This window comes from Piliocolobus tephrosceles, chromosome 4 (genome assembly GCF_002776525.5).
Source record: "Piliocolobus tephrosceles isolate RC106 chromosome 4, ASM277652v3, whole genome shotgun sequence".
Lineage (NCBI taxonomy): Eukaryota > Metazoa > Chordata > Mammalia > Primates > Cercopithecidae > Piliocolobus > Piliocolobus tephrosceles.
Window position 1 is genome coordinate 41,792,420 of NC_045437.1, and position 144,179 is coordinate 41,936,598.

General features: G+C 37.9%; 2 protein-coding genes across 3 annotated transcripts; one reads left to right on the top strand and one right to left on the bottom strand.

Annotated features, from left to right (window-relative positions):
* Positions 1-21,918: 21,918 nt before the first annotated feature.
* CCDC152 (coiled-coil domain containing 152) lies at positions 21,919-76,582 on the top strand. The gene is made up of 9 exons (XM_023216451.2): positions 21,919-21,949; positions 24,186-24,274; positions 27,489-27,594; positions 46,728-46,796; positions 56,669-56,733; positions 60,634-60,736; positions 73,604-73,731; positions 76,166-76,249; positions 76,460-76,582. Exons 1-9 carry the CDS (start codon positions 21,943-21,945, stop codon positions 76,580-76,582), a joined length of 774 nt encoding a protein of 257 aa, XP_023072219.2. The 5' UTR covers positions 21,919-21,942.
* Positions 76,583-76,680: 98 nt separating this feature from the next.
* Positions 76,681-88,872, bottom strand: SELENOP (selenoprotein P). 2 transcript variants are annotated; one of them, XM_023216449.1, is made up of 5 exons: positions 88,629-88,872; positions 84,957-85,172; positions 83,703-83,915; positions 81,466-81,583; positions 76,681-78,135 (listed from the first exon to the last, which is right to left on the bottom strand). In XM_023216449.1, exons 2-5 carry the CDS (start codon positions 85,157-85,159, stop codon positions 77,524-77,526), a joined length of 1,146 nt encoding a protein of 381 aa, XP_023072217.1. In that variant the 5' UTR covers positions 85,160-85,172; positions 88,629-88,872; the 3' UTR covers positions 76,681-77,523. The 2 variants fall into 2 exon arrangements, with proteins under 2 accessions (XP_023072217.1, XP_023072218.1); XM_023216450.1 differs by having other exon boundaries at positions 77,542-78,135.
* Positions 88,873-144,179: the final 55,307 nt, after the last annotated feature.

Genomic DNA, 144,179 nt, shown 5'->3' on the forward strand with positions numbered 1-144,179 from the left:
GGTTCAGAATTGCAAGCCCAGGCAACTCCCTTTGGGAGATGAAGAGGGAAAAGAAAAATCTCTACCATTAGGAAGGATTTTTTGAGGTACCAAATCCTGGTAATTTTCTTCCCAACTTCATCTTGAAAAAAGAATACATTCTCATTATTTCTAAATTTTATATTACAAACTTGCAACGTTTCAAAGCTATCATAAATACTCTGTAAAGCAAATCTCATTGCCACTCTAAGGAATATGCAATTACAGTAGAATTCAATAAGACTTGTTTTAAGCTGGAGGCATCACACTACCTGACTTCAAACTATACTACAAGGCTACAGTAACCAAAACAGCATAGCACTGGTACCAAACCAGAGATATAGACCAATGGAACAGAACAGAACCCTGAGAAATAAAACCACACATCTACAACCATCTCATCTTTGACAAACCTGAGAAAAGCAAGAAATGGGGAAAAGAGTCCCTTATTTAATAAATGGTGCTGAGAAAACTGGCTAGTCATATGTAGAAAGCTTAAACAGGATCCCTTCCTTACACCTTATACAAAAATTAATTCAAGATGGATTAAAGACTTAAATGTCAGACTTAAAACCATAAAAACTCTAGAAGAAAACCTAGGTAATACCATTCAGGACACAGGCATGGGCAAGGACTTCATGTTTAAAACACCAAAAGGAACAGCAACAAAAGCCAAAATTGACAAATGGGATCTCATTAAACTAAAGAGCTTCTGCACAGCAAAAGAAACTACCATCAGAGTGAACAGGCAACCTACAGAAAGGGAGAAAATTTTTGTAATCTACTCATCTGACAAAGGGCTAATATCCAGAATCTACAAAGAACTTCAACAAATTTACAAGAAAAAATCAAGCAACCCCACCAAAAAGTGGGCGAAGGATATGAACAGACACTTCTCAAAAGAAGACATTTATGCAGCCAACAGACACATGAAAAAATGCTCATCATCACTGACCATCAGAGAAATGCAAATCAAAACCACAATGAGCTATCATCTCACACCAGTTAGAATGGCGATCATTAAAAAGACAGGAAACAACAGGTGCTGGAGAGGATGTGGGGAAATAGGACGCTTTTACACTGTTGGTGGGACTGTAAACTACTTCAACCATTGTGGAAGACAGTGTGGCGATTTCTCAAGGATCTAGAACTAGAAATACCATTTGACCCAGCCATCCCATTACTGGTTGTACACCCAAAGGATTATAAGTCATGCTGCTATAAAGACACATGCACATGTATGTTTATTGTGGCACTATTCACAATAGCAAAGACTTGGAACCAATCCAAATATCCATCAATGACAGACTGGATTAAGAAAATGTGGCACATATACACCATGGAATACTATGCAGCCATAAAAAAGGATGAGTTCATGTCCTTTGTAGGGACATGGATGAAGCTGGAAACCATCATTCTGAGTAAACTATCACAAGGACAGAAAACCAAACACCACATGTTTTCACTCATAGGTGGGAATTGAACAATGAGAACACTTGGACACAGGGTGGGGAACATCACACACTGGGGCCTGTTGTGGGGTGGGGGGAGTGGGGAGGGATAGCATTAGGAGATATACCGAATGTAAATGACGAGTTAATGGGTGCAGCACACCAACATGGCACATGTATACATATGTAACAAACCTGCACGTTGCGCACATGTACCCTAGAACTTAAAGTATAACAAAATAAAAATAAAAAATAAAACTTGTTTTTACCAAAATTGAGGAAATGGGCAATTCTGGATAGAGTTCTCTATATCATATTATGCACAGTATAATGCCTTACATTATTGCAACTTTTATCAGGACTTTTTGGTCAACATATATCTCAGCTATATTCTAGTCCTTTTGGCCTTATTTAAAGAACAAAATGTCCTTATTGGACAATATCTGTTTACTTTTGCTCAAAAACTTCAAGAATTATGATAGGCTAGATCTCTAATGATATGGCTGCAAATTGTGGAAGTCAAAAGGATAAATATCTTTGTTACTGTCTTGCTGTGTATTAGGGAAACCATCCCACCTCCCCCAAACTCGTATCTTCAGGCAGAAATTTTACTGGATGATTTGATCTTCCTCTAGTACTCCTTATATCAAATAATAACATCAGCATTAGTGATGGTCCAAGTTACAAAATATGAAATTCACCAAAGTCCACTCTCCCTGACCTCCAAATATTCATCCTATCACCAAGATTCAGCTTCTACCTGTACCTAAAACTTTCTCTTCCTTCTTAAAAGTTCAGACTTTTCACAACTTCCCCTTCTATAAGCTCTGGTCCCACCAAAATTTTCTTTCTAAAATACATGCCTATTCATGCCAAACCTTTGGTTAAAACATGTTGATGCCATCCTACTGCCATAAAGGTAAAGTCTATACCCCTTAGCCTGATATTCAACGCTCATCACAAACCTGTTTTGTTGTCCTAGCCTGTTGTAGTTTCCATTTGAGCACTTCTAACCTTATCTCCACCTACAATCAACCCTTAATCAAAACTCTGAGCTTTAACTTTGGCACGATGTTTTTGATGGACTTTGTGGATTTTATTTTTAAGGAATTGACTTAGTGGACTTAACCGTGTTTTGTATCCTGACTTTCCCTGGCCCCATCAAATCTGACCAATAGAAACAGCCATGCCTCCTCCCTTGACCACAACAAAGACATTTCTGAAATAACCAAATTCATCTGTATTCTTTTGAATAACCATTCACACGGCATTTTCTGAGCTCATTTTAAAGAAATGTTTACACTGGTCCATGGTTATAAAAACAGGGGATGTCAGTAAGAAAGCACAAGAGAGATCCTGAGAGATGCCTGCCTTCTCAGGAGTTTGTACAAAATTTTGATGCAGTCAATAGTGGACGCTGCTCCTCTCTCCTCCTCTGCATCTCAAGCGTTCCCAGCATACAAACTCCTGTCCCTAAATTTCCAAGCCACACAAATAACAGGGAAGCTAGAAAAATGTAAAAAATTGTCAGGGTGAGAAGGCAGGAGTCAGAAGCAGGGCCAGCTTCATGGGTGTGTGATAGCACAGAACCCCTACATAGAAAGGCTATCTAAGTCCATTCTGGCTGCTATAACAAAACACTATAAACAGTGTAGCTTTTAAATAGCAGAAATTTATTTCTCACGGTTCTGGAGTCTAGAAGTTCAAACTCAAGGTGCCAGCAGATTCTGTAGCTCTGTATCTGGTGAGAGTTGGCTTTCTTATTCAGATGGTGCCTTTAAGCTGTGTCCTCACATAATCAAAGGGAAAACTTTGGTCTTTTCAGCGCCTTATAAAAGCACTAATCCTGTTCATGAGGAAGAACCCTCATAATCTAATCCCCTCCTAAAGGCTCCACCTCCTAATCCCATTACATTGAGGATTAAGTTTCAACGTATGAATTTGGAGGGGAACACAAATATTCAGGCCATCTGCAAGGGTCCACAGCTGATTTTATGTTCTGCTGTTCCATCTTGAAATTCTTAATAATTGAATAGGAGTCTTACTTTTTTTTTGTACAATAATGACATTTATTGAGAGCTTACAACTTGACAGAGGTATTTCTAAGTGTTTATGTGGATTCCTTATTTAATCCTTACCACAACCTATAATGTTGGTTCTATGATTACCTCAACTTGACAGATACACAAATCTTCAGGGATACACCTGCTACAGAAAATGAAAGTCACTTAATTCTTTTTCTATTATTATTATACTTTAAGCTCTAGGGTACATGTGCACCACATGCAGGTTTGTTACATATGTATCCATGAGCCATGTTGGTGAGCTGCACCCATCAACTCGTCATTTGCATTAGGTAGATCTCCTAATGCTATCCCTCCCCTCTCGCCCTCCCCTCAATAGAAGTCTCACATTTTTATTTTGAACAAGACTCCACAAATTATGTGGCAAGCTCTGGTCACAGGGTGTGCGGCCTAGTACTTCTACCTACAGTTAGCCTCCAATAACAAAAGGTTTGATATTGGATTTTCTTTGTCAACTTCTTTTTACCATCCAGGCTCAGATATGAAACGTTTTAATCCCATCTACCCCTAAAATGGGTTATAAGGTATTTTGTCAGTGCTTATTTTATATTACCACTTCCTAGCTCAGCAGCTGATTTTCTGCCCAGAGCCTTCAGTCAGGGGAACAGACTATCATTTCTTTCTGTTTGACCTAGATTCTTTCTTTAAAAATCCTAACATAAACTCTGTAGGGATGACTATAACGACTAAAATGGAACTGGAAATCACATTTGTGCAGCAATATCAATTGAGACATGAGAATAAGGTTTTTTCATTTTGTTTTGTTATGTTTTTTTTTATTATTATACTTTAAGTTCTAGGGTACATGTGCATAACGTGCAGGTTTGTTACATACGTATACTTGTGCCATGTTGGTGTGCTGCACCCATCAACTCGTCAGCACCCATCAACTTGTCATTTACATCAGGTATAACTCCCAATGCAATCCCTCCCCCCTACCCCCTCCCCATGATAGGCCCCGGTGTGTGATGTTCCCCTTCCCGACTCCAAGTGATCTCGTTGTTCAGTTCCCAACCATGAGTGAGAACATGCGGTGTTTGGTTTTCTGTTCTTGCGATAGTTTGCTAAGAATGATGGCTTCCAGCTGCATCCATGTCCCTACAAAGGACACAAACTCATCCTTTTTTATGGCTGCATACTATTCCATGGTGTATATGTGCCACATTTTCTTTTTTTTTTTTTTTTGAAAGCAAAAAATCAAGACTTTAATTACTCAATAGCATAGGAAGAAGCTAAATAGGAGAATGTGTTGGTTCTTCAATGTTTCAATTCTTCCTCCATAGAATGTCTGCAGGCAAGGGTCAGGTAAATTAGCATAGACTTGAGGATCATCTTACTGTTGATGGAGGCTGCAAAAAATTCCCAGACAAAAAGACCTCCAAATGAAGGCACTTAGCCTAGGAATGAAGGTGTAAGAGCATGGGCAGCCAAGCAATCTAGAGTTCGTAACTACAACTCTCTTTAGAGACAACAGTGCACTCTCTGTGCCTCACGTGGTGTGGGGAGGGCAGCTTTCTTCCATGAGTCCTATCTGGTAAAGCCTTTGTAATTGCCTGAAACATCACAGGTAAGTTTTTAGCCATGATACAGACTCCATATTGAAGAATGTGATATAAATCTATACGTTGTAAAGATTTTTCAGAGAAGATAGAGGGATTCAGTTTTGGACATTTCATTTTCTGAGTCTGTCAGCTTAAGCTAAACTATGATGTCATAATAAAACCCCCCATATCTCAATACTTTATAAAGATTAAAATTTTTTCTCATACTACACATTCATAAACTTTCTGAATTTGTGTTTTATTTCTTAGTCTACTATTGTTCCCTTCATATTAAAAGGTATTTTTAATTCCAGAAGATCCCCCAAAAATCTACTTTTTAGATATCATTTTGAGATTCCATGGATATTTTCTCCTTTTTGGAAAGGTACTATCAATAGATGAACTAAATTAAACCCTGACACCCGGGTGCCATGGAAAAACTCCCTATGTAGCCAACATTTCATTCTCCAGAACCTTCCAGGATAATTGAGGAATACAACATTTTATAGAGGTAAAAACAGTAAACTGAAAGCTAGGAGAGAAGATTCTGGTTCCTACACTGAGCCCCAACATAAAATTAAATTTGGGGCGATTTTAAGACTTCGCTGATGGACATTTGGGTTGATTACAAGTCTTTGCTATTGTGAATAGTGCTGCAATAAACATATGTGTGCATGTGTCTTTATAGCAGCATGATTTAAAATCCTTTGGGTATATACCCAGTAATGGGATGGCTGGGTCATATGGTACTTCTAGTTCTAGATCCTTGATGAATCACCATACTGTTTTCCATAATGATTGAACTAGTTTATAATCCCACCAACAGTGTAAAAGAGTTCCTATTTCTCCACATCCTCTCCAGCACCTGTTGTTTCCTGACTTTTTAATGATTGCCATTCTAACTGGTGTGAGATGGTATCTCATTGTGGTTTTGATTTGCATTTCTCTGATGGCTAGTAGTGATGAGCATTTTTTCATGCGTCTGTTGGCTGCATGAATGTCTTCTTTTGAGAAACGTCTGTTCATATCCTTTGCCCACTTTTTGATGGGGTTGTTTGTGTTTTTCTTGTAAATTTGTTTGAGTTCTTTGTAGGTTCTGGATATTAGCTCTTTGTCAGATGAGTAGATTGCAAAAATTTCTTCCCATTCTGTAGGTTGCCTGTTCACTCTGATGGTAGTTTCTTTTGCTGTGCAGAAGCTCTTTAGTTTAATGAGATCCCATTTGTCAATTTTGGCTTTTGTTGCTGTTGCTTTTGGTGTTTTAGACATGAAGTCCTTGCCCATGCCTGTTTCCTGAATGGTACTACCTAGGTTTTCTTCTAGGGTTTTTATGGCATTAGGTCTAACATTTAAGTCTCTAATCCATCTTGAATTAATCTTCGTATAAGGGGTAAGGAAAGGATCCAGTTTCAGCTTTCTACTTATGGCTAGCCAATTTTCCTAGCACCATTTATTAAATAGGGAATCCTTTCCCCATTTCTTGTTTTTCTCAGGTTTGTCAAAGATCAGATGGCTGTAGATGTGTGGTATTATTTCTGAGGACTCTGTTCTGTTCCATTGCTCTATATCTCTGTTTTGGTACCAATACCATGCTGTTTTGGTTACTGTAGCCTTGTAGTAAAATTTGAAGTCAGGTAGCGTGATGCCTCCAGCTTCGTTCTTTTGACTTAGGATTGTCTTGGCAATGTGGGCTCTTTTTTGGTTCCATATGAACTTTAAAGCAGTTTTTTCCAGTTCTGTGAAGAAACTCATTGGTAGCTTGATGGGGCTGGCATTGAATCTATAAATTACCTTGGGCAGTATGGCCATTTTCACGATATTGATTCTTCCTATCCATGAGCATAGTATGTTCTTCCATTTGTTTGTGTCCTCTTTGATTTCATTGAGCAGTGGTTTGTAGTTCTCCTTGAAGAGGTCCTTTACATCCCTTGTAAGTTGGATTCCTAGGTATTTTATTCTCTTTGAAGCAATTGTGAATGGAAGTTCATTCCTGATTTGGCTCTCGGTTTGTCTGTTATTGGTGTATAAGAATGCTTGTGATTTTTGCACATTAATTTTGTATCCTGAGACTTTGCTGAAGTTGCTTATCAGCTTAAGGAGATTTTGGGTCGAGACGACGGGGTTTTCTAAATATACAATCATGTCATCTGCAAACAGGGACAATTTGACTTCTTCTTTTCCTAACTGAATACCCTTGATTTCTTTCTCTTGCCTGATTGCCCTAGCCAGAACTTCCAACATTATGTTGAATAGGAGTGGTGAGAGAGGGCATCCCTGTCTTGTGCCAGTTTTCAAAGGGAATGTTTCCAGTTTTTGCCCATTCAGTATGATATTGGCTGTGGGTTTGTCATAAATAGCTCTTATTATTTTGAGATATGTTCCATCAATACTGAATTTATTGAGAGTTTTTTAGCTTGAAGGGCTGTTGAATTTTGTCAAAGGCCTTTTCTGCATCTATTGAGATAATCATGTGGTTTTTGTCTTTGGTTCTGTTTATATGCTGGATTACGTTTATTGATTTGCGTATGTTGAACCACCCTTGCTTTGCATCCCAGGGATGAAGCCCACTTGATCATGGTGGATAAACTTTTTGATGTGCTGCTGGATTTGGTTTGCCAGTATTTTATTGAGGATTTTTGCATCAATGTTCATCAGGGATATTGGTCTAAAATTCTCTTTTATTGTTGTGTCTCTTTAAGACCTTGGTATCAGGATGATGTTGGCCTCATAAAATGAGTTAGGGAGGATTCTCCATTTTCCTATTGATTGGAATAGTTTCAGAAGGAATGGTACCAGCTACTCCTTGTACCTCCGATAGAATTCAGCTGTGAATCCATCTGGTCCTGGACTTTTTTTGGTTGGTATGCTATTAATTATTGCCTCAATTTCAGAGCCTGCTATTAGTCTATTCGGGGATTCAACTTCTTTCTGGTTTAGCCTTGGGAGAGTGTAAGTGTCCAGGAAATTATCCATTTCTTCTAGATTTTCTAGTTGATTTGCGTAGAGGTGTTTATAGTATTCTCTGATGGTAGTTTGTATTTCTGTGGGGTCGGTGGTGATATCCCCTTTATCGTTGTTTATTGCATCTATTAGATTTTTCTCCTTTTCTTCTTTATTAGTCTTGCTAGTGGTCTGTCAATTTCGTTGATCTTTTCAAAAAACCAACTCCTGGATTCATTGATTTTTTGGAGGGATTTTTGTGTCTCTATCTCCTTCAGTTCTGCTCTGATCTTAGTTATTTCTTGCCTTCTGCTAGCTTTTGAATGTGTTTGCTCTTGCTTCTCTAGTTCTTTTAATTGTGATGTTAGAGTGTCCATTTTAGATCTTTCCTGCTCTCTCTTGTGGGCATTTAGTGCTATAAATTTCCCTCTACACACTGCTTTAAATGTGTCCCAGAGATTCTGGTATGTTGTATCTTTGTTCTCATTGGTTTCAAAGAACATCTTTATTTCTGCCTTCATTTCATTATGTACCCAGTAGTCATTCAGGAGCAGGTTGTTCAGTTTCCATGTAGTTGAGGAGTATTGATGGAGTTTCTTAGTCCTGAGGTCTAGTTTGATTGCACTGTGGTCTGAGAGATAGTGTGTTATAATTTCTGTTCTTGTACATTTGCTGAGGAGTGGTTTACTTCCGATTATGTGGTCAATTTTGGAATAAGTGCGATGTGGTGCTGAGAAGAATGTATATTCTATTGATTTGGGGTGGAGAGTTCTGTAGATGTCTATTAGGTCTGCTTGCTGCAGAGATGAGTTCAATTCCTGGATATCCTTGTTAACTTTCTGTCTTGTTGATCTGTCTAATGTTGATAGTGGGGTGTTGAAGTCTCCCATTATTATTGTATGGGAGTCTAAGTCTCTTTGTAAGTCTCTAAGGACTTGCTTTATGAATCTGGGTGCTCCTGTATTGTGTGCATATATAACTAGGATAGTTAGCTCTTCCTGTTGAATTGATCCCTTTACCATTATGTAATGTCCTTCATTGTCTCTTTTGATCTTTGTTGGTTTAAAGTCTGTTTTATCAGAGACTAGGATTGCAACCCCTGCTTTTTTTTGTTCTCCATTTGCTTGGTAGATCTTCCTCCATCCCTTTATTCTGAGCCTATGTATGTCTCTGCATGTGAGATGGATCTCCTGAATACAGCACAGTGATGGGTCTTGACTCTTTATCCAGTTTGCCAGTCTGTGTCTTTTAATTGGAGCATTTAGTCCATTTACATTTAAGGTTAATATTGTTTTGTGTGAACTTGATCCTGCCATTATGATATTAACTGGTTATTTTGCTCATTAGTTGATGCAGTTTCTTCCTAGCCTCAATGGTCTTTACATTTTGGCATGTTTTTGCAATGGCTGGTACCGGTTGCTCCTTTCCATGTTTAGTGCTTCCTTCAGGGTCTCTTGTAAGGCAGGCCTGGTGGTGACTAATCTCTAAGCATTTGCTTATCTGTAAAGGATTTTATTTCTCCTTCACTTATGAAACTTAGTTTGGCTGGATATGAAATTCTGGGTTGAAAATTCTTTTCTTTAAGAATGTTGAATATTGGCCCCCACTCTCTTCTGGCTTGTAGAGTTTCTGCCGAGAGATCTGCTGTCAGTCTGATGGGCTTCCCTTTGTGGGTAACCCGATCTTTCTCTCTGGCTGCCCTTAAGGTTTTTTCCTTCATTTCAACTTTGGTGAATCTGACAATTATGTGTCTTGGAGTTGCTCTTCTGGAGGAGTATCTTTGTGGCGTTCTCTGTATTTCCTGAATTTGAATGTTGGCCTGCCCTACTAGGTTGGGGAAGTTCTCCTGGATGATATCCTGAAGAGTGTTTTCCAACTTGGTTCCATTTTCCCCTCACTTTTAGGCACCCCAATCAGACGTAGATTTGGTCTTTTTACATAATCCCATACTTCTTGAAGGCTTTGTTCATTTCTTTGTCTTTTTTTTTCTTTTGATTTCTCTTCTCACTTCATTTCATTTATTTGATCCTCAATCGCTGATACTCTTTCCTGCAGTTGATCAGATCAGTTACTGAAGTTTGTGTGTTTGTCACATATGTCTCATGTCATGATTTTCATCTCTGTCAGTTCGTTTATGACCTTCTCTGCATTAATTATTCTAGTTATTGATTCTTCTCTCTTTTTTCAAGATTTTTAGTTTCTTTGCCCTTGGTACATAATTCTTCCTTTAGCTCTGAGAAGTTTGATGGACTGAAGCCTTCTTCTCTCATCTCGTCAAAGTCATTCTCTGTCCAGCTTTGATCCATTGCTGGCGATGAGCTGCACTCCTTTGCAGGGGGGGATGCACTCTTATTTTTTGCATTTCCAGCTTTTCTGCCCTGCTTTTTCCCCATCTTTGTGGTTTTATCTGCCTCTGGTTTTTGATGATGGTGACATACTGATGGGGTTTTGGTGTGGGTGTCCTTCCTGTTTGATAGTTTTCCTTCTAACAGTCAGGACCCTCAGCCATAGGTCTGTTGGAGATTGCTTGAGGTCCACTCCAGACCCTGTTTGCCTGGGTATCAGCAGCAGAGGCTGCAGAAGATAGAATATTGCTGAACAGCGAGTGTACCTGTGTGATTCTTGCTTTGGAAGCTTCCTCTCAGGGGTGTACTCCACCCTGTGAGGTGTGGGGTGTCGGTCTGCCCCTAGTGTGGGATGTCTCCCAGTTAGGCTACTCAGGGGTCAGGGACCCACTTGAGCAGGCAGTCTGTCCGTTCTCAGATTTCAACGTCCGTGTTGGGAGATCCACTGCTCTCTTCAAAGCTGTCAGAGTCGTTTGCATCTGCAGAGGTTTCTGCTGCTTTGTTGTTGTTGTTGTTGTTGTTTAGCTGTGCACTGTCCCCAGAGGTGGTGTCTACAGAGAGAGGCAGGCTTCCTTGAGTTGCTGTGAGCTCCACCCAGTTCGAGCTTCCCAGCAGCTTTGTTTACGTACTTAAGCCTCAGCAATGGCGGGCGCCCCTCCCCCAGCCTCGCTGCTGCCTTGCCTTTAGATCGCAGACTGCTGTGCTAGCAATGAGGGAGGCTCCTTGGGCATGGGACCCTCCCAGCCAGGTGTGGGATATAATCTCCTGGTGTGCCCGTTTGCTAAGACCCTTGGTAAAGCGCAGTATTGGGGTGGGAGTGACCCAATTTTCCAGATGTTGTGTGTCTCAGTTCCCCTGGCTGGGAAAAGGGATTCCCTTCCCCCTTGTGCTTCCCATGTGAGGTGATGCCTCGCCCTGCTTCAGCTCTCGCTGGTCGGGCTGCAGCAGCTGACCAGCACCGATTGTCCGGCACTCCCTAGTGAGATGAACCCAGTACCTCAGTTGAAAATGCAGAAATCACAGGTCTTCTGTGTAGCTCACGCTGGGAGCTGGAGACTGGAGCTCTTCCTATTCGGCCATCTTGCTCCACCCCCCGGGAATAAGGTTTTTATAAACCACATTATGTAGCTGAGGAGACAGTGACACTAAACAAATTGATAACCATTCAATGCCATATGAAGTCAGTGGATGAATTGTTTGATAAAAGTTACAAATGATATAAATTAATAAATTACTATTTATATCTTTAATTCCCTTTAAACTATATACACAATTGCCTGGGAGATGCTGGTCTCTACTACTATGATCATTTTTAATAGTAAATGTCAACATACTTTAAAAAGGGAAAAAGAAATAACTAAAGGATTTTCTGCCCTAGTTGAAGAATATTGTAAACTCAGTGAGATTAGATTGATTATTCAAGCCCAATCAAAAGGATAAATTTCTTTGTTACTGTCTTGCTGTGTATTAGAGAAACCATCCCACCTCCCCCAAAACTCATATCTTCAGACAGAAATTTTACTAGATGATTTGATCTTTCTCTAGTACTCCTTATATCAAATAATAACATCAGCATTAGTGATGGTCCAAGCCTTGAAGTTACTTCCAGGGGAGGCATGTCTTCTGAGGTTACAAACTCTGAATTTGGCAGCACTTATGTCAATAAAAATATGAACATCTTTGATGAAGAATACACTAGACCTTCTCAACAAATAACATAAAATAGAGCTCCCTGAAGTTTCATTTCATTCAGTGATGATGGCTCTCCTTCAAAAATAAACATTGTCATTCAGTGATGCATCAAAATATCTCAAATCCTAAGTGACTGTCAAAAACAAAACAAAACAAAAAATCTCTTACAAGAATCTCAGAAGGATGGAGTCCATTTTAGAGGAAAATAATGAGTTGTGTGGATTAAAAGTTCACCTTTAGGAAAACCTAAAACTGCTTTCCCAAGAAGCCAGAAGGTGAAAATAGTAGTGCAGGAACCAAAGGAACAAATAAAAATGTTTAATAATTCTAACATGCAAATGGAACAGGTTGTAAGTGACTGAGAACCACTTACAGTCTCTAATTGGAATTTTGCTGAAGATTAGATTATTAACTCACTTTAGAATCAGAAAATGGAAGCCACCATTGATAATCTTTATCAATCAAAAGTCAATTTGAAAAAAGAACTTCATTGATTGTGTTAACTTAAATGTTCCCTTTAATAAGGCTTGAAGAAGAAAAAGAAAAGATTTTTTAAAGTTTCTGTGAAGAAAATAAAAGAAGTACTTAGAGTTCATATGGAAAGTTTCCAAACTGGGCAAACATTTATAGTCTGAAATGCACAGCTTGAAAATGAAATTCAAAATCCTCAGCTCAAACTTAGCTCCTTGAACTGCATCAAGAACATGTAATGCAACTTTGCAGAAAATTAATGCAGGAGGGAATTTACCACTTACAATGAGAGAAAACAAAAAATTTCCCAACATATATAAAAACATGGCCACATACATCTGAAGTCAGCTACTACAGGGAGATGCCTGAAAGCCTGGGGGAAAGAATAAGTTCCTTCTATCAAAGGAGTATTCTCTGCCATGAGAAAAACTCTAGAAAGATTGTTGGAGCTTTGTGAACTAACAGGATGTTCAAAGAGCCATGAAAAGAAAATGATCACAACAGTCAAAATTTGGTGGAAGTAGAGTTTAAGTTTCACCTTTTTCCAGGTGGCCCCTTTTGTCATTGCTGCTCCACATACAGTCCCAGGCAGAGGCCAGAGAGGATCAGGAGATCCACTGGACTCTCAGGTCCTCAGAGAAGGAGGGTTGCATTGTGAGGACTGAGGGATCTGGTGTCACATACAGGCTGACAACTTTCACAGCTGCCGATCCTAAACATCTACAAGACATTTGACTGTGTTTTCTCCCTTAAAAATAACTTTATTTCTTTTTTGTTTACTTTCAGTTATTTAATTAATGCTACATTTGCTGTTATTGAAGTTTGATAGGATCATATTTTCCCAAAATGCAGTCTTGTGAATATAGGTGGTTTAAATATAATGCTTATGAACATATTATTTCAACTTCCTTGAACCCTCTAGAATTAAACAGTTTAATTGCATTAAACAGGCCACTACTTCTTAAACCACAAACCACTATTACATGACCAGGTGGAGCAATTTGAAACAGCAAACCATTTTTATATGCTAAGAGATGTTATATAAAATACCTACAAATAACAATATCTACCTCAATAAGTCTTCAATGGCTTTAAAAGCAACACGCATACACACAAACACACACACACACTCTAGTTAAACAATTTTTGTTGGTTTAGCCCTAAATCCATAGATTAATCTGGAAGATTGGACATTTTGCAATCATTTGTTTTGTGTTTTGTAATTTCCTTTTAATCTTCGTTATTTTGTTTAGGATACCCTATACTGTTTAAATATTTCTAGGTATTATGAAGTCAAACTAAGAATTTTCACTTAAAAAATTAATCTAATTTACTTATTTTATATAGATGTAAAATGAATTCATCCCAGATTTTTAATTTAGTTGCTGAGTATTCTGGATGTATTTTTCATAGGAACACTATCAGATCCTGTGATTAGGTATACCTGTAGAAGTCTATTTTAACTTCAGTGTGACTTCAAAGCTATATATTTGAGACAAAATTGTAGATTCTGTGTACCACGTATTAAGAACACAGTTTTGAAAGTACCTTTCATTTCATGTTGGAGAAGAACACTCGACCAGAAGAGAATGAGGAGGCAGATGGTAGCTTCTGTGAGAATGATGAAGAAGACTCACAGACACTTCCAAGGTCTGCAGCATTGGTGGTAGTGATTTCCTATTTCACACTTTCTTTTACGTGAGTCACACTGCATTTATTCGCCATAATTTCATTTTCATAACATAGGAATGGATCAGAGAGAGAGATAAAGGTTCCTTAAGGCTAGTGGGCACAACCTGTGTACAGTAGAAAGATGTGGTTATAGTGATGAGAAAGCAGTTGCCTTAGGTAGAATTAACTGAATTAACAAGTAAAATGGCAAAGAAAAGAGTAGGCCTCTCATTGATGGTTTGGGCTTATCAAACAAAATCTTGATCCTTTCTGACCTGATTAAGTGTCTTTTCAAGAAGATATGAAATCCTCAACGTTTATAGACACTCTCCTGTGTCTTATACTGCCTATTCTTATATCTAGCTTCAATTTGTTCATTTTTTGCTTATTTTGTTTTGGTTTTTACTATAATCTTTTCTGGAGACACTAATGGCAGTGCTATGAATTACTTTTTTTGTAGGAGTCAGAGGGTGAAGCACATCCTAATAGGATCTGTTCACTGTGGTTTTCTTTTTCTTTTTTTTAGTATTATACTTTAAGTTCTGGGGTACATGTGAAAAATGTGCAGGTTTGTTACATAATTATGCATGTGTCATGGTAGTTTGCTGCACCCATCAACCCATCATCTACATTAGGTATTTCTCCTAATGCTATCCTTCCCTTAGCTCCCCCACCCCCCAACAGGCCCCACTGTGTGATGTTCCCCTCCCTGTGTCCATGTACTCAAATTGTTCAACTCCCACTTATGAGTGAGAACATGTGGCATTTGGTTTTCTGTTCTTGTGTGAGTTTGCTGAGAATGATTGTTTCCAGCTTAATCCATGTCCCTGCAAAGGATGTGAACTCATCCTTTTTATGACTGCATAGTATTCCATGGTGTATATGTGCCACATTTTCTTTATCCAGTCTATCATTGATGGGCATTTGGGTTGGTTCCAAGTCTTTGCTATTGTGTTCATTGTGTTGTAAGAGTCACCCGCCTCTACAGTTTCTCCATTTCTTTTTTGATATTGCTCAAATATTGACAACTGCATAGGAAGATATGTACACTCCTATAGGTAGATGATTTTTTAAAAAAGCATTAACTCAAAAGTTATTTTATTTTGCTAACTACTATTAGGATGAATGACCAAATTTCAATTTTTCTTACACAAAAATCATTTGGCAGATGACCTCTGTAAACAAATACAACAAACTATTCTTCCCCCTTTACTTAGGCCTGCATAATGGAACTATGTTATTTTGACAGGTTTATGTAAGGGTAATTATTGGTAAACTTTTTGCAAAGTGGCTATAATTATTACCTTCCTGTATTTATCCCCTTTGCAGCTCCTGCCATCAATAGATGGAGTCTGTTCCTTCACTACTTGAGTCTGGGTGGCCTTGTACCCTGCTTTTACCAATAGAATGTGTGGAAGTTGCTGTAGGCCAGTGCTGAACCTGGTCCTCTAGAGCAGGGGTTCCCAATCCCCACACTACAGACTGGTACTGGTCAGTGGCCCGTTAGGAACTGGGCTATACCACAGGAAGTGAGTGGCAGGCGAGGAAGCGAGGCTTCATCTGTATTTACAGTCACTCCTCATTGCTTGCAATATCGCCTGAGCTCCACCTACTGTCAGATTAGTGGTGGCATTAGATTCTCACAGGAGTGCAAACCCTATTGTGAACTGTGAATGCAAGGAATCTAGGTTGCGCAGTCCTTATGAGACTCTAATGCCTGAGGACATGTCACTGTCTCCTATCACCCCCAGATGGGACCGTCTAGTTGCAGGAAAATAAGCTCATAATGATTCTACGTTACAGTGAGTTGTATACTTATTCATTATATATTACAATGTAATAATAAAAGAAATAAAGTGCACAATAAATGTATTGTGCTTCAATCATTCTGAAACAATCTCCCCATCCCAGTCTGTGGAAAACCTGTCTTCCATGAAACAAGTCCCTGTACCAAAAAGGTTGGGGATCACTGCTCTAGAGGGCCTTGCATGTCTGTGATTTCTTTCTCAAGATGATTAAACTCCCTAAGAACAAGTCTGGCTGAGCCTGCTAGAGGATGAGAGACCAAATGGCAAAGTGACAAGAGTGATCCCAACTAAGTCTCCAGAGACTGAGAGCCCAGCCAAGATGAGTAAAACTAGCTTAGCCACTTTCCTAACCAATAGCTAACTGTTGATGCATTAAGAACCCAGCCAAGACTAGAAAACTTGTCTACCTGATCCCAGTTTAAACCACTGACCTTAAATAGTGTGAGCTAAATAAATGGCTGTTTCAAAACACTGCATTTTAGAATGTTTTATTTTATCACAATAGCTTGCTGATATAGGAACTAGCATTGTTCATTTGTTCATTCTTTCTTTTATCCAACAAATATTTATTTCTGGCCTACTCAAAGCCAACCCAGGTTTGACACATTTATCCTAATCTTCAGACGTTTGTTCTCATTTTATAATGATGAAATGGAAGGGCAGAGAGATAAATTGACTTGCTGAGGACCACACAACTAGTAGGAGCAGAGCCAGGATCTGAAGCTAGGAATGTTGAAAGGCTCATTAACCTGCCCCCACCAACAATGTTATCACTAAGAAGGTAGGTTATGAAAAAGTTGATGTTCTCTGGAAGCAATGGAATATTTTAGGCCCAAATTGTCAAATTTATGCTCTATTATGACATCGAAGCCATCATGGATCACTTGTTTATGTACTTGAACAGACTGAAGACGAAATTTTGAGAAAAAGTCTGACTTCTTCGAGAGTACCACATAGCCACCTCCAAGTAACTGTTGACAAGGCCATTGAGAGCTGGTTAGACTATCTTATTATCACAAAAATATCGCCCTTACCATAGACTCACTATCTAAAGTATATTTATGTCAATAAATTAAGTAGAATAACTTCACTTCCTGTCTTCATCCAAAAATACAAACTCTGACCAGATAGCAACATTGATTCTACTCTTAATAGAAGCTCATTAAAAGATAGACTATTTATGTATCTAAATAGGATTGTTTCAGGGAACGTAATCCAAGTACTGCATGGTTTAGATTTTATTTTAGAATCATGTTCAAATTCCTCTGTCCATTTGGAAAAGGATGGGGGTGAGTCTAACCAACAGTGTTCCATTGAGTCATAGACTGATGCATGGAATGTATTTTACCTAATCACTGCAGGAAATGCCAAGAGCTAGAGATCTATAGAACTGGAAGTCAAAGTTGCAGTTGAAGTCAAGTCCAGAAGCAGATACTGAAATAGGGGAATTACACAGAGAAACCAGAGGAGGGAGATAGTGCATCAAGAGATCAAGTAGAGGTTAAAGGTAACTCTAGCATTTAAATGTTGCTCACAGCTAACTTTTCTTTTTTTTTTTTTCTTTTTTTTTTTTTGAGACAGAGTCTCACTCTGTGGCCCAGTGTGGAGTGCACTAGTGTGATCTCGGCTCACTGCAATCCCCACCTCCAGGGTTCAAGGGATTCTCCTGCCTCCGTCTCCCTAGTAGCTGGGATTAAAGACACCTGCTAATTATTTTTTCTTTTTTTTTTTTTTTTTGTATTTTTAGTAGAGATGGGGTTTCGCCATGTTGGCCAGGCTGGTCTCAAACTCCTGACCTCAAGTGATCCACCTGCCTCGGCCTCCCAAAGTGCTGGGATTATAGGCATGAGCCACCATGCCCAGCCACCCACAGCTAACATTCTGATGGAGGACAGTCTCTGAGTAGATAAGATAAAAATGAGACCTGAAGGGCTATCTGAGTAGATAAAATAAAAGTGAGACCTGAAGAGTACATTAAAATGTTAGCCCTTCAGGTCTCACTTTTATCTTATCTACACAGAGAATGTCCTCAATCACTATATCTAAAGCACTTCCCACTCACTTTTAAAATCAATATCATAGATTTGTGTTTCTTTGCGCTCATTACAATTTTATATATAGGTAATTTACTCATGTATTACCTGTTTCCCTTTTAAACTATAAATCCTCTAAGGTCAGAGGCCACATCTGTTTTGTTTATTCCTAGTTTTCTCATAGAACTCGGGACATAGTTGGTGCTCAACAAGTATTTCTTGAATAAATAAATGTGTAATTACAGATAATCTTAAAAAGGCAAAGGAAAGAAATAAAAAACTCTAAAAGCTTTGTACGTAAAAGATCAATGCTTCTCAAACATTTATATGCACATGAATCACCTGGTAATGTTGTTAAAATGCAGACTCTGATTTAGTAGTAATGGAATAGAGTCTGAGATAGCAACATTGATTCCACTCTTAATAGAAGCTCATTAAAAGATAGTGAGCTTTTGTATTTTTACAAGCCCTCAGACGATGCCCATGTTGCTGGTGCAGAGACCACACTTTGAAAAGCAGGGGCCTAGATCATGATTCATTATGATTGCCATTTCTGATCCAATCTAGCCTTTTTCGTAGAGATACTTTGGAAGTGTCTTAAAAAACTCATTTCCACCTTTACTCTCAGGCTAATGTTGAGGAAATTGCCTATTAAATTATCCAGTGCCTCCTATATGAATCTTAATGTGAAAAATTAAGAAGTTAGGGAACATGGTTCCTCCTGAGAAACTTGTATGTTTTCTCCTCTTTTACAAAAATAAATAAATAAACTAAGTAGTTAAGCCTGTATCGTTTTTTATTCCAACCATGAGGAAATTCAAAGTCAAATTTGTGGCAGAAATATAAAAACTTTATAGACTAGTGTATTTCTCTTTTATATTCTGTACTGCTCTTCAATTTCTAATTTATATTTCACCTTGTGTAGGTTTTTTCCTTTTTGTAGCATTTTTAAATAAATATTCATGGATGTGAAAGTGACCTGAAATTTTAGCAGCTGGTGAATTTGATTCAGTAGACAAAAAACATGGCCTAAACAGACGTAAGAATATTGAGAGAGTTAAGTAATAGGGCTGGAACAAAGGACTCAATAGATTAGCCAAACCACTTATAAACATTTGCTGTGATATGGGAGCAACACCATAATATTTTCTTGTTGTAATATTGTCTTGTTTTCTTGTTATAATATTTTCTTGTTCAACACTATAATATTTTCTTGCTGGTGATAGTAACTAAAATAATCAAGTGAGATTCCAATGCCAGAGCAATACTGCCCATAACATATACTAGATTTCAATCCTCTGCTAGTTTCTCCTTTGAGACTGTAAGCTCCAAGGCAAAAGGAGAGTTCCTTATTTGTCTTTGCTCTCCTTGGTGCCTAGACTTGCAGCAGCTGATGTTTTGTAAGTACTTAAATATTTCAGAATGAATTAATGAGTGAAACTGCTTTCAGCCTAAAAAAATCAATGTATCACTGATTTTGAGATCCTTATGTGCATAAACCAGTAGCTTCTGATTTTTTTTCAGCTGCCTAGGTACACGTGTGTTTCTCTTCCAAATCAGGGTATTTTTAATGCATTCCAGTGTTACTTTCTTTGTTAGTAGGACAAAATAGTGTAATTTGTTTCTCTCTTTTAGTTTTCCAGGCAGTTTTAAAATATACATTCAATAAATCCTTGATCAATCAGAAAATAAATGTTTTCTTTTTTCCCAACTTTTATTTTGGGCTTGGGGGGTACATGTGCAAGTTTACTACATGAGTAAATTTCATGTTGCTGATATGTGGCGTATGAATGATCCCACATCCAAGTAGTAAGCAAAAATGAATATTTTCCGAGCAAATATTTGATGAATTCTGTTTCTCAGTTGGATGATATCTGATGAATTCTGTTTCTCAGTTGGATGATATCTGATGAATTCTGTTTCTCAGTTGAATGATATCTGTGACTATATCCATGAAAGTCATTCACTTTTTAAAGATGAAATCATGACAAGTTCATTTAGTTTCTCATTGAAAGACATACTTTAAAACCTACTAGAATCTTTGAAAAAAATGATTTTTTTGAAAAAAAATCATTTCTATTTTCTCTATGGTAGGCTCTATGGAGAAATATATACATATACATATATGTGTGTGTGTGTGTGTGTGTGTATATATATATCATATTGCAACTTTCTTAGTCTCTACATCCCAAAATCATTAGATAGTCAAAGCCTCTGTATTTCAAATGTTGGACATCCAGAAGATTTGGAAGTACAGATGAGGCAGAGGATCTAGGGAGTTCCCTCTCCACCTTACACGTTATAATCACCACATATTTTCAAAGGACTCTTGAAATTTGCCAAGGATGGGCCTAGGTGGAACTTAATACATACATACCTAGATGAGTGTGTGTGTATATATGTGTGTGTGTGTGTGTGTTTGTATATAGAAATAGACTTTCCCCCAAGGAGCCAATAATAAATACAACAAAAGAGGTAATACATCAATTCAGTCTTAACAAATGCCACAGAAGGCTAGCATGTTCCATAGAGTAAGGAAAGGTAGGTCACAGCTGATTGATACGATCAGTGAATGACTCATGGAGAAGGTAGAATTTTAGCATTTATGGTCTTAAAATGGGCTTGTTTCAAAAGTTATTATGACATGAATCACATGGAACATTTTATATTTGCTAATTGGATAGAGCCCGCAATTCAGCGGGTCTTTTTCGATATTTCTATATGTTGCTACTAATGTTAGGGAAAGCTTACTTGAGCAGCCGAGTGAAGACTACACCCTCCTATTTTCCACTTTAATCTAATTTTCTTGCCATTATGCCATACTACCTTTCAACTAGTGAAGTATGGGTTATCTTATTACTGTTTATATTTTTTCACTTGCCGAATTGTGGAGTCTATCAAAAAATCACATTAACTAAAATAAACCTTGCATCTCCCACTCAGAAAACAAAAGCAGATGAGGCAAAGTTGGCAGTGGATTCACGTTCAAACTATTACTGAACAACATTTAAAAATTCTAATAATTAACATTTCTGAACTCTTACTTTAAGCAAGGGTCTCCATTAAGCACCTTATAAATGCATCACTTCATTTAATGGCTCACTGCAACCTCCACCTCCCGGGTTCCAGCAATTCTCCTGCCTCAGCCTTCCAAGTAGTTGAGACTACAGGAGCCCGCCACCACACCCGTTACTTTTTGTATTTTTAGTAGAGAGGGAGTTTCACTATGTTGGCCAGGCTGGTCTCCAACTCCTGACCTCAGGTGATCCACCCACCTCGGCTTCCCAAAGTGCTGGGATTACAGGCGTGAGCCACAGCGCCCGGCCGAGGCAGGCATTATAATTAATCTCTTATACAGATGAAGATGCTTAGGTGCATAAAATTAAGAACTTATCCACTATCACCCACGGAAAAAGAGAAGAGTTGGGGTTTGAATCCACGCAAGAGCCCACGCCCTTATCATTAAGCTACCAAGATAGAACTCTGTAGATGGGAAACCATATCTATTAACTGGCTCTGGAATTTTAAAAGCCAATTTTGTAAGTTACAAAAATAGATATGGATAATTATTTATTCAGTAGCGCTGACTCACAATTCAAAACACCCAATGTGATTTATTCTTTGGTTGGGGAAACAATTATTGATCCAGTGTTGATTTGTGTTCTGGAAACCACATGAAAATACCTAAGCAGTCGCAGATGCTGAGGGGAGCTGGGCCAAGTTGGTAAGAACTGCTGGTGGTAGGAGCTCTGGCATAGAGCACAGGGCAGGCCCTTAGAAAGGCGGACCCATTGTTGGGGGATCCGGCTTCCGGAGGAGGGGACAACATTCAGGGTTGTATCAGGCCCCAGAGGCAGCGGCAAGGGAGACTGTGGGAAACTGGGAGCAATGGCAGGTACACTCCAAACGCTATTGACGGTTCGAAATTCCCGCTTTCTCCATAGAGATGCTTTTCTTCGTATTTCCTTACATTGCTCTGGGTCCATATAGGTTTTTCTTTTCAGACACTTCTCTCATCCGCGGGTCCTCGGCCTCCATCCGTTGTTTCTGCTAGGCCGCTAAGGACGCCAGAAAGCAGTTCGAAACTCCCGCTTTTTCCATAGAGATGCTTTTCTTCGTATCTCCTTACAGTGCTCTGGGTCCATACAGGTTTTCGTCTCAGGCACTTCTCTCACATCCGTGGGTGCTCGGCCCCCATCCTTTATTTCTGCTAGGTCCCTAAGGACACTAGGATGCTGCGGAGGGAGCCAGGGGACCCAGGCTTCAGGACTGAGAGTGAATTCTTGAGGGGAGGTGAGGAGGGAAGAAGAGGTGACCAGAGCGTGGGGCAGGCGAGCGGCGAAGGACCAACCGTGTGGGGTAGGGGAGAGGAGGAGCTGCGGGACTCAAGCCAGCCGACAGGAGGACCCAAAAGGAAATGGAACTGTCACTGTCCTGTGGGGATGGTTGAAGCCAGCAGGCAAGAGGACAAAGAAGGAAATGGGACTGTCACTTGCCTGTGGGGACGGCTGAAACTGAGCCTTGAAGGTCACAAATCAGTCTATGCTGCTTACTAAGGAATTTTACAAGCACTGAATCACCAGCTTGTCACCGAATTTCACAGGGCAAGACTATATTCACTGAAAGGATCTTGACCCTAGGAAATCAGAAGAACAGACGATTAAGATACCTAGAAATGAATTGCCTGACTCTGCCAGTATGGCAAAAGGGCTATCATGCAATGATAGTAAATGGAATATTAGTGATGGTTTTATAAGGAAATAACAGGGTCTTATTTGGGGGAAGAAGTTGAGAGAAAATCAAGCTCAAATTTAAATGTATTTATTTCAAGAGCCAGATTCTGAGACAAAACCCTAGTAAAACCTTTTATATTTAAAAGGTTAGGTACCAAAAAAAAAGTTGGAGGTGGAAGGAGCTTCCATTAACTACTTCAGATTACCATATAGCATTATTAAAGAATAACAGTACTATCAAATAGCAATTATTTTTAATTTTACTCCAAAAGGAATTTTGCCATATCATGGGAGGTTATTACAAATATTTTTCTGCTGTAAGGATCAAGTTTTAACTATTTAAGGGATTTTATATATAGTTGTACTTGCATATGTCATACATAAGATAATAATTCGAGATAATGATTCAAGAAACAAAATATGCAGCTAAAATTCTCTGAAATTTAAAAACCATTAATAATTGCTAATGCAAAATAATATTTCAAAAGAAGAAAATGAGATATCTTGATGAAGTAACATATTGTCAAGCAATGTCTGTTTGGGTTAACTTCCTTTTAAACAATAACATGCCCCCAAATTGCTTTGAGTAACTACATCACGAATTTTACTTACATTTTACTTTGGACTAGTTACCACTTTCACACACCATACATGGGTTCATGTTTTTTCCTCAACCTAACATCCCTAAATTTCAAATTTGTATTTTCCCTTTCTTCTTTGCTAGAGAAAAATCTAAAGACAAGTGTTTCATACTTGTTTACATTACATCTGAAGATGTAAACTCATCCAGTCAGAACAGATAAACTGACTTTTGCAAAGTAACCAGCATTTACATTTTGGGATTCTGAAGAATTTCTTATGATTGGTTTCATAGGACTAAAACTGAAACTCTTATTCTTTAGCAGTTAGCTGGCTATCCCTGAAGGTTAATCCCTTATACAAAACTACAAGACAATAGAAATGCAGAGAGATTGCTTTGAACACATTAATTTCTATGTGTCTTTTATTTACCAGTTTACCAAACAAAATATAAGAAATAAGCATAACAGCTGAAAATATTTGTGACATGATAGTTAAACAAGTATTTTTAACATCTTAATTTAAGAATAATTACAGTTAAAAGCCATGCCTCAGATTTAATATTGCATTAGGTTTTAATGCATTAAGGAAACAAATCTAAATAAGTCAACTGGGGTGTGGGTGGTAAGGAGTGGAAAAGACAATGCATTTGACCACTGTTAATACTGGTTATAACAAAAATTCTCTGAGTGCAATGGAGCCCAAGTAGATGCCCTATGAGTTGAATATAGAAATGTTAGTATTTGAGCTATGAACACGATTGTGGTGCTTTAGATCTTATTGATTTATTTAACACTATCTACTGTTTACTACTTTCAGACATGGACCAAAGCAGTGAAGGATGTATGAAAAAGATTAGCAGTGTGAATCTTGACAAACTTATAAATGACTTCTCACAGATAGAAAAGGTATGTAAAGATAGAAAACAATTGTAGTACATAGTGATACATGGAACAGATTTTGCCAAGGAAAGAAGTTGGGAAGAAAGAAAAATGTACCAAAAAATGATCAAGATAATAATATATTTTGCTATGCTCGTCTCTCTCATTTTAAAAATCCATGTTTAAAATATATCTGGCTTTGACTCATTTATACTAATACATCAAAATGTCCCTAGGACAGGAGATCAAATAATTTATGTACTTTTGCCAAAGTTAAACAGAAAATACATATAGTAGTTCCCTTATCTGAGGTTTTGCTTTCTACAGTTTCAACCACGTGAGGTCAACAGTGGTCCAAAAATATTAAATGGGAAATTCCCAAAATAAACAATTCATAAATTTTAAATTCTGCACCATTCTGAGTAGCATGATGAAATTTTCCATTGTCTCTCTCAGTCCTGCCCAGGATGTGATTTATCCTTTTGACCAGTGTATCCATGTTATATAGACCACTAGTCTGTTAGTCCCTTGGTAGCCACCTCAGTTATCAGAAGGGTGAGTACAGTACAATAAGATAATTCCAGAGAGAGAGATAGAGACCACATTTATGTAACTTTTACTACAGTATATTGTTCTATTTTATTATTAGTTATTGTTATTAACCTCTTACTGTGCCTAATTTATAAATTAAACTTTATCATAGTTAGGTATGTAGAGGTAAAAATATAGTATATATAGGGTTCAGTACTATCTGTGGTTTCAGGCATCCACTGGAGGTCACGGAACATATCCCTCCATGGATAAAAAGGAATTGCTATACTTGAAAGCCTACATTGTCCAGGCCAGGCGTGGTGGCTCACGCCTGTAATCCCAGCACTTTGGGAGGCCGAGGCGGGTGAATCACGAGGTCAGATCGAGGCCATCCTGGCTAACACGGTGAAACCCCGTCTCTACTAAAAATACAAAAAGTTAGCCAGGCATGGTGGCGGGCTCCTATATTCCCAGCTATTTGGGAGGCTGAGGCAAGAAAATGGCGTGAACCCTGAAGGCGGAGCTTGCAGTCAGCCAAGATCGCGCCACTGCACTCCGGTCTGGGTGACAGAGCGAGACCCCGTCTCAGAAAAAAAAAAAAAAAGAAAAAGAAAGCCTACATTGTCCATAAATTCAGGAATGGTTTTAGTAGACATTAAAGTAAATGCATCTTTCAATCTGTTATTATAACTACTCATTTTTTTAGTATTTCCTATTCTATCTGTTCCATTTGCCTTCTCCTTTGCGGAAAAGCAAAGCCATTTAAAGTCTCTCTCCCCAACTCTGGACAAATGGTAGACCAAACCCACAAGTGTATATTGGGTTTATCCTTCCTCTTCTGCCTTCAACAACTGTTGAAAAATGTAGATGGTTAAATGAAAGAATTGGGGAGTGACTTTGTGAAGCAAGAGTGGGAGGGAGACTAATACCTACTTCTATCTTCTCTTCTTTTCTTATAATTATTTTCTATTCCTTCTTTTCCTCAGCGCGCACACACACACACGCAAATGTCATAATGAAAGAATTTTTATGATCATGGGTATTTTGAAGTAACATGAACTTTTTTTAAACAGTGAAGTTAACTGTTCTTAACTGAGTGATTGCTAATATAATAGATAAAAGAGAAAGGAATAAGCATTTTTGGTGGGAAAGGAGTTAGTGCAATGATTTTGGAAATTAATTTGGAAATATCTGTCATATTCTTAAACACTTTAAATAAGAAATAATTGTTCATTTTTGAAGTGAAGATGATATTGTGGCCATATTTTGAAAGAGTCATCTCTTGGAGATACATATGGATGGTAATATTAACAGATGAAATAACATAATGTCAGAGAGTTGCTTTGAGATCAGTTCAAAAGTGGATGGAGATACAGATGACATAAGACTGTTCATGAGTTGATTTTTGAAGCTGTTTGAAGAGCATGTGGAGGCTTATACTAGTCACAAAAATACCCAAGAGATATGGTCAAGAATGTTTATTCATTACAAAAAGTAGAATATGGCCTCTCTCTCTTTCTCTCTCTCTCTCTCAGTAAGAGACTGGTTAAATAAATTACAGCATATTCAAAAATGAAACTCAATGTAGCTGTTAAAAAGAATGAGGTAGGCTGGGCGCAGTGGCTCACGCCTGTAATCCCAGCACTTTGGTAGGCCGAGGCAGGTAGATTGCCTGAGCTCAGGATTTTGAGACCAGCCTAGGCAACATGGTGAAACCCTGTCTCTACTAAAATACAACAAATAAGCCTGGTGTGGTGGTGTGCACCTGTAATCCTAGCTACTCAGGAGGCTGAGACAGGAGAATTGCTAGAGCCCAAGAGGCGGAGGTTGCGGTGAGGCAAGATTGCCCCACTGTACTCCAGCCTGGACAACAGTGTGAGACTTCGTCCCAAAAAAACAAAAACAAACAAACAAAAAAAAACAATGAGGTAGATCTATGTGGGTTTACATGACATCATCTCCCAGATAATAGTACGAAGCGGAACATCCAAGGCACAGAACAGAATATAATATGATTTCTTTCTATAGCTATACAGTCATAAAATATTTTGGAAACATATATAAGGAATTTTAACCATGGGACTGATAGTTGAATAGTTAGAAAGAAAATGGTTCAAGTTAGATCATATTTTTACTTTTCGTTTATAACTGCTAGTCTATTTTAATATTTTACCTGTTACTTTTTCATTTAAAAATAAATTGGGAAGCGGACTTATTTAAAATACAGTCATATATTGCTCAATGACAAGGATATGTTCTGAGAAATGCATTATTAGGCAATTTTGTCATTGTGTGAATGTTATAGAATATATTTACACAAACCTAAATGGTGTAGCCTACTACACACCTAGACTTTATAGTATAGCCTATTGCTCCTAGGCTACAAACCTGGACAGCATGTTACTGTAATGAATATTGGAGGCAATTGTAACATAATGGTAAGTATTTGTATATCTAAACATAGAAAAGATACAGTAAAAATATGGTATAAAAGATAAAATTGGTACACTTGTAGAGGGCAGCACCACTGTTATATATGCAGTCTGTTCTTGATCCAAATATCTTTATGTAGTACATGACTGTATATGTATTTTTTATTAGACTTTCAAATATTAAGTGGTTTGTATTTTCATTAGTCTGTATATACTTAATAAAAAATTAAACTAGCAGCATTGATTTGTTAATAATAAGTATTCTATTTCTTCTACAGAAAATGATAGAAACCAATGGAAAGAACAATATACTGGATATTCAGTTGGAAAAGACTAACTGTCTATTAAAAGTAATGCAAGCAAAGGAGGTCTCAATTAAAGAAGGTTAGTTATTTGCTGCCTGAGGAATGCTAATTCTAATGAAAGTGTTTTTTAGTACAACAGTGATTACACCATATATTTGTAAAGTATTTTAAGTCCACATAGAGCTTTCCAGATATCATCTCATTTGTATCCTTATTATAGCCCTGAAAGACATGTAAGATGGGTATTACTACTCTGCCTCACCTATGAAAAAACATAGAATGAAATAAGTTAAATAATCTTTCTGAGGCCGCTCAACTTTCTGAGGCCAAAAGAAATGGCCAATTGAAGTCTCAATACAGGCCTATAAAAACCATGGGGAAAATAATTAAATTGAATTTCTATTATAATTACATCAAAATAAATGTCAAATGTGTCAAAAATGTTTGTTAAAAGTGAAGTTGTACACATATATTGATTTGCTCTGTCAACTGAGAGGGCCTAGAGGCAATAATTCCCCACTGACATTGAGCATACCTGGTTCCCAGATCTTGGTTCTTTATACCATTCTCTAATAAAAGGAACCAAGATTTTTTTGAGACATGGCTGATTATAACACTGAGGCAGGAAAGATGCACAATAAGCTTCAAGTATCTTATAAGGGCAGAAAGTAAGAAAGTCTTCAAAAAGGAAAAAACAAACAAAAAGCATCCCACAGTGATGGGAGTATGTTAAAAGGGAGACAAAAGCCAACTGAAAGAACCAAAGCTGGAACAACATGAGCTAGCCCAAAGTATAAAATAAACATCCATGAATCCTTACTGATGTAAATAAATGATTTAATAAATAAGCAATTGGGGAAGAAGAGACACGCCTTCTGTGCAGAAGAATTGCAAATGACTTTTGTAGATATTTTGCCCTCAGTGAGGAAGAGCACGGCTCCACACTCATTAATCGTGGGCTCAGTATAATCAGTTTCTTTACTATAGTGAAGACACAGTATGAAAAGGGTGAGGGTAGGGGAAAAGTAACTACAAAGTGGAGAACCCTGACAAATACTACCTCAGTTGCATCATTAAGGTCAACATAAATAGTTATATAATATTGATAGTGTACACTCTTGATATGATATGATAAAGATGGCACTTCTGTGGTCTTCTTCCCAAAACCCATAACCCTAGTCTAGTCATGAGATAAATGTCAGAAAAATTCTCATAAATAGACATTACAAAATACCTGATCAGTATTTGCAAAACTGTCAGTCATCAAAACTAAGGAAACTCTGAGAAATTATCACAGCCAATGTTTGAAGATATAGCCCTAAAAAGTAAAGTTTATTAAAAGTTAAAAAGATGAAACCACAGAAAAAATAGAAGAGGAATGTAGGGTTTTTATTTTTATAATGGAGAATGCCTTTCTAAGTGTATGACACAGCATATGGAAACAATAAAAGAAAGGATTTGTACTTTTGACTCTAAAAAATTAATAAACTCTTTGGAGAAGTTTTAGGTTTACAGAAAAAAATTGAGTGAAATTACAGAGAATTTCCGTATACTCTCTCACCCCACCACTTCCCTATTATTAATATCTTGCATTAGTATGATACATTTGTTATAGTAGATGTGCCAATTGATCCACTATTATTAACTAAATTTCGGCCAGACAAGGTGCTGTAATCCCAGCACTTTTGGAGGCCGAGGAGGGTGGATCACAAGGTCAGGAGTTCAAGACCAGACTGGCCAAGATGGTGAAACCTCGTCTCTACTGAAAATACAAAAATTAGCCAGGCACAGTGGTAGGCACCTGTAATTCCAGCTACTGAGGAGACTGAGGCAGGAGAATTGCTTGTATATTCAAACATTTGAAGAAGAAATAATACCAATCCTACTCAAACTGTTCCTAAAAATAAAGGAGGAGGAGAGAATACTTCCACACTCATTCTACAAGGCCAGTATTACCCTAATACCAAAATCGGATGAAGACACATAAAAAAAATAACTACAGGCCAATATCTCTGATGAATACTGATGTAAAAATCCTCAAAGTACTAGCAAACCAAATTTAACAATACATTAGAAAGATCTTTCATCATGACCAAATGGGATTCATCCCTTGGATGCAAGGATAGTTCAACATATGCAAATCAATCAATGTGTTACATCATCAACAGAATGAAGGCTAACAATTATATGACCATTTCAAGTGATGCTGAAAAGGGATTTGATAAAATTCAACATTCCTTCATGATAAAAACCCTCAAAAAACTGGGATAGAAGAAACATAACTCAACATAATAAAAGCCATATATGACAGACCCAAAGCTAGTACCATACTGAATGGGGAAAAACTGAAATCCTTTCCTCTAAGATCTGGAACATGACAAGAATTTCGTCCACTGTCACACTGTTATTCAGCATAGTACTGGAAGTCCTAGCTAGAGCAATCAGACAAGAGAAAGATATAAATGGCATACAAATTGGAAAGGAAGAAGTCAAATTATTCTTGTATGCAGATGATATGGACTTACATTTGGAAAATCTAAAGACTCAACAGGAAAACTATTAGCATAAACAACTTCAGTAGAGTTGCAGAATACAAAATCAACATACAAAACTCCATAACATTTTTATATGCCAACAATGAACAACCTAAAATAGAAATTTAAAAAGTAATCCCATTTACAATAGCTAAAAATAAAATTGCATACCTAGGAATTAACCAACAAGTGAAAGATCTCTATAATGAAAACTGTAAAACATGGATGAAAGAAATTGAAGAGGACACCAAAAAATGGAAAAATATTCCATGTTTTTGGACTGGAAGAATCAATATTGTTAAAATGCCCATACTATTCAAAGGAATCTACAGATTCAATGCAATGCCTATCAAAATACCAGTGACATTCTTCAAAGAAACAGAAAAAATGATCTGAAAATTTGTATTGAACTACAAAAGACCCAGAATAGCCAAAGCTGTCCTAAGAAAATGAAAATAAACTGGAGGAATCATATTACCTGACTTCAAATTATACTACAGAGCTACAGTAAGCAAAGCAGTATAATACTGGCAGAAAAACAGACACATAGACCAATGCAATAGAGTAGAGAACCCATGAACAAATCGACACATCTATAGTGAGCTCATTTTTGACAATGGCGCCAAGAACATACACTGGGGAAAAGACAGTCTTCAATAGCTGGTGCTGGGAAAATTGGATATTCATATACAGAAGAATGAAACCAGATTACTGTCTCTCACCATATACAAAAATAAAATCAAAATGGATTAAAAACTTAAATCTAAGACCTCAAGCTATGAAACTGTTACAGGAAGACTTCAGGGAAAATCTCCAGGATATTGGTCTGGGCCAAGATTTCTTGAGCAATACCCCACCAGCACAAGCAACCAAAGCAAACATGGACAAATGGGATCACATCAAGTTTAAAAGCTTCTGCACAGCACAGGATACAACCAACAAAGTGAAGAGACAACCCATGGAATGGGAAAAAATATTTGCAAACTACCCCTCTGACAAGGGATTGATAACTAGAATATGTAAGGAGCTCAAACACCCCATAGGAAAAAATATATATAATAATCCAATCCAAAAATGGGCAAAAGAGTTGAATAGATATTTTTCAGAAGAAGACATACAAATGGCAAACAGGCATATGAAAAAGTGCTCAACATCATTGATCATCAGGGAAATGCAAATCAAAACTATAATGAAATCTCATCTCATCCCAGTTACAATGGCTTGTATCCAAAAGACAGGCAATAACAAATGCTGGTGAGGATGTGGAGAAAAGGGAACCCTCGTATACTGTTCATGGGAAGGTGAATTAGTACAATCACTATAAAGAACAGCCTGGAGGCTCTTTGAAAAACTAAGCTACCATAGGAACCAGCAATCCCACTACTGGGTATATACACAAAAGAAAGGAAATCAGTATGTCAAAGAGAGATCTGCACTCTTTGTTGCTGCACTGATTACAATAGCCAAGATTTGGAAGAAAGCTAAGTGTCCATCAACAGATGAATGAATAAAGAAAATGTGGTACTTACAAACTATGGAGTATTATTCAACCATAAAAAAGAATGAGATCCTGCCATTTGCAGCAACATAGATGGAACTGGAGATCATTATAAGTGAAATAAGCCAGGCACAGAAAGACAAACATCATATGTTCTCATTTATGGGATCTAAAAGTCAAAACAATTAAACTCATGGACATAGAGAGTAGAAGGATGGTTACCAGAGGCTGGGAAGGGTAGTGGTGGGCTGCAAGGGAGGTGGGGATGGTTAATGAGTACAAAAAAATAGAAAAAATGAATAAGACCTACTATTCGTTAGCACAGTAAGGTGACTATAGTCAATAATAACTTAACTGTACATTTTAAACTTAAAGAGTGTAACCGAATTGTTTATCACTCAGTTGATAAATGCTTGAGGGGATAGATACCCCATTCCCCATGATGTGCTTATTTCACATTGCATACCTTTATCAAAACATGTCATGTACCCCATAAATATATACACCTGCTATGTAACCACGAACATTATTTTTAAGAAATACGATTTTATTTGTTCTAAATCTAATGTCGTTTCAGCTGGATAGTACTTAGCAAAAACAAAAGAACAAATGAAAATGACAACTTATGGAGCCAAGTGTGTAATAATTCACTTAGGAAGGAAGGGCAAACTACACATGATCAAATTTATTCAACAATAAAGAATGATATATGGACATTTTATTTTCTACATTTGATGCATGTCAGATAAAGAATTTCTTTGGCAGTTAAAGATAGTAATAATATTAGTATTGAGAACTAAGTACTGCAGAAAACTCTTTACATGTATAATTGATTTTAATATTTGCAACTATTGTATGAAATACATATTAATATTCATATTGATTAATAGTATAATATTATGGGCTAATAATCTTAGAGCCCATATCTGAGCTCAAAATGATTATTGATTTACTAAATTACATATTATAAGAAATAGCTTAATATTATGACCTCTGGTTTTTAGTAAGAATTTAATAGGCAGCATTTTCAAATTACATAGTAAAGTCCAACAACAACAACAACAACAAAACAAGAGTGTGGATTAAATTTTGCAAAGAGAATTAAAAGCCGGGGGGGCGGAGCAAGATGGCCGAATAGGAAGAGCTCCAGTCTCCATCTCCCAGCGCGAGCGACACAGAAGACCGGTGATTTCTGCATTTTCAACTGAGGTATTGGGGTCATCTCACTCGGGAGTGCCGGACAATTGGCGCTGGTCAGCTGCTGCAGCCTGACCAGCGAGAGCTGAAGCAGGGCGAGGCATCGCCTCACCTGGGAAGCGCAAGGGGGAAGGGAGTCCCTTTTCCTAGCCAGGGGAACTGAGACACACAACACCTGGAAAATCGGGTAACTCCCACCCCAATACTGCGCTGTAAGCACACTGGCACACCAGGAGAATATATCCCACACCTGGCCGGGAGGGTCCCACGCCCACAGAGCCTCCCTCCTTGCTAACACAGCAGTCTGCGGCAATCTAACCACAAGGCAGCAGCGAGGCTGGGGGAGGGGCGCCCGCCATTGCTGAGGCTTAAGTAGGTAAACAAAGCCGCTGGGAAGCTCGAACTGGGTGGAGCTCACAGCAGCTCAAGGAAACCTGCCTGTCTCTGTAGACTCCGCCTCTGGGGACAGGGCACAGCTAAAGCAGCAGAGGCCTGTGCAGACGCGAACGACTCTGTCTGACACCTTTGAAGAGAGCAGTGGATCTCCCAACACAGAGGTTGAGATCTGAGAAGGGGCAGACTGCCTGCTCAAGTGGGTCCCTGACCCCTGAGTAGCCTAACTGGGAGACATCCCACACTAGGGGCAGTCTGACACCCCACACCTCACAGGGTGGAGTACACCCCTGAGAGGAAGCTTTCAAAGCAAGAATCAGACAGGTGCACTCGCTGTTCAGCAATATTCTATCTTCTGCAACCTCTGCTGCTGATACCCAGGCAAACAGGGTCTGGAGTGGACCTCAAGCAATCTCCAACAGACCTATAGCTGAGGGTCCTGACTGTCAGAAGGAAAACTATCAAACAGGAAGGACACCTATACCAAAACCCCATCAGTACGTCACCATCATCAAAGACCAGAGACAGATAAAACCACAAAGATGGGGAAAAAGCAGGGCAGAAAAGCTGGAAATTCAAAAAATAAGAGCGCATCTCCTCCTGCAAAGGAGCACAGCCCATCGCGAGCAACGGATCAAAGCTGGTCAGAGAATGATTTTGATGAGATGAGAGAAGAAGGCTTCAGTCCATCAAACCTTTCAGAGCTAAAGGAGGAATTACGTACCCAGCGCAAAGAAACTAAAAATCTTGAAAAAAGAGTGGAAGAATTGACAGCTAGACTAATTAATGCAGAGAAGGTCATAAACGAAATGACAGAGATGAAAACCATGACACGAGAAATACGTGACAAATGCACAAAATTCAGTAACCGACTCGATCAACTGGAAGAAAGAGTATCAGTGATTGAGGATCAAATGAATGAAATGAAGCGAGAAGAGAAACCAAAAGAAAAAAGAAGAAAAAGAAATGAACAAAGCCTGCAAGAAGTATGGGATTATGTAAAAAGACCACATCTACGTCTGATTGGGGTGCCTGAAAGTGAGGGGGAAAATGGAACCAAGTTGGAAAACACTCTTCAAGATATCATCCAGGAGAAGTTCTCCAACCGAGTAGGGCAGGCCAACAAATTCAGGAAATACAGAGAACGCCACAAAGATACTCCTCGAGAAGAGCAACTCCAAGACAAATAATTGCCAGATTCACCAAAATGAACATGAAGGAAAAAATCTTAAGGGCAGCCAGAGAGAAAGGTCAGGTTAGCCACAAAGGGAAGCCCATCAGACTAATAGCAGATCTCTCGGCAGAAACTCGACAAGACAGAAGAGAGTGGGGGCCAATATTCAACATTCTTAAAAAAAAATAATTTTCAACCCAGAATTTCATATCCAGCCAAGCTAAATTTCATAAGTGAAGGAGAAATAAAATCCTTTACAGATAAGCAAATTCTTAGAGATTTTGTCACCACCAGGCCTGCCTTACAAGAGACCCTGAAGGAAGCCCTAAACATGGAAGGGAACAACCGGTACCAGCCATGGCAAAAACATGCCAAAATGTAAAGACCATCGAGGCTAGGAAGAAACTGCATCAACTAACGAGCAAAATAACCAGTTAAGATCATCATGGCAGGATCAAGTTCACACATAACAATATTAACCTTAAATGTAAATGGACTAAATGCTCCAATTAAAAGACGCAGACTGGCAAACTGGATAAAGAGTCAAGACCCATCAGTCTGCTGTCTTCAGGACACCCATCTCACATGCAGAGACATACATAGGCTCAAAATGAAGGGATGGAGGAAGATCTACCAAGCAAATGGAGAACAAAATAAAGCAGGGGTTGCAATACGAGTCTCTGATAAAACAGACTTTAAACCAACAAAGATCAAAAGAGACAAAGAAGGCCATTAAGTAATGGTAAAGGGATCTATTCAACAGGAAGAGCTAACTATCCTAAATATATATGCACCCAATACAGGAGCACCCAGATTCATAAAGCAAGTCCTTAGAGACTTACAAAGAGACTTAGACTCCCATACAATAATAATGGGAGACTTCAACACTCCACTGTCAACATTAGACAGATCAACGAGACAGAAAGTTAACAAGGATATCCAGGAATTGAACTCATCTCTGCACCAAGTGGAGCTAATAGACATTTACAGAACTCTCCACCCCAAATCAACGGAATATACATTTTTCTCAGCACCACATTGCACTTATTCCAAAATTGACCACATAATTGGAAGTAAAGCACTCCTCAGCAAATGTAAAAGAACAGAAATTATAACAAACTGTCTCTCAGACCACAGTGCAATCAAACTAAACCTCAGGACTAAGAAACTCAATCAAAACCACTCAACTATATGGAAACTGAACAACCTGCTCCTGAATGACTACCGGGTACATAATGAAATGAAGGCAGAAATAAAGATGTTCTTTGAAACCAATCAGAACAAAGATACAACATCCCAGAATCTCTGGGACACATTTAAAGCAGTGTGTACAGGGAAATTTATAGCACTAAATGCCCACAAGAGAAAGCTGGAAAGATCTAAAATTTACACTCTAAAATCACAATTAAAAGAACTAGAGAGGCAAGAGCAAACACATTCAAAAGCTAGCAGAAGGCAAGAAATAACTAAGATCAGAGCAGAACTGAAGGAGATAGAGACACAAAAAACACTCCAAAAAATCAATGAATCCAGGAGTTGGTTTTTTGAAAAGATCAACAAAATTGACAGACCGCTAGCAAGACTAATAAAGAAGAAAAGATAGAAGAATCAATAGATGCAATAAAATATGATAAAGGGGATATCACCGCTGACCCCACAGAAATGCAAACTACCATCAGAGAATACTATAAACACCTCTACGCAAATCAACTAGAAAATCTAGAAGAAATGGATAATTTCCTGGACACTTACACTCTTCCAAGACTAAACAAGGAAGAAGTTGAATCCCTAAATAGACCAATAACAGGCTCTGAAATTGACGCAATAATTAATAGCCTACCAACCAAAAAAAGTCCAGGACCAGATGGATTCACAGCTGAATTCTACCAGAGGTACAAGAGGAGCTGGTATCATTCCTTCCGAAACTATTCCAATCAATAGAAAAAGAGGAAAACCTCCCTAACTCATTTTGTGAGGCCAACATCATCCTGATACCAAAGCCTTGCAGAGACACAACAAAAAAAGAGAATTTTAGACCAATCTCCCTGATGAACATCGATGCAAAAATCCTCGATAAAATACTGGCAAAACAGATTCAGCAGCACATCAAAAAGCTTATCCACCATGATCAAGTGGGCTTCATCCCTGGGATGCAAGGCTGGTTCAACATTCGCAAATCAATAAACATAATCCAGCATATCAACAGAACCAAAGACAAGAACCACATGATTATCTCAATAGATGCAGAAAAAGCTTTTGACAAAATTCAACAGCCCTTCATGCTAAAAACGCTCAATAAATTCGGTATTGATGGAACGTACCTCAAAATAATAAGAGCTATTTATGACAAACCCACAGCCAATATCATACTGAATGGGCAAAAACTGGAAAAATTCCCTTTGAAAACTGGCACAAGACAGGGATGCCCTCTCTCACCACTCCTATTCAACATAGTGTTGGAAATTCTGGCTAGAGCAATCAGGCAAGAGAGAGAAATCAAGGGTATTCAGTTAGGAAAAGAAGAAGTCAAATTGTCCCTGTTTGCAGATGACATGATTGTATATTTAGAAAACCCCATTGTCTCAGCCCAAAATCTCCTTAAGCTGATAAGCAACTTCAGCAAAGTCTCAAGATACAAAATTAATGTGCAAAAATCACAAGCATTCTTATACACCAGTAACAGACAAGCAGAGAGCCAAATCAGGAATGAACTTCCATTCACAATTGCTTCAAAGAGAATAAAATACCTAGGAATCCAACTTACAAGGGATGTAAAGGACCTCTTCAAGGAGAACTACAAACCACTGCTCAGTGAAATCAAAGAGGACACTAACAAATGGAAGAACATACCATGCTCATGGATAGGAAGAATCAATATCGTGAAAATGGCCATACTGCCCAAGGTAATTTATAGATTCAATGCCATCCCCATCAAGCTACCAATGAGTTTCTTCACAGAATTGGAAAAAACGGCTTGAAGTTCATATGGAACCAAAAAAGAGCCTGCGTTGCCAAGACAATCCTAAGTCAAAAGAACAAAGCTGGAGGCATCACGCTACCTGACTTCAAACTATACTACAAGGCTACAGTAACCAAAACAGCATGGTACTTGTACCAAAACAGAGATATAAACCAATGGAACAGAACAGAGTCCTCAGAAATAATACCACACATCTACAGCCATCTGATCTATGACAAACCTGAGAGAAACAAGAAATGGGGAAAGGATTCCCTATTTAATAAATGGTGCTGGGAAAATTGGCTAGCCATAAGTAGAAAGCTGAAACTGGATCCTTTCCTTACTCCTTATATGAAAATTAATTCAAGATGGATTAGAGACTTAAATGTTAGACCTAATACCATAAAAACCCTAGAAGAAAACCTAGGTAATACCATTCAGGACATAGGCATGGGCAAGGACTTCATGTCTAAAACACCAAAAGCAACGGCAACAAAAGCCATAATTAAGAAATGGGATCTCATTAAACTAAAGAGCTTCTGCACAGCAAAAGAAACTACCATCAGAGTGAACAGGCAACCTACAGAATGGGAGATAATTTTTCTAATCTACTCATCTGACAAAGGGCTGATATCCAGAACATACAAAGAACTCAAACAAATTTATAAGAAAAAAACAAACAACCCCATCCAAAAGTGGGGAAAGGATATGAACAGACATTTCTCAAAAGAAGACATTCATACAGCCAACAAACACACGAAAAAATGCTCATCATCACTCGCCAACAGAGAAATGCAAATCAAAACCACAATGAGATACCATCTCACACAAGTTAGAATGGCAATCATTAAAAAGTCAGGAAACAACAGGTGCTGGAGAGGATGTGGAGAAATAGGAACACTTTTACACTGTTGGTGGGATTGTAAACTAGTTCAACCATAATGGAAAAGAGTATGGCAATTCCTCAAGGATCTAGAACTAGATGTACCATATGACCCAGCCATCCCACTACTGGGTATATACCCAAAGGATTATAAATCATGCTGCTATAAAGACACATGCACACGTATGTTTATTGCGACACTATTCACAATAGCAAAGACTTGGAATCAACCCAAATGTCCATCAGTGACAGACTGGATTCAGAAAATATGGCACATATACACCATGGAATGCTGTGCAGCCATGAAAAAGGATGAGTTTGCATCCTTTGTAGGGACATGGAAGCAGCTGGAAACCATCATTCATAGCAAACTATCACAAGAACAGAAAACCAAACACCGCATGTTCTCAGTTCTCACTCATAGGTGGGAAGTGAACAATGACATCACTTGGACTCAGGAAGGGGAACATCACACACCAGGGCCTATCATGGGGAGGGGGTGGGGGGAGGAATTGCATTGGGAGTTATACATGATATAAATGACGAATTGATGGGTGCTGACTATTTGATGGGTGCAGCACACCAACATGGCACAAGTATACATATGTAACAAACCTTCACGTTATGCACATGTACCCTAGAACTTAAAGTATAATAAAAAAAAAGAGAGAGAGAATTAAAAGCCATTATTCAAAATTAGTGAATGATATTCTTGTGAAGAATTTATCTAGGTTCAGCCCGTGGCACCCAAGATAGCCAAATAGGAACAGCTCCAGCATCCAGCTCCCAGCGTGAGTGACACAGAAGACGGGTGATTTCTGCATTTTCAACTGAGGTACAGGATTCATTTCACTGGGGCTTGTCGAACAGTCAGTGCTGGTCAGTGGGTGCAGCCCGACCAGTGAGAGCTGAAGCAGGGCGAGGCATCACCTCACCTAGGAAGTGCAAGGGGGAAGGGAATACCTTTTCCTAGTCAAGGGAAACTGAGACACACAACACCTGGAAAATCGGGTAACTCCCACCCTAATACTGCGCTTTACCAAGGATCTTAGCAAATGGCACACCAAGAGATTATATCCCACACCTGGCCAAGAGGGTCCCATGCCCACGGAGCCTCCCTCATTGCTAGCACAGCAGTCTGAGATGTAACTGCAATGCAGCAGCGAGGCTGGGGGAGGGACACCCGCCATTGCTGAGGGTTAAGTAGTTAAACAAAGCCACTGGGAATCTCGAATTGGGTGGAGCCAACTGCAGCTCAAGGAGGCCTGCCTGCCTCTGTAGACTCCACCTCTGGGGACAGAGCATAGCTAAACAAAAAGCAGCAGAAATCTCTGCAGATGTAAATGTCGTCTAACAGCTTTGAAGAGAGCAGTGGTTTTCCCAGCACAGAGGTTGAGATCTGAGAATGTACAGACTGCCTGCTCAAGTGGGTCCCAGACCCCTGAGTAGCCTAAATGGGAGATATTCCCTACTAGGTTCAGACCTGGGTATGCCTCTGAGACAAAGCTTCCAGAGCGAGAATCAGACAGCAACACTCGCTGTTCAGCAATATTCTGTCTTCTGCAGCCTCCACTGCTGATACCCAGGCAAACAGGGTCTGGAGTTGCATCCATGCCCCTAAAAAGGACACGAACTCATCTTTTTAATGGCTGCATGGTATTCCATGGTGTATATGTGCCACATTTTCTTAATCCAGTCTGTCACTGATGGACATTTGGGTTGATTCCAAGTCTTTGCTATTGTGAATAGTGCCACAATAAACATAGGTGTGCATGTGTCTTTATAGCAGCATGATTTATGATGCTTTGGGTATATACCCAGTAATGGGATAGCTGGGTCTTATGGTACCTCTAGTTCTAGATCCTTGAGGAATAACCATACTGTTTTCCATAATGGTTGAACTAGTTTACAATCCCACCAACAGTGTAAAAGTGTTCCTACTTCTCCACATCCTCTCCAGGACCTATTGTTTCCTGACTTTTTCATGATTGACCATCACACACCGGGGCCTATCATGGGGAGGGGGGAGAGGGGAGGGATTGCATTGGGAGTTATACCTGATGTAAATGACAAGTTGATGGGTGCTGACGAGTTGATGGGTGCAGCACAGCAACATGACACAAGTATACATATGTAACAAACCTGCATGTTATGCACATGTACCCTAGAACTTAAAGTACAATAATAATAATAAATAATTAAATAAATATTTAATCAGAAACTCTCCAAGCTAGAAGACAGTTGGGGGCCAATAGTCCACATTCTTAAAGAAGAGAATTTTCAACCCAGAATTTCATATCCAGCCAAACTAAGTTTCATAAGTGAAGGAGAAATAAAATCCTTTACAGACAAGCAAATGCTTAGAGATTTTGTCACTGCCAGGCCTGCCCTACAAGAGATCCTGAACGAAGCACTAAAAATGGAAAAGAACAACCGGTACCAGCCATTGCAAAAACATGCCAAAATGTAAAGACCATCGATGCTAGGAAGAAATTGAATCAACTAATGAGCAAAATAACCAGCTAATATCATAATGGCAGGATCAAGTTCACACATAACAATATTAACCTTAAATGTAAATGGACTAAATGGTTCAATTAAAAGACACAGACTGGCAGATTGGATCAAGAATCAAGACTCATCAGTGTGCTGTATTCAGGAGACCCATCTCACATGCAGAGACATACATAGGCTCAAAATAAAGGGATGGAGGAAGATCTACCAAACAAATGGTAAACAAAAAAAAAGCAGGGGTTGCAATCCTAGTCTCTGATAAAACAGACTTTAAACCAACAAAGATCAAAAGAGACAAAGAAGGCCATAACATAATGGTAAAGGGATCAATTCATCAGGAAGAGCTAACAATCCTAAATATATATGCACCCAATACAGGAGCAACCAGATTCATAAAGCAAGTCCTTAGAGACTTACAAAGAGACTTAGACTTCCATACAATAATAATGGGAGACTTCAACACCCCACTGTCAACATTAGACAGATCAACAACAGAAAGTTAACAAGGATATCCAGGAATTGAACTCAACTCTGCACCAAGTGGTCCTAATAGATATCTACAGAACTCTCCACCCCAAATCAACAGAATATACATTCTTCTCAGCACCACATCGCACTTATTCCAAAATTGTCCACATAGTTGGAAGTAAAGCACTCTTCAGCAAATGTACAAGAACAGAAATTATAACAAACTGTCTCTCAGACCACAGTGCAATCAAACTAGAACTCAGGACTAAGAAACTCATTCAAAACCACTCATCTACATGGAAACTGAACAACCCGTTCTTGAATGACTACTGGGTACATAACAAAATGAAGGCAGAAATAAAGATGTTCTTTGAAACCAATGAGAACAAAGATACAACATCCCAGACTCTCTGGGACCCATTTAAAGCAGTGTGTAGAGGGAAATTTGTAGCACTTAATGACCACAAGTGAAAGCAGGAAAGATCTAAAATTGACACCCCAACATCACAATTAAAAGAACTAGAGAAGCAAGAGCAAACACATTCAAAAGCTAGCAGAAGGCAAGAAATAACTAAGATCAGAGCAGAACTGAAGGAGATAGAGACACAAAAACCCTCCAAAAAATCAATGAATCCAGGAGTTGGTTTTTTGAAAAGATCAACAAAATTGTTAGACCACTAGCAAGACTAATAAAGAAGAAAAGAGAGAAGATCAAATAGAGGCAAAAAAAATGATAAAGGGGATATCACCACCGACCCCACAGAAATACAAACTACCATCAGAGAATACTATAAACACCTCTACGCAAATCAACTAGAAAATCTAGAAGAAATGGATAATTTCCTGGACACTTACATTCTCTCAAGACTAAACCAGAGAGAAGTTGAATCCCTGAATAGACCAATAGCAGGCTCTGAAATTGAGGCAATAATTAATAGCCTACCAATCAAAAAAAGTCCAGGACCAGATAGATTCACAGACGAATTCTACCAGAGGTACAAGGAGGAGCTGGTACCATTCCTTCTGAAACTATTCCAATCAATAGAAAAAGAGGGAATCCACCCTAACTCATTTTATGAGGCCAACATCATCCTGATACCAAAGCCTTAGAGAGACACAACAATAAAAGAGAATTTTAGACCAATATCCCTGATGAACATTGATGCAAAAATCCTCAATAAAATACTGGCGAACCGAATCCAGCAGCACATCAAAAAGCTTATCCGCCATGATCAAGTGGGCTTCATCCCTGGGATGCAAGGCTGGTTCAATATATGCAAATCAATAAACGTAATCCAGCATATAAACAAAACCAAAGACAAAAACCACATGATGAACTCAATAGATGCAGAAAAGGCCTTTGACAAAATTCAACAGCCCTTCAAGCTAAAAAACTCTCAATAAATTCTGTATTGATGGAACGTATCTCAAAATAATAAGAACTATTCATCACAAACCCACAGCCAATATCATACTGAATGGGAAAAAGCTGCAAGCATTCCCTTCGAAAACTGGCACAAGACAGGGATGCCCTCTCTCACCACTTCTATTCAACATAGTGTTGGAAATTCTGGCTGGGACAATAAGGCAAGAGAAAGAAATAAAGAGTATTCAGTTAGGAAAAGAAGAAGTCAAATTGTCCCTGTTTGCAGATGACATGATTGTATATTTAGAAAACTCCATCATCTCAGCCCAAAATCTACTTAAGCTGATAAGCAACTTCAGCAAAGTCTCAGGATACAAAATCAATGTGCAAAACTCACAAGCATTCTTATACACCAGTAAGAGACAAACAGAGAGCCAAATCATGGATGAACTCCCATTCACAATAGCTTCAAAGAGAATAAAATACTTAGGAATCCAACTTACAAGGAGTGTAAAGGACCTCTTCAAGGAGAACTACAAACCACTGCTCAGTGAAATAAAAGAGGTCACAAACAAATGGAAGAACATACCATGCTCATGGATAGGAAGAATCAATACCATGAAAATGGCCATACTGCCCAAGATAATTTATAGATTCAATGCCATCCCCATGAAGCTACCAATGACTTTCTTCACAGAATTGGAAAAAACTACTTTAAAGTTCATATGGAACCAAAAAAGAGCCCACATTGCCAAGAGAATTCTAAGCAAAAAGAATAAAGTTGGAGGCATCACGCTACCTGACTTCAAACTATACTACAAGGCTACAGTAACCAAAACAGCATGGTATTGGTACCAAAACAGAGATATAGACCAATGGAACAGAACAGAGTCCTCAGCAATAATACCACACATCTACAGCCATCTGATCTTTGACAAACCTGAGAAAAACAAGAAATGGGGAAAGGATTCCCTATTTAATAAATGGTGCTGGGAAAATTGGCTAGCCATAAGTAGATAGCTGAAACTGGATCCTTTCCTTACTCCTTATACAAAAATTAATTCATGATGGATTAGAGACTTAAATGTTAGACCTAAAACCATAAAAATCCTACAAGAAAACCTACTAGGGAATACCATTCAGGACATAGGCATGGGCAAGGACTTCATGTCTAAAGCACCAAAAGCAACGGTAACAAAAGCCAGAATTGACTAATGGGATCTAATTAAACTAAAGAGCTTCTGCACAGCAAAAGAAACTACCATCAGAGTGAACAGGCAACCTACAGAATGGGAGAAAATTGTTGCAATCTACTCATCTGACAAAGGGCTAATATCCAGAACCTACATAGAGCTCAAGCAAATGTACAAGAAAAAAACAAACAACCCCATCAAAGAGTGGGCAAAGGATATGAACAGACACTTCTCAAAAGAAGACATTTATACAGCCAACAGACACATGAAAAAAATGCTCATCATCACTCACCATCAGAGAAATGCAAATCAAAACCACAATGAGATACCATCTCACACCAGTTAGAATGGCAATCATTAAAAAATCAGGAAACAACAGGTACTGGAGAGGATATGGAGAAATAGGAACGCTTTTACACTGTTGGTGGGACTGTAAACTAGTTCAACCATTGTGGAAAACAGTGTAGCGATTCCTCAAAGATCTAGAATTAGAAATACCATTTGACCCAGCCATCCCATTACTGGGTATATACCCTAAGGATTATAAATCATGCTGCTGTAAAGACACATGCACACGTATGTTTATTGCGGCACTATTCACAATAGCAAAGACTTGGAATCAACCCAAATGTCCATCAGTGACAGACTGGATTAAGAAAATGTGGCACATATACACCATGGAATACTATGCAGCCATAAAAAAGGATGAGTTCGTGTCCTTTTTAGGGGCATGGATGCAGCTGGAAACCATCATTCTCAGCAAACTATTGCAAGAACAGAAAACCAAACACCACATGTTCTCACTCATAGGTGGGAATTGAACAATGAGATCACTTGGACACAGGAAGGGGAACATCATATACCGGGGCCTATTGTGGGGAGGGGGGAGAGGGGAGGGATTGCATTGGGAATTATACCTGATGTAAATGACGAATTAATGGGTGCAGCACACCAACATGGCACATGTGTACATATGTAAAAAACCTGCACGTTGTGCACATGTACCCTAGAACTTAAAGTATAATAATGATTTTTTTAAGTCAAAAAAAGAAAAAGAAAAAAATTTAAAAAAAAAAATTTATCTAGGTTCCATTGCAGAAAAATGTGGTGAGCCTGCCACCTTGTGTTCAAGTTTTGAAAATACACATTTTTGAAATACTCAGTTGCTGGGTTCTGTTTTCAATTTACAGATTACTGAGGTATCTTCTGTCGCTATATTCTGTGAATCACTGGATTCATTACTCTAAAAGGCACAAAGTCAAGTGATGGCAGAGTCTGTCTATGCCTCTTTAATTTTTGAATTCTAGCAGCTAGCACAGTGACACTCATGAAGCAGATTCTCAGCTAATTTCTGTGAAATGTAATTTAACCATTATTCTCTTACTGGGAAATAGCAAGATAGAGAAAATGGAGGATGATGGGAACTTTGAGTAGATGGTGGGGATGGTGGGGATGGCAGGGATGGTAGGGATGATAGGGAGAGCAGGGAGGAGTGAAGAGCCACAGTAGCAAAACCTTATATCATCATAAAGCTTTAAACTTCTGCAAAATGCTTTCATTTCTGTCAGCATAGTTGAAAAAGTACATGAGACTGAGTGCAAAATCTCTAATTAAAAGGTGAAAAGTTTTGAATTCTCCCTTCACAGTATTGGTTCTTTCATTCAGTCGACAAAATATGTGTTATTTTCATACCAGAGGTTCTCTACTTACCCCTTATCTGCTTCAGCTTACTGTGATATTACCTGTCAACCCAATTATCACTGAACAAATATTTGTGGATTGCCTACTATGGACCACAAGTGTTCTAAACAGTAGGAAGCAATGGTAAGCAAAACAAAAAATAGTCTCCTAATAGCCAAATGGACTTCTAAAGTAATAGAAATTACCACTACTGTTGCTATCCATCTTGGCTGTTGCTGGTGGTAACCAATAGTGAAGACTTGTATGTGCATGTCAAGGCTCTAATATTTGCAATGAAACTTCTGTCTTCTATTATGTCAGCAGCCATTGACAACAAAGTTGTTGAAGCCTTGGAACACTACTTATTGAGGTTTTTACTCCTTTTATTGCTAATCTCTTGCTCTAAGACTCAAGCATAAGTACTAAGAGGACAGACTGGAAGAGAGAGTAAGAAAAGCATTCTTTTATACCACACAATTGTACCACACATTGTCTTATACCAAAACAATATAATTTGACTCCCTTTCCTTAGGATGTTCTTTCATGGAAGATTTGCATGGACATTCTTCTTATAGTTTCCCAGACATATGCAGTTATGCCTTACTACTTAGGGCAGAGATTGCTTAGGCACATGGTAGGATCCATACTATTGTGTTTTAGGAAAGTCATTACCAAGTTTTGAAATTCATCTGGCTTAATAAGTGAGTTAAAAGTAAAGGCTCATACCTGTAGTCCCAGCACTTTAGGAGGCTGAAGGGGGTGGATCACCTGAGGCAGGTGGATTACTTGAGGTCAGGAGTTCGAGACTGGCATGGCCAACATGGTGAAACCCCATCTCTACAAAAATACAAAAAGTAACCAGGCATGATGACGCATGCCTGTAATCCCAGCTGCTCAGGAGACTGAGGCAGGAGAATCACTTGAACCTGGGAGGCGGAGGTTGCAGTGAGCCAACATCGTGCCACTGCACTTCAGCCTGGACGACAGGGCAAGACTCTGTCTCAAAAAAAAAAAAAAAAATATGTTTTTTCTTTATATAATTTTCTTTAAGGTGCTTGGCTGCTTTATTAAGATCTTATAATTTCAAATTAAATATTATTATTATTATTTTTAGAGACAGGGTCTTGCTCTGTCACCCAGGCTGGAGTGCAATGGCGTGAGCATAGCCTCCTGCAGCCTTGAACTCTTGGGTTCAAGTGATCCTCCTGCCTCAGCCTCTTGAGTCTATAGGACTGCAAGGCACACATCACCATTGCCTGGCTTAAATATTATTTTATTTTAATAATTTCAACTGAAAATAATTCCAAAATGAAAGCAAGGGATTTTAAAATAAATTTATCTTTTATGTTTTAGAATGTGCTACTCTTCATAATATAATTAAAGGGCTACAACAGACCATTGAATGTCAACAGAATTTGAAAGGTAAGTTAGAAAAAAAAGTAAAATCTAAAAAAGCATTGTTTATTTGAGCACCTTTAAAAATGGGAAGCTTTTACATTGTTGATAATAAGTTTCAATTTATCAGCTAAAAGTGGACATCTTACTACTTAAAAATACTTTCCTAGATGATTATGAAATAAGAAATGCTATGCTGAACAGAACAATTCAGTCATGTTCTGATAGTGACATAAAGGGATGTTTCATATAGGTCATATAGTTATTACCTTAAAAAGTTTAGAAATCGATTTATTCTCAGTAGCATTGTTGGTCTTTAATAACCCTGTGTTCAGTTTTGAAGAGTGGGTATTACTAGTTAAACCATAATTTTTTATTTAAACCACAGTGATAGTTTACCATTTAATTTTTTTGTCATAGACTAAGACTGTATTTGTGTAAATGAAGTCAACACATTCAGCTTATCTTATTTTTAACAAACATTTTAATCAAACAGGCCTACCATTCACAAAACAGACCAACCAAGTATTTTGTGCTGTTCTGACTCAGCTGTGATGGCTGAGATTTTTTTCTGCTATATCAGAGATTAAACTAAATTGCCTTAAAGGCCCCTTCCACATAAAACTCACATCAAATAAGCATTTCTCATCTTAGACCTCTGCCTTTATTTTAAAACAAGCACCTTATATATGTGAGATAAAATATTGATCTTATATGAGATTCTTGTAATTTGGAGTGTTAAAAAAGGGCACTCGTGCTCCTATTTCAATGCCAGGGCTCAAAACAACTTTTCCCTTCCTTGTGACTAAAATACCACACCCAGCTGGGTTCTCTAATCTGTTCCATGATCTACATGTCTGTTTTTTTTTTTTTTTTAACAGTGCTATACTGTTCTGATTATTGTAGCTCCATAATATATTTTGAAATTAGGTAGTGCAATGGCTCCAGGTTTGTCCTTTTTACTCAAGATTTCTTGGGCTATTTGAGGTCTTTTGTGATTCCATATTAATTTTAAGATTGTTATGTCTACTTCTGGAAAGAATGTCATTGGCATTTTGATAGCGATTGCAGTAAATATGCAGATCATTTTAGATAGTATGGACATTTTAACAATATTTTAACAATTTTAACAATAGTAATTTTAACAATATTAATTCTAATCTATTTATCTGTGTCTTCTTTCATTTCCTTCATCAATGTTTTATTACTTTCAGGGTACAAGATTCTCACCTTCTTCGGTTAATTCTTAAGTATTTTTATTGCCATTGTTAATAGGATTGGTTCTTAATTTCCTTTCCAGATATTTTGTACTTTGTATATAGAAATGTGATCGATTTTTGTATGTTGATTTTGTGTAGTGCAACTTTACTGAATCTGTTTCTTAGTTCTAATAGGTTTTCTAAGTATATAGTCATGTCATCTGAGAATAGAGATAATTTTCTTCTCTTCTGATTTGGATGCCCTTTATGTCTTTCTCTTTCCTAATTGCTCTGTCTAGGATTTCCAGCAAATATGTTGAAAAGAAGTGGCAAAAATGCTAAACACATTCCTGAACAATCAAGTCAAAGAATAAACCAAAGGAATTTTTAAAACATCTGAGACAAATGAAAACACAACATACCAAAACCTATAGAATACAGCAAAAGACATTTTAATGGGGAAGTTTATGGCTGTAAAGCCTAAATTTAAAAGGAAAAAATATATATCCAATAAGTAATCTATCTTTACGCCTCGACGACACAGTAAATAAAAGCAGAAATGAAAGAGAAACCTATACAACTGTTGTCTTGGGGGGGGGTGAGGAGGATAATAAGGGACTATTAAGAGAAACTATATGCCAACAAACTGGAAAACCTAGAATGAATAGTCAAATACGTAGGAACATACAACCTGCCAAAACTAAATCAGAAATAATCAGAACACACAATAACAAATAAGGAGATTGAGTAAATAATAAAAAATCTCCCACCAAAAAAAGCCCAGGATGAGGTGGCTTCATGGGGAATTCTATTAAACACTCAGAGAAAAAGTAATACCAATTTTTCTTAAACTCTTTCAAACAATAAAAGCAAAGGGAACACTTCCAAACTCATCTATGAGGCCAGCATCACCCTGACACCAAAATTAGACAAAGACACTGCAAGGAAAGAAAATTACATCCCAATATTCCTGATAAACACAGACTCAAAAATCCTCAATAAAATACTATCAAATAAAATTCAACAGCCCATTAAAAAGATCATATATCCTAACCAAGTGGGATTTATCCCTGAGATGCAAGTATGGTTCTGTATACACAGATCAATCAATGTGATACACCATGTGATTTCTATTTATTATCAAAATGAGTAGGAAAATAAACACATGAACACCTCAATAGATACAGAAAAAACATTTGACAAAATTCAACATCCACTGATGAATTAAAACTCTCACAAAATAAGTATACATAGAGAAGATAATAGGCATGGAAGGATCTTGCCTTAACACAATAAAGGCCGTAAATGAAAAGCTCACAGCTAACATCATAAAGAATGGGAGAAAACAAAAAACTTTCTCTTTAAGATCCAGTACAAAGCAAGTACAAGTTTTTAAACAATCATTCTTGGCCAGGCGCTGTGGCTCACGCCTGCAATCCATATCCCGGCCAACATGGTGAAACCCCGCCTCTACTAAAAAAAAATACAAAAATTAGCTGGGTGTGGTGGCGCTTGCCTGTAATCCCAGCTACTCAAGAGGCTAAGGCAGGAGAATCACTTGAATCAAGGAGCTGGAGATTGCAGTGAGCCGAGATCACGCCACTGCACTCCAGCCTGGCCACAGAACAAGACTCTGTCTCAAACAATAAAAAAATAAAATAGCCATTCTTAAAAATGAATATTGTATGATGACTCTTGCAAATAAATGATGATTCATTGAGTTCACTTTCCCAATGCTTTTACAAGCCTTGATTGAGCAAGGTGATAGATAAGAACTATCTATATTTGACCATTTTCATCCAATTGATTGCCAAGATAGTATGATTAATCTGCTTATTTAAGCTACCCAGTGGTTTCCTTTCCAATAGCTCTTTTCTCTCCTTAGTAGGAAACTGTTTTGCATTTTCAGACATTCACCCTTTATTCACTTAACCATATGCCTCAGGGAACGCTGATTGCATCCAAACTCCAAGGGAGTTCTTTTGGAATAATTTTCCTCTCTCCCAAGAGATGGACTGTGTTGTTCTGGTTGTTATAAGACTGTATATAATGCCTAAAATTGTTGCAGATTTCTTGTTTCTAGTCTAAAACTCATGCCAGCAGGATGATTTTGGAGGACAGCAAGAAAAGTAAACTAAAAGGATCTGGTTTTTTGGTAACATTATTGAGCCGATTAATCAATTACCCTTTGGGTTTAAGAAACTTTTCAGTTACAATGAGAGAAATGCTACCTTCCTTTAGTCTTATCAATGAATCTTTCCAGTAGGGACTTAAGGATTATGTAAAAGATAATTCAATGAGATGTAGAAAAAATTGCAATTCTTATTTATCTTTATTTTTATCTGAAAATTCAAAGCCAATCATCTTACAAAAATTTAATAACTAGGATAATATTCCTTTTTCTATGTGTAAGTTAATTATATGTCACGCGTGATACACAAGGTTCTTCTTTCTCTGAGGAGAATGGGAGTTCTAAAACTGAACAATTGCATGTCTGCTTTTCCCCCTAATTTCAGTGTATGGCCATGTAGTACAGTTTATGTGTATCTGGATAAGAGGATTAATAGATAAAAGTAGCTAGTTCTAATCAAACTAATCCTTCCAAAATGGACAAATAGTTTTAAAAAATAAAACATATATTGAGGACAATAATAATTACAATAATGCAAGCACAAGCCAACAATAAGAAATTATCAGAGCTGTCACTTCTCCTACCCCCATACAAGCTCTTTATCAGACATATTAAGTTAAAAAGTAATCAAAGTCTATTAGACTTGATAAAATGTCAGCCAGCAGTGGCCAATTAACTGATTTTGGAAAATTAATTTACGGAAAAACCATTGTATCTTTAGAAATGGTTCCACCATTAAGCAACTTCAGGGCTAAAAATGTGTCACTTTTAAGTATTCTCACTTGCACATAAAACTTGGAAATAGAATTCTAACTTTAATGAAAATCCTTCAAATGCACCTCATGTTTCTGGTAAAACGTATAAGGATCTCGGAAGCTGTCATTCCCTGCTAACAACAAGTAATACATTGAGCAAACTGAAAAATCAACAATTCTTAGATTCTTTTGATCACAGAAGTGAGGTCACAGGACAGATTGATGCACCTAAAATTGGAGACAGGGAGGCAGATTCAGAAAATCACAACTTACAAGAACAGAAACCTCCCTGTTTGTCAGGCTGGGAAACCCTAAAATGTAATTTTGATGAATTGCAGGAGGCTCACTGTGGTCAAGTCTAAGAGATTAAAAATTTCAGGGGACCCAAGCCCCTACAGTTTTGTAAGTTTTACCTGTAAGAGCTCTACTAAGATCTCATAGTTAAGATATGGGAAAAATCCCTCATGTTGTTGGCCAGAGAGGAAAAGTAACCATTTTGAAATAATCGACAGCTTCTGGTCTTAAGAAAGCCTGACTCAAAAGAAGCTGTTTTATCTGAACCTAAACTACTGGGGTTTTAGCCAAGGATAAGCTGCCTTAGGGGAGGAAAATATCCTATTTCAGCTCCCCCTAGCCTTGCCAACTCCAGCCCACTCTAGTCATCCCATCTCACCAAAGGGGAGAGGGACTGAGAAGCATGTGGGTAACTCACAGTCCAAAGACACAGGCTTACTGAAAGACTGAGACCTAATCATAGAACTATACAATGCTTCTCCTTCCCCAACACCTTACCATCAAATCACTAAAGGCCTGTTTACTGGTGCTTGGTCTCCAGCTTTGTACAAAAAATTACAAGGCACATTAAAAAAAAAAAAAGTAAACAGTTTGAAGAGCCAGAGAGAGCATCAAAACCAGACACAGAAATGGCAGGGATATTGGAATTATTAGACCAGAAATTTTTTAAAAACTATGGTTAATATGCTAAAGGCTCTAAACACAAATGAAGAATGCCTTTGTTGGACTCATTAGTAGACTAGACATAGCCTAATGAAAAGAATTTTTCAGTATCAGGAAAGACTCTCTAAGCTTGAGAATATGTCAATAGTAACTTCCAAAACTGAAAAGAAAAAAAAAAAAAGACTAGGAAAAAAGTAACAAAATATTCAAAAACTGTGTAATAACTACAAAAGCTGTAACAAACATTTAATGGGAATACCAGAAGGAAAATAAAGAAAGAAAGGAACAGAAGAAGCATCAGAAGCAATAATGACTGAGAATTTCCCCTAATTAATATCAGATACCAAACCACAGATCCAGGAAGCTCAGTGAACACCAAACAGGGTAAATGCTCAAAAAACTACCCATAGGTATGTCATATTCAAACTGTAGAAAATAGAAAACAAAGAAAAAATTTTGAAACAAGAGTGAGGAAAATTCTTTGCCTATAGAGGACCGACCAAAGGTAAGAATTATACCCAGCTTCTTCTCAGGAACCATGCAAGCAGTAAAGGAGTAGAGTGAAATATTTAAAGTGCTGAGAGAGATAGAATAAAACGCCAACCAATAATTCTGCATCCTGCAAACTTATTGTCCAGAAAGGAAAAATAAAGTCTTTCTTAGACAAACAAAAATTGAGAGTATTTGTTGCAAGTATACCAGCCTTGCAGGAAGTGATGAAAGAGGAGAGAAGCAAAATGATATAGGCCAGAAACTTGGATATACATAGAAAGGAAGAACATTACAGAAGGAATAAGTGAAGGTAAAATAAAAACTTTTATTTTTCTTATTCTCAATTGATCTAAAAGATAACAGTTATTCAAAATATAGCAACAATGTATTATTAAGTAATTATAGCTTATGCATAAGTGAAATGTATGACATCAGTGACATAAAGAATGAGAGGAAGGAATTATGAATACTTTAGTATAAAAGACTTGTACTACCTGAGAAGCAGTATAATGGATTTGAAAGTGGACCTGAATTCATTGTAAATGTATATTGCAAACTCTAGGACAATCACTAAAAAAACTAAAAATTGAAGTATAACGGATTTGCTAAAAAAGAAGAGAAAATGAAATCACATAAAATACTCAAAATCACAAAAGGCAGAAAAGGAATAGAAGACAAACATAGGATCAAAGAACAAGGTCTATGAATACAAAACAGTAACAAATACGGTAGATATTAATCCAACTTTATCAAAAAGCACTTTGAAAATCAATAGCCTAATACACAGTTTACAAGACAGAGATTATCAGAGTGGATCAAAAAACATTACCCAACTATATGCTTTCTACAAAAAAAGTCTACTTTAAATATAAAGGCACATATAGATTAAAAGCTAAGGGCTGGAGAAAGATATGCCGTGCTAACATTAAGAACACTAGAGTATCTATATTCATTTCAAACAGCAGATTTTAGAGCATGAAAAATTATCCAGGACAAAAAGGGGTATTACATAATGATAAAAGGATTAATTCTCCAAGAAGATATAAAATTATTTTATATATGCATCTAGCAAAGGCATCAAAAATATGTGAGTCAAAGATTGATAGAACTGGAAGGAGAAATAGAGGACTCCACTATTGTAGTTGAAGATTTCAACATTCTTCTATCAGGAAATCAGTAAGGACACAGTTGGAATCAACAATACCATCAATCAATTGACTATAATGGACATCTATAGACTATTTCATCCAACAACAGCAGAATACACATTCTCCTCAAACTTAGTGAATACTCACCAAGATAGATCCCATTGTGGCTTATAAAACACACCTTAACAAATTCGAAAGACCAGAAATCATACGGTGTCTGCTGTCAGGCCACAATGGAATTACAGTAGACATCAAAAACAGAAAGATAGATGAAAAATCTGAAAATATATGCAGATTAAAGAATACTTTTAAATAATACAGTGGTCAAAAAATAAATATCAACAAATTTTAAAATATTTTGAACTAAATAAAACTGAAAATACAATTTATTAAAATTTGTGAAATGCAGCAAAAACAGTGCTTTCAGAGAAATTTGTAGTATTAAATTGTGTATATGAGAAGACAAGAAAAAGCTAAAATTAATTTAAGCTTCCAATGTAGGAAATAAGAAAAAGGAGAACAAATTAAATCCAAAGTAAGTAAAAAAAGAAATAATAATAAAGCAGAAATTAGTAAAATTGAAAACAAGAAATTAATAGAGAGCAATGAAACTAAAAGCTGTTTTTTTGAAAAGATCAATAAAATTGACAAGTCTCTAGCCAGATGAACTAAGGAAATAGGAGAGATTACACAAGTAATAATATCAGAAATGAAAGAAAGGACATCACTACAAATGTCATGTTCATTAAGAGGATAATAAAGGAGACCAGCCTGGCCAGCATGGTGAAACCCCATCTCTACTAAAAATACAAAAATTAGCCAGGCGTGTTGGTACGCGCCTGTAATCCCAGCTACTCAGGGGCACAGGAAGGAGAATAGCTTGAACCTGGGAGACGGAGGTTGCAGGGATCCAAGATCGCACCATAGCACTCCAGCCTGGGGGACAAGAGCGAGACTTCATCTCAATACTTAAAAAAAAAAAAAAAAAAAAAAAAAGAAGAGGATAATAAAGGAATACTCTGAATAAATGACAACCTATGTGAAATGGACTAATTTCTTGAAAGACACAATCTGGCAAACTGAAGCCGTCATCAATATTAAGATTTGTATTAAATATGACTCTTAAAAATGTAACACTTTCCTATCATTTTCTCATCACAACCTTTGAAAACTAATTGATTTTAGATTTTTACTTAATTTTAATACTTTGATATAATATCCCTGCAAGTTTTATATGTGGACCCTGTTTCCAAGGCTCCTCTCAAGCCTTCCTAAAGCATTGTTCAGATAATGTCAAAAATCTTTACTGATTTGTCGTTGTTTTGTTTAGCTAATTCTTAGTTTTGTTTATAGTCAAGGTTTTAATTTTAATACTGTGATTTAATACCTCTGCAATAGTTTCATAAGTGGACTCTGTTTCCAAGGCTCCTCTCAATGTTACTCTACTACAAAAGAAACCTTCCTAAAAGCAGATAATGTCAAAAATCTTTACTGATTTGTTGTTTTGTTTAACTACTTCTTGGTTGTGTTTATAGTTAAGGTTGTAGAGGAGAAATTGTAATAGGATGTCTAGTGAGGCTTTTCCTGTTTACCTGGAATTAGTGACTAGGGCCCATGCCACAATTAACAATAAAATAGCTACATATTTCCATATTCTGATGACATCTGCTAAAAGGTTGCCAAATGTTGGAGTGAGTCCAGACTCTGCATATATTTGCTACAAGCACCTAAAGGACTGGAACCTCGAGGTTAAATAGAGAATTTTTTGCCTCTCCTTATTTCTTGTATCCATCCCCCAAGAAATGACCCAGAGGAAAGACAGGGAAGAGCAACTAAGGAGCAAACTAAGACTTCTTTCCCACCTCTATTGACTCTTTTTTTTTTTTTTTTTGAGACGGAGTCTTGCTCTGTCGCCTGGGCTGGAGTGCAGTGGCCAGATCTCAGCTCACTGCAAGCTCCGCCTCCCGGGTTTGCGCCATTCTCCTGCCTCAGCCTCCCGAGTAGCTGGGACTACAGGCGCCCGCCACCTCGCCGGGCTAGTTTTTTGTATTTTTTAGTAGAGACGGGGTTTCACCGTATTAGCCAGGATGGTCTCGATCTCCTGACCTCGTGATCCGCCCGTCTCGGCCTCCCAAAGTGCTGGGATTACAGGCTTGAGCCACCGCGCCCGGCCTATTGACTCTTTACAGCTACTGATCTAGCCAGTTGGATAAGGATCATGAAAACTTTCAATCAAATAGGAAATTACAGTTTTAAATTGACCTGGATGTTTAGTAATCAAAATTAATCACAGGGTTTTTAAAATTTGTTTAAAATATTATTAAAGTATTGTTTTCAGTTACCCAAACCAGAAACCTAAAAAGAAAAGCTCCCCCTTTCTCTTTTACCTCCTTTAACTAAAGGATCACTAAATTCCTAGGTAATTCTATCATCTAAATAATAATTCTCCTCATTGCTTCCTTTTTTCCATACTGCCACTGATGTAATTTAGGTTCCTGTTATCTCTTACTTGAGGTATACTTAGTGATATCCATTCCTCTAGGATCAAAACCCTCTCATTCATCATCCACATTGCCGGATAATCGTTTTAGCATGTAACTCTCATTATTTCACTTCTGCACTGTTCAAAATTCTTTGGTGACTCCCTGTAACCTGTAAAACCAAAATCCAAAATTGTTTATCTAGAATATGTCTACCTAGTGATGGAATCCCAACGTATATAGCAGCTCCTGCTCATACTTTACACTTCAACAATACCGTACTTGAATTGTAGTTTTTCCAAACTGTATTCACTCAAGCCCATGGTCTTCTGTGAAATTTTCTGTATTTAGAATGCTCTTTCTTAACATGGGGTAAGCCTATCACTTAAATCTCATCTCAAGTAGCTTTTCTTCTCCTTTCCTGACTTCAAGCTGCCCTAGGTTTTCTTTTTGCAGGTTCCTGTAATATTTCCGATATACTGCCATTAAAGAGTAATTATCATAGCATATTATAACTACTAACACATTTGACTCAGCAGTAGGCTGTAAGTTCTTTGAAGAGCAATAACTGTTTTCACTTTCATATTTTCAGTGTCTAGCGTGGTGCCTGATGTGTAGCAGCTGCTGGATGCATGTTTGTTGAATGCATACATAATGGAAGCTAAAATGCTAAACATATTTTCGTATTAATTGGAAAGTGCTATATATTATGATGTTCTTTGATTATTCTTACACAGGTGAAAATGAACAACTAAAAATAAGTGCTGATCTTATAAAAGAGAAGTTGAAGTCTCATGAACAGGTGAGTTTATGTATCATTCTATTCAGTCAAGTCCCTGTGGAGATTTATCTTTTCAAATTAGGGCAAAAAAAGAGGTTTTTAAATTAATAAACACAGCCAAGTATTTGTGGGTATGGGTGTGTGTGGAGATATGCGTATATATGCCAAAATCTGTAGTAAATGACAATTTGTTTTCAAAGCAATACAAATTTTAAGAGTTTTATTTTTACAAAATATAATGTACTAACATATAACATGCATAACTTTTTCTTTCTACCAAAAAGAGATGCGGTTATTTTGCTATATATTTTTCAATTATGTTAATAGAGTTTTTACTCTAGTAAACTCTATTTGTTACTACCTGTGAACTTTTTTATTATAATGTAAATGAATCTGTACTCTTTATGATTTGGGTAATCATTACACCATTCAAATACAGGGGGCATTTCATGTGGATCACAAATTATTTATCTCCCAGGAGCCACCATAACCTCTGATATTTTTCCTTGTCTCCTGTAGGAACAGTGCAGTGACAGCAGTTGTAGAACACATGAACAGTGTCTAAAAAGCATAAAAGATGCTAAATAAATGTCAGTTCCCTCTACTCTTTGAGAGGTTCATTATACTACCTCATCGCTCAAGAGCTAATATGTCAAATTCTAGCAGACAAAAGATCCTCAAAACTCAATTTGAATCTACAGGAGCCTTGAAGAATCTTCTCTAAATTCAGTCTGGTTCCTCATCTGAGGACCCTCTGAAGAAACCTGCCCAGAACTTCTGGTTAATACTCTACAGTAATAAGTAGCATTCTGGCTATGCTCTTAGAAAATGTAGTTTTTCATCACCAATTTTGAGATAGTTTTTAAGTATTTCTGGAATGAATCCTACCCTTTCTCCCCCTTTCTTGTCCATTTTCCCTTTATTTTTTCCCAATCCCTTTCATATATTGACTCTAGATCTCAACAATAGATGCTAAAGTCAGATTGTAATTGAGGTGGGGAACCAGGGAGAGAAAATTTTACCACTTTCCTTTCTAAAACTTCAAGCACTAGGATACTGCTTTGTCATATCATAGGAATGTTTGGAGGGGAAGAAATTAAAGAGAAAACATCACAATCCGAGAGTCTGAATTTCTTACTTAGGGGTTGTTCAAAGCAAACTATGACAGTGCAGATTTGCTAATTCAAAACCTCTGAACACATCTAAAATTCTCCATTGTTCATGAAGAACAACTCCCCAGGAACAAACTCAGGAGGTACTCCATAGCAGTATTTGTGAGAGTAGAAGGATTTTGCAACTTGTATAGAGAGAATCATTGTTTTATATATCAAGAGTGAAACTAGAGGTTATTCCTTGGAATTTAAAGTTCAGAGAAAGCATATGAAAAGAAGACAATCAATTGTAACCTATTAGGGATTAGTCTCCTTAGAAAAATGAAAAGATTACATTTTTTAGGAATGGCACAGGCTAAAATAAAAGAGAAGATCTAGTGAGATACAGCTTGACTTAACCCAGATAGAATAGTCTTCATGCCTGGAGGCTGGAATGCAAATCCTGGGTCTTACCGAATTACTGCATGCATTCCACTTTACTGGTGACATCTTCCTGTGGCAAAAATCAGTGGAGAATAGAAAGGTGCATAGGTTTGTCTCTTGTGGTTTCTCAGAACAGGAACAGCTTAGTGCACACAGTTGTCAGTAGTTTATAAAAGCTACTCTGTAGTTGCCCATCTAGAAATCTAGATACATAGAAAATGGCAATTTGTGGGATTGCCCACTGGGTTCACCTGCCCAGTTTTAATCAGAGCCAAGAAGTTGAATACCTTTGTCCATTCCTACAAGTTTTCTGGCAGGATAAGTAGAACAAACAGGAATCCATACTAAATCTCTTGAACTGAGATAATATGGAGGAAAGTATGCCTATTTTTAATAGTAGGCATAGAAGCCAGTGTGTCTTGACCTGTTTAAAATTTTTTAACCTCCTCAGTACCATGAAATATCTATTAATAGCTATGAATCCTCACTGAGAAAAATGCACACACACACACACACACAGATAAATACGTGTATAATTTTACATTAAATTTTGGAAGTTGATCAAAAGCCTAATCACGGGGTCCAGGTTAAGAGTTCTGACCTAAGTAATTCTTATTGGCACTCCCATTCATTCAAGAAATATATATCAAGATATATGTGTGTATATATATATACATGTATTTGCACACAATGAGTTGGCAATACAATGGTAAGCCCCAGCTTTTAGGTATTAGAGGCTTTTATTGATCTCTTGCCTTTATTATTGTCTTTTTACTACTATCATACTTAACTTTTATTCTTCCTACTTTCCTTTTCTCTTGCCTACATTTTAGGTCTCTGAATAATTTCTTCATGTAGGATCATACTCCTGGTAAAGTTGTAAAATTTATCTTCACAATTGTAGTAAAATAACTGTCTTCCATCACCACTCTCAATGCTCCTCTCCCTGTTCTTAGCATAATAAATCACCCCTATCCTTCAACAACCTCAGAAGCTAATCTCAGGCAGCTGTCAAGCACTTTGCAAATCCCAAATTCATCTTTCTCTCTATGCCTCCTCATAAAACATACCCTTACCACATGTAATGCCTAATCGTGCTTTGGGAATTAGGAATATTTATATAATTTTTGGAAACAGAAGTTCAGCCTGCATTCAAAGAGACTCATCTTACATTATAGTAAGCTTGCTAGCTATTGAACAGTGCCTTTCGTTGGCTCTAATGTGTAGTTTTGGCTTGTATTGAACATGCCTTAATTCTGTAGCGGCATTTATTCATAAAATTAAATATTTTGAGCATACTTAATATTCTAAACCCTGGTGATGAGTATCCAGAAAGCAAAGACAAAAAATACATTGTTTCTGTATTATCTTTATCTTATCTCCTTGGATCAGAAATTGATATTTCTTATGGAATTCATGAAGCAGAGAGTAGAGTGGTGGTTAGGCTGTGGTGGAGGGGGCAATTGGGGAAACGTTGATGAAAGGATAAAAATTTTAGTTGGAAAGGAGGAATAGACTCAGGAGAGCTATTATACAATTTGGTGATTGTTATCAATAACGATGTATCATATACTTCAAAATTGCTAAGAGAGTAGTGTTTTAATGTTCTCACCACAAAAAAGTGATAAATATGTGAGATATTTAACATATATTTAACATATCCATAATATAGATATGTTAATTGACTTGAGTTAGACATTCCACAATGTATACATATATTAAAACATCATGTTGTACATCATAAATATAATTTTTAATTTTCAAATTAAAATTTTAATTTTTTTTTTTTGAGACGGAGTCTCGCTCTGTCACCCAGGCTGGAGTGCAATGGTGCCATCTTGGCTCACTGCAAGCTCCAGGGCCTCCCAGGTTCACGCCATTCTCCTGCCTCAGCCTCCCAAGTAGCAGGGACTACAGATGCCCACCACCATGCCCGGCTAATATTTTTTGGATTTTTATTAGAGACGGGGTTTCACCGTGTTAGCCAGGATGGTCTCAATCTCCTGACCTCGTGATCCACCTGCCTCAGCCTCCCAAAGTGCTGGGATTACAGGTGTGAGCCACTGCGCCCAGCCAAAAATGTAAATTTAAATTGAAAAATAAATACTTTATACATATAAAAAATGAAATAAAATGGGTCTATCCAAAGCTGATTATTCAAACAATGAACAATTTTTTCCTTGTAGATATGATAACTTTTAATTATTAGAAAGGTGAAATTGTTCATTTATATTACATTTATAGTACCTTTTTTAAAAGTAATATAAGTGGAGAATTTTTAAAGTATTTAAAAAGTAATATGAATGGAGAATTTCACCTTTCTAGGAATCAAAAGTTATATACACATATTTACATTTTAAAAATTAATATATATTTTAATCTTTAGGAATATAAGAATAATATTGTCAAACTTGTAAGTGAAATGAAAATCAAAGAGGAGGGATATAAGACAGAAATAAGCAAACTTTATCAGGACATGCAGAAAAAAGGTAAGTTTAAAATAAACCTGCTTTTTTGTTATAGATTCAAGGGATATAATGTGCAGGTTTGTTGCATGAGTATATTGTGTAATGCTGGTGTTTGGGCTTCTAGTGAACTCATCAATTATATAGTGAACATAACTCATGGTAGGTCATTTTTCAACCCTCACCCCTCCCACCCTCCCTTCTTTTGGAGTTCCCAGTGTCTATGGTTTCTATCTTTATGTCCATGAGTATCCATTGTTTAGCTCCCACTTATAAGTGAGTACATGCAGTATTTGACTTTCTGTTTCTGAGTTATTTCACTTGGAATGATGTCCTCCAGCTCCAACCATGTTGGCAAATAATTCAGTTTTATTCTTTTTTATGACTGCATAGTATTTCGTGGTGTATATATACCACATTTTCTTTATCCAATCCATCATTGATGTGCACTTAGTTTAATTCCATGACTTTGCTATTGCGAATAGAACTGTGATAAACATGCAAGTACAAATATCTTTTTGATAAAACAATTTATTTTCCTTTGGATAGATACCCAATAGTAGGATTACTGGGTTGAACAGTAATTCTATTTTTAGTTAATTGAGAAATCTTTGTAATGTTTTCCATAGGGGCAAAACTAATTTACATTCCCATTAACAATGCATTGTTGTTCCCTTTACTCCACATCCCTGACAACATCTGTTATTTTTTTGACTTTTTAGTAATAGTCATTTTGACTAGTTTGAGAAGGTATCTCATTGTGGTTTTAACTTGCATTTATCTGATAATTAGTAATGTTGAACATTTTTTCATATGCTTGTCAGCTGTATGTCTTCTTTTGAGAAGTGTCTGTTCAAGTCCTTTGCCCACTTTGTAATGGGGTTGTTTTTGTCTTGTTAATTTGTTTAACTTCTTTGTACATTCTGGATATTAGTCCTTTGGTGGATACATGGCTTGCAGTTATTTTCTCCTATTCTGTAGGTTGTTTGTTTATGCTGTTGTTTCTTTTGCTCTACAGAAACTCTTGAAATCCGATTTGTCTATTTTTGGTTTTGATAAATTATTTGCCTAGGCCAATGTCCAGAAGAGTTTTTCCTATGTTTTCTTTTAGGATTTTAATAGTTTAAGGTCTTACACTTAAGTCTTTAATCAATCTTGAGTTAATTTTTTGCTTATGGTAAGGGATGGAGGTCCAGTTTAATTCTTTTTCATATGGCTAACCAGTTTTCCCAGCACCGTTTGTTTTAATAAATAGGGAATCTTTTCCCCATTGTTTATTTTTGTAGAATTTTTGAACATTAGTTTGTTGCAGGTGTGTGGCTTTATTTCTGGGTTCTTTATTCTGTTTTACAGATCTATGTTTCCATTTTTGTACTAGTACCATGCTGTTTTGGCTATTATAGCCTTGTAGAATAGTTTGAAGTAAGGGTAATGTGATGCTTCCAGCTTTGTTCTTTTTGCTTAGAATTACTTTGGCTATTCAGGCTCTGTTTTGGTTCCATATAAATTTTAAAACTGCTTTTTCGAATTATGTGAAAACTACATTGTTAATTTGATAGGAATTGAGTATGTAGATTGCTTTGGGTAGTACAGTCATTTTGATGATAATGATTCTTCCTATCCATGAGCATGGAATGTTTTTTCATTTGTTTGTGTCATCTATGATTTATATTATCAAACTGTTTTGTTCTCCTTGTAGAGGTTTTTCACCTTCTTTATTAAATGTATTTCCAGGTAATTTTGTGTGTGTATGGTAATTCTTAATGGGATTGAGTTCTTGATTTGGTTCTCAGTTTGAGTGTTGTTGGTTTATGAGAATGCCACTGATTTTGATGCATTCATTTGGTATCCTGAAACTTTACTGAAGTCATTTGTTAGGTCTAGGAGGAATATTTAGTGTTTTCTAGGTGTAGAATCTTTTAGATGAATCTTTAGGGTTTTCTAGATGTAGAATCATATTATCAGCAAACAGATATAATTGGACTTCCCCTTTTCCAATTTGGATGGCTACTATTTATTTCTTTTCCCTGATTGCTCTAACTACAGACTTTCAGTACTATGTTGAATAGGGGTGGTGACAATGGATATCTTTGTTTTGTTCCAGTTCTTAGGGGACATGCTTTCAACTTTTCCCCATTCAGTATGATGTTGGCTGTGGGTTTGTCATGTATGGCTCTTGTTATTTTGAGGTATGTTCCCTCAATGCCTATTTTTTAGGGTTTTTATTATAAAGGGTATTGGATTTTACCAAATGCTTTTTCTGCATATACTGAAACGATCATATAGTTTTTGTTTTTAATTCTGTTTGTGTAACAAATCACATTTATTGACTTGTGTATATTGAACCATCCTTGTACCCCTGAAATAAGGCCATTTGATCCTGATGAATTATCCTTTTGATGTGTTACTGGATTTTCTGTTTGCTAGTGTTTTGTTGGGGATTTCTGAATCTATTTTTATCAGGGATATTGGCCTGTTGTTTTATTTTTTATTGGGGGGGTCCTTGCTAGATTTTGGTATCAGCATGATACTGGTTTCATAGCATGAGTTAGAGAGGCCTCCCTCCTCCCCAATTTTTTGGAATAGTTTCAGTAATATTGGTACCAACTCTTCTTTGTACATCTGGTAGAATTTGGCTGGCCTGTAAATACTCTGGTCCTAGGATTTTGTTCTTGTTGTTGGTGGTATATTTTTTATTATTTATTCAATTTTATAGCACATTAATGGCCTGTTCAGAATTTCAGTTTCTTCATGGTTCAATCTCTGGAGGTTGTATGTTTCCAGGAATTTTTTCATTTGCTTTAGATTTTCTAGTTTGTGCACATAGAAATGTTCATAGTAGTCTCTGAAGATCTTTTGTCTTTCTGTGGTATTAGTTGTAATGTCAACTTTATCATTTCTGATTGTACTTATCTGGAAACTTCTGTTTCTCTCTGTTTTCCTTGGTTAATCTAGCAAGTGATCTATCACTTTTGTTTGTCCTTTCAAAAAAAACCCAGTTTTTGTCTCATTGATCCTTTGTACGGTTTTTTGGAGTTTTGTTTTCGTCTCATTTTCATTTAGTTCTGCTCAGATCTTTGTTATTTCTTTTCTTCTGCTACCTTTGAGTTTGGTTTGGTCTTGTTTTTCTAGTTCATTTAGGTGCAACATTAGGTTGTTAACGTTATATCTATCTTCTTCAGGTAGGCATTTAGTGCTATAAACTTTCCTCCTAATACTGCTTTTTCTGTATCCTAGAGGTTTTGATATGTTATGACTGCATTTTCTTTTGTTTCAAAATAAGTTTTTAATTCTGTTTTTTTGTTATTGTCTTTTACCCAAGAGTCAACCAGGAGCAAGTTTTTTGGTTTCCATATATTTGTGTGGTTTTGCAAGTTCCTTTTGGTATGGATTTCTAATTTTATTCCATTATGATCCATATATACATTTGATATAATTTTATTAAAAAATTATTGAGACTTGTCTTATGATCAAGCATATGGTCAATTTTAGAGAATGTTGTATGCACAGATGAGAAAAAAAATGTATATTCTGCAGTTGTTGAGTGGAGTGTTCTGTAGATGTCTATTAGGTTCATTTGGTCAAAAGTCCAATTTAAGTCCAGAGTTTCTTTATTATTTTTCAGCCTCCATGGTCCAGTAGACTAGTCTCCAGGCTTTTAAATTATTCCTTCTGCTTGGTCTAGTCTGTTGCTAAAACTCTCAACTGTATTTTAAAATTCCTTTAGTGAATTTTTTAATTCCAGAAGTTTTTGTTTTGTTTTGTTTTGCTTTTTAAAATGTAGCTACCTCCTCTTTCATACCCTGAATCATTTTCCTGGTTTCTCTGTGTTGGTTTTCAACTTACTCTTGGATCTCTTTGAGTTTCCTTGCAATCCATATTTTTGAATTCCTTATCTGTCAATGGGGCATTGATAACTCCACTACTATTGTATAGCTGTCTATCTATTTTCTTAGGTTTAGTAATATTCTTTTTATAGATCTGGGTATTCCAGTGTTGGGCACAGTTAAATCTGCTTGTTAAATCTTCTTGTTGAATTGAAGCCTTTATCGTTATATAATAGTAGTTACATAATTACATCTTGCTGAATTGAAGCCTTTATCATTATATAATACCCTTTTTTGTCTTTTTTCACTGTTGTTGGTTTAAAGTGTTTTAATTGATATAAGAATATCAACCCCTGTTCTTTTTCATTTTCTATTTGCATGGTAGATCTTTTGTCACCCCTTTACTTTGAACCTATGGTGTTATTACACATAGGATGTGTCTCTTGAAGTCAGTAGATGGTTTAGTCTTGTTTTATTAACCCAATTTGCCAATCTGTGTATTTTAAGTGGAATATTTAGGCTGTTTATGATTAATATTTATATGTGAGGTTTTGTTCCCATTAGACTGTTGTTAGTGAGCTTTATAGTCTCAGTTGTTTAATTGCTTTATAGGATCTGTGAACTTTGTACTTATGCGTGCTTTTATGGTAGCAAGTATTATCCTTTGGTTTCCATGTTTAAAACTCCTTTGAGCATTTCTTGTAGGTCTGGTCTGGTGATGATGAATTCCTTTAGCACTTACTTATTTGGAAAAGACTTTATTTCTCCTTCCTTGTTTGGTGGATATAAAATTCTTGGATGGTGTTTGTTTGTTTGTTTTCTTTAAGAAGGCTAAAATGAGGACCTCAGTCTCTTCTGACTTGTAAGGCTTCTGTAAGAAGTCTGCCATATAATCATTAGACTATTTAAGGTCAATGCCAAAAAAAAAAAAACCCTCAAAGGCAGCTAGAGAAAATAGCCAAATTACCTATAAATTAAATCCAATCAGGCTAACACAGTAGACTTCCTACAGAAGACTTACAAGCCAGAAGAGACTGAGGTCCTCTTTTCAGACTTCTGAACTCGAACTACTGACTTCAGGTAATCCGCCTGCCTTGGCCTCCCAAAGTGCTGGTACTACAGGCAAGAGCCACCACGCGTGGCCCTTCATCTGTATGTCTCTGGAATAGTAATTGTCCAGATATTTTTGCCATTTCCTTGTTGAGTTGTTTGACTTCTTCTTATTTAATTCTTAGTGTTCTTTGTATATTTTTGGATATAAATCCTTTATCAAATATCCATTTGCAAGTCTATGGATTGTCTTTTCATTTTCTTAACAGTATTAAAGAACATAAATTAATAACTTTGATGAAGTCCAATTTATAACTTTTGCCTTTATTGTTTGTGCTTTTTGTTGCTTTCCGAGAAGTTGTGCCTACATGGTCCTATAGCTTCCATGGACCTGCTGGCTCCCCGTGCTTGCCAAACTCAGAGCAGGTTGTGGGGTATATTTGCAGGGGCTTTCGTAGTATGGTGATGCAAAGACAGAGATCCCTTGGGCAGCAGCAGTGGCCCACAACAGGTTCACAACCAGTACAGCACCCACCATCTCAGTCCAGGCCTGAGACATACACAGGCATGTCTACATGAGCTAGCCACCTGGTTTTCTTTCCTCAGAAAGTTCCTAAATGACCACCACCAGTATTGCCCAGTGTCACAAGGGCAGAGGACCTCCTTAGTAGTTTGGCAGTCAGCAGATTGTTGCAGGAGTGAGGAAAGCCAAGAAGCACCCTCACCCTTTCCCTCTGCAGGGCTCTGAGTTCCTTTGGTGTTGATCTCTGCTAGACTCTTGCTGCCTTCGTTTTCTGCACTTTGGCTTCTTCCTGTGGGCTCTCTGACAGGTACTGGCTCTCTCCCCTCAGTTTTCCTTTCAAAACACGTCCATTCACAAGTAACTTTGATCTTTTTGAAGAGAAGTAGCATCCAACATTCCTAGGCAGCCATGTTGGCCAGGGTGGTCTTGAACTCCCGACCTCAAGTAATGTACCTGCCTCGGCCTCCCAAAGTGCTGAGATTACAGGCATGAGTCACTGCACCTGGCCCCTTGATGCATTTTAATTTGGGATTTGTACCTTCCTATATATTTATGTATGTAAATACAACATTTCTAAATTTGGTTCCTAGTATTTACACTTAATGTTATCTAATGTGAAACAGTTTGTATTATTATAAAATTAAAATTAGTATTAAATGTATAATTAATAATTTTTATGTATATGTAAAGCATATTGAATATAATTTCACTAATGAAATTTTCCTCCTTCAGTAAAGCAGATCTCATAAGCCTATGTTGAGGGTTAATTGGTTTTATATATATGGTTGTTGAAAACCTTCCTTAATGAGCCTATCTTTATGCACATCATATGCAACGATTAACTTAAAATGAGTAATAAGTTACATGTAAAACCTACATCTGTAAAATTACCAGAAGAAAGCATAAGAGATTATCTTTGTGATCTTGAGTTAGGCACAACTTCTTGGAAAGCAACAAAAAGCACAAACAATAAAGGCAAAAGTTATAAATTGGACTTCATCAAAGTTATTAATTTGTGTTCTTTAATACTGTTAAGAAAATGAAAAGACAATCCATAGACTTGCAAATGGATATTTGATAAAGGATTTGTATCCAAAAACACATAAAGAACACTAAGAATTCAATAAGAAGAAGTCAACTCAACAAGGAAATGGCAAAAATATTTGGACAGTTACTATTCCAGAGACACTCAGGTGAAGGGCCAGGCATGGTGGCTTACACCTGTAGTCCCAGCACTTTAGGAGGCCAAGGCAGGCAGATTACCTGAGGTCGGGAGTTCAAATTCAGAGACATACAGATGAAAAAATAAGCGATGAAAAGATATTCAACATAATTAGTAAGTAGGGAAATGCAAATTAAAACCTCACACCTTTTAGAACAGGTAAAGTCTTAAAAATTATCAATGCCATGTTGATAATGCCAAATGGAGCAACTGGAACTCTGAAGCATTATTAGTGGCACTATAAAATGGTACAGTCACTTTAAAAATAGTTTGGCAGTTTTTAAAAAATGCAATGAGTTAATTTGGGTCCTCTGTGAAACAGATGCCAAGACAGGATTAGACATTTGAGAAGTTTATTGGGAAAAAATTTGTGAGAGTAAATGGGAAGGGAACCAGGAGAGACTAGGTAAGCTGTCAGTCTGTAATGCAGGTTTAACCTCCGTGAGGAAGAGAAGAAAGGAAGGAATCTTGGGTAGGGAAAGTGTTAGATTGTGACATATTTCTAAAAAAGTTTCAACAAAGTTGAGCCCACTTTGCCCATTAAATGAGTTCTGCAACTTTCAGGAATAAGCTTGCCTTCGTAGCCCTATCAAGCTCAGTCATTGAGTAGGAGCAGCTCTTGAGAAGTATGACCTCAGCATAAACATGGTCATGAAAACAGTGAGCCAGTTATGCTCTCTGAAATTGGAGATCTGAAAGGTGCATTTTCATGGCTACAACACTCCACCTACTGTACTACACAGAGTTACTTCTCTACATGAGTTCATGTAGCAACTCTTCTGTAGTTCTTGTTGGCCTCTCTTCCTAAAGGGATACCTAGAAGTATTTAAGTGTTCTTCCTGGTGACCTGACCATATACTTAGCCAATGGGTTCCAGATCTCAAAACTGGGTCAGGTCTGGAAACCGAGAAAAGGATGATAATTTTTTAATTAAGGCATGTACCCTAAGCCTTGTGTTCTTCCATTTTTTATTTTTTTAAATTGTAGTACCTGTTAAGCAGAATTGGCTGTCCATCTATTAACTGTCTCTACAATTATCTGCACATCAAGTCTTTTTGGCTACTCTCCAGCCTCCCTGGTAATTTGGTAATTGTGGCCTCCTGCCTTTTGGCAGTTAAGCTCTGTCATCTGGCTTTTATTACTTTGTGGTGGAGAGGCATCCCATCCCCGTGGATATTAATGAACCTAGCTCTATGGCAACCTATTTTACTGTCAACACTGGCTTGCAAAGGAGACTGACAACTTAATTTTTTGTGATACTTTTTTACCCCTCACCAGCACATTTCTGGTGGCCTCGGCTAATAATGTGTCTTCTGGACCCTCCTGAAGAACATAATCCTTTGTAGGTTGTCTTACCTCATGTAATATATTCATACTAGCATGCCAACTTTCTACAGCCTCCTTATTTCTTTCTTTACTATCTGTCAGGCAACTCGTTTCGCTTCACTCAGCTTTGATCATCGCTTTCTTTAGAGGTTTAAGGCCACTCTAGCAGAGCATTTGCCCCATCTCCTGAGGCCCTTGCTAGGATGTTATGTCTGTTTTCCCTAAAGAGTAATGTTGAGTCAATGAATTCTTGCTTACCTAGTCTTACTTTCTATATTCTTTGATCCAGCAGCCTCAAAATCTGTTCTCGGGGTACTCACATAGCTCTTCCCAATACAACCTAAATAATTCTTGCTGATACTTTTAGATATAATCACTTGTCTCCCTTATCTCCCAGCCAAGTTATGGTGCGTCTTGACCCTAGTTATTGGCCTAGCAGCCAAAAGAGGAGATTGAGGCAGCTTCCAAGAGGAGCCTCTGCATCCTCCACCACAGGGGAATTGCTAGCTTTTACTAGGAAAGAGTGGGCCACCTTTTCAGACTCCAAGCACTTAGGGAAATCTTTAGAGCTAGCATCCTCAGAGGCATCCATCCACGTGTTTCCATTCTGTTTTTCAGGATCTTAGGTCTTTCCAACCAGGGTCCAAATGTTATCATAGTAGACCTGCTTTGACTAAGCATTTAAACATCTCTGGAGTTCTTCAAATCTATTAGATTTTTCTGTTGCTTAGCTGTGTTTAATGTTCCATTACCAGAGGTAAGAGCATGTTTGTAAGTGACCAAAGAGATCTCTCACTCTCACATTTATTCTTTAATTCTGTAACCTTTTGCTAACAGCCCTCAATTTCTCATTATCCTTTAGTAGAATGTCAGTTTAATTTAGCAGTAACCAGGTAACTCTAATGCCTTTGTGGGCATTATTTTCATCCATATTTCAAATGTCTTAATGATAATTAATGCCTTGCAAGGCATTCCCCACCACCAGGACATCTTTCCAGATTACTTCTGGTGAAATCTGTAGTAATTGTAACACCATTGTATACTAGGAACTACCAGTACTCCACATACCACTAAGGATGGCTTCTTCATTGCCCAGAGAGTGGTAAGTGAGCCAATCTTAGAACCCCATTATACCTGTTTCCTTGTGCTAGTTCAGGTCCTTAAAGAAGGAAACATCAAGATGGTATTAGACATTCAAGAGATTTATTTTGGGAGGAATGCTTATGAGAAGAAATGGGGAGAGAATTAGAGAAAGCCAGGTAAGCTGCCAATCCATAATGCAGCTCTAACGTCTGTGAAGGAAAGAGAGAAAGAAAGATTAGGTTTTTAAAAGTCTTAGGCTACAGTGCAGTCCTAAGTTAGGTAAAGCCCCTGGAGAGTCATTGATCCAAATTCACCTGTGAATGAATCCCACATCTCTCAAGAATTGGCCCCCAGTAATATTCCTTCCATACCTTGTCATTGACTAGTTGCAACCATAGAAGCATGGCCTCAGCTTAAATGTAGGAATGGATTTTAGAGTGCAGGAGCTGGGGCAAGTGATCAGTTCGGATTCCTGAGATCTGAGAGGCTCATTGTCATGGCTGCCACATAGCACACCATCTGACCCAGCATTCACACTCCTGGGTATTTACCCAAGAGAAATGAAAGCATATGTGTACACAAAGACCTGCTTGTGAATGTTTACAGCAACCTTATTCATCATGGCCCAAATCTGGAATCGAGCAAATCCATTAACATAAATAAACAAATCATGGTACATCCATGTAATGGAAATTACTCAGCAATAAAAAGGAAAAAACTACTGATACATTCAACAATATGATCACTTCAGAAGCAATATGCTAAATCAAAGAAGCCAGACACGAAAGTCCACATACTACATAATTCTGTTTATACAACATTCTTGAAAAAGAGAAAATGATGGTGACAAAAATCAGATCAATGTTTGCCAGTATTTGAGCAAAAGGATAGATTATAAAGGTGCACAAGGGCTCCTTTTGAAGTGACAGAAAAATTTTACCTGATTGTGTTGATGGTTAGATTCTTGTATATGGTTCTTGACACTCATCAAACTGTACACCTCTATATAGAAAGAGAGATTTTGCTATATATGAATTATGCTGCAGTAAATCTGACTTTAAAAATACAAAAACCTAAGCAAGCTCAATTATAAACATTTTTAAAAGGAAATAAATTCATTTATGATACAGATAATGGCATTATCAGATATATAATTTACAATGACTCTGATTAATATAATCAAAGAAGTAAAGAACTTGGGAATTTTTTTTTTTTTTTTTTTTGAGACACAGTCTCACTCTGTCACCCGGCTGGAGTGCAGTGTTGCCATCTCAGCTCATTGCAACCTCCACCTCCCAGGTTCAAGCGATTCTTCTGCATCAGCCTCCCGAGTAGCTGGGGCCACAGGCACATGTCACCATGCCCGGCTAATTTTTGTATTTTTAGTAGAGACAGGATTTCACCATGTTGGCCAGTCTGGTCTTGAACTCCTGACCTCAGGTGATCCACCCGCCTCAGCCTCCCAAAGTGCTGGGATTACAGGTGTCAGCCACCAAGCTCAACTGGACTTGGGGAATTTTTATGGAAAACTGGAAATTATACTAGAGAAATAGATGGAAATGTAAGTGCTGAAAACACAGTAGGTAAAAATAAAGTTTCACTGTATTGGTTTAATAGCCAATTAGATACACTGGAGACAGAATTAGTAAGCTGGAGAACAGGTTAGAAGAAAATATCTACTCTGAGACAGGGAGAAGCAAGAAAACGACATATACAGAAAAGAGCATGTGAGACATAGGAACCGGTAGTAAAGTCTATGAAAGGCTGTTGTCTCTCATCTAGTGTTGGGCCTAAAGTTGCAGTCAGAAAGGCCTGCAGGTAAAAAGAAAAGTTGGATGTCAAGTGGAAATACTGACAACGAACTGGAATTTGCATCTTTCTTATACCTCCTTCAACCTTAATGACATGACGACCTGCAGGAAAAGATGGTGCCCTACACCATTGAGCTTCAAGGACACCTGGCCTGAGACTTCTAGCAGCTAAAAAAAGAAATCTGGTGGGAGCTTCAGAAGTTGTGGAACCAAATGTTTTTCCTTATCACTGAGATGATCCATTGATAAGTGACAACTTGTATAAATGGCAGCGTTCCCTGGGGCTCTACAGTGGCCTTCAAAAAATAATAGCCGCTGATTTGGTGAGCCAGAAGGCCAGCAGCACCATGTGTGAACTGAAACACTGCCCAGCATCCTATACTAAACATCAGAGCAAATTAGTTCTTGCTATACTTCCATCTTCCAAATCTTGTGGACATTTCTCTTATGGCTAACTCTACCTTAGAATATATAGACAAGGGAATTCTGGGAAACATAGTTCTAATTTAGCTAAGTTAACATAGTACAAAAACACCAAAGATAAAAGGGAGAATAAATGGAGTTAAAATGTTTTTAAGGTTTGTATCATGTCCATAAAGTGATAAAACTACTAATTTTATTAAATTCTAATAAGTCAAGTATGCATGTTATAGACTCTAAGGTAACCACTAAAGAAAGAATAAAAGATTATTTATCAAGCTAATGATTATCAATCTAATAGAGGAGGAAAAAAGGGAAGTAAAAATAGTTATTCTGTCCAAAAGAAGATAAGAAAAGAGAGAGAAATGAACACAAAATGTAAAAGCCAACAAATAATAAGCTAGTTGATTTAAACCCAAATATATTACTAAATGCATTAAATTAAACCTGAATGAATTTCCAATTAAAAGACAAAGATTGCCAGATTGAATAAATATTAAAATCTGCTACTATGCTGCTTTCAATATACCTAAAATACAGAGCTATAGAAAGATTTAAAATAAAAGATGGAAAAGAATATATCATGCAAATAGTAGCCAACATGAAGCTGGCATAGCTATACTAATATTGGGCAAAATATGCTTTAAAGCAAGAAGCAATACTAGAGATGAAGATGGATATTTTATGACGTAAAGTGTTCGATCTACCATGGAAATAAAACAACAATTCTAAAGGTGTATGCACCAAATAAAATTTGCAGAACTAGTAGGTGACAGACAAATCCACAATCATAATGAGAGACTTTAATTCACCTTTTAGTGGTAGAAAAGTACATACAAATATGCAAAATTAGTAATGATATAGAAAATTTAAACAACAAAATAAACAACTGATACGAATTGACATAAATAATATACCAGATAAGTGCAGAATATGTATTATTTTCAAGTATGCATGGAACATTTAAGAAAGTTGACCATGTCATAAATGAAAAAGCAAATTTCAACCCATTTCAAAGGTGTTAAATCATACAGAGTAGGATCTACAAATTTATTATCTAAATATATCAGAAAGCTAGGAAACCCTTCATTTGTGGGGCTTGTAGACTGTCTCCTTTCTCGTTAAAAATCAAAGATTTTCTTGAGCCTCTCATCCTAGATGTCATGGTGTCATTAACAGGAATAAGAAAGTTGGGAGAAGAAGAAATTTGATAAAGCATAAAGATATGATTTGAACATGAGAATGGCCTGGTCATGTGGAATAGTATAGCAGGGACTTCATGTAGCTCTGGTCATCCAGTAGTTTGAGCCCTTCATACCTAGAAACTCAGGCTTTGTGTCCCTCTTCAACCACTGTATCTTCCATTTATTTTCTAGTACTTTGATGTTTAATAGTTTAAATTACCTTATTCATTCAAAAATATTTGGCAAGTGACCTATGTGTCTCAAACATTATTCAGGGTCTTGTAAAAAATATAGAAAAGCTATTCTATACGTAAACCATTTCTAAAATATGTTTCATTAATAAAATTTACTTTCTTAGGAATGATTTTAAGCACTAAAGAAATACAAGCTTATAATATTTTTGAAACTTTTAATGAATGAATTTTACTTATTTCATTTTATCCAGTTGCATTAAATGAAGAAAAGCACAAAGAACTAATAGAGAAAAAGGAGATGGAAATTTCAGAGTTAAATGCAAAGCTAAGAAGTCAAGAAAAAGAAAAGCAAAATGAAATAATCAAGCTACAACTAGAGGTAAGTGTTTAAGTCTGCTAAACTTGAGGACACATCCCTTAGTCTAAACTGTATTTTGATTGTTATTCATCACAGTGAGATACATTTTAGGATTAGAAGCAATTCTGTGAGAGGGCTTCACACATGCTTATTCTCCATCAAATGATTGCAGTAATCACATACCATACAATTGTCATCTGCATTGCCTTTCAGTGCTTGACCTGAAAGTGGACCCTTGAGTTGTTCAAGAGGTCCTGGTTTTTAGAGAGGATATTGCTTCCTCTGAGAACTTTTCTTCTCAGTATTTCCTACTTGACATCCAACTTTTCTTTTTAACTGCAGGCCTTTCTGACTGCAGCAACTTTAGGCCCAACACTAGTTGAGAGACAACAGCCTTTCATAGACTTTACTACCAGTTCCTGTATCTCATATGCTCTTTTATGTATATGTCATTTTCTTGTTTTTCCCTGTCTCAGGGTAGATATTTTCTTCTAACCTATTCTCCAGCTTACTAATTCTATCTTCAGTGTATCTAATTGGCTATCAAACCAATACAGTGAAACTTTATTTTTGCTATTGTATTTTTAGCACTCACATTTCCCTGACAGAAAACTCAAGGATTATCTGCATTTTATGGTAAATTCTATGCAGGTTTCATAATTTCTACCATTCCAGCATGGGAAGAATGTTTGTAACGCTTCACATTATTCTCATCCCAGCAGAAATTTTTCAAACCCCAGTAACCAACTAGAAATTTATTTTGCTTTATTTCTCATAAAAAGGACAAATTTCTTCCTAATGGCTTTCTGGAAGAATATATATCCTGGGGGCAAACAAACCAAATTCCTAAAAAAATTTTTTAAAGGGACTTCAAATAGGGCATCTCAAAGGCTGAGTCTCTAGCTCTTTGCTCAAGAGTCTTGAGTAAGCCAGATGCGGTGGTTCACACCTTTAATCCCAGCACTTTGGCAGGCCAAGGCAGGAGGATCACCTGAGGTCAGGAGTTCAAGACCAACCTGGCCAACATGATGAAAGCCGCCTGTACTAAAAAAATACAAAAAATAGCCGGGCATGATGGCGGACGCCTGTAATCCCAGCTACTCAGTAGGCTGAGGCAGGAGAATCTCTTGAACCCGGGAGGCAACTTAGTAGTGAGCCAAGATTACACCACTGCACACCAACCTGGGCAACAGAACGAAACTCTGTCTCAAAAAACAAAAAAAAACAAAACAAAACAAAACAAAAACCAGTCTTGAGTAGTTCTCTTAACCAGATATCACAATCTCAAATATACTTTGACAAAATATTTGTCCTTTAAATTTTTTCTAGATTCTATCAATCTACCCTTCTATCATTCTTCCGTTGCTTGCCCCCACCCCAGCTTTCATTTTACCTTGTAAGAATTCACAAGTCTTAATTAAAATTACATACTATTCATATTCCTGAAACTTTGGAATCCCCAGGGTACTTGGTGAGGTACCGTGTGTAATCATTGGGCAGAAAGAGGACTGATGTTGACTTTAGTTACCCTTTGTTGCTGCTGCTGCCATCTGACCAAGTGTACCACAAACCACAGGAAAAGCTGAATGGCCAAATGAAATTAATAGGCCATTTTTCAAGATCTACCACCAACTTCTAATCCTCCTCTGTTTGGAAATTCACATTTTGTTTGCCATTTGGGCCTTATCACTGGTCTATTTTTTAACTAGTATACAGAGCTCCTTGTTATTTGTTTTCATTGTACCTAACCATTTCTCTCCTCAAACCAGAACATAATCTCAGAGTTTATTCTTAGTCCTCAGAGAGGCTATGTTAACTAAATCTGAAGAGAAGAGTTATATAATGGAATATTGTACAAAAACAAAAAATCTGACCTGTAAAAATGGCCTATGAGAACTTTTTAAATCTGATTCAGTTTAATTCAAACCAGCAAGGGTTCAAATTATATCGACAAGCTCGTATTTAAATTCTACTGTTCAGCCTCAAAGTTCCTGCAGAAAGCTACGTGAGGTTTTCTCCCATGACTGTTTATTACATTTTCTTCATAATGCACTCATTTTAATGTAAAAATATTTTTACCCATCTTTAAGTTAAACTAGATTCTAAACCTTGACTGCACTGTAGGATCACGTGATGTTTTGAGAAAAAAATGATGCTAGTTGCACACCAGAATCTCTAAAGTAGTGCCCAGGCATTTGGTACTTTTAAAAAAAGAAAAGAAAAAAAAAAAAACCTCTCCAGGTAATTTTACCATGCAATCAGAGTTAATCTTGTTTTTGTGTTCTTCGCTTTCGCTCTTTCTGAAAAATTATTTCTTAAAGATTTTTCTATTGCCTATTATTGTAATTTACACCTAAATTACAGATTACATGTCAAAGGATATCATGGACTATAATTATAGAAACGATTGTTTCTAATTGTCTGGAGTTTCAATAACTTTTTCAATTTGATTCAGTTTGATGCCAAACTAGCAAGAGTTCAGACTAAATCAAAATCATATCCGGATTCTACTGTTTTACCACAAAGTATCTACAGAAGGGTATGTGAGTTTTCCTCTCATTATTCATTGCTTAAGAAAACTTTCTAAGCATGTTTCTATAAAAATCATCTAATTCTTATTAACAATGTAAGGTGTTTTTTAAAATACCAATTTATAGCAGAAGTGTATTTCTTTATTGTTATTTCATTGTTCCTTGTACTAAATTTTATTATTTCTGAATTGTAATAACAAATTGTTTGTTTTGTTTAGAAACTGCAACATTTTCAAGAAGAAAAAAACAAGGAGATTGCAATTCTTCGTAATACCATTCGCGATTTAGAGCAACGCCTTTCTGTTGGCAAAGATTCTCACCTTAAGCGTAGACGGTTTTGAGCTTAGCAGTAAATTCATTAGTTGATATTTATTTAAAAGCAATAGAAAGTTTCACTTCTAGTTTCAATATACACATACAGCCTACATAACAAAAAAGCCAGCTTTAAGGTTTTTATTGAATTTATTTGGACAAATCCATACTGTATCCAATTGTGTACTGCATTCTTGCTTAACGGTATTAACCATAAAGGAGGTCAGGTTTATAGGGTTTGGTTTACCTATTAAACCATCATTGACTATGGAAATACTTACTAAGCAATATAGAGACAGACAATATTCTTTATCTTTCCTCTTATATCTTTTAAGACAGCCACTCAAATTTTAGAAGAGTGTGATACAACATTAAAGAAAGAAAGATACAAAGGCTTTATTCATGTGTGATAGTAAAAATCAGGATATGAGTCTTAGATATACAGAAGATAAATGGATATTTAAAATATAGTTATATATGCTTTTTTAGCAAAATATTCATGTGTTAAGTATTTCTGGATCTTAAAATACAAAATCCACTTATGAGTTAAAAGTGTAAGATTGAAAAGACAAGGATAATATTGTTTTGAGAGATAAGTAAAGAAAAAAATGGAAAGCATGTCTTTGTTGTTCTTCCTCCATTCTAAATTGCTAACTATCCAACAGAAACCCCTAGGTCATAGTTTACGTTTCTGTTCTCATTAAAGCAAATAGAACACTGGAAAAAGAAAAAAAAAGACATATTAACCAAAAGCTGCAATCACCTTTCAGTTGCCCCATCATAAAAAATATGGTTTGAGTCAATATTTCTATGACATAAAATTTAAAATCTGGAAGCCAATCCAGTAGATTTCTTCATGTTTGCACAAATCTAATTTCGATTTTTGGTTTAGTAATTTGGTAGTTTATAAAAGTGCTGGAAATGAAATTGTGTCTAGACTGATTTGGGGAGTATGTCCTATTTCAAATACTTAGTTTGAAGATCATTCTCACTTTTTTGCCTTATTCTTTCAATGTCAATTGGTACTGACTTCTGTGGGTATAAGCTGCTGACTTATTTGTCAGGCAGCTGGAGGCAAACGTCACTGACAAGATTCAGTTATGTTCTCCTCTGCCCAAAGTCCCTGTCAGCTACACAAAGATGGGAGGTTTTCTTTACACTGTCAGGTGATTGCAGACCCTGTTTTTTCGAATATCAGATGTCGACAATGGCAGCATCAGCTCCTAGGAGCCAACTCTGAATCTTTGGGCAATTTACAGAGTAATTGATTTATACATCTCTTTCGTCAGAGCTTCTTTTGTAGATGTTGTAAACCTTCACTTCCTAGCATATCTCGGTTCTCTGGGTGACCCTGCCTATGTTGACCCTTGTGCTTATGGTGGTGATGAAGGCCTGGAGGAGCAGGATGAGTAGGAGCATCTGGAGCTCCCGGTTGCTGCTTCTCTGAAAGCTCACTGCTGCCAAGGTGCTGATGTCCCTGATTGTGATGATGCTCATGATAGTAATGGAGCTGTGGAGCTTCAACTGTTTCATCCACAGTAGCCAAAGATACACTTTTACAAAAGTCTTCATCTTTGAGAGTCTGGAACAAATTTATAAATCACTTATTAACAAGTTATATAGATATAGGAATAATGCATGAAAAAGGATGTGTAGAGCTAACATATGTGAAATTCCAAGTAGTTAATTAGAATCAAACTCGCTTTGTATTATATTAATGAGAAAGAGTCTGATGTTAGTCTCAACACCTAGACATTTTATTAAAGGCATAAAAAGAAAGCCAAACCGCTGTACTTATATTTGCAGAAGCAAATGAAGTAAACTGGCAAAAGGAACTTAGATTGCAGGAAAATCAATCTAATATCAAATCCTAAATTCAATTGACCTGGGCCGAGCATGGTGGCTCATGCCTGTAATCCCAGCACTTTGGGAGGCCAAGGCAGGCAGATTGCTTGAGCTCAGGAGTCGGAGACCAGCCTGGGCAACATGGCGAGACTGCGTCTCTGCAAAATATACATAAATTAGCTGGGTGTGGAGGCACATGCCTGTAGTCCCAGCTACTTTGGAGGCTGAGGTGGGAGGATCGTTTGAGCCCACAAGGTGGAGGTTGCAGTGAGCTCAGATGGTGCCACTGCACTCCAGCCTGGGTGACAGAGTCAGACCTTATCTCAAAAAAAAAAAAAAAAAAAAAAGCAGTTGAACTAGATAGAAACTTCTGTACCTGTGTCAACAGTGCATCTCATCTAATACTATATGATACTGTAATCTAATATTAATCTATCTCTGATAATTCAAAAATGCTAATAAACTCTGCTCAAATGTGTTAGTTTTTCATACTTCTTCCTATGCCAGGAAACGTTCTGAACTTCACCAAAGCTTTGCTAATGTCTCCCTACCATAAGGCTGTCAGCTGAAAATAGCAAATTACTGCCCGACTCCCACTGACCATAATATCCATTCTGCATGATCCTAGTTCTTTAATTTACTAGAAGTCTTTATTGTTTTGTGGTACCTACCAATCAGAGAATCAAAGCCTATAGATATAGAAATGTAACATTCAATCTCAACCTAAGACTAATTTGTAAATAAAATTACAAAATCAACTTAGAAACCCAAAGACTCACTAAGTGATATGCTTTTGATGTTTTGAAGGTTTTAAAAGGTAATAAATTCCATTAAATTTTAGCATACAACTACTAAGTGGTATTTTATTTGGCTATTTCTGAATTACTTCTACATTAGAAGCTAATAGTGTTTGCTTCCAAAGTTATAAACAATTTGATGTATGTTTAAAATATACTGTGTAATGTTCAGTGTTCAAGGTTTAAACAAACACAAATACCTATGGTAGCAGTATAATTTCTTTCATTTATTTGCTTATTTATTTAGATACAGAGTCTCGCTCTTTTGCCAGGCTAGAGTGCAGTGGCACTACCTTGCCTCACTGCAACCTCCACCTCCCAGGTTCAAGTGATTCTCCTGCCTCAGCCTCCCAAGCAGCTGGGATTACAGATATGTGCCGCCAGGCCCAGCTAATTTTTGTATTTTTAGAAGAGATGGGATTTCACCATGTTGGCCAGGATGGTCTCGATCTCTTGACCTCGTGATTCGTCCACCTCGGCCTCCCAAAGTGCTGGGATTACAGGCGTGGGCCACCGCGCCCTGCCAGTAGTCTACTTTCAGAAACGAATTACTATAGTTTACTGATTCTGTGATGCTTATTTCTTTAGATTTTAATATCTCTAAAATTAGAATGTACCACACTGTTGGTGGTGTTTTCTCACTGTATCCTACTTTAATTAAATTAGCAGCATTTTTTTTCCTAAATAGTACATAAGATAATATGTCATATAATCAGTGGTATCTAGGAGACAATGAAATAGAAAAACTCCAATTTGATTTGGCATATCAGATAATAATAGTGTCTGATCTGTAATTCGTATTTACAGATGATTCACACATTTTAAGCATATTGTGGTAACTTGTACTAACTTTTTCAATATAACTGGGCATATTTATAACTATCAAGCATTTGCACAAGTGAGAAATACAGAAATAATCTCAAAATATGAGGAATCATTATAGTTAGTATTTATTAAAGGCTTAGCACAGGTTGAGTTAGTACTTTTCTGTCATTACTCTTAGTATTTTCTTCCATTACCTCAGTCTCCTCATCTTTAAAAGTAGTAAAATAACCCTCAAAAGATCATTATAAAGGTTAAAATGTGAAAATTACATAACTAGAGTAAGTAACTTGTACTCCTTAACAACTAAATTAATTAATTAATTAAATTTGTTAAAAGTTTGAGGCAGCTTTCTTTAGAGCTGGGAAAAATCTGAAGGAAATACAACTTACAAATAAAATTGAGAATTGTTTTTAAACCTAAGTTCAAATTTTCCCAATCTGACCTATCAATGGAACATTGTTTAGAATTATTTTCCTTTTTGTTATGAAGGAAAACAAGCCTAGTTAATACAAATTAAATTCTTTGAGTGTCTTTTATATTTAAAAAAGATTCAAATATAGTTCTCATAACAAGGAAGAAATATTTTCATGGTTGTTAGGAAATAAATATCAGTAATGAGTAGAAAACTTATTCCATTTTGAAGTAAACTCAAACTGCAGATGGGCAGACAGTGGAAGGGCTTCAGGAAAAATGTGATAGTCTTGCATCTTCAATAAATTAACTAGTTTCTGGCCCCAGTTCCATTCCAAGTAATGCTGTGGGTAAGCTTTGCTACTGCTATGTTCTTGGGCTAACAAGTTCAGGATACTACAATAATGTTGCTTTTTTGTGTTGACTAAATTATTTGAGCGCTTATGCTCACGCAACGTCATTTGGTGGTAACTGAAATGCAATACATTGACTTTTAATTTCTAAAGCCCTTCTAGATAAAGGCATCAACATAGATCTTCAAAAGATGTTTTAAAGTAGAGGTTAGGCCGGGCACGGTGGCTCACGCCTGTAGTCCCAGCACTTTGGGAGGCTCAGGCAGGCGTATCACAAGGTCTGGAGATCAAGACCATCCTGGCTAACAGGGTGAAACCCCATCTCTACTAAAAATACAAAAAATTAGCCGGTTATAGTGGCAGGCGCCTGTAGTCCCAGCTACTCGGGAGACTGAGGCAGGAGAGTTGGCGTGAACCCAGGAGGCGGAGCTTGCAGTGAGCTGAGATCACACCACTGCACTCCAGCCTGGACGACAGAGCGAGACTTCCTCTCAAAAATAATAATAATAATAAATAAATAAAGTAAAGGTTAGATGACAGGATATGTGTTTAATTATAAAAATTATTATTTATTTTAGTACGCCTGCAAAAGCATTGCGTTATCTAAATAAGTTAGTGTTTCATGATAATCTCTTAAAAGATTTCCTCTTTTCTCCCCAGAAAAATAATTCAGAAAAATACCGTGAGAGAGCAGTTTCCACATTTCTTTTCACAGTAAGCAATCTTAATGGCTTCTTCTACATATGGGAGAGTTAGGAAGGAAAAAGGCAAACCAAGATGATATACAAGAAGGCCACATCTAAGAAAAAGGACAAATACAATGTCATTATAATATTTTCTGTATCACGATCCTACTCAAATACAGTCTGGGATAGGTATTATAGGTTTAATGGTTATAACTAAGACCCTTTCACGCCTTTACTAAATTTCTTTGGGTGAGAGCTACAAATGAGCTCTCAGGCACTGCACACCAGGTCAGGTCATAGCAACACTACAACTAGTCTAATACTAGTATTTTGAAGTTATAGATATGTCACTATATAATATCAAAAATGTCATCATTGTGACTTGGTCAAATACAATTTTGTGATTGACTTACAAATTCTACCAGTGCCCAAACCACTAACTTATAAATTAGGCTCTGAAAATCACTTTAGCTTGTCATAACTGCTAAGGCAGCACAAATTTGACACAACAAGAAATCATCACATAACAAAAAGATCTCCAAGCCTTGGCCAGTAGCCCATTTATTTAAAAATGTGTCTAATGCAATGAAAATTTCAGCACAATGAAAGTATTAGAACATGTGGCATTGTCAGAAATGGTGGGGTTAAAATGTTCTTCTTGCCCACATTTTACCTAGTATATAGGGTTTTATGTGACTATCAAAAGGTTATACTTTTAGGTTATCCTGAAAATTAGAAGTTTAAAGGCCTAAAAGAATTAAATGTGAATTTTTTAAAATTTAGTATGAGACCAAGTAGGGCTCATCAGACTCCGGAGAGTCAAAGAAAACAAAGCATCAACTAAGAATATTTATAATGGCATAATGCATGAATTGAGATTCCCTCAAAATATAAATGTTTTATTTGTTCATAGAATCAAAAGTAGATTTGTGCAAATCATGCTTAAATGATAACTCACTTTACAGTTCAGAAATTCAGGCATGTAGCCTTAAAATTATTTAGATTAAAATTAATTAGAAGATACAGTTATTAATTTGCAAAAGAATTAGGTTAGAATTGTACAGGATGTACAAATTGGTCATTTTTTTAATTTAACCAAAATGCCAATTTACAGAGATAATCAATTTTCTGTATTTTCCTCCTAGAATGCTGACATCTTTTACATGCCTTACTTTTTAAAAAGTCATTTCAAAAATAAAAGTCATTTCAAAAAAAACATGCGAATAAACAGTTTATGAACTATTTGACAATAAACAAAAGCAAATATATTATTTTAAATCACTTACTATTAAATACAAAACAAGAAGAAATCAAGTGAAGAGATTAGTGGAAAAATCTAAAGGAGTGGTCACCGGGAAGTAACTTGAGATAATAATTATGAACATGAGATAAATATACTCAAGATTAAGAACCCATAGAACTTGATTATTGACCCGAGATGGGAAGTGTGATGGAAGGAATCAGTAATACATTCCTGTCACACAGTTTTCTGAAGGGGTAGATGGCAGCAAGCTTGCCATACATGATGGTTTTTGTGACATCCTGCAAAATGGTGGATGATGACTGGGAGTGCAGGGTCTGAAAATTATAGGATTATATGCCCTAGTGGTTGGCTGCATCTGCCTCCAATAGGTTGTATATAAAAATCACACAAAAGTGAAAGTATAAGCACGTTTTAGGAGAAGATAATCAATACAGATTTGAATAATTGAATTTAAGATGTTTGTGAATGTATCTATGAAGTAGATATACTGGTCTGGAGTTCAGTCATTGTGTTTCAGCTTTGTATGTATATATGGGATCATCCTAATATATGTTGTAATTGTAATCAAGGGATAGATGAGATTGCTCAGGTAAAATGTGCAGAGTGTCAATAGAAGGAAACCTATACAGCCCTGAATAACACAAACACATACAGAATAAACCAAGGAAGAATGTGGGAGGACGAAAATAAGGAGGTGGAAGAGGAGGAAGTGTGGAGGAGGAGAAAGAAGAGGAGGGATGTGGGGAAAACCAGCAGGGTATAGTGTCATAGAAATTTCTTTAAATGAGAGTATTTCAAAAATAAGGAGTTATTTTTACTTCTAAATGTTAAAGAGAAATTATATGAGATGAAGACTGAAGTATGGCATTGTATTTAACAGTAAAGAAGATTATTATGTGTGATGGGAAGTAAATAAATAGATATGAAACAGTTATTTTTAAATTTGGGATGTGTTTGTCTGTACGAACCTGTCATATATGAGGAAGTCATCTTTGCTTCCATTTAAAAGAGTCCAGACATCTGTTTGATTTTCTTCTTGTTGATAAACAGGAATATGCTCTGAAACCTTATTCTTAAGATGTGTATATTTTAATCGAGAAGAGATTCCTTGATGATTAACAACAATATAAGAAATATTAGAATATCCTTCTTTCTCCAGTTTTACTCGCAGGTCTTCCAATCTAAAATATTTGGGAAGAAACACATAAAATGAATAATCTCATTTGATTTGATTAGTGGTTTTCTCCCTCTTCCTTAATTTTCTATGTGAAACTCTCCTTCTTATTTTTAACTAACCCATACTGCACCTATTTATATTATTGTGAAAGATTTTAAAACTTTAATTTTTAGAATTACTTAAAACTTGTGCTTAATTAAAACCGTATGCTTACACAAACATTGGCTCATTTAGTTCTCAAATTAGCACAATGAAGTGTATATATTTTAAATGTATCTTATAGGTAGAATGGATTCAACCAACCACAGATAAAAAATGTTTGGAAAAAAAAAAGATGGCTGCATCTATAGTAGTGAACATGTAGACTTTTTTCAATGTCATTCATTATTCACTAAACAATACAGTATAAAAATTACTCACATAGCATTTACATTCTGCTAGGTATTATAAGTAATCTAGAGATAATTAAAGCATATGAAAGTATGTGCATAGGTTATATATGCCATTTTATATAAGGGATTTGAGCTCCATGGATTTTGGTGTGTGAGGGGGATCCTGGAACCAATCCTGCACAGATACCATTGGATGACTGTAAGGAGAATTCCACCCAATCAATATCTGGTGAATAACTCAACAAATATATTTGATATTTATTTGTTAAATAACGCAAAACCTTTGATAGCAAGCCTAGTGTTCTTTCTACTCTGACAAAAGTCTTCTCTGCTTCTTGTATTGAAGTAACTGTTCTATTTGCAGAAGTACATTTTAGAACATTTTCATTACACAAGTAATACATATTTAGTAGGAAGTTATAAAATATAGGTTCACAAACAGAAGAAAAAATGTCCATAACCCTAGGAAACCCACTGTAAACATTTTGGTGTGTATCATCCTAGTTTCTCTCTTCTAATATGTTCTGTGCAAACACATAGTTTTTCCAAAAGTGTGACTTAAATACCTTGTTTACACTTTTATGTCTATATGCATGTGTATATTTAATAACCTTCCCCTTCAGGTATTTTAAGCCACACAAAGACTGTCTTACTTAGATGCCTGCAGTATGCACAGGTATCAGCTGGCTTGAAGAAGAGCAACCACAGTCACTGAACCACTGGAGTCTAGCATTGGATCTTGATCTCTTATGCTCCAGGCTGGGGGTTGCTTACAGAAGGAGCTTTGGTCCTGGCTCTCTGTTCCTCCCGATGGAAGGAGACAGAGAGCCAGGGCAAGCCCCAGACTTCTCCACATTGCTGGGGCTATCCTGTAAAAGAGAAAACCTGTCACTCTTCTTCATAGTTAACTTCACAGTCCTAACTATGAATTTCTATAAATCCTGCAGACATAATTCCACTTCCTAAAAATACCTAGCCCATGAATTCTGTCTCCAGAAAGGTATGCTCAGACTGTGGCTTATATAAATAAGTCTGTGACTTACATAACATTCTGCAAACACAACCTGACTTTTGTTTGAGACACACCAAGTTCTGACTGTTCTTTCTATCCTCCAAGAAGAAACGGATAGGCCGGTCGCGGTGGCTGGCGCCTGTAATCCCAGCACTTTGGGAGAACGAGGCGGGAGGATCATGAGGTCAGGACATCGAGACCTTCCTGACTAACATGGTGAAACTCCTTCTCTACTAAAAACACACACAAAAAAAAAAAAAAAAAAAAAAAATGGCTGGGCGTGGCGGCAGACGCCTGTAGTCCCAGCTACTCAGAGGCTGAGACAGGAGAATGGTGTGAACCCGGGAGGCGGAGCTTGCAGTGAGCCGTGATCGCGCTACTGCACTCCAGCCTGGGCAACAGAGCAGTCTCAAAAAAAAGAAAAGAAAGAAAGAAAAAAGAAAAGAAGAAAAAAGGGATAAATAGAGAATTCTGCACAGAAATGAAAAGAGCCAGCAAAAAAAGAACCAAGGAAGAAAGGTGATGGCAGAGAAGACAGTATGCCAACACGAATGTGGCTCATGTCGGGCCCTTAGCTCTTCAAGTTCAAACATTCTATATTTATAAATCTCTTGGGTATGGCTCCCTTTTGTTTCTCTTATTCCTTGAAGTCTGACTCTATGTATCTAACCAAGTAGAAATATCGCACATCACTGCCCCCTCTACCATATAAGACTCACTGAAATCCACACTCAATTAGCCTATTCATTGGAAAGTTCCTATGACTAGAAAATTCCTATGGCTAGACAGCACTTTCTTTGGTAAAAAGATGCTTCCTCTGAGCAACGAAGTTAAAATGTTTTTAAATACCTGACTAGAAATATCCTCAAAACTAGGGCTAGCTATCTAAACAGAGCGGTTCAAAAACAGGTGAACTGTAGACAGGTGATAAGAAAAAGGAACACATTCAGCAGAGAGGAGCAAAGAAAAATCCTCACAAGTAATTCAGGCTCATTTTGATGTAAGAGTCTGTGGGGAGAGATCAGGACAAAATTTGAAAACTGGGAAGACAATACATTTTCAAGCACTGATTTGAGATTTTTAAAAGCAGATCCATTTCTTTGGAGGTGGGGAGCTAATGGTAAATTACTTAGAGTGAGCCCTTTTAGAATTAAGAGGAGAATAGAAAAGCTAAAATCAGATTGATCTGGGCTTTAATGCACTGGTAGAATTTTTAACCCTGATCGTCTTTCACATTATTTAACACATCAAAACTCCTACCTGTATATGATATCTTGATAAGAACTTGACTAAAGGAAGAGAAAAAAACTAGACAAAGAGAGTGAGGTGAGAGGGAGGTAGAGAGAGAGGACAAATTAACTTGCTTATTTAAGGCCACCCCAACTACTTATTCTAACATTTAAAATATTCTAATATTTTAAGAAGATATATTTGGACTATTTCTAGAAAATTCCTCTAGAATGGTATTTACAATGATAATACAATTATCCTTATTATAGCTAACATTTATTTAACTTTTATACAACTATATTCAGGTGGATCTAAGCACTTTTATATATCATGTCAGTGAATCCTTAAAACAATTATGTGACTGTTATCCCCTTTTGCAGTTGAAAAAAACCATGGCTAAGAGTTTAGGTAGCTTGTCTATGATCACACAGAGAGTAAGTCAGTCACAAGAGAGACTGGATTAAAACTAGTTCCATCAAATCCAAAGCATGACATCTTAGGTACTGCAATATATTGAGAGTTTTTAGATAGATCACCTCGTAATAACTATAGCTGCCAACTATTTTTGTTTACGCACTAAGACGCCAAAGAGAACATAAAAATAATTCAAGCTGTTTTATTTCTTAATAGAATGGCTAGGTTTTCTCTGTTTCCTAGACTACAAATTCAGTAGTTATAGAACCTTGACAAAAATTCAGCATTTGATTTTTTCACTTTGCCACAGAGCACATAATTTCCTTTTATTTGAGACAGAGTCTTGCTCTGTCACCCAGGCTGGAGTGCAATGGTGCAATCTCAGCTCACTGCAACCTTCACCTCCCCGGTTCAAGCAGTTCTCCTACCTCAGTCTCCCAAGTAGCTGGGATTACAGGCACCCGCCACCACACCCGGCTAATTTTTGTATTTTTCGTAGAGATGGGCCAGGCTGGTCTCAAACTCCGGACCTCGTGATCCGCCTGCCTCGGCCTCCCAAACTGCTGGAATTACAGGCGTGAGCCACCGTGCCCAGCCCAGAGCATGTATTTCAAGTAGCTGAATGGTGAATATAAATGAAAAGACTATTTCACTCATTTCCCTCATTTAGGTTTTTGATGAAAAAATAACCCATTGGCAGAGAGTTGTAGCTTAGAGTTCACACTTATGGATTTCTTCTGTCATTAGAATCAACAGGCTGCTCGATTTTGCTTTCTTAAAATTATTTCTTACACAATAAACCTTTAATAATTATAGTTGTCAGACAGCTATACAAAAATAGTGAAGATAAATAACACAATTGGATTTACTGGAAGCTGATCCAGTAAGAATTGAAAAGTAGTTGTAAATTTCACTAACCACTTTTCAATTGCAGAACTTAGATTTGATGGCCACATACAGGCCTACATTTATTTTAAATTCCTCATTAAAAAGCAGGATATGCACAAACTTTCTCTGTCCTCTACCTCTGAACTTTAGGCCAGCATCTGAAAGCCCCTAATTCACCTGAATACTCTCATTCACCATTTAAAATACAAAATTTTGCATTTAATCACAGACCACCTAATTGTGACATGGGTTTTAGCTTCTTTAATGGTGACCACTTCTGCACTGTGGACTGAACCTGCTGTACCCCACTCCACCACCACGTTTTTTCCTGAAACTGCTCACAATATCCCTGGACATTTCTAAGACACTAGAATGAGCATATTTCAGTGTCTGCTCTTCAAATCCAAATGGCTGGGTTTTTTCCCTGTTTGTTCTTATTCTGCCTTTCAGTGGAAAATATTTAAATTTGAACACATAATACTGCCTACATAACATCACAACAGATTATAGAATAAAAGGTTTGGATTTTTCCAGCTTCCTCTGCTCTCAGCTGTGCAGAAGACAGGGCAGAAATCAAGAACTGTCAAATGTGCCCACTGGGAACTTCACCTACCACACCCAATTTCAGACTCTTATCCTTTTTCTCTTTTATTGTTTTTATTTCCTCTACCCACCTGTTTTCTAAATCTATTCTATGGGAAAAAACATTTTATCAGACTCAAAAAATATTTACCAAACTCTAAAAGAATAAAGTGTCAGAAAACACGAAGTTCCTACTTACACAACCCCTTCCAACGGGCCTGCTTCCTTGCTCTTTGCTTTACGCTGGCAGCTCCACAAAGCCACAGCGGCACACTCTGATATTTATAGTCCTGTTGTTTACCTCACCCCTCAGGTATAGTCCATAGTTCAATGTTCATTCTTGCAGTGACCTTGCAACCAGAGCAAACCCCTGAGCTGATTGTTATCAACTTAAAAGAAAGTAGCAAGTACTGTCATGCATAATATAGGGAAAACATTTTGACAATTACTAATTTGTTCCCTATCCTTTTCAGTCACCCCAGTATCTAGGATTTAATGGTACAGTCGGGGGCGGGAGGAAGGGCTAAGGGTAAACAAGGCCTCCAAGTCTCCTTCTTTCCCAAACTGTGATACGGAAAAGCATTTGCTGAGCCAGCGAATTATGTTGCTGCTTAAAAAAAAAAGAAAAAGAAAAAGAAAATGGTTTTTTTTTTCCCTTTTGTTTTGCTTCCTTTTGCAGTGATGAGGTGCTAGCTTAGCCCACACTGTGTGACCTTTGTTAGAAAAGTCACCTGCTGTTACAAGTTACTCTGGTCTCCTGTTGTTACAGACTTACCTCGATTGTGTTCTACATTTACAACTTGAATTCATATGGGATTTCACAGGACCACTACTCTTTTCTTTATAATTTAAGGAAATAGAAAAATAGACTTAGTATCTGAGGGATATCAGGCCTCATTTTTATTGTCACAGAAGTCATACTTCCTAGAAGACCTATGCATCCCACAGGATTTTTTGAGAATCGAATATAAAATCTTTACAAATGTAAGTACCATAAAAATAAAAATTACTGGTAGTAGTTGGACATGGAAAAAGTGTGGAAATTTCAAGATGTACAAATGAAATAGATAATTCCTACTATTTCAGAAAGGGGTAAATTCTTAGCAGTAACACTTGTAAGTTGGCATGCTCACTGTAGGTGAGGTAAGGAACAATGTCAAATGATGTCATTCCTAGATAGCAATGGTTTTCGAGTAAGCCTTGCTTTTGCCATCAATTCATTTTTTTACAAATAATCCCCTACTACTGATTACTATATGCTGAATACTGTTGGACAAGGTGCAGGAAATACAAAGAGACTCAGATGTTATCATTCCTTTCAAGAAACTTCATATCAAATTAGGAGGTTAGCATTTGAAATCCAAGTTTTCTTTACTTGCCCTGAACAGTTGTTATTTGCCTTTTGGGGTCCCAGATCTCTTTGAGAATCCAGTTAAAATGCACTTATACATATTCATTTTTTCAAAGAGTATCATTAAAAAATCTTTGTACAAAGCAGATATTCCTCCCTGTAGTTCATTTCCTTGACAAATTTTAGTAGTCATATTGATCTATCTGCAACCAGAAAGCAGGTGTTTCACTATGTCCTCTTTTCATTACACGTGGGCTTTGCAGGAACCTCCTGACCCAAAAGAATTTCATCCAAGTGTTCAGTGGTTTCAAAAGAAAGTGCCAAGGATTGTGTGTATTGAGACCAGTGTATATCTAAAACCTTAGGTGGCAAAAGGAAAAGATGAGGAGCTTGTAATGTTTGAAAGGAATTTATTCTTAGAGGGCATGGCGTCTCATGCCTATAATCTTAGCTACTCAGGATATTGAGATGGGATCACTTGTATCCAGGAGTTCAAGGATGCAATGAGCTATGATTGTGAAGCAGGTTTTTTTTGCTTCTTAGCTCAGCTAAAATCTAGGTTCTTGTCTCACCACCAGAAAAAATTAGGCATGCAGACACATTGGAAGGCAAGGAGAGTGGAATTTATTAAAAGAAAACTCTCGGCCGGGCGCGGTGGCTCAAGCCTGTAATCCCAGCACTTTGGGAGGCCGAGACGGGTGGATCACGAGGTCAGGAGATCGAGACCATCCTGGCTAACACGGTGAAACCCCGTCTCTATTAAAAAATACAAAAAACTAGCCGGGCGAGATGGCGGGCGCCTGTAGTCCCAGCTACTCGGGAGGCTGAGGCAGGAGAATGGCGTAAACCCGGGAGGCGGAGCTTGCAGTGAGCCGAGATCGCGCCACTGCACTCCAGCCCGGGCGACAGAGCGAGACTCCGTCTCAAAAAAAAAAAAAATAAATAAATAAATAAAATAAAATAAAAGAAAACTCTCAGCAAAAATAAAAATAAAAATGGGAGGTTCCTGCCAACAGGCTTCCACCTCACAGATTGAACACCAGGCCACCACACAACAGCTGAAGAAACTGCGCTCCTCCCCCGCTCCATAAGGCGAGTATTCCCAGTGGCTCTACCCCATTCTCCCAGTGCACAGGGGGCCCCAGTTGGTTGTGGGCATCTTTAGGCAAGCCCCTTGTACACAATGACCTGGGTGGCATTTGGCCGTCTCCTGTTTCTATCAATTGCACCACTGAATTTCAGCCTGGGTGACAGAGTAAGGCCACGTCTCTAAAAAAGATAATAATAATAATAATAATAAAGAAATGGGCCGGGAGCGGTGGCTCACACCTGTAATCCCAGTACTTTGGTAGCCCAAGGCAGGCAGATCACCTGAGGTCAGGAGTTCAAGAACAGCCTGGCCAACATGGTGAAATCCCGTCTCTACTGAAAATACAAAAATTAGCCAGGCATGATGGCAGGCACCTGTAATCCCAGTTACTTGGGAGGCTGAGGCAGGAGAATCACTTGAAACTGGAAAGCGGAGGTTGCAGTGAGCAGAGATCATGCCAAGAGAAACTCCATCAGAAAGAAAGAAAGAGAGAGAGAGAGAGAGAGAGAGAGAAAGAAAGAAAGAAAGAAAGAAAGAAAGAAAGAAAGAAAGAAAGAAAGAAAGAAAAAGAAAGAAAGAGAGAGAGAGAAAGAAAGAGAAAGAAAGAAGGGAGGGAGGGAAAGAAGGAAGGAAGGAAGGAAGGAAGGAAGGAAGGAAGGAAGGAAGGAAAGAAGGGAGGGAAGAGAGACAGAGAGAAAAGAAAGAAAAAGAAAGAAAGAAAAAAAGGAAGGAAGGAAGGAAGGAAGGAAGGAAGGAAGGAAGGAAGGAAGGAAGGAAGGAAAGAAATTGATCCATTCCTAACAGTCTCTTCTGTGCTGAGCAACCTGGAACCAGTCAGCATTTTCAAGAAAGCAGAATTTCCAAACAAACATCAACTGGGTATTATACAAAATTTTATATTAAATCAAATAAATCAAATGAACATTCGTTGGCTGCTTATGTTAGGCACAATGCTAAATGTTGGGACTATAGAGATTTAAAAATAAAAACAAAAAAATGACATTTCTTGTTTTCAGGGACATCAAAATCTAATAGGGTAGAGAGACAAGCAGAAAAAGCAAAGTGTAAAGCTTGATCCCCTGTAGGATGACTGTAAGCACAAGATTCTGTTGGAAACTTGGAAATGAAGACAGGAGAATTGAACCCAGCATGGAGATAGGATCAGTTTCAGGTTGGTGCACTTTCCAGCAAGTTCATCAGGCATTATCTTGGATTTTACATTCCACCTACAGAATACTCAGCAAACCTGACCACAGCACTGCCTAGACCAGGGGTGTCCAATCTTTTGGCATCCCTAGACCACATTGAAAGAATTGTCTTGAGCCACACATAAAATACGCTAACTAACAATAGCTGGTGAGCTACAAAAAAAATTTTTTAAAGCACGGGTATAAATAAAGATGGTCATTCTCTATTTACTGTTCCACAGTGCTTTTAATTTAAGTATCATGGACATCTTTCCTGGTCATAGACATTCTTCTGTGTTTGTGTGTATAGACTTACCTCATTCCTTTTTAAATGCACATTATTTTATTCTATGAATGGTCTGTAATGTGTATACTCACTTTCCCTTTCTACCTGAAGCACAGATTTTGTAAATAAGACATTCATTTTTATTTTACAGTTTTTTATGTTTATGTAACTGAAAAATATAAATATTTAAACAAAGCAATCAAATTTAGAATATATACTTTGGCTGATCAGAGAATTAATGAAAAAATGGCAAAATATTTATTCTCTTTGAAAAATGACTCAATCGTCATTTAAGAGTTATCACTGTTAAAAAAAAAAGCCGTGACCTTCTAGTACATAACTTAGTCCTGAATACATATTTGTGCAGGATTATCTAATGTTGTGACTCAGAAAACATACCCACAATGAAGGCCACAGAAGTAGCCTCAAAACAGAAATTTTTCTCTGACCTTCTCCTACTCTACCATCTCTCAGTCCCATTCTCTCTCAAGGCTAGCCATAAAAACTGGAATCTTTCTTACTCGAGGTGGGTCATAGAAACTAGAACCCCTTTACCCAAAGCCAGCCACAAAATTTAAAAATTTTATTCTGACTGTCCCTCCACTATAACTGCACAAAAACAGGCCACTAAAAAATTAGATAACTAGATTTATCTTTTTCGATTATCGGTCACAAGACCCCCATTCCAGAGAGGGCCCTATGCCATATCCAAAAAAAGGAATACATGCTCAGAGAGACAAAGAAAAATCTAAACAGACAGACCTGAGTTTCCCCACTTAGTCTATTAACATTAGATCATATTTTTTGTCTAATAATATTTCTACATGCTGTCCATACTTTGCTAAACCTAAACATAAAAATGGACAATTTGCCGTGTATCATTGGGTCTAAATTTTAAAGGCTCCCATGTACACATTAATAAATGTATATGCCTTTTCTCCTATTAATATGCTTCTTGTCAGTGATTTTCAGCGAATCTTTGGAGGACAAAGGGGAAGTTTCCCCCTTTCCCCTATACTGATCATTAAGGCACATATTCTAACCTTTACAAGAAACATAAAAACATATGTGCATGTATATTTCTGTGTATGTGCATGTGTACGTGTGCATGCATGTGCATTGGAAACCTAGGCCCTGGAGCATGACTCCAGAGTGAGAGTAAACAGAAGACAAGCACATGAACAAAGCCTGGGAAGATATGCTCAGAATTAACAGTGGTTCTCCTTCAGAATAAACATGATTTTTAGTTCTTCTTTGTATTTTTATGTGTTTTCCAGAATGTCTAGAATAAAAATAGCCATCATTTATTGGATGTTTACTATATACCAGTCATTTTAAGTCTTTTATAGATAATAAATAGCACATTTAATCATCACGATAGTCATTACCTTGTGAGAAAATAAGTACAAAGATGTTAAGTAACTTGATCTATATTCACAGCTAGAAGATAGAGGAGCTGGGATTCAAACCCAATGGTTTCGGAGCTTCAGAGTTTAACTGCAACAATAAACATGAATTTATTTTTCATCATAAATGTGGATATGTGTGTATGTACATACAAATATATATATACACACACACACATATTTATATATGTATGTATATAAAGGCTAGACACATGCATGCTGAGGCTTGGTACATTTGAATAAATGCATAACACCTTCAGTTGAATTCCATTCTCGTGGTTGCTGGAGAATAGTCATTATAACTATTCTTCAAAAGACCTCATTTGCTAGGCTTTTTCAACTGCACAAAGAAGAAACTTGAGTGAGGAGGACAAAGGCTCTACACAGCCTTTCCTACTACTTGACTAGCAGCAGACTCAGGGCTGCTGAGTCTGCAAGCAATAGGAAAGACTTTGCAGATTCAGGTTGCTTTTTGGAGATTACAGTTCTGATCGATTTCGGATGGGCATACTGTACAATTATGAAATGCAGATTTGAAGTCATTTTAGTCAAACTTTATCCAAAAAGCAATTTTGAAATCTCTCTCCTCAACAATCTTCTAGCCTCTGTTTGAACACTACCAGGTCAGAAAGCCCACCACTCAAAGTGTGGCCATGTTCTCTTGCTGAGCCCCACATATTCTAAGTAATGGTCTCCTTACACTAATCTGCCATCTCATGGTGCAGGCTCTGTACTAACAACGACACTGAAAAATATATAATCCAAAGCTGATGTGCTTCATCACTCTGCACAGCTCCTTCCATTTTAATTCTACCTATTTTTGTATGTTCCCACTCCACTTACCCTGTGAGATAACAAAGGTAAAGCTAATATTTGAAAGTATCATGTTTCCATGGAAAACATCTGTTTGGTTGGTGCTCTCATAGTCTGGGGTCATCTTATCCTCTTAAATGTTACAGTGTTTAAGGGTTAAGAACTAGTGCTAAATAATGTGCCAATAATATTCCTAAAGTGCTGATGTGTACTGCCATAAAACAATCAAGAACCTAAGTATGTAATATTCCAAGATTCTAATTCCCCAACTCGAACTCCAAACCATCAGACTCTGGCCTCCAGCTCATATATCTTTGACTGCAGGACACATCTGGACTGCAGAACATCCTGGACCTAACCTTGGCTACGGCTTCTTAGGATGTTCCGGCTTCAACTTTTGATTTACCACACCCTGGGTTCTGGCTCTGCTCATATTTAACATCTCCTCATGCATTCTTGCCAACATTTGCCTATATATTGTCATTATTTCAATTTCAGGACCGACGCCGTTCATGTTCCTGAAGGCTTACCCAGGCAGACGGTATAAATCTGAATCACCTTCCCTCCTGACTTCCCTCCACTCCTCAGTGTGGCTCCTTTATTTCAGCCTCAGGGCCTCTCTCACACATGATCAGCATCTAGGGTTCCAACGTACATGCATGCACGTGTACACACATACACAAGCTCACACACACACATGCACACACGCACTGCACCTTTGTTAACACTATCTTCCTGTCACAAATTGCCTTTCCCTCTATTCTCAGATTCAAATCCTAGCACAGAGTTAAAAGTTCAGGCTCTGGAAATCAGGTTGCCTGTGTTTGTATCCAGCTTTTCTACATATTAACTAGACGACCTTGCACAGGTTACTTAACTCTCAATGTCTAGGTTTCCTCGTGCAAAATGAGAATAATAGTAGTACCTATCTGTGGTGGCACTGCTAAATGTCTATTTGATGTCCATTTCCTTCCTTCTTCACCAATATCCAACTCCGTAGCTTTTCAGGCAGCTATGTTGTCAGATGAGAGAAAAACAAAAAGCCTTCATTTCTCAACCAGTTATGCCACTGGGTGTCCATGTGATATAGTTCTAACCAACGGGAGGGAGTGGAAATCTGAAGTCTGCTAGAAAATCTTAGGAAAGTGTTTCTTTCCATTCATTTGTACTTGTTGCTTTTGTTGTCTTTCTACTGGGATGCCAGTGCAATGCCTTAAGTGGACCTGTCATTTTATAACCATGGGGCTAAAAAACACCCACTGAGCATGATGCAGCTGAAGGTTAGACGAAGCTGGAAACTTGATGGTTTCTCAAGCATTTGTATCAGCCCCAGACTGCCTACTCCTGAACCTCACTATGTGAGGTAGGATGAGCCTTTACTTCATTATGCCACTGTGGTTATGATATGGACAAGAGGCAGGGAAATACTGGTTAAAAGAGAGTGGTTCCCTGGCAAAGGCCCTATCCTCTAGCCTGGAAACCTACAGCCCTAAATAGGAACAGGCATTCCTGTTTTCGTGCCAAATGTTGCCTTTTCCAAGACTACCCTGGCCCGCCACACCCCCACCCTGTACCCATAAAAACTCCAAACCTCAGCCTCCATGAGCAGAAGAGCAGCAAAGCAGTGTAGCAGAGAAGGAGAGAGGAGAAAAGAGTGTCTGAACATCGAGAGGAGTTCAGCTGGGGACTGTCAAGAGAGATCATTCGTGGGATGGCCAAACTCCAGGGGAAGATTATTTTCTCACTCCATCCTCTTTCCAGCTTCCCATCCATCCTGCTGAGAGCCACCTCCATCATTCAATAAAATCTCTGTATTCACCATCCTTCAAGTCTGTAGGACCTGATTCTTCCTGGATGCTAGACAATGACCTGGGTACCAAGACGACGGGATGTAAAAGGCTGTCACCCTGACTCTTCACTGAGCTGGTTTAACACTTAGCCATCCACGGACAGTAACTGCTAAAAGAGCATTAATTGTAACACACCCCTAGATGCCACCATAGGGCTAGAGCCCAAAAGCACTCACCCCATCTCCTGCACCTGCCTGTCTGCATGCTCCCCCTCCCTTAAGGGGTTTGAGTGTGCAGTGGCCAAGCAAACAAGCCACACCCCTGTTGCAAGTCCCATAAGAGGGTCAAGGAACTCTCTCATTTCAGTTAGGTTTCTGTTACTTAACAGTGCGTATGTGACTGTGAGGGCTGAAACACACATCAATGACTAGCAGAATGCCTGAATAATAAGTGCTTATAAGAGTGATAGCTAGTGACTGGGCATGGTGGCTCATGCCTATAATCCCAGCACTTTGGTAGCCCAAGGTGGGCAGATTGCTTGAACCCAGGAGTTCAAGAACAGGCTGGGCCAACATGGCAAACCCCTATCTCTAAAATATATATGTATATACACACACACACACACAGACACACACATGTATATATAAAGATTGTTAGCTGGCATTGTTATTTCAAACCTCAACTCAGTGGTTTCAAAGCCCCTTCTGTGAGATCTCCCTTCTTGATATGGCACTTAAAATTTGCAGTACTCATTGGGCACATATCTTAAGTCCAATTCTCTTCTACTACTATGTGGCTTTTGTATTGTTGTTGTTAAACTTGTATTTCCTGAGATTTCCCACAATGCTTATCTGAATTCTATGCATATAGGTGCTACTCAGTAAATAAAATACGTATTCAGGAACTTTGAAACTGCTTCAGAAACATTTGAAAGGTTGTATTCTCACATTTCTAGTTTTACTTTATGGCAAGAGTCTTTAAAACTAATAAATTCTCTAGCTGAATTAAACACCTGATTGTTTTTTATGGAAATATCTAGGTAATGAACTTCTACTTCCTTTTCTTAGCTTTTGATTACCATAGAATTGACCCTTTATCAAATGGTAGATTTTGAAAAGCTATTAATTCAACATACAGTTTAATAGAAGCATTAGCTATATATACAAACTTTCTTATGCATCAAATAATACAATGTTTTAATAAGCTATTCTTACCCAGGAACTGGACTATAAATAGACCTAAAGCTGCAAGAGAAAATGCACTGTCTGTAGTGACTTCTTCACTTGCATAACTTGGACTACATGGCCCCTGAAAAACAACAGGTCCCCACCCTGGGAAGATGAGGGAATAGGGTGGTCCAGGAAATCCTTCCCTCCTTGGATCTTTCACAGCATTGTTTTAACATATTCCTCTATTATTTGTGTATTTTTAAATTATCCTTCCAGGCTATGAACTTTTAAGGGCCAAGAGTATGTTTTACTCAGTTTTGTATACTCTACAGCTACCATCACAATACTTGCCACAAAAAAAAGGTCCGCAGAAAACATTTATTATGTTTCATTAAGCTAAATTAAGCTGAAATTGGCCAGTAACAAGAAGTGGAAACTTACTTGCATCACAGTCAAGGGAAAAAATGTTTCAAAGCGTTAAAGACCTGTTTTCTATCTCTATTTGATAGCTATGTGAAAAGTTCTTTTTTTAATAGATCTGCTCTCCCAAATAATATTTTCTTCCTCCTGTTTCCCAGAAGTTGTATAAAAAGATATATGGCAAAAATCCTAGGGAATCCCAGCAACAGAAGACATGTTGCTTGTAGTGTCTTGGTCACTGTCCTTAGGGTGTGTTTTTCTTAACTGAACAAGTAGTTCTTGAATATCTAAGTGCTGGCATTGCTCTAAACACTTGAAAATACATCCCTACCCTTACAGAGCTTATAGTTTAATGTTAGAATAAATGTCAATGAGTGTTAAAGTAGCAAAGAATGGAAAAAAAGAGAAGTCACCTTGTTCATAGAAGTTGGCAAAAGCTTTCCTGGAGAGGTAAAAATTAGCAGCAATCACAAAGAAGTGTAAAACTTAATCAGGTGGAATTGGAGGCAGATGAAAGAGGATGTGCAAGGACATGGTAGAAGGCAGGAGGACAGACTGAAGGAACTGAGCAAAGCCTATGCAGCCGGAGCCAAAGGTAAGCAATGAAATAGGAAACATGCACAGAGACTACACCATGCCAGGCCATGTAGACTTTGTGGGAGTCTGTGTGTAACATGATCAGATTTGTATTTTAAAAGATTCCTTTGGTGCATGGTGAGGAATGCATTGAAAGGCAGCAAAGCAGCAGTGTGTATCACAGATAGTCCAGAAAACCTCAAAATGTCAGTTTCTGCCTTTTCAACCGTCAGCTTTCTTCTTACAGATACCCAGGAAAGATACTTTTTTTTTTTTAACTTTTAAGTTCAGGGGTACAAGTGCACGTTTGTTACACAGGTAAACTTGTGTCACGGGGGTTTGTTGCACAGACTATTTCATCACCCATGTATTAAGCCTAGTGCATTAGTTATTTTTCCTGATCCTCTCCTTCCTCCCACCCTCCACCCTCCAATAAGCTTCTATGTGTCCACGTGTTCTCATCATTTAGCTCCCACTTGTAAGTGGGAACATGCAGTATATGGTTTTCTGTTTCTGTGTTAGTTTACTAAAAATAACAGCCTCCAGCTCCATCCATGTTCCTGCAAAGGACATGATCTCATTGTTTTTTATGGCTGTATAGTATTCCATGGTATATATGTACCACATTTTCTTTATCCATCTATCGTTGATGGGCATTTAGGTTGATTTTATGTCTTTATAAAAGAAGCCTAGTGGGGCCATTTATGCACTGAGTCAGAATAGTTTGGGGTCGGACTCAATTTTAAAGTGCTGCTTTAAAATTGTTGCCATATTCAATATTTAGGAAGACTCAAAATTCATGCCTTACCATCTTGGTGACCACAATTGTATATTATGCTTGGTTTTGTGTCCTGAGAAAAGGAAGCCAATTTTTTTCCCTTAAAGTAATGCAATCAGGGTCTCTACAAACAGTAAGGAGTGACTGATATGAGGAAAGAGTCAAGAGTATTATGAGGATTGTGTTTGTGTATGTTTAAGTTAAGGAATTTGTGAGTTGGCGTGACAGCCTGGGGGAAAACAGCTTCATGACTGTCTTTCTGCCAGAAGCAGTTTTCAGCAGGCTCCCATCTTCCTGGGCTCCCACTGGCGGTGCCAAGACACAGCCCCTCAGGCCTGGGGCCAGGTAATCATAAGACTTCAGTCAAATCTTATTTGCATTTTCTCTGAGAAAAGCCTGAGGTTTCTTTTCTTGATCTTAGTCCAAGGGTAAGGTTTTCTGGAAAGTTTGAAAAGAAATTTATGCCTAGCAGTTGGAGGCCTACAGAAAGGGAAAATAATATGTTCCTATATGGCTATTTTTATTTTTTTGGCTGGAGAAAGCTCCAGGAAGCAGCCTTGTAATCCATTTCTTTGGCATACCTGAGCCCTTGTAGGATGCACATCGGCTATTTCATACTCACACAAAGAATATTACTTAGTACAATACTGACACCAGGAAAGCTGAATCTCTATAAGATAGTAAAAGGTGCTAAGCAACAAAACTGGCTATATTCCTTCATTTATTTATTCATTTATTTCTAAATAAATGAGCATTGATTAAGCAGCCACACTGTGCTAGATAGATAATGGGAATTACAGTGTCATTGATTTCACTAGGGTGTCACCAGGATAAATATCTTGTGAGCTCAGAGATGGAGATCCCTGAAAATGAGGGCCACAGTGCAGACCTTAGCTCAAGCCATCAGGTTAGATTTGGCTTAGACTAAGTTCTCACAGTATTTTGGAGAAGTAGGTCTTCCCAGGGTCCAGGCAGTCTCCCCATCCTGGTAATGCCTAGGGCATGGGGATATCTGACCTCTACTGCTGAAATGGGCCGAATAGTCTCATAGATTTGTTTTTGGATAAACATAGAAATTGACCCTTCTTCTGTTTTGTTTTGTTTTGGTTTTTTGTTTTTGTTTTTTGAGATGGAGTTTTACTCTTGTTGCCCAGGCTGGAGTTCAATGGCACAATCTCGGCTCACCGCAACCTCCGCCTCCCAGATTCAAGTGGTTCTCCTGCCTCAGCCTCTTGAGTAGCTGGGATTACAGGCACGTGCCACCACACCTGGCTAATTTTGTATTTTTAGTAGAGACTGGGTTTCTCCATGTTGGTCAGGCTGGTCTCAAACTCCCGACCTCAAGTGATCCTCCTGCCTTGGACTCCCAAAGTGCTGGGATTACAGGGGTGAGCCACCGCGCCCAGCCCCTTCTGCTGCTAAAGCTTGAAACTTGTATTTGTTTTATCTGAGCTCCTTCCTCAGGAAAGAACCCTCAGGCCTCTCAAAAAAAAAAAGAGTAGTTCCTGTTTTCTTACACATTGTTACATTTCTCTCTTATTACATAAACCCCTAGTTGTAGTCAGTTAGGGAGATGGATTTGAGGCTGAGCTTTCATCTCCTCAGCTACAACACTCAGTTAAAGCCTTCTTTCTAGACAATAATCGTCATCTCAGTGGTTGACTTTCTGTGTGGCAAGCAGCAGGACCTAGCCCAAACCCCTGGTTTTTCGGTAACAGTGCCACTTTCTGACTTGCTATCTGAACTCCTGGAATCAGCTCTCAAGATGCAGACTACATTTGTCCCAGAAGCCTTGCTGTGAGTTTACATGCCTACGGAGTCCCATTAATGGGCCTAGTGCCAGCTACCCACGTACCAGAGGCTCTAAACCCCGATAAAAATGTACATGTGTTTGTGTCTACCGATCTACTTCCCTTTTTACCTACCTAACTGCCTGTCTCCCTCATATCATATCACTATGACAATAGGAAAAACTGAAGCTGTGGAGGTATTTGGAGAAGAGAATCTGGATAATAGCATGGAGGGAGACCTTGCCCTATGTGTCTTTGGTCTTTTTTGTATTCCTTAAGAGCACCTCTCTTTCTAGCTTCAGCTCATTTACTCCCTTTGCAGCAAAGTGTCTCAAGTTTCTGTCTTCATGACTCCTTTCTACGTCTTCCTTTGCATAAGTTGCCAATGGCTTTTATGTTACTAAGCCCAATTATCAGTTTTCTGTCTTCTTATGATTACTTGTTAGTATTTGACTCAACAAACTCTTTAGTTTTTCTTGACCAGTGTCTTCATTTAGCTTCCGGGACACTATACTTGAATGGTTTTATTTTCTCACCTCTCATTGTTCCTTCTCAGTCTCCCTTGTTAGCTCTTCTTCTTTTGTTTGACATCTGTATTTTGGATTGTCCAAGGGATCTGTCTTGGGTTCTTGTCTCTATGTACACATGCTGTATACATGGCTTTATTCATATTTATGGCTTAACAACACCGATGTATTAGTGATAGCAAGTTTATATCTCTAGTGCTACCTCACTTCTGCTGACTCACCATCTCCAGATGGATATCCAGAGGCATCTCAAACATAACATATCCAGATCAGGACTTAAGACTTCTTGTGGTGACTCAAAATCTGATTTTCTCCCAGTGTTCCCCCATCTTGGTACTGTATCTACCCAATTGCACAGGTCTCAAACCTAGGAGTTAGCTTTGATTTCTCCTTTGTCTCATTTCATGGTCAATCTTTCAGCAAGTTCTATAGACTCTATCTCCAAAACATGTCACAAAGACATTTATTTCTTCTCACATCTACTACTCTGGTCCAAACACTAATATTCTGTCTTTGAGGAAACTGCTGTAGCCTCTGAACTGGTCTCCTTCTTCAGTCTTGCTCCACTACAATCTATTCTTCACATGAGAGTCCAAGTGGATTTTTAAAAAGTCAGTGGTTATTAATTGAGACAATTTTGCCCCCAAAGAGACATTTGGAAAGGTCTTGACACATTTTTGGTTATTACAACTCAGAGAAATAGATGCCACTGGGTAGAGACCGGGGATGCTGCACAGGACAGCATCCCACAACAAAGAATTATCTGGCTAAGAATGTCAATAATGCCAAGTTGGAGAAACGTTCAAAATCTCATTCCCTGACTTCTCCTTGCACTTGGAGCAACTCTTTATATTGTTTTAAAAAGTACTAGTAATCTGGCCTGTACCTGTCTATGTTTCCAACTTCATCTTTTACTATCCTCCTCTTTACATTTTGATCCAGCCACGTTGATTTTCCTGTTTTCGAACATACCCAGCTCATTCTTCCCTTAAGGTCTTTGTGTCAGTTGCATCCTTTGTCTGGAATATTTTTCTCTTTACTCCTCAAATGGTTATTGCTACTTATAATAATAGTTAACATTTATATAGTGTTTATAAAATGCCAAGAATCCAAATTTTCTAAGCACTCTACACATACTAACTTGTACATGCAACCCTACGAGCAGTTACACTGCCAGAAACTAAGGAACAGAGTTTAAATAATATGGCTGAGGTCATATGGCTAGTAAATGAGAGAAGTAGCTCCAAAGTCCCAGCTCTCAACCACTGCATGGTACTGTAAGGCAAACTTCAGCTTATGTCATCTCCTCAAAGAGACCTTCCTTTACTCACCTCTAAATTTGTCATCCAGACCAGGCATGGTGGCTCACTCCTAAATCCCAGCACTTTGGGAGGCTGAAGTGCGCGGATCACCTGAGGTCAGGAGTTCAAAACCAGACTGGCCAACAAGGTGAACCTCATCTCTACTAAAAGTATAAAATTTAGCAGGGCATGGTGGCACACGCCTGTAGTCCCAGCTACTCAGGAGGCTGAGGCAGGAGAATCGCTTGAACCCAAGAGGCGGAGGTTGCAGTAAGCCGAGATTGTGCCACTGCCCTCCAGCCTGGGCAACAGAGTGAGACTCCATCTCAAATAAATAAATAAATAAATAAATTTGTCATCCAGTTATTCTGTCACCTCATCTTACTTCAATCCATGGCACAACTCAGACCATAATTGGATTTTCTGGGTTCTTATTTATGTGTTTGTTATCACATGTCTCTTCCAGTTAAAATCAGGAATCATGGCTATCTTATTTATTCTGTATTCTCCATACACAAGAAAGTGCCTGGCACATAGCAGACATTCAAAAAATATTTTTGAATGAATGTTACTAAATTGTATTGTTAGAGAAGGCAATATAGCAAATTTATTAAAACCACATATTTTGGGGCCAAATCTTTGAATCTCACCTCTACCACATCATTTTATGTGATCTTTGGCAAAATGACCTAACCTTGTTAAGTCTCCATTTCTACATCTTGAAAATGGAGGTAGTAACTATCTCAGAAGGTTGACATAAGAATTAGATAATGCTTATAAAGCTTTCAGATTTACCTTAGTGTTTAGTATATGTTAGCTATTAATATTAGAGAAAATAAAAAAGACCTGATGACAGCCTAACTATACTCCTCCAAATTTACTTCTTTTTTTTTTTTTTTTTTTTTTTTTTTTTTTTTTTTTTTTTTTTTTTTGCCGAAAGGCCTACACTCATTTATATATTATTGCCACAACAAGTGTCAGAGCCAGATCTTCAACATCTAGTTCTAATACTTCTGATCCTTGAGTAAGAGTTGCTAACTACCTATATTAATGGACTGGTATATGCTTAATTAGGCATACTCTTGTCAGCTTTGAATTAACAACTAGAATTGATATTTCAGTAATTTGATGTTTCAAGAATAAGCTTTTATTTTATTAACCCTAAAAATTACTTCAACCTAAATTAAGTTCATGCAGTAGTATTCTACAAAATCAAAGTTTTCCCATTATGGTTTCTGAAGAGACTTTAATAAGAGTTGGCCAGTTTCAAACCAGATGGTCTTTATAGTGACATAGTGGGAGAAACCCCATTTGAGTAAAATGGGTCAATAAGAAACCCAGAATTATAGTATGGCCTACAGAGTAAAGAAAGCTAAAATTCCAGGGCAATCACTCAAAATAATAATGGAAGAATCCAAACAGTAACCAAAACACCATGGTACTAATACAAAAACAGACACATAGACCAATGGAACAGAATAGAGAGCCCAGAAATAAGGCTGCACACCTACAACCATCTGATCTTCAGCAAAGCTGACAAAAGCATTGAGGAAAGGACTCCCTGTTCAATAAATGTGCTGGGATAACTGTCTGGCCATATGCAGAAGATTGAAACTGGACCTCTTCCTTACACCATATACAAAAATCAACTTAAGATGGATTATATACTTAAATGTAAAACCAAAACTATAAAAACCTTGGATGAGAACTAGGCAATATCATTCTGGAAATAGAAACGGGCAAAGATTCCATGACAAAGGCATCAAAAGCAATTGCAACAAAAATAAAAAATTGACGAATGGGATCTAATTAAACTTAAGAGCTTTTGCACAGCAAAAGAAACTATCAACAAAGTGTTTACAACCTACAGAATGGGAGAAAATATTTGCAAATTATGCGTCTGACAAAGGTCAAATATCTAGCCTCTGTAAGTAACTTAAACAAATTTACAAGAAAAATAAAGTGGGCAAGGGACACAAACAGACACTTTTCAAAAGAAGACATAAGTGCAACCAAAAAGCATATAAAAAAAAGCTCAATATCATTGATTATTGTGGGATCTGGCCAGCAGCCCACAATGCAATGGGGCTCTTTCTTTGTTCCCAGGTGGATTGGCAGGTGGAGAAATAAAAGACACACACAAGATAATGAAAGCTGGGTCTGGGGAGTCACCGCCTTCTGGTCCTGCGATGCTGCCAATGCACTGGATATACCAGCATTTATTATTAAGTTTAGTGAGGGCAGGGGTAGATTAGTGAGGGATTTAGGATCATTTGATTATGAGGTGAGATGGTCACATGGGGATGAAGTAATTCTTTAACATAACATCGGTATGCATAAGTACAGTATATACAGAGATAAGAATTTACAATATAGTGTGTGCATCAGCATTTTCTAACAGAGCCTTAAAACAGAAACACAGTCTTTCCATAACCTGTGATTAGCAAGATGTTAATCAGCAGTAACAGTTGCCGCAAAGGCTGGTTACAAACAATCAATAGAAACAGGACATAAAGCTAGACAACCTGTTAGGCCAGAAATTCTCAGATGGGAGTATGCCTTAACCCTAAAGAGGCCTGAAGAGCCATGGCAAGATAAAGGCATTTATAGCCCTATCTTATCCATATGAACAGGCGCCCCTCATGCATCCATTTATAGGCTCTCCAAAAGGGTCACATTCCATTCCCAGAGTTATGAACATCTGCTTTCCTGGGATAGGAATCTTGGTGACGTGAAACCTCCCTGACTGCACGTCTGTTTATAGGCTCTCTGCAGGGGGAAGCACATTATGCGCTGTTGGCTCATTCTGGCAGCCCAACCTGGCATTGTCTTTACACAATCCTGCATGCAATTTAGTAGTTAACAATAATCAGGGACATTTCATCTTTTATTCTGTGGCAATAGTTTCAGGGGGTCTCCCTACAATTGACCATTAGAGAAATACAAATCAAAACCACAATGAGTTACCATCTCACGCCAGTCAGAACATCTATTATTAAAATGTCAAAAAATAACAGAGGCCAGCAAGGTTGCAAAGAAAAGGGAACTCTTATACACTGTTAGTGGGAGCATAAGTTAATTCAACCATTGTGGAAAGAAGTGTGGTGATTCCTCAAAGAACTAAATACAGAACTACCATTGGACCCAGACATTTTGTTACTAGGTATACACTCAAAGGAATATAAATCATTCTATCATAAAGACACATGCACATGAATGTTCATTGCAGCACTATTCACAATGGCAAAGACATGAAATCAACCTAAATGCCTATCAAGACAGATTGGATAAAGAGAATGTAGTACATATACCCCATGGAATACTATGTAGCCATAAAAAAGAACAAGATTATATCTTTTGCGGAAACATGGATGGAGCTAGAAGCCATTATCCTTAGCAAACTAATGCAGGAACAGAAAACAAAATACTGTATATTGTCACTTGTAAGTGGAAGAGAACACATGAACATATAGAGGAGAACAGCAGACATTGGAGCCTACTGGGGGTAGGGGGAGGGGGAGGATCAGAAAAAAATAACTAGTGGATACTAGGCTTAGTACCTGAGTGATGAAATAATTTGTACAACAAACCTCTGTGACACAAGTTTACCTATATAACAAACCTGTACGTGTACTCTGAACCTAAAATACAAGTTTTTCTTAAAAAAAACAAAAAACAAAAGAAGCCCAATCAATGGAATGAAAATAAAACTAAAAGAGCAGCAGGAGCAAATGTTTGAATCTTTCTGAGACCTTTCAAAATTAAAGTAACAGTTACACAATCAACTTTTGGGTTTATATCCAGCCCAGAGTTGAGGCTCTAGGAACCATGTTCCAGGGGATTATAGCTGACTCCCTGGAAAAAAAAAAAAAAAAAAAACATAGTACTAAGTGCAGCAAGAAAAAAAGCAGATTGAAAGTAGGACTGTGGAAAGCTGGTTCCAAGACTACCCCCAATGATTCCTTCCTCCTGTTATCCATGTCCTTGTGTAATCACTTCTTGTTGAGAGTAGGTGGGACATAGTGACTCATTTCTAAGGAATAAAATATAGCAAAATAATGAGCTGTCACTTCCCAGACTCTAATTTCCATCCTTCTTCCCTCTTCCATTTTCTCTCTGGCTCTGAGCAAAGCCAGCTGCTAGACTGTGAGCTTCCCTATGGAGAAGTACATGTGACAAAGAACTGAGGGAAGCCTTCAATGCAATAGCCAGCAAAGAAATGAATTATGTCAACAACTACATGAACGAGCTTGGAACAAGAACCTGCCTCCATTGAACCTTCAAATGAGATTGCAGCCCCAGCTGCCATTTTGACTGCAGCTTTATGAGAGACTTTGAGGGAGATATATTTCAGCTAAGCTGCTTCCAGATTCCTGATCCAGAAACTGTAAGATAATAAATGTTTATTGTTTTAAGTGGCTGAGTTCTGGGATCATTTATTAGACAGTAATAGATTATTAATACAGAAACTGTGCCAAAAGTAAGAACCCCATTAATTCATTCATTTGTTCACCTAACACTTATTTTTTGAGCATTGGTGAGATAAAACCATCCCAAGGACAAAAAGAGTTATCTGTCTTCGAAAAGTTTCATTTTATAGAAGGCCACAAACATCTAGAAAGGGCAGAAGTATTGAAGGCCCAGTCAGGAAAGGCATTCCAGAGAAGGTGAACTGAGTTCTTGGCCAGACCTCCTTGGATAGATAGTATTCAACAGGCAGGCAGAATGGGGACAAAACAAGTGGAGAAGTGAAAGGATGGTGGCAGACAGGAAACAGATCTAGAATCTGAGACTCTACAGGTTAGGGAAAAGTATGAGGGGAAAAAACACAGAAGAGAAAGAGCAAGGCTCATTAAACTTTCCCTTCTGGGCAGTCATCACCAGCATCAGGGACTCTGTGGAAAAAAAGACCATCCTCAGGCCGGGCGCGGTGGCTCAAGCCTGTAATCCCAGCACTTTGGAAGGCCGAGACGGGTGGATCACGAGGTCAGGAGATCGAGACTATCCTGGTCTACACGGTGAAACCCCGTCTCTACTAAAAATACAAAAAACTAGCCGAGCGAGATGGCGGGCGCCTGTAGTCCCGGCTACTCTGGAGGCTGAGGCAGGAGAATGGCGTGAACCCGGGAGGGGGAGCTTGTAGTGAGCCGAGATCGGGCCACTGCACTCCAGCCTGGGCCACAGAGCAAGACTCCGTCTCAAAAAAAAAAAAAAAAAAAAAGACCATCCTCTGCTGACCCTAATATTGTACATACAACTTGTTAATTCTGTCAAAGATGGGAATGCAGAGGACATAATTTCTTCATTTGGTTTATTGTACCATTTCTGATAAGACCATTGTTATACTACTACATTGTTCCTAAGCTTGAATGAACTGTTTATCACTAAAAATGAGGGAGAAACAAAACAAAACAAAACAAAATTTTCAGATGCAACGTCTCGAGGATTTATATCTTATCAGCTAGACTCGAGAAATTTAGCTAAAATGTTGTATGTGTGTCATGAAATGTAGGAAGAGAGATATTTTTAAGCCACAAATGCAAAACACCATTGGAAAAGATGACAGAATGATGATTGTCATAGAGTTTTGAATTCCAGATATACAACAGTGCACATCTATGTTATTGGCATTAGGCTTTTCCATGGCTCTTTCTGGAGTGTTTGGAAAAAATTGTATAAGCTTTACTCTGAAAATATTCTTTATTTCAGAAGTGAAGCATTTGAAGAGAAGCTATAGGATCCTCTCAAGCGTCAAGCATCTATTAATGTTGTTTTTATCACTGGTATCAATTTTTAATGTCTTGAGTTATTTAAGTTAGACATTCCAATGATTAACATTGTTATGGAGGCTGAACTGTGTCCCCTCTAAAATTCATATGTTGATATTTTATCCCCTAATACTCATAACATGATGGTATTTGGAAATAGGGACTTGAAAGAAGTAATTAAGGTAAAATGAGGTTATACGAGTGGGTATTTATCCAATGTAAGTAATTTCCTTATAAGGAGACTAGGACATAAACACACACAGAGGATCATGTGAAGAAAGAGAGAAGATGGTCATCAACACACCAAGTTGAACAATCTTCATTAGAAACCAACCCTACAAACAACTTGATCCTGAACTTCTAGCTTTCAGACCTGTGAGAAAATAAATTGCTGTTGTTTAAATTACCCAATCTGTGGTATTTTGTTATGACATCTCCAGCAGACTAATTCAGCAGTCTTTATAGTTTCACAAACAGAATAAACAGAAAAAAAAGAATTCACTCAAATTTGTTATCATCTAACAGTAAATATATTTAACTCATCTATACACAGTTTCACATAATTTTCTCACTTAAAAAAAACTTCTGTTAACAAAAGACCTTCACTGGAGATGCATTTTAAAATATACATAATTTAAATTTAAAAATTAAAGAGTCATTATCCTTAACCACTTAATATTACAGCTTATGCCAGTGGTTTTTCTTTACAAACACATACACTAATGGTTCAAAATATCCTAATGCATCATGGATAGTTTTTACATATTGTCAATGTGACTTTGGGCAGATTGGTTAACCTCCATACACCTCAGTTTTGTCATCAGTAAAATGAGGATAATAAGAACTCTTCAGGTTTTTGTTAATGATTTATATTAAAGTGCTATATACAAGGCACTTAATAAAGTGCCTGGCACCTAGTAAGCAAAAAATAAATGGTCTGTATATATTTGCATGTCCTGCATTTTACCACAAGATGGTCATTCTGCATGTTATTTTCCAATCTGCTTTTTTTCATATTTTATATAGGTATTACTAGTTATTTGTTACATTATGTTTCTGGGCATAAAAGTGACCTACACATAAGAATGTCCTCTCCTGGTCTCATGGAGTTTTTGTTTGAACAGCATTTCTTCAAGACTCTTGGTGTAGAATTTAATGCAGTTTTAAGACTCTTGTTCTTTTAGCAATCTCCTTTTGTTTAGCAAAATTTCTAAAAGCATAGTTGGGGTTGAGAACTCACTCAAATTTGAGACATTGCCAGGCAGTAAAGGAAAAAAACCAGTTCCTGCTGACTCTGCATCACAGCTGCCAGATGCCTTGGTTAACTTGTGGAAAGGGAAACAAAATGGAATTGCGAAATGAAATGCTTTGGAGACCACAAAATGGTGGAGGCAGAATTGAAGTTTACCCTTCTGGTACTTTTAGTAACAGTTCTAAGGGTCATCTATATGCCAAGCCCACAGGTCTGAGTCAGTGGCAGGCTGCCACGGGGTGGTATGCACTGATAGAAAGACTGCAGTCAGGGTACCAAGTATACCAGGAAGCCACCTCTTCCATGCCCCCTACACCACCACTGCCACCAACAAGCAACCTCCTTCACCTGAAGTTTTGCTCATTGAGCTTTCCTAAAAGGCATAAACTCACAAGAGAATTTCAATCTGAATTTTTTTAGGATGAATGAGTTTCTAGTTCTTTTTCAAAGTGGGTTTTCATGGGGTGAAGGAAACAGCTTGAGAGAACACCCAGCCCATGTGGGTAAGAGAGACACCAGCCCCAAAGTGTGAAACAAACAAAGGGAAAGCTGGAGGCTGAAGCTTTAAGCCGACTCAGTTAAGTCTTGTTTACCTCCAGCTGTGCAAGGGCCAATCAAAGCTGTGCAGGGGAAGGGGTGGTGTGATAGGTAGGTAATCAATGTCGCTTACAAACACCCTGTAGCTATCATGAGGAAAAACTGCATCCTAACAGGGCATCAAGATACCACCTTTGTACATGCAGGATAAGGCTGTCTGCATATAAAAAACACCTGCTTTTATCCAGTGGCACTTTATGGAGCAGCCTTGGGCCCCACAGAAAGACACAAGACAGGAAGTGTGGTGAGGTCCTGCCTGTCAACAGTAGTTCTTTCTTTCTTCCAGTACGTCCATTATCACATCAAATCAAACCAACGTATCTTTGCCAGGTGTTCAGTATGGGCAGGACCTGGCATGAAGGTAGCTCTGCCAAATGAAGGTCGCTCTGGAAAGCTGGCAACTCTTTTTTGTAGCAGCTGTATCAGAGGAGTTTGGCCTGGGAGGTTGTGAGGAAGCCAGTGATAGGAAAAGTGGAGGAGAGATTCACATCTTATACCCAAATGGTCAATTGCCACATATGTCTACATTGAAAAAAAAGCACATGATATCACAGGCTGACCCAGTAGGGCTTTCCTGCCAACTAACTTTTTCTAAAAAGACAAAATTAGAGTGTCTCTGATGAGAATAAATAATTTAACATGGATCTTTGAATAACCCTAAGAATCAGATGTGACTTTATTTCATAAGAGATAAATTTCATGGAACAATGTGTTCAAGAAGGTGGGTCAATGGCAAAATATTGTTGCAGTTGATTGTATTTATTTTAATGTTGTTCTTTTCTGCTGGTTTTTGTACCAGAGTTTGAAAGCATGGAACACTGTCAGCATAAACTTTGTGCTATAAAGATGGCTGCAGTAGGACCCCTAAAATAACACAATTCCCAGATTCCTGTTGACAAGTACAACTAAACAATTTCACTAATTTTTTGTCAGTACGCCTGAAAACATGAGTTCTTCATTTCTTTGTCTGAAAAATGAACATTGTACTGCTAGATAGATAATGATGCCTCCCAAGCCTATAGTCTCCTTCTAAAGAAAACTGCCAGCTAGAACCCTATGGAGGAAAATTGCAGCAGACCATTGGTCCTAATTCTGGTTGCACATTAGAATCACTGGAGAATTTTTGAAACTTGTAACTGTCCACGCCAGGTGCGGTGGCTCACACCTGTAATCCCAGCACTTTGGGAGGCCGAGACAGGCAGATCACAAGGTCAGGAGACCAAGGTCATCCTGGCTAACATGGTGAAACCACATCTCTACTAAAAATACAAAAAAAAAATTAGCTGGGCGTGGTGGCACACGCCTGTAGTCCCAGCTACTCTGGAGGCTGAGGCAGGAGAATTGCTTGAACCTGGGAAGCGGAGGTTGCAGTGAGCTGAGATCATGCCACTGCACTCCAGCCTGGGTGACAGAGCAAGACTCTGTCTCAAAAAAAAAAAAAAAAAAAAACAGACTTGTCACTGTCCAGAACCTACCTGTAGATTCTAATTCCAAGATTATAGTTAATCTTGGAGGGGATCCAATTTATAAAGGCATTATAGAAGATTCTGTTTTGCAGCCAGAGTTGAGAGCCACTGCTCGAGACCATTCCATAAGCTGGGGTGGCTGGGTTAAGTAAGACTCTAGTTGCTCTCCCCATATGCAATTAATCTTGTTAATTAATTGAAATGGCCTGTGTGAGGATCTTCAAGATCATCCCCATATTCAGAGATTTGCTGGAAGGACTCATGGGACTCAGGAAATCGCCTTGCAGCTAGGATTTATTACACGGATGAAATAACAAGAGTACACAGTGAGATCACAATGGAAAAAGACACAGAATTTAGAGAAATCCATGCACAGGCTTCCTATGCTCTCTCCTTCTGTAAAGGGAGACATCATGTGAGTGACCTACTTCCTTCAGCAGTTAAAAATGCTGTACCATGTATGCAATGTTTCTGCCCAGGAAATCCCACTAGAGACTCAGCGTTCAACATTTTTATTGGGGGCTGATCACATCTACTCTCTGCCTAACACCTGCCAAAATTCCAGACTTGCAGAAGGAAAGCAGGTGTTCAGCATAAATCACATGTTCGCAAACAGTCTAGGCCCAGTGAAACTTCTTTATCAGTTGTGGAAATTACTGTGCTAAGGGCCAACCTTGCAAGCAGGCCCTACTAAAAATAGCAGCCTTAGACCTGCTATGTTGACATTCTGCCCATGGCCCAAAACACAGATGATGAATATCAGCTGGACTAATAAATTCTCTCTCAGGAATTTGACTTGAAAAATACAAAGAGCCTCAGGCAGTTGATTTTGAAATAAGTGACCAGACACAGAAGAGAGAAGCGAAAATTAAGAGAAAATTAAGAGAATGTGTCCCAAATATTGTTTCTCTTTATTCCCTGAAATCTGTCACCCCACTTGTTCCTTGTTCTCCATGAATTTTCCGTTTCTTAGAGCCACTTTTGTCCTCTCTGTAAATCTCAATAATTTTCTCCTTTGTACAAACCTCAATTACTCAGCCAGAGTGAGTTTTTAACCCTTTGAACGGAAAGCGCTAACATGTCCACTCATCACCTGATAGTAAGCCAGGACCACCCCTGACACAGGCTGGGCAGAGCAACCACTGACAACCTCAAAGAAGAGAAAAAGAGGAGTATGAGCTTGCCTCCCAGAATGGGCTTCACAAACCCACAACCATCATTTTTAGCAACATGCTGGCTTCCACACTAATCGGACTTTTAGCTGAATTGGTTAATTAATAACCTTGCAGAAATTGTTGAAAAACTTTGGTCATGGAGATCATAGAGATGTAGTCCCTGTGGATCCAGAATAAAAGGCAAATAATTGAGAATTGTGCAAGAATTTCTAGTTTTACACCAGGCACAGTGCTTCACATTTGTAACCCCAGCACTTTGGAAGACTGAGGCAGGAAGATCATTTGAGGGCCATGAGTTTGAGACCAGTTGCGGCAACAAAATGAAATCCTGTTTCCAAAAAAAAAAAAATCTTAGTTCTATGTAACTCATCCATTTATATCTTTGTCTCATTCAATGTTTAGATGGACATATCTATGAACTTCAAAATCTTTTTAAACAGTGAAATGATCACAAAACTATTGAGTTCAGATTATGTGAAATGCAAACTTTCAGGTTAAAGTATTAAGCCTTCCTCTATCAAAAGATCATTCGTTCAGGGAGAAGTTCTCATTCCCTGAAAAAAAAAAAAAAAAAAATTCATGCCTTTATTCCCCTCCATTCTACAGCCCATTTTTCTAGTGCTGACACTTTCCATTATCATTACATACTCTTTCTACCACAGTTGTTGTTGATTTAAATAAATAGTAGAATCTTAAAACAGGAAGAGGCATTATCAATCATCAGAAATTTAAGCCTCTGAGGCCGGGCATGGTGGCTCATCCCTGTAATCCCAGCACTTTGGGAGGCCAAGGCGGGCCTGAGGTAAGGAGTTCAAGACCAACCTGGCCAACATGGTGAAACCTTGTCTCTACTAAAAATAAAAAACTTAGCCAAGAGTGCTGGCAGGCACCTATAATCCAAGCTACTCAGGAGGCTGAGGCAGGAGAATCACTTGAGTCCTGAAGGTGGAGGTTGCAGTGAGCCCAGATCACCCCATTGCACTCCAGCCTGGACTATGAGTGAAACTCGGTCTCAAAAAAAAAAAAAAAAATCAAGCCTTTGGCTTTAAATATGAGGATTTGGAGACCCAGCAAGATTTTAGGCTTACTCAAAATCTCACAGTTGACTAAAACCAGAGCCAAAACTAGAGAACTCTGATCTTCTGACTTTCAGGCTAATTTATTACCACTCTAGCTCCTTATCTTATTTGTTTGTTTGTTTGTTTGTTTGTTCTTTCCTGTGCAATTGAATTTAGGCTTCAAAACTTTGGGTAACTAAGGACTGTCTCTAAAGCTTTTGTCTTTTCATAAGTCTGTTCTCATTCCCAGATAATATTAACGTTCACAAGGCTGTAAATTTGTGATTGCGCAATAAATAAATAATTCAAAACTCTCCAGTTTGCTAATGCTTGCTGACTAAGATTATGTGTTTCTAAAGAACAGGAAGCTGTACTCAGAATTTGTACTTTTCAGTCTAAGAACAAGTCAGCACAATGTCTTGTTTGTCATAGTTATACCTAAAAGAGAATATAACCTTCACTCACTCGTTTACTTTTAAAACTGTATCACATGACAGTGTTCAACTCAAAGGTAAATGTTGCTGGGCGCGATGGTTCACTCCTGTAATCCCAGCACTTTGGGAGGCCAAGGTGGGTGGATCACAAGGTCAGGAGATCAAGACCATCCTGGCTAACACGGTGAAAGCCTGTCTCTACTAAATATACAAAACAAACTTAGCCGGGGGTAGTGGCGGGCGCCTGTAGTCCCAGCTACTCTGGAGGCTGAGGCAGGAGAATGGCATGAACTCAGGGGGCGGAGCTTGCAGTGAGCAGAGATCATGCCACTGCACTCCAGCCTGGGCAACAGGGTGAGACTCTGTCTCAAAAAAAAAAAAAAAAAAAAAAAAGACGGTAAATGTTACCTGTACAGCAACTGCTTTACTCAGAAGTCAGGCGTCAGTTAATCTATCAGTAATCAATGGAGAGAAACTTAGCTAACCATTATTAAAGTCACAAATCAAGATGCTCTCAGAGCATCTAATGAAATGCAGAAATATATTAATAATGCACAGGAAAACAAAGTGAAATGCAGAAATATATTAATAATATATAGGAAAATATTTAAAACAATAAGCACTAGATCATAGAATAAATCTTTCAATGTCATAAAAACTCATGCATGAGAGAGATAAGTAGAGATAGACCTGGTCCAATTAATATTTTCTAACTAGGCATTTGTGCTTGAAAGTAGTTAAACTAGAACATTTTTGCCCCTGAGGCATATTAGAAAACCAAGACAGCTTTGGAGTCCAGCAGATTCTTCTATTTCTTCCATTTGTACAATGAATATCATACTATTATATAATGAATATTGTATTAATATTATTGAACACATCCTTATGTGCTAGAAAAATTAGACATCTATATGCAAAAAAAAACAAAAACAAAAACAAAAACAAAAAAGCCTCAACTTTATTTCACACCATACACAAAAATCAACTCAAGATGGATCATGGATCTAAAACTATTATACTTCTGGAAGAAAACACAGGAGAAAATCTTTGTGACCTTGACTTAGACAAAGACTTTTAGACACAAAATCCACAAAAATTTCTGCTCTTCAAAAATCACTACAAAAAGAATGAAAAGACAAAGCAATAAACTACCAAAAGAAAATGCAAAAAAGGATATCTGATAAAGGACTTGTATCTAAATATTAAGAAATCAAATAATAGTAAAAACAACCCAATTTTAAATGGGCAAAAGATTTGGACATGTGACTGGAGAAGAGATACAAATACAAATGGCATATAAGTACATGAAAAGAAGTTCAAAATCATTAGTTATTAGGAAATAAAAAGTAAAACTACAATAAGATTACCATTTTCTTACGAGAATGGCTAAAATTTTGTAGAAGGATATCTAGTGCTAACAAGCTACAGAGCAACTAAAACTCTCAATATTGCTGGACAGAATGTAAAATGGTACATTCACTTTGAAAAATGGCTCAACAATTTAATATAAATTTAAATATAGACGTACCATATAATCCAGCAATCCCACTCCTAGGTATTTACCCAAGTGAAATAAAAACTTATGTTGAACTACTTCACATCCACTAAGATGGCCATAATAAACAAAACAAAACAGAAAATAACAAATGTTGGCAAGGATGTGGAGAAGTTAGAACCCCTGTGCACTATGAAATGTAATGTAAGATGTTGTGGCTGCCTGTAGAAAACAGTATGGTGGGTGCTCAAAAAAGTGAAAATAGAATTACCATATGATCTTGCAATTTCACTTCCGTGTATATGCCCAAAATAATTGAAAGCAAAGTCTCAGTGAGATATTGGTACACTCATGTTCATAGCAGGCTTATTCACAATAGCTAAAACATGGATTCAACCCAAATATTCATCGGTGGGTAGACGGATAAGCAAAGTGTAGCATATACATACCATGGAATATCATTAGGCTTAAAAAGAAAGGAATTCTGACATACGCTACAACATGAATGAATCTTAAGAATATTATGCTAAATGAAATAAGTCAGTCATATAAAAACAAGTACTGTATGATTCCACTTACCTGAGGTACTTAGAATAGTCAAATTCATAGACAGAAAGTCATAGTGGTTACTATGAGCTAGTGGAAATGGGAATGAACTGTTTAATAGGTGTAGAGTTTCTGTTTTCCAAGATGAAAAAAGTTATGGAGATGGATGGTGATGATGGCTGAACAGCATTATGAATTTGTTTAATACTACTGAACTGTACACTTAAAATTGGTTACGTGGTAAATTTTATTTTGTTTATTTTACTACAATAAAAGAATATGGCTGAGAAAGGAAGTTTTTTTTGTTTTGTTTTGCTTTGTTTTGTTTTTTGAGACAGAGTCTCACTTTATCTCCAGGTTGCAGTGTGCCACTGCACTGCAGCCTCCGCCTCCCGGATTCAAGAGATTCTCCTGCCTCAGCCTCTGGAGTAGCTGAGACTACAGGCACATGCCACCACGCCCAGCTAATTTTTTGTATTTTTAGTAGAGATGGGGTTTCACCATGTTGGCCAGGATGGTCTCAATCTCTTGACCTCGTGATCCACCGCCCTCGGCCTCCCAAAGTTCTGGGATTACAGGTGTGAGCCACCAAGGAAGATTAAGAAATTTTCTTGAAGTGTTGTAACTGAATGGAAACCTCAAGGTAGAGACAGAAATTTTTGTTTTGGACAAAGAGAATATTTTTATAGCCTGTGAGGTAGGATCCAGTAGAGGGAAAGAAGCTGAAAGTACTAGAGGAAAAAGTAAATATTGAAAATTAACAGAGGAGATAGACAGTGTACATAGGTGTGAAAATGTATCTTGAGTAGATGATAATAACTGTTTTCATTATTCCATTATATTGAGTGCTTACTATACCACTTACCCAACTAAGTGTTATGTATGTTATCTTATTTTGTCCTCACAACAACTTTAAGTGGTATATATTCTTTTTTCTTCCTCCATTTAGCATCTGTTCGAATCTAAAACTGAGGTTGGGAATATATAATATGAATGGAACACAAATGTAAACATAAGTTTCATACCAAAACCTGTGTCTTAATGCCTATGTGAAACCGAAGTAAAGAAATAAGAAAAACTGGCAGGGCGAGGTGGCTAAAGCCTGTAATCCCAGCACTTTGGGAGGCCGAGACGGGTGGATCACGAGGTCAGGAGATCGAGACCATCCTGGCTAACCCGGTGAAACCCCGTCTCTACTAAAAAATACAAAAAACGAGCTGGGCCAGGTGGCAGGCGCCTGTAGTCCCAGCTACTCGGGAGGCTGAGGCAGGAGAATGGCGTGAACCCGGGAGGCGGAGCTTGCAGTGAGCTGAGATCCGGCCACTGCACTCCAGCCTGGGGTACAGAGCGAGACCCCGTCTCAAAAAAAAAAAAAAAGAAAAAGAAAAAGAAAAAGAAATAAGAAAAGAGGTGGTATGTGCCTGTAGTCCCAAACTACTCAGGAGGCTGAGGCAGGAGAATCCCTTCATCCTAGAAATTTCAGTCCAGCTGAGGCAACATAGTGAGACTCGGTCTCTACAATTTTTTATTTTAATTTAAAAAAGAAAAGAAATAAGTAGAGGTGCATATATTGAAACATTTGCAGGATATTGAGGAAGAAATTTGTGAGAGTTTGTGTTGGATAGAATTAATGTTCATGAATCCTATGAAATTAACTATTGAGATACAAGATATCAGACAATATATATCTAGAAAAGTTACAAAGGAAGAAATAGATTAATTGGGGAAGAGGTAATATTTGATGAGAATTTTTCAGAATCAGTGGAAGAATTTAATTCTCAAGTATAAGAAATTCATTGATCACTAAGCTAAACAAATAAAAATTAATTCACACCTAGACACATCAGAATAAAACTGTAAAACACCGTAAATAGTGAAAAAAATCTTAACAGCAGCTAGAATGAAAATATAGATTACCTACAAAGTGACCGTTAAAGTTGACTTCTCAATAGAAAAAAAATAAAAATCTCAAAATAATATAATAATATCTCCAGAGTACTAAGGAAAAATATCAGCTAAATTATCATTCAAGGGAGAGATAAAATAAAATAAAATAAATCTGAATGTGTATGCCATATGCAATGAGCAGTAAGGATTCTCAAATGGTTCTTGAAAGAACTATTATATAAAGTAAGTACTTTAGAAAGAAGAAATTCAACTGAAAAGAAAAGAGTTGAATATAAAAAAAGCAGTATGCATCAAATAATTTGGTAAATATTTGAGTAAATAAAAATTGGCTATTGATAAACAACAGTGACTACTAGAAAGAGGAGTTTTAATGAGATGAAACTAAAATATTAAACAAAAATGGGAAGTGGAGAAGGTGATTAGAACTAAAGAGTTCTAAGGTTCATTGTTTTGTTCACAAAAATGTAGATATATTAACTTTTGGCGTTTTACGGGTATGTTTTTTAACTTTTTATTTTTTATTTTTTTGTAGAGGTGGAGTCTTGCTATGTTGCATAGGCTGTTCTCAAATTCCTGGCCTCAAGTGATCCTCCTACCTTGGCCTCCAAAAGTGCTGGGAATATAGGCATGAGACACCACACCTGGCCTGTTTCCTTTTTTTTTTTTTTAAGCCAGATTTTATTTGTATTAAAAAAAAAAAAATCCTCAGGAGACTTAAAAGTTCCAAAGACCTGAAGATATCAAGGTTCAATGTACAGCTACAGCAAGGTGCTCATGATCAGTAACTGAGTCATGGAAAGTTCTGTAGTGCCTTGAGGACTTCTGCTCCTTCATATCACTCCTAGTCTTAGTCTCATGGTTTTCTGCAAGTTCTCCTAGACTGTAACTTTGTAACTTTACACAGGGCTATCATTCCAGTAAAGACAAAAAAAAAAAAAAAAAAAAACATGCGTGCGGCTATCATTGTTAATCCAGTAGAGAAACCACAGAGTCACAGGGGTCATGTACAACAATGATTCCCAGAATCACAGTGGATAACCTTAAGCAGGTGACAAGCAGACATTCAAAGCAAGACAAGCATCAGAACTCCTGTTTTCCCGGTAGTCCCATCCATGGATAAGCTTGGACAGGTTGGTACATGGTGATTTTTTTTTTTTTTTTTTTTTTTTTGAGACAGAGTCTTGCTCTGTCGCCCAGACTGGAGTGCAGTGGCGTGATCGTGGCTTACGGCAGGCAGGCAGCTTTTCAATCAAAAGTAGGTCAAGAATAGTTCCCCCAAAACAACCAGATGCCCTCCATCAAGACAAACTGTTTTTGGATAAAAAGATCCTGATTTCTTTTTTTGATGTAAAGGTAACTATTATAGGAACAAAATTACAATCTCTAATTTCAAAGGAAAAGAGACGAGAAATGCTTGAATCCAGTACAACAGGAGCTGATAATTTTTTCCTGAAATGTCCTGATAGTAAATATTTTAGTTTCTACAGACCATATAATTTCTGTTGCAACTATACAGCTCTACCATTGTAGTATGAAAGCAGCTATGTGCTATATATAATTGAATGAGTGTGGTTATGTTCCAATAAAACTTTATTTATATAAAATAGTTTGCCAATAACCCCTATAAAATTAAGGAGAAAAATAAAAACTTTATTTCTATAAAACAGTTTGTTGATCCCTATAATATTAAGAAGAAAAAAAGACACAAAGAGGAAAAAATGCCTGCCAAATAGAAACACAACAGAATGTAATAGAAATATAATTATAATAAATATAAATTCATCAAAATTCCTGATGAAACATACAGTAATTCATAAAATTGACAAAACAAAAAAAAAAAAGTCCAACTGTGTGTTGATCATGTGAAAGAAAATTAAATTTTGGGACCCCAAACTCATTTAGCCAAACAGAAAAATCAAGCTAGGAACTGGGTCACGAAAACTTGCCTCACCATTTTGGTTCCTAAATACGATGACCACAAGATGAAAAGCTACACACCTCCCCTACATTTTGCCCACAAGGAAATTCCTAGTGAGCTGCAAGATCTTTTAAGGTGTTTCTGTTAAAATTTCACCATGGCAATGTAAATTGATAGCTTATCTTTATAGGTTCAGTCACTCCTAGTCCACCAGTCACAAATGCATATCTGATTGTTCCCCTGCCCCATTTTGTCTATGTTATCCCTGCATTTTTCCTCTGCCCCATTTGTTCATGTCATTTTATGTAAAAAACAAAAAAATGCAGATTCATTAGCCAAACGCATGAATAACTATCTTTCCCTACCTCCTCTTACATAAAAATTTTTTACTTCTCAATATCACGGCCTTTCCCTTTTCTTCAGAGAAAGGCACATAGACCTGTCTCCAAGGCGTGCATCCCTAACTTTGGCAAACAAATCTGCTAAAATGATAGAGACTTGTCTCATCATTTTTCTGAATTGATAATCACAAGAGACACATTAAATCATAACTACACCAGAAAGTTTGAGAGAAAGTGGATAAGAAAAGTTAGAACAGAAAAGAAAAAAAAAAAAACTGAGTAAATTATATTAGTAGAAGACAAAATCAAAATAGACATTAAGGGAAAATGTATTATTTGAGATAAAGATATACGCCCCTTGAAGCTGTACACACTTAACAATATAGCCTCAAAATATAAAAATCAAAACTGATGGCCTGAAAAGGAAAAATGATAAATCTACAATTACACATTTCTTTCAGAAATTTATCAAGAAGACAAAAACCTAATAGAAGATTTTAACCAAAAAATTTAACAAGCTTGATTTGTAGACATATACAGAAGTCTGCACTCAATAATTAGGTAATACTCCTTCTTCTCAAACAAACATGAAACGTTTAGCAAAAGTTAGTCATGTACTAGGTCACAAAACCGGTCTCAATAAACAGAAAGCATCAGTAGCAATCATACCACATTTTCGGACCACACTGCAGTAAAACTCAATGATTTGTAACCAAAGTATTTGAACTAATTAGAGAATTCAGTAATGAGATAAGGACTTGGTGGTTTATACGGAAAGTGATCTCAGGAAACAGAGCAAAGAGGCAAACAGAGTGAGGCAAGGAAGGAAGCAAGGCAAATACAGGATGTTTTATTGTGTTTGTTACCTTTTTGAGAAACTGTGATAAGATCCTCCTTTGGGATCTCTAAGGAACAGTATGGACTGTGCCTCATAATTTTTCATGAAGAGAACAAGAGCCTGGAAAATTTATCCCTTGACTCTACTGCTCATTAGTTCAGGGTTGCTTCGGGTATTACTCCTCCACAGTTGTAGTCTGTGCCTATGCAGCCAAGGAACCTCCAGGTCTTCAGGGAACACTCTGATGTAGAAGAGCAGAGATTCACTGAAAATTGCTTGAAGGGGACCTGGCAGCATTCATGCAATTGTCCCCTACATGTGCCTTAAAATCCAGTGGCTTGAGGGAATTTAGCAACTGCTACAAATTGCATCCCTGAAAAATATACAGCAAAATGATTGTATGCATTATTTAAGATACATAAGTATGTGTAAAACTGTCAAAAATATTCAAGGGAATAATACAAACTACTTCAAAATCATAGTTTTGGGGTGGATGTAAGAATGAATGTGACTTCAACTATAGATATAATTAATTTCTATAGAGAAAAAATGAAGAATCTAAAGGAAACATCACAAAATGTTAATATTTATTAATTCAATAGATATGGGTATCTAGTTATTATTTTCCATATTTTTTATATATTCTACAATTAAATATTGTTTTGAAAGAATAAGTTCCTGGTGCTTTCAATAGAAAGATTTTGCTTGCTAATACATGCCATAATCGCTGAACCTTCATTAAATAAAGAAGCTGAACTAGCAAAGCTCAGTTTTGTCTAGGTAGGCCCTGGCCTCCTCCAGAAGTGGAATTAAATGTTATGTTGTTTTCTGTTTCTTTAGGGGAAGTGTCCCTTTAAGGCTCTGAACTTTGAGCACATGAGTCAAGCTCAAACAACAGTTTTCAGTCACAAGCTGTCTCAGCAGGTCACGGTGGCCTCCATCTTTCAGTTTGTGGTTATCACTTAAATTATCCTGGAAGAGTATTCTTAGCAATCTTTCAAATTCCTTTCCAAGTCCCTGTCAGTTTAGGTTTTTCATTTTTATGGTCTAATTGGTTAATTATCATAAAATGATACACAGTGTGCATGCGATCATGCTTTATAGCTGTTATAAAAATAGATTATCACTCTAATTCTGTCTGGCCACAAGTGAGTTTGTTTTAATGGATTGCAACAAGATTAGATTAGATTATCAGTCTAATTTTTTCAATTTACAGAAAATGAGGCCTAGACAAATCAGATTTTTTGTACTTAGTAACTAGTAGGTGACAAAGTTGAAAATCAAATTTTGGACCCATCATTAACATCAGTCTATGAGATAATATCTACGTTCCTTAGAGGTTACAGAATGAAACAAGTTATCTGTGAAGAACTAAAAGTATCACTCATTAAGACATCACAATTTATAGCCACCTGATTTAATCACTGTGGATAGCATAAGCGTAATGCATCTGGCACTAGGAGCCATGCTCCTGGGTGGTATTCATGTTCAGCCTGTGCCTGTCTAATGCACTTATGCCCCGGGATCTTCAGAGACAAATACCTTGCATGATTTCATGGTGTGTTAAGGCAGATCTTATATATGGATATAATCTATAACAGCCTTAGCAAAAGTCATAACATCACTAATGTGATTAGGCACACCCCATCAGAATTACCAAAATTGCCCAGATCATTTGCCATTGGGTTAAAGAACCACTAGACTGGAGAGGACTTTGAGAAGTCACATAGGGCACCTGTATCTAATACAGTGTTTCTCAAACTTTAATGTGTATATTAATCACACAAGGAGCTTGTTAATGCAGATTCTGATTCAGTAGGTTTGTGGTATGGCCTGAAATTCTTCATTTCTAACAAAGATAATATCAACACTGCTAGTCTTAGGACCAGCCTTGAAGTAGCAAAGCGTTTTCCTGTGCTTAAAAATTGCCCAGGGTCTATGACAAAGAAGTTGTGCTTCTCTGAGACAGAACACTGATGGCCAGAGAGGGTTGGTAGCATGTGTTTTGTGTAAGCAACACTCACAAAGCTAGTTATGTGCTGTCTAAATGCTTGTCTACACTAGTTAGAAACAGACTATTTGGCACTGCCAAAGTGCTTGACCCTGAAGTTTACATTGGAGCATCTAGAGACTTAGAGCCAGTAATTTTGCAAACAGCAAATTTCCCCACTCATTAATTTAGAAAGAATGCATCATGGTCTATCAGCCTAAAAAAGTAGATTGAAGAGGGGAAAAAAATGCAACTTAGAATGACAGGGTTCAGATCTGGTATCAAACTCCAGCTCTTTCATTTACCTCCTGTATGACCTTGGGTAAGTTGCTTAAAGCCTTTGACACTCAATTTCCACAAGTCTAAAAAGAAAATAGTATTAATAATAACCAAGTCACAAAGATTTTGCGTATTAAACAAGATGATGATTTGAAAAGTCCTTTTGTAAACTAAGTGTTCTACAAGTTTCATTAAAAGGTAATAGTTTTAAAAGAATAGATGAATCCTAATGATACCCCCATTGAATTTTAAAGGCTTCAGCAACTGCATTTTAGAAAACAGCCAATATTTCATTCTTTATCTATCCCTAGTGAGTCTAATGTCAGAGACAGAGCAGATGGGCAGTCTTCTCAGGGTCTCAGTCAAAATGGTCACGGTTTACCTTCTCCCAATATTCCTTCCAGGTTCCTGTAGTTATACCTGGGAGAATGCTCCTATGCTGTTTAAACACGGGGTGATGCTTATTACAAAATGATGCAGTTCCCCTAAATGTCCTTTAGGTTCTAAATTTATCAGGTGTTCTCTTCGCTACCATCTACCCTAATCATAACATGAAACATGTAATGGTGTACAAATTAGATCAACTTAGGTACACATACATAGTATGTGTTTAGGGTTTTCACTTTTTGTACCATTAAGTGTTTAGGGTTTTATACTTCATACTGTGTCTTCGTATATGTACCTAATCTGATTCTCTTAGCTATCTATAACTTGATTGTTATTAGTACCTAAGGATTACACATTACTCCAAATATATATCAAAATAATTTGTAAATGTCTTGTGCCATAAAATATGATGCTTGTATATTGCAATGGATACTGTGGTTGCCTCCCCTTCTCATGGTAACAACTCCATATTTATTTGGTATTCACACCCCTTCATGAAGCCTACATACTTAGAATAGGGGGTCTCCCCTGGGAGCTATTTTTCCCCCACACCCAGGATGTTTGGTAATGTCTGGGGACGTTTTTAATTGTCACAATTTAGATAGGCAACTTCTGGCAACTCATGAGTAAAGGACAGGAATGCTGCTAAATATCCTACAGTACATAGGACAGCCCCTCACACCAAAGAATTATCCAGCCCACAATGTCACTATTGCTCAAGGTGAGAAACTGACTTAGAGAAAAGCTAACTCTACCTCTAACTCTAGCAGTGGCACAGGTGGTTCAAGCCTTCTTAAAAATCACAGTCCCATCTTGCAAGAATTATAGATTTAGGGTAAACACATGACTTTAAATGGTCAATGAGCCTGAAGAAGACATTTCCAGAGGGTTTTTGGAATAAGAAAGTTTCCTTAATCTTTTGAGAGAGGTTTTGGAAGTGGCTCTTGTTGGTTCCACTTCCAGCTAGGATGAATTAGCAAGGACCAATTTTATCCATCTGTTGGAAGTAACTGGAAAGCAGGAAAAAAATATAAGACACATAGGACATTAGACTGTGCAGGACAATGATCCCTGAAAAAGAGAAAAAACTCAAAAATACAAAGAGAGCATCAGTGAGCCATGGAACAACTTCAAACAAGCTAATAACATGTGTTACTAGGTTAACCAGGGTGGGATGGGGGCAGAAAAATATTTGAAGCAATAATGGTTAAAGCTTTTCCAAATTCTAGAAATTCAAGATCCAAGAATCTCAATGAGCCCTAGGGATAAGAAAAAAAAAACAAAAAAAAAGAGAGACTATCATTATAGTAAAATAAATTTAAGTCAGTTGTGGAAATCTATAAACTATTTCCCTTAAAAGAGATCTGTATGTTAAACAGTTTTGTAAAACCTGTTTTAAATACATTTGCATTTCTTCTGTAAATCAGTACTACAATAGAAATAGTTTGATTTTGCTTTTAGCAGAACTCAAAACTAGCTTGGATATGTCAGTAGATCTCATTGTTCTGCCAACACATTAATCATCAGGGTCACTTGGTCAGGCCAGACCGAGCTTAGAAGGCAGCTAGAAACTCTGCCCAATTCAATTATCTGTTTCACCACAGCTACAAATCATGTACTTCCTTAATGTATGTGTTTAGAGGCTTGACTCCCATCCCATTCTGCATTTAGAGACACTCAAAGCCAATGTAGTCCATGACCTCCTGCAAACTTCCCTACCTGCCTTTGACCAGTGGCAGTGGCTCCCTGCCTTTCTTCCTCTCAGGCAGGCCCAGCTAGGTTTCCACTGGCTATTTTTAAACTCTGAGTAGCTAAATGAATTAACTCAATTTGTAGAAGAAAAGACAAGGAAGCTGTGTTTTGGCATTTAATCCACGAATCATTCTTCCATCCAGCTTTTCCATTAATAAAACTGGTACTTTAAGCCTCCACTTTTTAAAAAAAAAATTGTACTATTTACACAGTCATGAAAAAAAAAAAATCAACAAGCCTTAAACTATCAACATGCTGACTTTCTGGTTACTTGCTAAGAAACCCCAAAAGACAAACTGCAGACACGTTCTTAAAATATTTCCTCAAGAACATGGGGCACATTATTCTTGTCACATCCTGACTGCCAGGAGAAGCTACATCCCTCTCCCCAAGTGGAACTGCCAGGAATGAAAGCTGAGAAGCCCCATTGTCTGCCTGTGGAACTCGGGGCAGTCACTGCTTGGTATTCGTGGGTCCCTGAGCACAGGCTCGGCTTCCTTGTTGTTGTTGTTTTTTTAATAACATACATGTCCATGTATTGTTTGCCAACTCTTAGGGCCCCTTTCCCTTGCATCTCGGCCTGAGCACTTGTTTATTGTGCACACTAAAAAGTATGGTCTGTTGAAGAGAAACAAGGCAGTTTCTAAAAACAAAGCCAGGCTGGAACAGTCTGTGTTCAAAACATAGAGCTTTTTGATCTTTTTGTCTTACTTGTCTGTTTTTTTTAATTTGTTTTTAATTTCAGTGAGTTTTTAGGAAGCAGGTGGTGTTTGATTACATGAATAAGTTATTTAGGGATGATTTCTGAGATTTTGGTGCACCTGTCACCCAAGCACTGTACCCAATGTGTAGTCTTTTATCCCTCACCCACCCCCTGCTGTTTCCCCCAAGTCCCCAAAGTACAATATATCATTCTTATGCCTTTGCGTCATCATAGCTTAGCTCCCACATGTAAGTGAGAACATTCAATGTTTGGTTTTCCATTCCTGAGTTACTTCACTTAGAATAATAGTCTCCAATTCCATCCAGGTTGCTATAAATGCCATTATTTCCTTCCTTCTGATGGCTGAGTAGTATTCCATGGTGTGTGTGTGTGTGTGTGTATATATATATATAATTTTCTTTATCCACATCAACTTGTTGATTGATGGTCATTTGTGCTGGTTCCATATTTTTGAAATTGCAAATTCTGCTGCTATAAACATGCGTGTGCAAGTATTTTTTTCATATAATGACTTCTTTTCCCTGGAGTAGATACTTAGTAGTGGGATTGCTGGGATTCCCTGGAGTAGATACTTAGTAGTGGGATAGTTAGTAGTAGATCTACTTTTGATCTACTACAGTGGAGTATTCTTCAGGGACTCTCCACACTGTTTCCCATAATGGTTGTACTAGTTTACATTTCCACCAACAGTGTAAAAGTGTTCCCTTTTCACTGCATATATGACAACATCTATTATTTTTGGATTTTTTTGTTAAGGCCATTCTTGCAGGAGGGAGGTGGCATTGCATTGTGGTTTTGATTTGCAGGTTTCTGTTAATTAGTGATACTGAGCATTTTTCCATATGCTTGTTGGTCATTTGTATAGCTTCTTTTGAGAATTGTCCAATCATGTTCTTAGCCCACTTTTTGATGGGATTGTTTGTCTTTTTCTTGCTGATTTGTTTGAGTTCCTTGTGGATTCTGGATATTAGTCCTTTGTTGGATGTATAGATTGTGAAGATTTTCTCCCACTCTGTGGGTTGTCTGTTAACTCTGCCAATTATTTCTTTTGCTGTGCAGAGGTTTTTTAGTTTAGTTAAATTCCATCTATTTATCTTTGTTTTGTTGCATTTGCTTTTGGTTTCTTGGTCATGAAGTCTTTGCCTAAGCCAATGTCAAGAAGGGTTTTTCTGATGTTATCTTCTAGAGTTTTTATGGGTTCAGATCCTACATTTAAGTCTTTGATCCATCTTGAGTTGATTTTTGTAAAAGGTGAGAGATGAGGATCCAGTTTTATTCTTCTACACGTGGCTGGCCAATTATCCCAGCACCATTTGCTGAACAGGGTGTTGTTTCTGCACTTTATGTTTTTGCTTGCTTAATCAAAGATCAGTTGGCTGTAATATTTGTGTTTATTTCTGAGTTCTCTATTCTGTTCCTTTGGTCTGCATGCCTATTTTTATACCAGTACCATGCTGTTTTGGTGACTATGGCCTTGTAGTATAGTTTGAAGTCTGGTAATGTGATAACTCCAGATTTGCTCTTTTTTGCTTACTCTTGTTTTGGTTATTCAGGCTCTTTTTTGGTTCCATATGAATTTTAGGACTGTTTTTTTCTAGTTCTGTGAAGAATGATGCTGGTATTTTGATGAGAATTGCATTGAATTTGTAGATTGTTTTTGGCAGTATGGTCATTTTCACAATATTGATTGTATTCATCCATGAGCATGGAATGTGTTTCCATTTGATTGTGTCATCTATGATTTCTTTCAACAGTGTTTTGAGTTTTCCTTGTAGAGGTCTTTTACATCCTTGGTTAGGTATATTCCTAAGTATTTTTTTTTTTTTTGCAACTATTGTAAAAAGGGTTAAGTTCTTGATTTGATTCTCATTTGGTCACTGTTGGCATATAGCAGAGTTACTAATTTGTGTACGTTAATTTTGTATCTTGAAACTTTGCTGAACTGGAAGGCGGCAGCGAGGCTGCGTGAGGGGCATCCACCATTGCTGAAGCTTGAGTAGGTAAACAAAGAAGCTGGGAATTTCAAACTGGGTGGAGCCCACTGCAGATCAAGGGGCCTACCTGCCTGTGTAGGCTCCACCTCTGGGGGCAGAGCATAACTGAACAAAAGGCAGCAGAAATTTCTGCAGACTTAAACATCCCTGTCTGACAGCTTTGAAGAGAGTACTAGTTCTCCTAGCATGGATTTTGAGATCTGAGAACAGACAGACTGCCTCCTCAAGTAGATCCTTGACCCCCATGTAGCCTAACTGGGAGACACCTCCCAGTAGGAGCCGACTGACACCTCATACAGCAGGGTGCCCCTCTGAGATGAAGCTTCCAGAGGAAGGATCAAGCAGCATTTGCTGTTCTGCACTATTTGCTGTTCTGCAGCTTCCACTGGTGATACCCAGGAAAACGGTGTCTGGAGTGGACCTCCAGCAAACTCCAAAGGACCTGCAGCTGAGGGTCCTGACTGTTAGAAGGAAAACTGACAAACATAAAGGACATCCACATGAAAACTCCATCTCTAGATCACCATAATCAAAGACCAAAGGTAGATAAAACCTCAAAGATGGGGAGAAACCAGAGGAGAAAAGCTGAAAATTCTGAAAATCAGAGTGGTTCTTCTCCTCCAAAGGACACAGGTCCTCGCCAGCAATGGATCAAAGCTAGATGGAGAATGACTTTGAGGAGCTGAAAGAAGTAGGCCTCAGAATATCAGTAAAAACAAACTTCTCCGAGCTAAAGGAGGATGTTCGAACCCATCGCAAAGAAGCTAAAAACTTTGAAGAAAAGATTAGACGAATGGCTAACTAGAATAAACAGCACAGAGAACACCTTAAATGACCCGATGGAGCTGAAAACCATGGCACAAGAACTACGTGATGCATGCACAAGCTTCAGTAACCGGTTCGATCAAGTGGAAGAAAGGGTATCAGTGATTGAACATCAAATGAATGAAATGAAGCGAGAAGAGAAGTGTAGAGAAAAAAGAGTAAAAAGAAATGAACAAAACCTCAAAGAAATATGGGACTATGTGAAAAGACCAAATCTACATCTGATTGGTGTACCTCAAAGTGACGGGGAGAATGGAACCAAGTTGGAAAATACTCTTCAGGATATTATCCAGGAGAACTTCCCCAACCTAGAAAGGCATGCCAACATTCAAATTCAGGAAATACAGAGAATGCCACAAAGATGCTCCTTAAGAAGAGCAACTCCAAGACACAAAACTGCCAGATTCACCAAAGTTGAAATGAAGAAAAAAATGTTAAGGCCAGCCAGAGAGAAAGGTCGGGTTACCCACGAAGGGAAGCCCATCAGACTAACAGCAGATCTCTTGGCAAAAACTCTACAAGCCAGAAGAGAGTGGAGGCCAATATTCAACATTCTTAAAGAAAAGAATTTTCAACCCAGAATTTCATATCCAGCCAAGGTAAGCTTCATAAGTGAAGGAGAAATAAAATCCTTTACAAACAAGCAAATGCTGAAAGATTTTGTCACCCCCAGGCCTGCCTTACAAGAGCTCCTGTAGGAAGCACTAAACATAGAAAGGAGCAACCACAACCAGTCACTGCAAAAACATGCCAAATTGTAAAGACCATCGATGTGAGGAAGAAACTGCATCAACTAACGAGCAAAATAACCAACTAACATCATAATGACATAATCAAATTCACACATAACAGTATTAACCTTAAATGTTCGGGCTAAGTGGTAGAATTAAAAGACACAGATTGGCAAATTGGATAAAGAGTCAAGACCCATCAGTGTGCTGGATTCAGGAGACACCTCTCATGAGCAGAGACACATATAGGCTCAAAATAAAGGGATGGAGGAAGATCTACCAAGCACATAGAAAACAAAAAAAAAAAAAGCAGGAGTTGCAATCCTAGTCTCTGATAAAACAGACTTTAAGCCAACAAAGATCAAAAGAGACAAAAAAGGCCATTACATAATGGTAAAGGGATCAATTCACCAAGAAAAGCTAACTATCCTAAACATATATGCACCCAATACAGGAGCACCCAGATTCACAAAGCAAGTCCTTAGAGACCTACAAAGAGACTTAGACTCCCATACAATAATAGTGGGAGATTTTAACACCCCACTGTCAACATTAGACAGATCAATGAGACAGAAAGTTAACAAGGATATCTAGGAGTTGAACTCAGCTCTGCACCAAACAGACCTAATAGACATCTACAGAACTCTCCACCCCAAATCAACAGAATGTAAATTCTTCTCAGCACCACATCACATTTGTTCCAAAATTGACCACATAGTTGGAAGTAAAGCACTCCTCAGCAAATGTACAAGAACAGAAACTATAACAAACTGTCTCTCAGACCACAGTGCAATCAAATCAGAACTCAGGATTAAGAAACTCATTCAAAACCACATAACTACATGGAAACTGAACAACCTGCTCCTGAATTACTACCGGGTACATAACAAAATGGAGGCAGAAATAAAGATGTTCTTTGAAACCAATGAGAACAAAGATACAACATACCAGAATCTCTGGGACACATTTAAAGCAGTGTGTAGAGGGAAATTTGTAGCATGAAATGCCCACAAGAGAAAGCAGGAAAGATCTAAAATTGACACCCTAACATCACAATTGAAAGAACTAGAGAAACAATAGAAAACACATTCAAAAGCTAGCAGAAGGCAAGAAATAACTAAGATCAGAGCAGAACTGAAGGAGACAGAGACACACAAAAAAAACCCTCAAAATATCAACGAATCCAGGAGCTGGTTTTTTTGAAAAGATAAACAAAATGGATAGACCACAAGCAAGCCTAATAAAGAAGAAAAGAGAGAAGAATCAAATAGGCACAATAAAAAATGATAAAAGGGGTTATCACCACCAATCCCACAGAAATGCAAACTGCCATCAGAGAGTACTACAAACACCTCTATGCAAATAAATTAGAAAATTTAGAAAAAAATGAATAAATTCCTGGACACATACACCCTCCCAAAACTAAACCAGGGAGAAGTTGAATCCCTGAATAGACCAATAACAGTCTCTGTAATTGAGGTAATAATTAATAGCCTACCAATCACAAAAAGTCCAAGACCAGAAGGATTCGCAGTCGAATTCTATGAGAGGTACAAAGAGGAGCTCATACCATTCCTTCTGAAATTATTCCAATCAATAGAAAAAGAGGGAATCTTCTCTAACTCATTTTACAAGGTCAGCATCATCCTGATACCAAAGCCTGGCAGAGACACACACAAAAAAAAGAGAATTTTAGACCAACATCCCTGATGAACATCAATGCAAACATCCTCAATAAAATACTGGCAAACCGAAACCAGCAGCACATCAAAAAGCTTATCGACCACAATCAAGTTGGCTTCATCCCTGGGATGCAAGGCTGGTTCAACATGTGCAAATCAATAAGCATAATCCAGCATATAAACAGAACCAAAGACAAAAACCACATGATTATCTCAGTAGATGCAGAAAAGGCCTTCAACAAAATTCAACAGCCCTTCATGCTAAAAACTCTCAATAAACTAGGTATTGATGGGATGTATCTCAAAATAATAAGAGCTATTTATGACAAACCCACAGCCAATATCATACTGAATGGGCAAAAGCTGCAAGCATTCCCTTCGAAAACTGGCACAAGACAGGGATGCCCTCTCTCACCACTCCTATTCAATGTAGTGTTGGAAGTTCTGGCTGGGGCAATCAGGCAGGAGTAAGAAATAAAGGGTATTCAATTAGGAAAAGAGGAAGTCAAATTGTCCCTGTTTGCAAATGACATGACTGTGTATTTAGAAAACCCCATCATCTCAGCCCAAAATCTCCTTAAGCTGATAAGCAACTTCAGCAAGGTCTCAGGACACAAAATCAATGTGCAAAAATCACAGCATAACTATACACCAATAACAGACAAACAGAGAGCCAAATCATGAGTGAACTCCCATTCACAATAGCTTCAAAGAGAATAAAATACCTAGGAATCCAACTTACAAGGGATGTGAAGGATCTCATCAAGGAGAATTACAAACCACTGCTCAATGAAATAAAAGAGGACACAAACAAATGGAAGAATATTCCATGCTCATGGATAGGAAGAATCAATATCCTGAAAATGACCATACTGCCCAAGGTAATTCATAGATTCGATGCCATCCCCATCAAGCTACCAATGACTTTCTTCACAGAGTTGGAAAAAACTACTTTAAAGTTCATATGGAACCCAAAAAGAGACCACATTGCCCAGATAATCCTAAGGCAAAGAATAAAACTGGAGGCATCACACTACCTGACTTCAAACTGTACTACAAGTCTACAGTAACCAAAACAGCATGGTACTGGTACCAAAACAGATATATAGACCATTGGAACAGAACAGAGCCCTCAGAAATAATACCACACATCTACAACCATCTGATCTTTGACAAACCTGACAAAAACAAGAAATGGGGAAAGGATTCCCTATTTAATAAATGGTGCTGGAAAAACTGGCTAGCCATATGTAGAAAGCTGAAACTGGATCCCTTCCTTACACCTTATACAAAAATTAATTCAAGATGGATTAAAGACTTAAATGTTAGACCTAAAACCATAAAAGCCCTAGAAGAAAACCTAGGCAATTCTTCAGGACATAGGCATGGGCAAGGACTTCATGTCTAAAACACCAAAAGCAATGGCAATAAAAGCAAAAATTGACAAATGGGATCTATTCAAACTAAAGAGCTTCTGCAGAGCAAAAAAAACTATCATCAGAGTGAACAGGCAACCTACAGAATGGGAGAAAATTTTTGCAATGTACCCATCTGACAAAGGGCTAATATCCATAATCTACAAAGAACTTTAAAAAATTTACAAGAAAAAATCAAACAACCCCATCAAAAAGTGGGTGAAGGATATGAACAGACACTTCTCAAAAGAAAACATTTATGAAGCCAACAGACACATGAAAAAATACTCATCATCACTGGCCATCAGAGAAATGCAAATCAAAACCACAATGAGATACCATCTCACACCAGTTAGGATGGCAATCATTAAAAAGTCAGGAAACAACAGGTGCTGGAGAGGATGTGGAGAAATAGGAACGCTTTTACACTGTTGGTGGGACTGTAAATTAGTTCAACCATAGTGGAAGACAGTGTGACGATTCCTCAAGGATCTAGAACTAGAAATACCATTTGACCCAGCCATCCCATTACTGGATATACACCCAAAGGATTGTAAATCATGCTACTGTAAAGACATGTGCACACGTATGTTTATTGTGGCACTATTCACAATAGCAAAGACTTGGAACCAACCCAAATGTCCAACAATGATAGCCTGGATTAAGAAATTGTGGCACATATACACTATGGAATACTATGCAGCCATAAAAAGGATGAGTTCATATACTTTGTAGGGACATGGATGAAGCTGGAAACCATCATTCTGAGCAACCTATCACAAGGACAGAAAACCAAACACCACATGTTCTCACTCATAGGTGGGAATTGAACAATGAGAACACTTGGACACAGGGTGGGGAACATCACACACTGGGACCTGTTGTGGGGTTGGGAGAGAAGGGAGGGATAACTTTAAGAGAAATACCTAATGTGAATGACAAGTTAATAAGTGCAGCACACCAACATGGCACATGTATACATATGTAACAAACCTGCACATTGTGCACATGTACCCTATAATTTACAGTATAATAATAAAGAAAAGAATAGCTACTCCTGCTCCCCTTTGGTGTCTATTTGCATGGGATATCTTTTTCCACCTCTTTACCTTAAGTTTATGTAAGTCCTTATGTGTTAGATGAGTCTCTTGAAGAAAGCAGAAACTTGATTGGTTAATTCTTGTCCATTCTGCCATTCTGTATCTTTTAAGTGGTGTATTTAGGCCGTTTACACTCAACATTAATATTGAGATGTCAGGTACTATTCTATTCATCATGCTATTTGATGCCTGAGTACCTTTTTTGTTGTTGTTGTTTTTTGTTTTGTTTCCATTGTATTATTGTTATATAGGTCCTGTGAGATTTATGCTTTAAGGAGGTTCTGTTTTGGTGTATTTTGAGGATTTATTTCAGGATTTAGAGCTCCTTTTAGCAGTTCTTGTAGTGTTTGCTTGCTGGTGGCAAATTCTCTCAGCATTTGTTTGTCTGGAAAAGACTGTATCTTTCCTTCATTTATGATGCTTAGTTTCACTGGATACAAAATTCTTGGCTGATAGTTGTTTTGTTTAAGGAGGCTAAAAATGGGGACCCCAATCCCTTCTAGCTTATGGGGTTTCTGCTGAGAAATCTGCTGTTAATCTGATAGGCTTTCCTTTATAGGTTACCTGATGCTTTTGCTTCACAGCTCTTAATATTTTTACCTTCATCTTGATGTTAGATAACCTGATGACTATGTGCCTAGGTGATGATCTTCTTGTGATGAATTTCCCAGGTGTTCTTTGAGCTTCTTGTATTTAGATGTCTAGATCTCTCACAAGACTGGGGATGTTTTCCTTGATTATTCCCTCAAATATGTTTTCCAAACTTTTAGATTTCTCTTCTTTCTCAGAAACACCAACTATTCTTAGGTTTGGATTTTTAACATAGTCCCAAACTTCTTGGAGGCTTTCTTCTTCTTTTCATTCTTTTTTCTTTGTCTTTGATGGGTTGGGTTAATTCAAAAGCCTTGTCTTCAAGCTCTGAAGTTCTTTCATCTGCTTGTTCATCGATTGTATGACTGAGACTTTCCAGTACATTTGCATTTCTCTAAATGTGTCCTTGATTTCTGGAAGTTGTGATTGTTTTTTATTTATGCTGTCTATGTCACCGAAAATCTTTCCTTTCATATCCTATATCATGTTTTTTATTTCTTTAAGTTGGATTTCACCTTTCTCTGATGCCTGCTTGATTAGCTTAATAATAGACCTTCTGAATTCTTTTTCTGGCAATTCAAATTTTGTCTGATTTAGACCCATTATTGGTGTGCTGTTGTGATCTTTTGGGAGTGTTAAAGAACTTTGCTTTTTCATACTACCAGAGTTGTTTTTCTGGTTCCTTCTCATTTGGGAAGACTATGTCAGAGGGAAGATCCAGGACTCAAGGGCTGCTGTTCAGATTCTTTTGTCCCACAGGGTGCTCCCTTGATGTGGTATTCTCCCTCTTCCCCTAGGAATGGGGGTTCCTGAGAGCCAAGCTGTAGTGATTGTTTTTCCTCTTCTGGGTCTAGCCACCCAGTGGAGCTACCAAGCTCCTGGCTGGTACTGGGGAGTGTCTACAAAGAGTCCTGTGATGTGATCCGTCTTCAGGTCTTTCAGCCATGGATACCAGCGCCGGCTCCAGTGCAGGTACCAGGGGAGTGAAGTGGACTCTGTGAGGGTCCTGGGTTGTATTTTTGTTTAGTGTACTAGTTTTGTGTTGGTTGGCCTCCAGCTAGGAGGTGGTGCTTTCAAGAACACATCAGCTGTAGTAATATAGGGAGGATGCAAACTTTCCCTGGGGCCACCTGTTTACGTATTCAGGTTTCTCAGGTGGTGGGCAGGGCCATAGAACTCCCAAGAGATTATGACCTTTGTCTCCTGCTGCCAGGGTGGGTAGAGAAAGACCATGAGGTAATGGCAGGGATAGCCTTGTCTGAGCTCAGACTCTCCTTGGGCAGGGCTTGCTGTGGATGCTGTGGAGGATGGGGGTGTGGTTTACAAACCAATGGAGTTAGATTCTCAGGGAATTCTAAGCTGCCTCTGCTGAGTCATGCAAGTTGCCAGGGAAGTAGGGGAAGGCCAGCATCACAGGCCTCACCCTGCTCACATGCACCCGACAGTCCTAAAGGCTGGTCTCACTTCCACTGTGCCTCCCCAGTAGTATCGAGTTTATTTCCAGGCAGGTGATGCCCAAGGCTCAGAATTTGCCCCAGACCATGAGCTTCCCTGCTGAGAAAGCAAGCCTATTCTTAGTTTTCTGGTGTCTCAGGAAGCAGGAAGCCTGCAGCAGTGATCCAGTTCTTTAGATTTTCTTGGCATTCCTGGGATGTTCCTGCAGTAGTTCCTGGAGGAAAAGTTCATGATGTGAACTTTTCTCCACATGCTGCTCTGTCTATCTGAGGAGGAGCTGCAAGCTAGTCCTGCCTCCTATCTGTCATCTTCCACTATCTCCTTTTATTTGCCTGCTTTGGGGGAGCTTGTAAATGTCATCTCTGTCCAGTTTTGCTTTGCAAAGGGAGGTTCCTTAACACCTACCCACTTTCCCAGGGACTCCCACATGGGAGCAATACTGCCAAAACAAGCTTTGGCTTCTTCTTTAGACAAAACCTTTACCTTGAAAGACTGATTCTCATAGAGGGTCAATAAACAATTTTCTTTCTTCTACAATGAAATAATTTAGTTTCAAATTCTTAGAAAAATCAAGTCAGAATCATGGGCGCCTACAGTCTCTGCAAGATGTTTCATCCACATATTTCCTGCCTTTGGCTGATTTTTAAAAATCAATAGATCTTTTCTGGCTAAAACAATTCTTTTCACACTTCTGTTTTAGTAAGAAATTACTTGAATTCTTCCTCATTCTCCAAGTAGAGTTTTAAGTGGAGATTGAACTGCAGAATGAAAGATGAAATTCCTTACCCACTTTCACTGGGCAGCCAATCTCACAGGGATTCAGAGAACCAGCAAGTCAGACAAACCCCTAGATTTCCTGGGACCTGCACTCTGAGGTCATCAGCCTCTACAGAAGAGGGGCTATGGATACTAAGGTGATGAGAGCCCTACCATCCCCAACTTAGGCTGTGCTTCCACTCCACATCTACTCCCATGACAATAGGGACTTACTGAGATGAGAAGGGGATAATCTAACGCAGGAGTGGATCCATATAGCCCTCATCATTTATCTTTGTTTTCAGTGTTTAAAATCACACACACAGGATGGGCGCGGTGGCTCACGCCAATAATCCCAGCACTTTGGGAGGCCAAGGTGGGCAGATCACAAGGTTAGGAGATCGAGACCATCCTGGCTAACACAGTGAAACCCCGTCTCTACTAAAAATACAGAAAATCAGCTGGGCATGGTGGCACACGCCTATAGTCCCAGCTACTCAGGAGGCTGAAGCAGGAGAATGGAGCGAACCCAGGAGACGGAGGCTGCAGTGAGCCGAGCTCGCACCACTGCACTCCAGCCTGGGCGACAGAGCAAGACTCCATCTCAGAAAAAAAAAAAAAAATCACACACAAAAACACACACACACATATGTGATGTTTACTCTGTTGCCAAACACATAGAGCTGTGACTCAGGTTTCATATTTAAGTAGCTGATGTTAGGTACCATCACGTTTCATGGTTAACCATGTTTTGTAAAGTTGCCAATTGTTTTCCCCCTTCTGAGATGACAGGACACCAATTTGGTGTGGCACATGAGTTGGGCATGGAGTGTGAAAGGATGCCTCTTCCTCACTGCTACATTAATATAAACACCTTTTAACGCCGTTAGTGAAATGGTTTATACCTCCGAAGACACCACATTGCTGAATAGCATAAAGGTCAGGGTCTTCATTTCCCTTACAGGAGGCTGTCAGAGAAAGAGACAAGAATGGTATTGCCTATCAATGCTAGGGTTTTGGTGCAGAGGCTACTGTTGCATAAAATGTATATTATTTATAAAGATTTCAATTTCTAGACTGTTTTTAAACTGTCATTTGTTCTTCATCATAAAATACAGTAACTATCTGGGTGATGAGTATAAGCAGAGCTCTAGTCCTTACCTCGCTCTCCCAGTTACTAACTGCTCTTCCAGAAAGCCAGAAAGGGACTGTGGCTCGCTTATCTCATGCTTACAGCAGTCTACAGACAGCCCATCATGGCTGAGACAGATATTCTCTGTTTGCCCTCCAAATCTGCTCTCCACCCTTCTCCACCCTTTTGCACCCTGCTCCACATCATGAAGGTTCCCTTTTCTTCAGCTTCTGATTTGATTTTGCCAGTGGAAAGTACCAGCAGGAGGTTGAAGGGACTGAGGAAGGAGAGATCAGGGCCACTTTCTGCCTGGCTTTGGTTTGGCAGTGGCCACACTCCCTTGCTGAAGGTCACAATGGTCAGCAAGCAGCCTCTCCTTCACCTGAAGCTCTCACTCAGGCTCCCTGGGAATTGCATCTTTCCTTTCCCCTCAGGCCTAGGATACAAAGATTCCTTCTGCTCCCCTCGATGTGCCTCTTCATCCTTTGTCAATGTCCTTTCGTCATGCCCTGCTTTTATAGATACTCTTCATTCAACTCTATTTATTCACCCCTTTAAACAAATGCTCTTTCATGTGTTTTATGATAGGACCCTAATCAATGAGGATGCTGGTAAAGATTTACAACAATGCATAGAATTTTCTTCAACATGGTACAATTCAGGAAAACACCTAGGTGACAACTCAGAGATGAAAGCTGTCAAAGTCTTTTCAGGAGCATGGCTCTTGAAAAGTAGACTTCACCTTGAATCCCAGCTCTGCAATTTGCTAGCTTGTGATAGCTTGTAGGATAAGGTATCTATGAGTCCCCTAACCCTATCCCAGATGGTTACTCTTGACCAAGAAAACAATACTGGTCACTCACCCTGCAGTATTAGAGAAACTCCTTGAGGCTGGAAGACTCTACAGTCGGTCCTGGATTCTGGTAGCTCCCATTTTTACACACACACACATACACATAGTCACACATATATCCCCTCTTACAATACATACACTCACACACGTACACACATACACACATTCATATATATTCACACACACACTTTCACACTTTTCCTCCAAAATGTCTCAGGAAGACGCAAGCAGGAGGGACTTCCAGCCTCAGCTAACTGTTACACTCAGACACACACCTGCTTACACTCATGATCTTCCCCAGCCTCAAAAGTTGAGAAAGCATAGGGCACCACCACGTTTCCTGCTGCAATACAAATAACATTTACTTCAGACAACAATCCCACCCAGATACTGTCTTCATTGAAATTATTTCAAAATACATAAGTTATGAAAGGTTAAATGATTATGTTTTGTATGTTTCTGTCTTGTTTCATGGAACTAAAATATAACTGTATCCACACAATTTCAAGTAGCTGGACAAATTTTTTTTTTAATGCTAAATCTTTCTAACATTTTGCAACTCATCTGTTGTTCAATCCTATCAGGATTTCACTCTATCTCTTTATGGGAGGATAAAGTGATGTAGTCTCTATGTCCCTGCACACTCAGGTCAGGGCAGCTCAGAAAGCATCTGAAATGAGTATATTTGCCCATCAAATTACTTGAACTTTAGTGAAAGGAGAGAAAGAGCAATCAGTGCCCAAAGGCAGTTACTCTATTTCTGATCCTGTATCCTGTTTCTCGTGGCCACAAAAACTGGGTTTGCATTTCCCTGGCACTTCACAGTTTATAGAATATTAGCAAATGCTGGGGAATCTTGGTGTTGGAATTTAACAGTGAGTGTGGATTATTAGAACAGCATCCTGGAAATTGGTAACATGCCCCAGTTTACAGTTTTCCTTGGATTTTCCAACAGCCTTGTGCTTCGTTATTTCCATGTCATACATGAGCATATGGAACAAATGATAAGATGTGCGTGTCTTAGGTTGTATTCCCTAGAAGCATAGTCTGAGATGGGTGGTGTGTCATGAATTTGCTGAGGGAGTGTTCTCAGGGGAAACCTGCATGGAGTGAGGGAAGCAGCAAAAGTGGGGCAAGACGCCAGGCAAAGGTGTGTGCTCAGCTGAAGTCCAGCCTCAGCCTCAGCCTACAGAGAGCCCTGAGGCGTGAAGGACTCCATAGCATTGTTCCACCTTGAGGCAAGGGAGGCAGATGGCCCATGGCTTCTCTGGACAAGGAGGTCCCCAAAAGCTATGGACAAAGCTCTGGATAAAGGGACAGCTATGACCTGCTAGTGGCCAACACTGAGAGCAGTAGGATGAGGGAGGGGGTGCAGTGACCGCTCCAGCCAGCAAACCCACAGGTGCTGTGGGTTCTGAGTGGGCACCCACAGCATCTACTACGCAGAGCATTTGCAAATTTGGGAGTCATCAAGTTCTTAACTTTTGTCTCTTGCATGTGTGAAGAAATGTTTGTATTTTCCAAACTGTGCTTCCGAAGTCCACCAGGAAGCTGAGGCTGGGATAAGCAAGCAGAACTTTAACCCCTGCTCCCATTTCCTTTTTATTTATTTTACACGTTGGATTTCTAGGTAAGATTACAACTGAACAAAAAGTCACCTCATTCTTTAAAAACTGAAAAATACTGATGCACTGTGGAATATAAATGGCCTTGATGTCAGGGTCCTTGTCTATCTTGTTCACTGAGAGACCCCAAAGGCTGCATAACAATGAGCAAAATTCAATCCCTTGATAAATAATTTGAAAACAAAAGAATATAATTTTCTTTTTTTAATCCTCATGACAATTTAATCCTCATGACAACCTTATAAGGAAGACAAAGCAGATATTTTTTCCCACACATTACATAGGAGAAAACTCAGTTTCAGACACTTGTTCAAGCTCACACAGGTCACTTGCACTGATCTAAGTACCACTGGTATATTGAGAGTAAATATGCCTGGGCATGGGGCTGGGATGTATTCATATCCCTTCATCCTACCTGTGTTAAAAGGTGCCCATAAATAAATAAATAAATAGGAGAAATGACTTGGAAAATTTAAGAACTTCATGCTTTGGACAATCAACAAATCTGAAGTTAACTTGGTGGAAAATTCATATAAAATTCCTCGTTAGACCTGAGGGTACCCTCATAGACCAGTATGTCAGGACAGATGTCATTCCCTTCCCCTCCTTCACTGGGTCTAGAACACAGGTTTTCCAGCCCTAAGTATGATGCTACAGCTTCTTTTACCAGACCCTTTAGTCTGATGGATTTATTTCCTCCCCTACCCTTTCCTCTGCCCCCAGATTCCCAAACATATCAAGATTCAGTGAGTGTCCCCAGTGAGGACAGCTGAGCCAACTACCTATGCCTTTGGACTTGGACAGTTTCTGTTTCCTCTGAGGAGTCAACCTTCCTCTTTCTGGGGTCACAGAGAAGATGGAGGAAGCAGAGCCCTGGGGTTGGAGCTTGACCCCAAGCTGAAAACAGGAAACTGATTAAGCAGAGGACTCAGTCTGCAGAGGGGTCAAAAACCAGGAGTCAGTTCAGGGAAAGCAACCTTGATGACCAGACTAGTGAGCTTAAAAGTCATTTCTGTGGAGGCCTGAGCCACCTGCCTCCTCTGTAATACAGAAAGTAATTGGAAGACTACCCACTCCTAAAGCACATGGATGCCCACTTGGTGTGTGATTTCAGAGGAATCTGAAAACTTCCCCAGTCTGAAGCCCCGCCAATTATAAGTTCTTTTGGGGTTGATAATTTTCCTTTAAAACCCCTATCATTAAAAGGGAGAAATAAACAGACAATTACATGGCATTACATCAGCAAAAAGTAGGCTTTCAACCTATGAGGTAAGGCAAATAGGAAAATCAGAAATTTTGTGCTTTGCTCAAGAAAAAAGGAAAAGAGTGTTTGTCCAATTAGTAATCTCATGTGCTCAAATTTAACATAAAAGCAATGATAAGGAGAAAATTGTTGAAGCACTCCATAATTTGAGGTCTTTTACTGTTTACACCATAGAGGAAAAGAAAGCACAACAAACACAAAACCAGACATTCAGATAAAGCAACCCGGTCGCTATGACAACGTTTGTCATGTCATATTTCTTCCTTTCCAGCAGTAAGCTGAGACCTACTACATAGAGGGGTCATGACTGAGATGAGGAAAGACGCCATTGTGAAATAGTGGTTCAGTAAATGTGTCTCCCAGTTCATCCAGGATGATTATGACTTCGAGTGTTCTGTTAGGGGACACCATATGTGCATTGAATCTGATCAATGCATGTGCTTTCATTTTCAATTAAGAAAGCAAGTTCATGATAAATAGCCTTGGAAGGGCAATGCTTTTGTTTCAAGCAGGAAAACCACATTTAATGTTGTCTCTGCTTGTTACTAGCTGAATAACTTTGTAAAACTCATTTAAACTCTCTGAGCAACAATTTCCTTATAAGCAAATGGGATAATGACAGCTGACTAAGAGGGTGGTGAGGAAGAAAAAAAAAAAAAAATTAGATGACTTGTCTAAGGCTGCTACTAAAATGTCTGAGACTTTAACAGACCTTCAACAAATGATAGTTTTTATTATCTGAGCATTCAGAGAGCAACCCATAAGCATGTAACACCATCTTTAGGAAAAAGTTTTACTGAAATGAGTTGTATACATGCATGCAGAAAGGCTTAGTTAGAGGCAGGTAAGGTCCCTGCACTGTCCTGGGGAAGTTCAGGTGACAAGACCAGGAGTGCTAAGAAAAGTAAGAAAAGAGGACTCCTTCAGCATAGGTTTATGAAACTCCAAATAATGGAAAGATCTGGCTCTCAATGGCTAGAAGAATCCATCTAGGTGAAGTCCAGAGCTCCATACTCTCCTTCCTCCCAGCCTACACCCTGCCCTAGGCATCTGTGCCTCCCATTTGAGGGGTACAGAGCCTGTAGGGACCTCAGGTAAAGGCCAGGTGCATTAGAGGGTAGAAGAAGGAAATGGGTAATGAGTGCTTTGGAGACATTTGCAACAAGAGCTCAGAACAGGGACTTAACCACAGAAAAAAGAGGCAGCTCTCACTGCACCTATTAAAGTCAAAAGGACAATTATCCTAGGCAATGTAGTCAGACTTGTCCACGCTCTGCCTCAGACGTATATTCATCTACAATATGCAGTATCCAGGCTAAACCTCCAAGTTTACAGGAAATCCTGATCTCCCTTCTCTCCATTATTTAATCTTTCCCTAACCCAGGATCTAACCGGTTTAATTCCTCCTTCTTCCCTTTGTCTAGAATCAGGGAATACCAGGACCTTGGTGTGGTGACGGGCCTTAGATGTGACTGACCTTCACGTTGTAAAGCAGTCACTGGCACTCTAAAAGGTTAGGAGACTTGCCTCCATTACACACCTAAGCAATGGCACAGTCCAGACCTGAACACAGTATTTTATTCTACTTTATTATGCTGCATGTGGGTACTTATACTACAATCCCTGGGTAAAGTGGTCACTCTTGCAGTATCCTATAGTGAACTAACTTTCAAGACTGAAATCAAACATGCCTGGGCTCAAATCCAGGCTCTAATAGCTGAATGATCTTGGGCAAGCAACTGAACTTTACAGAACCTCAGCTTCATGGTTCACAAATTAAAATAATACTCTACATCAGTTACCTTGAGGATGAAAAGAGATAGCGTGCAACATAGCTAGTGTGTGCCTCCAACACCACAGGTGCTCAATGCTGCTTAATATTATCATTAAGTAAGCTGTGATCAGTCACTAAACT

Excerpts from the sequence above, each read along its gene's own strand:
- CCDC152 (XM_023216451.2), top strand. Across the intron at positions 60,737-73,603 it reads TCAGGACATGCAGAAAAAAG|TTGCATTAAATGAAGAAAAG; the intron begins GTAAGTTTAAAA and ends CATTTTATCCAG. Across the intron at positions 73,732-76,165 it reads TAATCAAGCTACAACTAGAG|TTTGATGCCAAACTAGCAAG; the intron begins GTAAGTGTTTAA and ends AATTTGATTCAG.